At 35.3% G+C, this 144,179-nt stretch overlaps 2 protein-coding genes across 3 annotated transcripts; one reads left to right on the top strand and one right to left on the bottom strand.

The window, feature by feature from the left end:
* Positions 1–2,977: 2,977 nt before the first annotated feature.
* On the bottom strand, positions 2,978–9,401 carry LOC123874627 (odorant receptor 23a-like). Its single transcript, XM_045920115.1, has 9 exons — positions 9,163–9,401; positions 8,353–8,564; positions 7,959–8,071; positions 7,770–7,845; positions 7,034–7,166; positions 5,379–5,478; positions 4,171–4,284; positions 3,928–4,083; positions 2,978–3,031 (listed from the first exon to the last, which is right to left on the bottom strand). The coding sequence occupies exons 1-9, from the start codon at positions 9,399–9,401 to the stop codon at positions 2,978–2,980; spliced, it is 1,197 nt and encodes a 398-aa protein (XP_045776071.1).
* Positions 9,402–59,735: 50,334 nt separating this feature from the next.
* LOC123874441 (hemicentin-2-like) lies at positions 59,736–131,340 on the top strand. Of its 2 annotated transcripts, none has more exons than XM_045919769.1 (6): positions 59,736–60,169; positions 92,117–92,301; positions 125,562–125,772; positions 128,595–128,694; positions 129,443–129,600; positions 130,262–131,340. In XM_045919769.1, the coding sequence occupies exons 1-6, from the start codon at positions 60,130–60,132 to the stop codon at positions 130,480–130,482; spliced, it is 915 nt and encodes a 304-aa protein (XP_045775725.1). In that variant the 5' UTR covers positions 59,736–60,129; the 3' UTR covers positions 130,483–131,340. The 2 variants fall into 2 exon arrangements, with proteins under 2 accessions (XP_045775725.1, XP_045775724.1); XM_045919768.1 differs by having other exon boundaries at positions 129,428–129,600.
* The last annotated feature ends 12,839 nt before the right edge of the window (positions 131,341–144,179 follow it).

The raw sequence follows: 144,179 nt of genomic DNA, 5'->3' as shown, positions 1-144,179 counted from the left end.
AATCAAAGCTTTTACCACGAAAAACATGTAATGCATGTATTTACGCTTAAATAAATTAAAAAAAAATTAAGATTTCCCTAGTTTGAGAAATGTGCCTCATTTCGAAACTGCCTAAATAACCTAGCAATGATAATGAGACGTTGCCACCAAGGCTTTCGGAGATCCTCGGCAGATATTTTATTAGACACTTGAGCTGTTGTGAAACAGAAAAAAAAATTCAGACCTTTACTAGAAAGATTTATTCAGCAAATATTTTATTTGTTAGTTAAGTAGATAAGTGTTAAGTTAAAAACTTTATTTTAGGTAGACATTGTGAAACAGACTCTTAGACAACCAGCTCAAGCAAAATCACGATAACTTGCAGCTTTTGCAACTCTTTGTCTTTGTCGATGCAAAACCTGCGAGATAGCGTTGTTGCACTTATTGTGCTTGGTCTATTCTAGTACAGTTACATAAACCGCACACAATGTAATTATAGGGGTCCAAAGTGGTTAAGTATTTTCTATGAGTATGAGGGACTTATCGTATCCAAGAGACGATAGGAAGAATCTGCAAGAGGCGGAAAAGCCGCAAGAGCACTTCTTGCGTCTTTTCTGCAACGCACGTTTCAATACCAAAAATGCATATGACGCGGATGCAATAGCAAGATTTGAACGCTTCGAAAAATCTTACAGTTGACACTGACTGTCATCTCTGCTCACGTATTTTTGGGACAATGCAACTCTTGTGCGTTTTGAAGCTTTACCGGCTTTTGCGCTTCCTACGGCTCTTACGGCTCATAAACTTCCTACGGGTCTGATGGGTCGTAAAATTATGCGGTCTCTTTAAGAATATTAATTTTCCATGAGTATGCGGAGAAGCTATTATTCTAATTAAAATAGCTAAGCATGTAATAAGCGTCGAAGCGTAGCGGAAAATAATTAAGGTGAAATTATTTTACTTAATAACTGCACAGCGGAGGAAATTGCACCCTGCATTAATCTTAAATGGCTCGGTAACTTTATTATGAATAATTATGAATAATGCGAGACAAGGAAGGATTTTACAAGGAGGATATTCTAAGGATATGTAAAAGTGCCATTATAATGATCTGACTACCAAAGATTTACCTATTTCAAGCTCATGAGATGGGCACGTTCTCATATTATCTGAGCCACATTAAAACGGAGGAAATTAACTTCAATATTGATACTGGCTTCTAACGGTGCGTAATATTCTGGACGGACGCGGACCAGACCGCACCCAGGCACTATGGGAAAAGTATCGTCCGTAGTAGCGCGAACATGTCGTCATCGTCATCCGAGTCTTATGCGCAATGCGCGGTTGTTCTTCGTCGTTAGCTGTACGATATAATGTTCAGAATTATGCACCGTGGGAAGCCAGTATAAGGCGCAATGCTTGCTCCGATTTTTATAGGACCGTTTTTTGTGTGACTTCTGCGAAGAAGTACCTCTATTTTCACTCAGTTTTGTCTAACCGTTATTTCGATTATATGGAAATAAATTACTGTTAGTTTGAATAAAATACATTTAGATTTTTTTTAATAACTATTATGTCTAATTTAGTAGTTAAGTCGTGTTGAATGTCGCTGAGTACCTACAGTTATTTTTTTAATACAATTTATTAATGGCTGGCGCTACTTTACACCAGATAGGTAGATAAACAACCTTTTCCATTATAAACCTACCCATCATGTCAACTTGTCATACTCTTTAAAAGTCTAAACAAAGACTATTTTTTGAGTTTAAGGTATCAGACTAAACAAAAATAAAGCTTTTCAAAAACAAGATCCATGACACTGAAATTCGATAGTCTTTTAAAACCAACTAAGTATATTATTTATTAAAAGGTGTCGAGAAACCGATAACGTAAAATGAAGGCAGGGACAATATCGTATGATAGCAATTGTGTGTTATCTAGGATCGTTGAGAACCTTGGGGACACATAGGTTTCACTTTACTGCATATTGAAGTCTTGGGAAATAATGATAACCTAAGATTACCTATGCATACCTATACCTACTACTTAGCATTTTTTTTACTTAGATACAAGTTAACCCTTGACTGTAACCTCACCTGGTGGTAAGTGGATTTATTGGATATTTACGTTATTACATATCATAGATTTATACAGTTTTATTTTAATATCTTATGATGGTAATTGTCTCTTCAACGACATCAAGGATCGTTAAGAACCTTGGGGACACATAGGTTTGTTTCACTTTACCTACCGCATATCTTGCATATCCTCGAAGTCTTGGCAAATAATGATAACTTAACCTACTTTTTTCATTCATATACTAGCTGATGCCCGCGACTTCGTTCGCGTGGATAAAGGTTTTTAAAAAATCCCGTGGGAGATCATTGATTTTCCGGGATAAAAAGTAGCCTGTGTTAATCCAGGGTATTTACCTACCTTCATCTACCTTCATACAACAGCCAAATCCGTCCAGTAGTTTTTGCGTGCAAGAGTAACAAACATACACACATACGCACCAACTTTCGCATTCTGTGAACTCTTCGGAATATAAAATGTGTTCATCAGCAGTGGACGTCTAAGTGCCCGGAAGCTGAAGATAAAGTATAGAAAGTAATTGACGTGAAAGTCTTTCACTTCATAACAACACAGTAGAAAAATACACTTCGTATTTATTTAAAGTAAAAAGCTGCCTTTATCATATTCCAGCATACTAAGCTTTATCTTTATTTCAACAAGAACGAGTATAATGGAGAATTTTATAGAAAATAAAACACATAATGCATACTTTGGGTGCTTTCTTTTATTATTTAAATGTGATTTGTTATACAAATACCTACCTGTGATATAGTGCACTTGTATGCTTAATAATAACTAGCGATAAGACCGCCTTTGCATGCTGTGTAGTTCTATCCTTAGTTTTTGTTTTTTCTTCGGTATATATCTGTTTACTTGTGTGCAACGGAGATTTTAAAATAAATGAATAAAATAATTCATCTTCTCATTTTTTCATTTGGTTTAAAACAGCGAATCCCTTATAAGTCCAATTCATTACCTAAAAAGATTTAAGTATGATTAAAATAAAACTACTAAATATTACACTATCTTTCTGCGTAGTGAGTACTCTTGCCTCATTGTTGAGGGTCGTTAACCTTTCTATTAAACACATAATGTTCCTCTAAGGTTTTCTTGATATTGCAATAGCGTAAAATAAAAAACAAACAGATATCTTTACGTATATCGCTTTCCTTAGACGACCTATAATAACATAAATAATAATCGATTTTACAAAATTAAAAAACCGGACACATTATAATCAATTATTATTATCAATATATCACGCATACCTACTCCCCACAGAAAGTCAGTCGTAAATCTAAAGTCAACCTAAAGATATAAATCGATCCGATAACCTAGAGATATAAAGCGGTTGTCTGCGTTAGCTTCGAACACAATCTTATTACAAGTGCAAATTAAAAATTTATAACACCCCCCCGACAATTGAAGGTTACAGTAACGAGAAAAGACCTGGTAACTTTCAAACGGCTGAACCGATTTTCTTGAACTATTCCGCGCCTACGATCCAAAGTATCCGAGCATGAACATCCGAGTTTTCCAAAACATCATTTTCAAATAAATAATTATGTATCTAGGCAACATCCATCTTGACAGCTTGACATTTGTCAATTGACATAATATTACGAACCTAACGGTTATCTAACCTTCTTTTCTACAAGAAAACTAGAAAAGAGCTGATAACTTTTAAACGGCTGAACCAATTTTTTTGGATTATAGCTAAGAACACTCTCGATCAAGCCACCTTTCAAACAAAAAAAAACTAAATTAAAATCTGTTCATTCGTTTAGGCGCTACGATGCCACAGACAGATACACAAATACACACGTCAAACTTATAACACCCCTCTTTTTGGGTCGGGGGTTAAAAACTCACCTTTCTAAATGTTGCCATAGACACTGGCAAAAGCTTAGAAGTTTTTAAAACAAGATCTTGTTGGTTCCCTATTAAAAATATAATAAAGTTTTTCTTCATCTGTTGGGGCAAGTCGATCCAGGGGAAACAATAAACTATCGTTGACATGTAAGAACCCTGAAAACAATATGATATTTAAATTACCTACAAGTCTACTTTTAGTGTGGACTCTAATATTAGGCTATGGAAAATATGCCACTTTACCTTTTCAGTTATGATGCTTCCGAAATAGCAGTCAACATACAGCATTATTGTCAAAATAAACAAAAATCCGAATACCCATACCAGTTCCACTATATTGTTAAGTGGGTTCCGTATCTGGAAAAATATGCTTTCACTGTCTGTGTAAATAAGTTATGGCGTCTTTCTTGATAAAAACAAAATAAGCTTTATTTATAAATATAAATAAATAAAATGTTTATTTCGAATTATCTTGTTACATACGAGGTATGTAACAAGATAATTCGTACACCGTAGGTTTGATCTCGAGCAATAGATTGCGTGCTTATTATTGGCGTAAGTATACAATTACTGTAACTTAATTACTAATACAATTTTTTTTAGAATATTGCAAGAACTAGCTATCCTAGCTAGATTTTTTAGATCTGTGTTAAGAAAAACCAGGTTAGATATTTAGTTAGATATAAACGTGGCAGCGCTCGAGGAGCCTAAGCCCATCCAAGCATGGAGTGTCCTAGGTTTTATTTTTCAGTATAACACCATGATATTTTACTGAAATACCGTTGATGTACCGTTGAAATATCAAAATGCATAAAGCTAACATTAAATTGTTATCAAAAACACTTAGCTCTACAGCCACTCTGCCTGTTTACGCTGACCTTTATTGATTTCAATGCGGTTTTCATCTTTATTTAGAACATTTTACTAGAAAGGTTTATTTGTATAACTCAGGTGAGCCCACAGGCCCAAATCCGTCGGAGCGAATCAGGTAGTAGCAAATAGTAAATATTTATTTTCGTATGTCGTGTTTTTCGGGAAAACGCAACAAAATAATACGGGGTTCAGTTTTTATATGTAGTATACAAACCTAAGTATATTAATGTTTTAGTAAGGTTTTCACCCTTCAGTACGGAACGCTAAAAACGGAATATTATTATAAGTTTAATTGACTTTATTTGTAAAAACAATAATTACCGAAAATTAACCGTTTTACCGAAAATTACCGTTTGTGCTACTTTATTTTATCTAGGTCACAATAACATAGTGGACTGTAAGCATATTAGAATAAACTAAGGACAATAAGTGGACTGAAATTAGATTTAGAAATTATTCATAAGTAGAAGTTTAAGCTAGAATAAAATTACTTACTAGCCCATAGGCTATATCGTAGTAGCAATAAAGCTACCATTATAATATAATGGAGCTTTATGATAAGGAAAAAAAAATATTACCGAGAAAAATTGCACTGCAGTCGTACAAATAACTATTGAACTTATCAAAAAGGCAAGTAAGAACTGTGCTCCGAAAGTTCTCCCAATCGTATCAACAAACCTGAAAATATAAAAAGATAAAGTTTTAGCATGATAATAATATAATGTCACCAAATATATAAATACCTACGATAAAAAAAATGAAACATTAAATACTCTTTTATTTGGGACTATAACGCAAACACACTTATACAAAATAGAAAAATGCTGGAAAAAATACCTAAAGATCACAAAAAAACCTTAGTGTTAAAACCACATTAAAAAGCACTTTCCTTTTAATATACTTACTCGTATATGAATATTAATTGATGCCCGCGACCATTGTCCGCGTAGATTTAACAGGGCTCTCTCTGTCACTTACTCCATACAATCTTAGTCCCAGTTTCATTTGAATATTAAGCAATCAAAGTCCATGACATTTTGCAGACATATTCTAGGGGCTCAAAGATTTGTATGTGAATTTTTAAGACCGCGTAACTTTGAAACCGAATATTTTAACGGAAATCTGGAAAACCACAGGCATAGATATTAGTTTCCAGAACATTTCTACAAAATTCCATTGAGTATGATTGGTTAGTATTCCAATGAGAGACGAACTACGTTTGTATGGAGTGAGTGACGGAGAGACCCCTCTTAAGTTTAATAGAAATCTCGAGGGAAATTCTTTGATTTCTTGTAACAAAAAGTTGCAGTGGCCACCTATGTACCGAATATTGTCAAGATTGATTAAAAAGATCGAACCAAAAAGACATGCAGACTAGCATATTATCACAAGTCTAAACATTATAATTATACCAAATGTAAAAGTGTTTTTGTAAAAATTAAATTTGTTTCAAAATACTATTTTCTTGTATAATAACAGGGGAGCGTTGATCTAATCGGTCGTGAAAGGTCATTGGTGGTCGTAGTTTCTCCTGTAGGTACAATGTTTAAGATTACCTACGCAATTTTGAAGTCTAAGTCAGAGTGGTTTAGCGAGAAAGACTTTGCGAGGACAAAAGTTTAGTAAATACTAATATTAAATATTCGTGTGTTCACTTTTTGTACAATCTAATTTAACCCTACTTTTTTATACCTGTATCGACGCTGGCACACGCAGCAGTCATGTTGTCGACAAAGCGCCGCTCATCTGCATGCACACTAATGCCCGTATTCACAATCATTACTATGAGGTCTCACAGTGCGCTCGAACGCATAGTGTAGGTTCCACCAATCAGATTACTGTGTCACGTCAATTTACAATGATCTGATTAGTGGTACCTACACTATGCGTTCGAGCGCACTGTGAGACCTCATAGTAATAATTATCGTGAATATGAGCATAAGAGTGAAGCCATACGATACGTTGCGGCGACAACGGTGCGGCGCCTAAGCGGTGCCGCAGCGTTTTCCTACATATAAATCACAGTACCGGGCCAAACGATGCGTCGTAACGTCGTATGGCATCGCAACGCACGTTTAACGGACTTGGGACTAGAGAGACGAAGTGAGGAGAGGTGGTGCGGTTCAACGCCGCAATGAACCGTAAACGCATCGTGTGGCTGTGGTGTGGCTTCAGTCTTATACTGTTGCATAAAAAACGGTTCATACCTACTCTAACAAGCTTGTTAACTTACTTTATAATAGCACAATGATGGACGATGCTCTTTTTAAATCCATCCTTAAAGGCTTCATTTATCTCGCATTTCCCCGCCTTAACGAGCTCTTTCATGTTCTCGAAGTTATAAATTAAAACGTCCAATTGGCTGACTGCAATAAAATAAAGCGTCACGAACGCAACTCAAGGGTACATTGTAAAATGCTCTCTATTTCTGGAATGGAGGAAAGTCTGTTATAATTGTAGCGAAAATTTTTAGTTGTGAATAGAACACGCTTATATTCACGTTTGGTTTTGTCAGTGTATGTTCGACTATTTTATTACGTTTGTTTGTCTTGTATATTATTATGTAATAATATGAACGTAACTTATCTAATGGGCGGCTCGCTGAGCACAATGTACTTAGATACTTACAATTAAATGGGTATAATAATAATATCATAATTATCGTCAACCGATAGACATCCTCAGCGGCTCCCTGCGACTCGTTTGATGTCATCTGTCCATTTCGCGATTCTAACACCTTGAGACCCCGTCATATATCCGTTTTTCGAACTATGAGCCCTGCCCATTGCCACTTTAGCTTCGCAACCCTTTGAACTACTTATGTCGGTTACTCTGGTTTTCCCTCGGATGTTCTCATTTCTGATCTAATCATGTAGAGTAACTCCAAGCGTAGCTCTCTCAATCGTCCGCTACAAATGTAAGTAAAAAGTAAATGGTTGGTAAACTATAAAATGTTATTTTACACTTACTTGTGCACAACATAAATGACCAACGCATACTTTGTAATGATGAGAAAACAGCAAGTATCACAGGTTTGTAGAGAATCTGCAATTTTTAAATTAAAAAAAATATAATAAAAGTTCATCTTATTTATATTATTTTCGCACTAAACGTAATAGGTTCAAATGTTATTTAATATTGCACTATACAATACCGACCTGATAGACGCAGAGGAAATTGAAGTACTGCCCGTTGGGATCGAAAAATATGAAATCCATTTTTACAGGCAATACTGCAAACTTTTTTAGTCCCGGCACCACGATCATATGAACTGAAAAATTCATTTAAGTAGTATAGTTATTGTAATTAAGAATAAAAATAATTTTAGAAGCATCTTTGTCTAATATAAAAGTATTTATTTAAAAAAAAACAATGATCCTTTTAAAAAGTTTGCTAAGCAAGACCAAGAAAGCCCGAGAAAGACCAGGAATTTGGTTGGTAACTCAAAATGGTTAACGCCCACTGAGTTTTTGTCATTTTCATATGTATGAGATTACGTTTAGAGTGAGCCATATACTAACTTCATTCCGTGGATAAAGTATAGTTAGTTACCTGTAGTATCAACAGTTGCACTAATGACGAACGCAAAGAAAAACTTTTTGGACAACTTGATGCTTCGGTCTACTAAAGTCTTTTGAGGCAGCGAGAAGTGCAGGAATTCTTTTCTTCGCATTTGCTTTTTCAATTCCAATAGCAAATTGCGGCGATAGGTTGAATCCAGATATATTAAGAATATCAGCAGTTCTATCAGTACTAAATTAATTCTGTGAAAATAATGTGTTTAGAAAATTATTTATTCTCGAACTGTTAGAAAAGATGTGGCTTAAAAGCTCCAACCCATGCTCCCGTATTATTATTATTAGAGTTTCAACGTAATATTATGACGCGGCTCTATTCAAAGTTTTGTTGGCCCAAGAGAATACATTCTACCTATACTATTTTTACTATTCAAATTCAAAATATGCTTCTCTTGCTATTTTTAACTGACTTATCAAAGCTGGGGGTGGTTAATTTGATCCATAGGAATATAATTATGTATACATTTACTCATTTCCGAGCAAACTCTAAAACTGCACTGAAATTGAGTCCTTTCATGATTCCTATCACTGAAAATAAAACTTGAACTCATTTCCAAGTAACACAGTCTAAAACTGTGCTAAAAACTTAAGTCCAAAGTTAATAATTTCGACCAAAACGCCATAATTACAATAAAGTTCTAACAGCTTTCATTAAGTTTTTTGCTCCTCTTGTACAATTTTATTTCGTGCAATTATACCGTTTTGTTCGCTAGTGGCTCATAAGGTATAAGCCAAAATGGCCTGCTAAAGCTAGTGGGCCGCTGCCTTTGATTCCTTCACTTACACTCCCGCTGCCTCTTGAACCTCAGCAGTTCCAGACATGATCAATCTGACGAAGTACAAGAATTGTCCCATTATTGGTAAAACGAATATGAAAACGCCATATACAAGCCGACTAAGTACAATAATCCAAAACGTATAAGACTTCAGATCATGAGATATAAAAAAATACAACCCCGTCAATTTAAGAGCCCTAATTTGTAACGAAATGTATCGAAAGAGATAGGTTTCAGACGTCTCCATATTTCAGCGAGCGATACAGTAATGATACTTTAAAGAGTCATGAATACCAACTTAAAAATCTTTCGATAATTTCTTTCGATCAGACTAGGTACCTACCTAATTGATATAATTCGATAATGATCATCAGATTAATTATAATCATTTTAGAAAATTGGTTTTCTATTTAATTGTGACACAAAAATATGCAATACTAGCTGTTTACCACGGTTTCTTTCACGTAGAATTTATCTTTCTCAATATTTATGTTTTCTCATGTGACAATTTGTGTGACTCCAGGATGCACGCTATCTCTAGCTATAATTTTGTTAAGATGGGTTTAGTGGCAACTGACGGACAAACTTCCGCATAATCTATACATCATCCATCAGCCTGTATGCGTCCACTGCTGGACATAGGCCTTTCCAAGAGCGCGCCACCAAACACGGTCCTCCGCCTTCCTCATCCACCCGCTCCCCGCCACCTTCTTCAGGTCATCGCTCCAGCGGGCAGGAGGTCGTCCCACACTGCGCTTACCGGTACGCGGTCTCCACTCCAGAACACGTCTGCCCCATCGGCCGTCGGTTCTGCGACAGACATGACCTGCCCATTGCCACTTCAGCTTGCTAATCCTTTGAGCTATGTCGGTCGCTTTTGTTCTTCTGCGAATTTCCTCGTTCCGGATTTTATCCCTGAGAGTAATACCCAACATAGCTCGCTCCATAGCGCGCTGAGCGACCTTTAGTTTGTGGACGAGGCCAACTGTCAGTGTCCACGTTTCTGCTCCATACGTCATCACAGGTAGGACGCACTGATTGAAGACCTTAGTCTTAAGGCTCTGCGGTATCGACGATTCGAAGACCTGACGTAGCTTTGAAAATGCTGCCCAGCCCAGCTGAATTCTTCTGTCAGCCTCCTTGTCGAAGTTGTTCCTGCCGAGTTGTATAATCTGGCCGAGGTAGTTATATTCTTGAACAACTTCGATGCTAACATTCCCGACGGTGACGGGTCTTGAGATAGCGTGCTCGTTAAACATTACTTTCGTTTTATCTATGTTCATCTCAAGACCCACTCGTCTGGAAGAACAGCTAAGCTCGATCAGCATTTCCTCAAGGTCCTGCAGCGATTCAGCCAATAGAACTATGTCGTCCGCAAATCGCAAGTGTGAGATATTTTCGCCATTCACGTTTATGCCTCGACCTTTCCAGTCCAATTCCTTAAACGCGTCTTCTAAGGCACAGGTGAAAAGTTTTGGGGATATTACATCTCCCTGCCTCACACCTCTTCGTATAGGGATTGGATTGGTTTGTTGGTCTTGGACTTGGACGGACATGGTGGCGGAGTCATACAAACATCTCAACACTTGGATATAATGCCAGTCGACTTGGCATCGCTGCAATGAATCCAGAACAGCCCAGGTCTCGATGGAATCGAAGGCTTTCTCGTAGTCCACAAACGCTAGACAGAGGGGTAGATTATACTCCTGAGTCTTCTGTATAATCTGCCGTAGCGTGTGGATGTGGTCTACGGTACTGTAGCCCTGTCGAAACCCCGCCTGCTCCGGAGGCTGAAATTCGTCAAGTCTTCGGGCGAGACGATTCGTAATCACCCTCGAGAACAGCTTATAAATATGGCTTAGAAGTGAGATTGGTCTGTAGTTCTTGAGCAGACTTTTATCTCCTTTTTTGAAAAAGAGCACAGTAACACTTCTACTCCATTTTTCAGGTGTTATGCCAGTTTTGATGACGGTATTAAAGAGGTCTTTAAGCTTGTTGAGAATTGGCTTTCCTCCTGCGATCATCTATACATACTTTTATTTACAATCTATACATACTTTTATTAAAAAATTGTCCCGACTGACTCACTGTTCCATCAGCTAAGCACATAGCTAAGCAGCTGCAATTTTGGCAGTAGGTTCCTTGACGTAGGCAATCACTAACAAATGATTTTCGAAAATCCTACCCCAGTTAAATAGATTATAAATATTTGCATAAAATCCATAATTTTTCTAATCATATCCCTAAAAATTTGTATTTTGAGCTTCGGTTAAAAGTAGTAAATTCCAACCTCAAGGAGGTTAAATAGGCATTGATATGAAAATCTATGGCTCTTCGCTATTCAAGTTATTTCTATGAAAATCGCTTTCAGGTAAAAGTAAAAAAATGTGTGTTTCAGGATTTAAAAAAAAATGTTTTTTTTTTAAATAATTCCCAAGGCGTTTTTAGAAATTCCACCCACGTAAGCAGAGCTGAGTCAGCTAGTGTATAACATTTCTATAGTTATGATTCAAATGAGATGTGGATTATATTGTAGAGGTATTCTAAATATTGGTTATGAATTTATTGCTTCTGCGGTTCCATCCACATAATAGCTAAAATGTAGACTAATGAGCTGGGCATAATGAGTGAGGGTTTTTGCAAATAGCGCTCTCGATTACTGGCCGTATTTACCGTTTCACTGGACCTATATTTTCATATTCCATATTCATTTTGTGGCCTATTTGTGACAACGCATAATATCAGTCAATTCTCCTAAGTTGGAAATTTGTGGACTTTTGAGCGATTGGACTGATTTGTTTCTTCAAGCCAAACTGACTATGAAGTTTGGATTATGTTGGCTTTGGGAGATAACAGGTAACAGAGCTGTAAATATAAAATTGTTACTGTGTTATTGTCTGTATACGTACTGACTACTACTGAACTGACAATAACACAGGGATTGATTGATTGATTTGACAAATGATTTGCACAAACCATGCAGAAACAGTACTACGGCGACTTCGGTCCAAATATTTCTTTAGAGACTCAAGGATGACGGAGAGAAATCGGATGACGGAAGTCGGTCTAGTGCGTAAACTACCAGGCAAATAGTTCTATGACCACTTCGGAACGTATTTTCACGGATTTGGATCGGAGGTAGTGCGTACCCGCTCTTATAAACAAAATTCAAGTAAAGTGATAGTCACAAAAAGTGGGAATAACACAAATAATACGGAAAGCACAACAGTAAAGCCACAATTTTGAAGTTATAATCCGAAATGTAACCTCGGCTTTTATATCAGGAACGATCATTTGTGTTGGGTGGAGCGCGAACTGAACTTAAATGCTCTACTTAAAGAGACAGATGGAGCGTCATTACGCGAAACTGCAACTGTGCAGCTATTTCCAAGAGAATTTTAGTTTTCCTTATAAAAGACGTGGCTGAAATTTAGCGTAATTTTGCCGTATTTTGCTAAAGACAGATATATCGTTTTCTACCTCGAAATTTTATTTCAACTCTTCGTGCCTTTTTGATATTAAATAGGTAACGCCTTATTGATGCAACTGCCTGTTGAGTCATTACAAAACCGTATTGTTTTGTTTTTGACGTGACAACGTCTTATAATTCGATAGAGCCGGCTGCACGCACGAAAAAACATGACTCATACAGCGTTACCTCGCTCTGAGGCGTTCCATGTAAGGCTTGAAGTGCAAGCGAGAGCGCGGAACGAGCGACAAAGAAGCACAATCGGCCTTTGTTGTCACGTTGAACTATCGTCAGTAAACCGACTTTACAGACAACCAATTTTTTACTAGACTTTTTCTGTGACTTTGTCCGCGTGGATTTAGGTTCTAAAAATCCCGTAGTTTCATTTTCCGGGATAAAACGTATCCTGTGTCCGTCCCCGGAACGTAAGTTATCTCTGTACCAAACGTCAAAATCAGTTACACGGATGAACCGTGAAAGCCAGCAGACAGATAAATACACTTTCTCATTTTTAACCCCCGACCCAAAAAAGGGGTGTTACAAGTTTGACGTGTGTATCTGTGTATCTGTCATGTGGCATCGTAGCTCCTAAACTAATGATTCAATTTTAATTTAGTTTTTTTTTCATTTGAAAGGTGGCTTGATCGAGAGTGTTCTTAGCTATTATCCAAGAAAATCGGTTCAGCCGTTTTAAAGTTATCACCTCTTTTCTAGTTACTGTAACCTTCACTTGTCGGGGGTGTTAAATTTTTAATTAACACTATAAATTTACACTATATATTTATTTAATTAATATGTTATACATATTTTAAATATGTATAATATATTAACTAGGTACTACCATTTAAGAACTATTTTATTAGTAGAAAAACATATCCAAAGAAAAAGTATACCTACTAAACATCCAAACTATTTCAGAAGAAGGCATTAAAAATGCACAAAGAATACTTACTCCAACACTCAGTGAAATAGAGTAGGTACCTGTTAGTACCTAGCAGAAATAGCGTTGCCGTCAAAAGTATTTTATTTTGCAACTATCTAGAATTATTATACCCTGTCAAGTCCAAAACTTAATAAAATATTTCGTCGAGCAAGTACGCTCAATATTTATTGACACTAAAGACATTTAAAATAGACTAAAGTTACTTTAATATTGCAGAAGAAGAGGTGACTAATTCTAAATTATATTTTTGTCATTGAAACAAAAAAGAAATAATAATAATTCAGGTGGTGGTTGGTTTCTATAGTAGAAAAGTTGTGTTTTTATCCCACTCTTGATATTAACAAGAGACTCTCCATCTTTCGTTCCATACAAACGTAGTTTGGTTCTCAGTTTGGGTTTCGTATTTTGTACATTAAAGGTGCCCACGCACTTGAACTGAGCGTTGAACTGAACGGAGAGAATATCGTGCGGGGCGCTGACGCGACGCGCAGTTCAGCTGCAGTTCAGTTCGAGTGCGTGGGCACCTTAACTAATAAAACTCGATGTAATTTTATGTATTTTAAAATTACACGGGCTTAAAGCTCTGTGAATAAATGAGACCGTGTAACTTTACAACTGAATATTTCAACAGAAATCTTTAAAACCACAGACAAGGATATTAGTTTCAAGAAAATATCTACTTCATTGAGTTTGATTGGTTAGTGATCAAGTATGTAGTAGCAGTACGTTTGTTTGTATGGAGCACACTACCCTCGTAAGCTTGGAGAACGCTTTTAGAAATATGATGAATTTTTAACCTCTATTGACGGAAACGAAATCAGATAGTCAGGCCGCAATGCGGGTAGATTTAGAAAGCGGTAGATAACGACTTTATACATGCATGAAGCTATAAATTAATTTGACGAGTACAACGCTTTGTGATCCGTGAAAAGTAATTGCTTTGGAAAGATTCAATAAATCAAATAAAATAAAAAAACCGGCCAAGTGCGAGTCAGACTCGCTCACCGAGGGTTCCGTACCGGGTATTTTTACCGACATTTTGAACAATAAATCATAAACTATTATGCATAAAAATCAATAAAAATCTGTTTTAGAATGTACAGGTAAAGTCCTTTCGTTTGACAGCCCACTTGGCATAGTTATCTTACTTTGAAAATATAAACACACATTTTAATTTTTTTTTAAATGTAATTCCCGGTTTTCAGAGTTATTCCTTTACTTAAAACCTACCTACCAACGGGAAGTACCCTATAGGTTTTCTTGACAGACAGAACGGACGGACGGACGGACGGACAGACAGACAACAAAGTGATCTTGTAAGGGTTACGTTTTTCCTTTTGAGGTACGGAACTTTAAGTCATTTTACTGGACTGTTCTGTGTAAATAGAACAAAACAACAAAGCCAGTATCTTATACGAAATAACTGAATAAATGACCCGTTGATTTTAATAAACATTGCAATATTGAATGGCAGTCTACCACGAGGCAATTCAATTGTACATTGTGTTCAAGTTAAATCCAATAATAGTGGGATCATTTAATTTGAAAGTCCTCAGTTGAAACGGTATTACGGCTCTAGCACCCGCTGCATGCAGAGGTTCAAAACAAGTGACGTTTTCAATTTATAGCTCGTTCACACAGGCTGCGTAAACGTAGACGTAGCGCGTAGCATTACGTTGTAATGTATGGAACTGTATGAAACATGGCACACCGCTTGCGTAAAGCGTGGATGTATGCGTAATCTGGTGTGTTAGGGGTTTACGCGCGTCACTACGCACGTGTCACTTGTATGTACTTGGTGTGAATCGGCCTTAAGTCCCAATGCCTCACGAACTTGCTAATGTTACTAGTGCTCCGAGTGCCGATAAATGTAAACTAACGTTAATGATTATTTACAAATCATGACATTCAAATTTTTATGTTAGGATTAATTTGAAAATCCATAAAAAAATTCTATTATTGTATAGTTTTAAGTTTTCACTACCATTGCAGTCTCCACTGCAACTGCCAATTTTTATTTTATCTACATTACAAACATTAGTAACATACTACTACAATAAATAAACACCAGTTGTAAGGCAAAGTCCGTTAACATGTTCTTAACACATAGTGGGTTCTGCTTATCTTAGTTGTACATATTCGTCTAGTTTAACAATGTTAAAATGTTTGACTGTGTCTTAAGACTGTTTATCAAACATTGTTAAGCAACCGTCGACCGTACCCACTAACTGACAATTAACCTCAAAAAATTACTAAACTATCTACTGCAAAAATTGTTTTAAGTTGATATTTACCATAATAAATATTAATTTTCCTCAACGAATTACTAATATCACATCTGCCACTCTTAGAAACTGTTTTATGTATAGTGCAATATCTCGGATAGCTAATAAATCTACGTGATCCAATAATCTACATAGTAAAAGCAGGTGAACTTAAGTGAATTATAGAACTGCAAACTGAACTAGTTAGTTAAGATCGCAACCGGTTTTAGGTAACATAAATCTGTCGGGTTCGGGCCATTCATTAATTGGGAAGAAGGCGTGCGATATATCTATCATGAGAAATGTTCGGTTTGCTCTTTTATGGGGAGAGAATAAGCTCATATTATTGAACCCGAAGCTACTTATCCTAAAAGTAAAAATTGTGCTCTAGATAAAACATAAAGATATTCATCTTTATGTTTTATCTCTCTTTATCTCTTTATGTTATATATCTCTTTATCTCTTTATGTTTTATCACAATTTTTTATCTAGGGCCGTCTAACTATCTATCACAAAGTATCATCAAAGGCCGTATCTACGGCCCTAATTTTCCCTATTCTTTTTTAAAAGATTTCTAAACAAGAAGTTTTAACGGCAGTTCAAATATCTGAATTAACAATTAAATTGGAGAAATTTCGTTTACTTTCGGTTCAATGCGAGCAGTTGCAAGATTCAATCGATGTTTTAAATTCAGGAAATATAGTTTTTGAATTTAACGATCGAGATCCCATTGAGCAGTACTGTGCGACATATATGGCTATTGCTCAAACTAATATTACCAAATCAAATAGTCATAAAGACAGTTACGATCATAGTAACTCGTCCTAGTCTCAGTGCGATCGCGAACACTATGAAGCTGAGTTTAAGTTACTGCGATTGCAAATTAATAAATTCGATGGTCCCTATTTTTAACCCCCGACCCAAAAAGAGGGGTGTTATAAGTTTGACGTGTGTATCTGTGTGTCTGTGTATCTGTGTATCTGTCTGTGGCATCGTAGCGCCTAAACGAATGAACCGATTTTAATTTACTTTTTTTTGTTTGAAAGGTGGCTTGATCGAGAGTGTTCTTAGCTAAAATCCAAAAAAAGTGATGCAGCCGTTTAAGAGTTATCAGCTCTTTTCTAGTTTTCTTGTAGAAAAGAAGGTTACATAACCGTTAGGTTCATAATATTATGTCAATTGACAAAATATGTCAAGCTGTCAAGATGGACGTTGCCTTGATACATAATTATTTATTTGAAAATGATGTTTTGGAAAACTCAGATACTTTGTCGGGGGTGTTATAAATTTTTAATTTACACTTGTTAGTGTACATGTAGTGTAGTAGTAAAAGCTAAGGGGCTTTTATAATAATTATTGGAGAAATTTGTATGCTTTAAAATGAAAACGCTTTGAATATATGAATAAATTATTTAATCTTTAATTAAGTAATTAAATCGTTATAATAGGTTTTGTAATTTATGGCACATCTTTTACGTAAATATTCTTGCTTTCTTTGTTCTGCCTTTCTTTTGTTGGAATAACAAGGACTGCTTTCTGATGTATAATTAAATAGGTAATTAAGAGTTTTATAAACAACGTTTTCACAAGAAAAAAGATATCTCTAGAAATAAAACCGTACATTACGAAAAGAAAAACGGAAATGTGTTTGAAGGTAGGTGAGTGTATAACATCGGAAACCCAATTCTTTTTTTAGAAGGCACTTCCGTTCGGTTCGTTTCCGCACCCTTCGGGTTAACCGATGAACTGTACAATAATAATGTTTCTTCAAAGATATTTTGGTTTACGTTGAAAAATAAACATAACATTTTTTTAGAACTAGCAGTAAAACCTTATCTCTTTATTTCGCTAACGCATCGGTCTTTGCTTTCTTTTTTTACTAAAAAACCAGTTCGCTTCGGGTTCGATTCCCAGCCACATTTAAAAAATTCTACTTATTTAACTTTTGAATGGTGGTGGTAGTGACGATAGCGTTACCTGATTATGACATTGACATTTGCAGGCAGATCTATGGCCAAGAGCTAGTATATAAACTGCAATCTGGGCAGTGAAATGTTTTGCCAATTGTGTAGTTTGATATCCAATACACCAGCATAAACTACGCCAGTAAGTAAACAAGTAAACAAAGGCATCGTTCGGACGCTGCAGTCTGCAATGTGATCAGTTATTCCCTCTTCGGCATTATCGAGTGAATATTGAATAAAATTTACTGCGGTATTCGAGGGGCATTGGTCGAGATTAAATGTAAAAAAACCGGCCAAGTGCGAGTCAGACTCTCGCACCGAGGGTTCCGTACTCGGTAATTTTTCCGACATTTTGCACGATAAATCAAAAACTATTATGCATAAAAATTAATAAAAATCTGTTTTAGAATATACATACAGGTAAAGCCCTTTTATGTGATACCCCACTTGGTATAGTTATCTTATTTTGAAAATTTAAACACATTTTAATTTCTTATGACGTATTAAAAAAAAACTGCTAACTAAATCTCGTTCAAACCAATTTTTGTTGGAAGTTTGCATAGTTATGTACATCATATATTTTTTTTAGTTTTGTCATTCTCTTATTTTAGATGTTAAAGGGGGGGGACACACATTTTACCACTTTGGAAGTGTCTCTCGCGCAAACTATTCAGTTTAGAAAAAATGATATAAGAAACCTCAATATCATTTTTGAAGACCTATCCATATCCATAGATACCCCACACGTGTGGGTTTGATGAAAAAAAATATTTTGAGTTTCAGTTCTGAGTATGGGGACCCCCAAAATTTATTGTTTTTTTTCTATTTTTGTGTGAAAATCTTAATGCGGTTCATAGAATACATCTACTTACCAAGTTTCAACAGTATAGTTCTTATAGTTTCGGACAAAAGTGGCTGTGACATACGGACGGACAGACAGACATGACGAATCTATAAGGGTTCCATTTTTTGCCATTCGGCTACGGAACCCTAAAAAGGTGATCGCACACCATCAGAGTGAACTAGAGTGAGGGAACTCTCTCGGTTTGATCCTGAATCGACGATATGGCTATGGTGACGTGAAATCAAAGAAAAATATGGCTACTTGAAGGCTACTTGCGTCAAAATATGCACTAACATTTGCTTAGTGTGAGACTTTACATCTCACACAAGAATGCTAAGTCATTTGACGCCACATTTTTGTTCATATGATGGAAACTAGTCGAGTCAGGAACACAAGCCAACGTTTTTCGCAGATAATAATTCATACCATAAACCATGAAAACATAAATTCACTTTTTTAAGTTCTCTCAAATTTCAAAGTTTATAAAATTTCAAAGGGTGATAATAATAATAATTGGTAAGAATACTTACAACTTAACAAAAATTTTACCGTTAAATCACAGGAAGGAATTATAACTTTTAATTACATAAGTTCGACAGTAAAAGTTTTAATTTGTAAGAAATTCAAACGTATTATAGAACTAAGCTGATCGTATGTTAAGAGACGAGACACGTACCACCTGGGCAGTTCAGATTTTGGAGTTCATTTAATTTAGACTGGGTATGGATCTGGCATAGTGCTAGTTAACCCTCGACCCAAAGGGGTGTTATAAGTTTGTCGTGTGTATCTGTGTATCTGTCTGTGACATCGTAGCTTCTAAGCTAATGAACCGATTTTAATTTAGTTTGTTTTTGTTTGGTGGCTCGATCGAGAGTGTTCTTAGCTATAATCGAAGAAAATCGGTTAACCCCTTTAAAAGTTATCAGCTCTTTTCTAGTTTTCTTATAGAGGTTTTTGTGTCGGGCGTTTTTTATATTTTGAGTTATTTTCTGAAAAAAAAAATGGAGTCATATCATCAACGTACGCCAGCCGCATCGAACACGTTTAAAAAAAGGATGACGTCATTAGCAGGAGCCGCATTTATTCGGCGCATACGATCTTGCGAATTAACTGACGATATCAATGTAAAAATTCCGTCGCTTGCAAGGCGGGTTTATTGGAAAATCGGTGATTATTACCTACTGTCTTAGAATACCTACTGTACTTTAAAATGAGCAATGGATGTGTACCTATAAGTCTAGTAGCTTGAGTGCGAGTTTGCCAAAATCGACATCACTGATAGATTCCGAATGTCAAAACACAACAGAGTATATAAAAAGACTTCGTCTGTGTTGGTGTCAGCTGGCGGGCGTGCTCTGCCTTTTTGCAGTGTTTTTTTTTTGTTAAAACTGACTGGAAAGCGCTCTAAAGGGGTGCCGTGCGTATGTCGGCGAGTGCCGGCACAGACGGGGTCCATACTTGTATAGTTTAACTTACTTGTTACAAATAACTACAAACTTGACATTGGCTAATCTTTGTAAGGCCAGACAAAAGAGAAAAAAAAACACAACATTAGAGTAAAATGGAAATAAACTCCATTGTTTTAGGTTTTTGTTCGTCCATGTTCATCCACATTACTATACCAAGCGCCACAAGCGGAAAATTTGTAAAATAAAAATATACTACGCTAGTACTGAATAAACGACTGTAAAACCATAAAGTTTAGATGTATTTCACTCTGACAATATGTTGTCATGGTACTCGGAATCCATCAACGTTCTCGAGACATGCAAAGTTGTACTGAGAATGCCCCAGTTTTCAAATTAAAACGTAATCTTAATCTCCTTTATCTCACGCAACGTGACTACGCCATTTCCCTGCTTCAATAATAAATAGGCGACTTTTAAGAGGGGTCTGTCCGTGACTCGCACCATACAAACGTAGTTCGTCTCTCATTGGAATACTAACCAATGATACTCAATGGAATTTTGTAGAAACGTTCTGGGAGCTAATATCTATGCCTGTGGTTTTCCTGATTTCCGTTAAAATATTCGGTTTCAAAGTTAAGCGGTCTTAAAAATTCACATACAAATCTTTGAGCCCCTGGAATTTTAAGACTACATAAGTATTTTTAGAAAAATCTAAAACACCATATGCACAGATATTAATTTCTAGAATATGTCTGCAAAATTTAATGGACTTTGGTTGCTTAGTATTCAAATGAAATTGGGACTACGATTGTATAGAGTAAGTGACGGAGAGAGCCCTTAACGAACTTCATTCTTCGATTTGATAAATTCCTTTGATAAAGAATTTTGTGAATAAGTGGGTAAATGGAAGCTGTGTTTGAATATAATACAAGCAACCTGGCTCCTTGATAGATGTGATAGCCTAAGTTAGAACGTCCGGCTCATAATCGGAAGTCGGGGGTTCGATCCAGGGCACGCAACCTCTAACTTATCAGTTATGTGCGTTTTAAGCAATTATCTACCACTTGATTTAACGGTAAAGTAAAACATCGTGAAGAAAGCTGCATGCCTGAGAGTTCTTCATGTTCTTAAATGTGTGTGAACTCTGCCAATCCGAATTGGGCCAGCATGGCAGACTATGGCCTAAACTCTTCTCACTCTGAGTAGAGACTCGTGCTAAATAGTGGGCCGGCAATGGGTTGATCGTAATGATGATAAACCTGGCTCCATCTGCGTACATTTCTGATATTTTAAAGTTTATTAACTAAGCAATTTTGAATGTGTAGATGCGACGTAATGCATTACCACCGAATTCTAAATAAGGCAAAAGAAATGTTATTTGCTGTATGTTATCATGCTGATTTTTTGCAACTCACTTATAAGAAAATGATTTACGGAAACATATCTAATGCTATGCAAATACTTCTGTTTCTACACTGTTGCTCTACTAGATATTTGCCCAGCGTCAAACTTCATTATATTATTACCATTTCCACTCTTCTATACAAATTTTAAATTCTGTTAACATAACCATGCTCTATGTGAAGCTGAATTAATGGTAATGAGCGGAGTACAAAGGTCGAAGGACATAATTATTATGAACTTGTGTTCCCAAGTTATTAAAAAAAATGAAACGGTGATCCCATATCTGGTCATTTGTCTCCTACTACTAGATGGATGAACGATTTCAATCGAGTTGCACAAGCAGATCATGTTCTTTCCAAAATAATGATTATTATTATATCCAGAAGTGGACCATTCTATTGCTAAAACGACGATGTTATAAAACATGCTTGGTATGAATGCGTGGGGATTTTTTATTTTTACTAGGATACTCATAGGTTTCGACAATCATGCCAATAGTTAGGTCTATTCTAAGTAAATATTCTATTTACTTTTTACTGTAAACAGGCATTCTATTTCAAGTCTTATTTTGTAAGATATTACCTATTTTGAGTAAGTATTATTTAGTAAGAATCCAGCCAGTAATTTTGACATATTGACACAAAGCTGATAACGGAAAGGACCGACTTAGACACTTACTTAAGAGGGCTCTCTCCGTCACTCGTTTCCACTCGTTTCATACAATCGTAGTTCCAATTTCATTTGAATACTAAGCAACCTAAGTCCATGAAATTTTGCAGACATATTCTAGAAACTAATATCTATGTCTGTGGTTTTCCAGATTTCTGTAAAAATATTCGGTTTCAAAGTTACGCGGTCTTAAAATTTTCATACAAATCTTGGAGCCCCTGTAATTTTAAAACTACATATTTTTAGAAAAATCTAAAACACCACAGACACAGATATTAGTTTCTAGAATATGTCTGCAAAATTTCATGGACTTTGGTTGCTTAATATTCAAATGAAATTGGAACTACGATTGTATGAAACGAGTGGAAACGAGTGACGGAGAGAGCCCTGTTAATAGGGTTTCCTTATTGATGAAACCGTAAAAGAGGGCGAAAGGAAGGAAAAAGGCATGATTTCGCGTTATTGCTTTGAAACTACGCATCTGTTTCTTTATGAAGCTTAGACAGTATAATTCAGTATTTGAAGTTTTGCCGCCACTGCACATCTCATTATTTTAAGCGCTCACAGACCTCGAGCTTGTCTTTACCGGCTAGCCGTACAAATCAAAGTCAAAGTCAAAATCATTTATTCAAAGTAGGTACTATTTTACTCCTTTTGGTGGTCAGAATTGTTACGTTTGTACGATACAGTGGTGATAATTAATTACGTAAACTTAAAACTAAAGCTACGAGGGTTCCAGATGGAGCTGCAAGAGCTATTACAAGGTTGTACAAAAAAAAAACAGTTTAAAAACCTTTTTGTTTAAAACTGTTTTTTAATAAAACATGTTGTTTAAAAACTTTTGTTTTAAACTAGTATTTCAAAATTATTTTAAACATATGTTCAACTTCCTAGGTATTTATATATGCTCTGGGGAAGTACTATGTGATGTCGTAAAAGAGAGGAAGCTTGCTTAAAATAATATATTAATTTAGCAATATTTTGAACAAAGTTTTTTCAAAATTTGACGCAGATTATCTTTGAAAAATATCAACCCGACGAAAAAAATTAATTATAATTTAAAAACCAATCTCATGCAGATGAAGTCATGAGTAACAGCTAATAATACAATTGAATCTGAGCCTTCCTATTTGAAGAATCCCTACATGTACTTATACCCGGATAGCCAGATATACACAGAACTGTTGACTTCGTCTATTTAAACCTTGGAGCCGAGGTAACAAAGCCAGCGGAAATGCTCTCTGAAAGAGGCTTTACGTTAAGTAGCTTATAGGCATCCAAATAGTGCCCCGGAACGAAATAGTTTTCCTTTCTTTCTTTATTTTTACTGCTGTTAAAGTCACTTGGAAAAAAGGATGATACGGTTTGGGTGCTCCTTCACTGATAAACCAGTTATCTATTTAGATGACTAAAATTCTTGTTGTTCTTTGTTTATCTTACAAGTATGCTTGCCTATGTTTATTTAACAGGGCTCTCTCCGACACTTACTCCATACAATCGTAGTCCCAATTTCATTTGAGTATTGAGCAACCAAAGTCCATGAAATTTTGCAGACATATTCTAGAAACTAATATCTATGCCTGTGGTGTTTTAGATTTTTCTAAAAATATGTAGTTTTAAAATTACAAGGGCTCAAAGATTTGTATGTGAATTTTTAAGACCGCGTAACTTTTAAACCGAATATTTTAACAGAAATCTGGAAAATCACAGGCATAGATAATATTAGTTCCCGGAACTTTTCTACAAAATTCCAATGAGTATGATTGGTTAGTATTCCAATTAGAGACGAACTACGTTTGTATGGAGCGAGTGACGGAGAGACCCCTCTTTACGTTTTACAATTATTATCAGATGTTAATAATAATAACTGTGACTGACGGCTTAATGTGCTCTCCGAGGCACGGAGGAAGTGTAGAAGCCGAATTCAGTGGTCAAAGAGCCAAGTTCGACGAAAATCTTCCAGCTCTCCTATTACTATTAGAGTTATCGCTGCTTTTTACATGACTACGGCAAATCCAACAGGGAGGGTTATGATTTTAGCAGTGTATGCATGTATGTGTGTATGTATGTATGTACCTATGTATGTATGCTTGTATCAGATTTTGTGTGTTCCACCGTAGTGCCTAAATTACTGGGCCGATTTTGATGAATGAGATGTCAATTAATTCGTTATTACGACCCGGGTGACGAAAAACAGAAACGGCCTGGCGGGTGTTTCATCTAGAAAAGATGGGTCTCCAAAATTTTTTATGCTATTGTATCGAGTAGGGTATCAAATGAAAGAGGGGAAAAAAGGAATAGGTACACCGAGCGACAGAAAAGCAATTTTACTAATCTCTCGGAAGTGGGTAGTCGGTAGTCGGGTTTTAGTGTTGTTTAACTTTTATCTTGTAAAAAATCTCAATCGATTGATATATGTACATTGTCACAAGCCTTTACTCAAATTGACGTTAATTAGTTGAGAATGTTCAACGTTCTCAAAACCTTCAAGCAAGGATGAATCAACCCAGATTAAAATATGTACACTTATTGTTACATGTAACAAAACATAAGGTAATTAGGTAGTTTCTACATTATTTATATTGTATTTTGGTACAATTACCGCTACGTAAAATGACCCTAATAAATTATTACACTCATGGATCAGATGTAGATTTGCGTTTAAATAAATTTAGGGCAATTTACCATCCAAATAAATTAATTGTTTTTGTTTTAAAACAAAAACCCACCAGCATTTTGAGGTAAGCTTTTTAATTAAGTATTGTATAATGTACTCCAAAATATATTACCTATTTTATTAAGTAACACAACTGTAAATAAAATATCAAAAATATTTAAAATGTGATTTGCTTCCCTTTCACTTTGAAATTTTTAATATTTATACTTTGAAATAAGTAAAATACTTTGATACAACGACTGCTATAAAGACCTCAAGATATAAAGTCTCAATAGCTAAACGGTTAAAAGAGTGGAACTGAAATCTGAAAGATGGGGGTTCAAACCCACCCGTTGTACTATAATGTCGTATAACGAGTACTCCTAGCACAAGGTTTACGCTTAATTGGAGGGGAAAGGGAAATGTTAATCATGATGGATGGAACATGTGGATGTGACATGTGGAACTCGTGGATTTAGGTTTTTAAAGATCCCGTGGGAACTGTTGGCCTATATCAATTACAGGGACGCAAGCTGCCTAGGTACCAAATTTCATACAAATTGGTTAAGCGGATGGGTCTTTAGGAATCCCACGGGAACTCTTTGATTTTCCGGGATAAAAGTAGTCTATGTCTGTCCCCGAGATATAAGCTAACTCTGTACTAAACGTCAGAATCGGTTAATAAACGGTTGGGCCGTGAAAAGGTAGCAGACAGACAGACACACTTTCGTATTTATAATATTAGTATGGATAGGCAGCTTTAATTTTAATAGCCTCATAGAACATGATTTCAGTAGGAAATACCCATCTAGTGATTAGTATATAGAGGTTGTTGCTTTAGTACTAAATGCCAGTGAAAATAACTTACACTACAGATACTTCCTGTTTTCGGCCATATTGTTAGCCACAAAACTAGAAGCTCAACTTGTGACAAATTACACTGTGCAGCAATGCTGAGTAAATCACTCTTTAGATGCGGGCTTAATGGTTTAGTACTAGGAAAGTAAAATAAATAAAACAATAAGAAATATTAGGGCAGTAAAATACGTATTAAAATCCATACTTAATATTATAAATGCAAAAGTGTGTCTGTCTGTCTGTCTGTCTGTCTGTCTGTCTGCTACCTTTTCACGGCCCAACAGTTTAACCGATTCTGACGAAATTTGGTACACGGTTAGCTTATATCCCGGGGACGGACCGGACATAGGCTATTTTTTACCCCGGAACATCAAAGAGTTCCCACGGGATTCCCAAAAACCCATCCGCTTAACTGATTTGTATGAAAGGTACCGAGGTAGCTTGCGTTCCTGTAATTGACATAGGCAACTTTTTATCCCGGAAAATCAAACAGTTCCCTTTAGATCTTTAAAAACCTAAATCCACGCGGATGAAGTCGCGGGCAACCTCTAGTAAATAATAAGCGGGATTGCCTAGTCGGGGGTTCGATTAACGACACGAAAATGATTATAGCACTGATGATGGAAGCAGGAGGAGTATATAAAAACACTCTATAGCTCGATTCCGTAAAACCTGCAGCAATCACAATTGTTGTTATTGGCTTTTATGGTATTCTTGTTGCAACAATCCAATAGTAAGCGAGCGTCAACCAATCAGAGGTGATTGCGATCGTGGCTTTGTAGCTGTCATTTCTACTACAATTGAGCAGCTGATGACCTTTGGCATGACAGTCCAATTTGCACTCATTAAACACTATTACAAGAGCCTTATGATGCAGCTAACGGCAATTATGAGCAAGATAGACGAGTTCTTATAATACCAAGGTATTATGTTTTTAAAGAGTAAATCTCAATACACTTCGTGATTAGTACACTGAAAAGCTTTAAGTTTTAAAAAGCTTTTTTACGTTTAACGTATTGGCGATATAAAAAGCCTCTTAAAAGTCTTTTGTAAGTAAATAAATTATGCAGAAGATTCATTGAATCCATCTTTATACATCAACGAACATTTCAGAGAGCTATAAAGTTTTCATGGTAAATAGTAAATAATTACTATTTTATACAATTATCTCCATGATATTTGTGCCTCCGCAGACATCAATCAAACAAGCCTTCCATTAGTGGCAATAGTGTGAGATCCGGTATTAGAAATATATAACCTCATCTATTATTTAATGATGATAGAGAATATATGCTACATAATAATATATATAATTAATTATTGATATATTGCAAATAGGTTGTTTAGCTAAATCACGTGCTAGATGTTAAACAATAAAAAAATTTAATTAACTTGTTTCGATCAACTTCCTTGATTAGTTAGTTATGAAAGCATATATTTTCTATCTTCATTTAATAAATAGATGAGGGTATGTATGTATTTCTAATACTGGATCTTAGACCACAACCCTTACATACATTAAGAAAATAATACAGCAAAGTAAATACATGTCCAAAGTTAATTGATGATGTCTGAGAATCCGATGCGATGTTTCGGAAATGATATTTCCTGAATAGAATCGGCACCGGGGCCGCATATTTCCCCTCAGATATTTCTGCTAATATTAATATAGTATAAACATAAAAGTACAAGTATATATTTTCTAGGTACGTGTTTGCAGTGTATACTTTGGCTTAGAAGCTATTTAGAGAGACAATTGAGCCTTTGTCTAGGACAGATTTTTTTTACTATGCATAATATTTAGACTTTTGCTTCACTGAAATCACACCAAATAGTAGGTGATGATGCAACCTAGCACGCTTGCCTAGAAGGTGGTTATTTACTTTTCTATTGAAGGTACCAATACTATAGCTGGAATTTGATTCCATGTTAACAGTTACTAGAAACGAGGAGAACTTTATACGAGCCCGTAAAATGACGCATATCTAGGGGTGCAGGCCTTTGAGATGCCTCGCAATTTTGATAGTCTAATAATTGTCCAATCTATAATTATTATACTGTAGCAAGGTATAATAATTATACTGTAGTAGTCCGAACCAGTGGTAAATTATTTGACGATTCAAAAGCACTTGTAAAAGTTTATTTGAATAAAAATCTATTCTATTCTAAAGGAAATAAGGACTTACATAATACATTTTAACAAACGAAAGTCCTTTTTAACCCCCGAACCAAAAAGAGGGGTGTTATAAGTTTGACGTGTGTATCTGTGTATCTGTCTGTGGCATCGTAGCTCCTAAACTAATGGACCGATTTTAATTTAGTTTTTTTGTATGAAAGGTGGCTTGATCGCTAGTGTTCTTAGCTATAATCCAAGAAAATCGGCTCAGCAGTTTGAAAGTTATCAGCTCTTTTCTAGTTACTGTAACCTTCACTTGTCTGGGGTGTTATAAATTTTTAATTTACACTTTTTCCAAAAGTGTTTTTAGCTACTTCCGTTCGGGGCTAAAGTACGATGAAGTTGATAAGTCCACAAAGTAAGTGTGTCAGCAGATACTAATCTGTTAGATTACATTTGAGACACTAGGAAAAAGTACCTACTTACTGTGCATGGTACAAAAATATACACATGTTACGACTACTTTTGTTTAAACACAAATCGTAAGCGACGATTGTAGTTAGAACTTAAATTATCGGGATGGTATCTGATTGCAATTTATAAATCCCCTACCCATAACATAGCTTTTATGGGCCGAAAATTCAAAGTTTCCACGGGATTTTTTGAAAGCCTAAATCCACGTGCACGAAGTCGCGGGCATCATCTATTAACTATTTGGTACATACGTAGCTTGCATCCTGGAAACGGACGTAGTTTAATTTTTATCCTTTTTGGAAAAAGGTTTGGTTTTTTGGAAAATCCAAAAGTTCCCACGGGATTTTTAAAAACCTAAATCCTCGCGGACAAAGTCGCAGGCATTATCTAGTATTCAATAGTATTGTTTCAGTACTAAAGTAGGTTTTGAAGGTTTCAATCGCAGTGCCTTGTAAGCTAAACATACAACTACATACGTTAGGTACTTACGTTAAGAGCGATTGATTTCCGGTACAATACCAACTCATATAATCTTAATTAGGTATAGCTGTTACTAGTAGATATTAAACAATCTTTGGAGTCGCCATAGAGGCAATAAGGCATAGCTTAACCGACATATTTAATACCCATACACAACTTTTTCCACTTTTAATTGCCGTTTTATGACAAGAATAAATTACCAACAATAAACTGTACTCATATCAGTAATATGCCATTTGCTGTTAAATATTGTATTTAATATGATTATTTATTGAAATCACATTACCGAAATTACTTTAACAAACGAATAATTTGTTTTGAGTGAGATAAAATAATTGGTTTTATTGTCGCTTAATATGAATTAATATTTTGTGATAAAATAAGTTTTTTCGTAAGTTAATAATATTATCAATATGACGTGTTTAACGTCATAGTCAAAATTTCTATTTCAATTTTCATTTCAGCAGAATATGAGAAGGAAAACTTTGGTCGGATTCTCTTAGTTTATAATGTTGCTTATTAAAGATGACGTTAAGAACACTTGAATTTCCAATCATAATAACTTCTCCAATAAAATATTATTTGCCTGAGAAATATTTTAATCGAAATTTTGATGCTACTTAGCAACTACTTATATTACTGATGATTATGAACTACTTAGCAACTTTATTTTAATAAATTATTGAATCATGAAATTTGGCAGTAGGTTACCTACCTACAAGCACAGGTTATAGCACAAGTACAGGAATAAATCTAAACGCCGCGAATTTGCGGTATTAGTATTATATGAAAGGGCTTTGGCTGTTCATTATAAAACAGATTTTTATTTATTTTTATATATAATAAGTAGTTTTTGATTAAATTTATCGTGCAAAATGTTGGAAATATACTTGAGCACGAAAACCTCATTGCGCGAGTCTGACTCGCACTTGGCCGGTTATTTTTAACCCTGTGATATACTTAGTTTTCTCGCGATTACCATGCTAGTTAAGTGGAATACCAACCAATCATGTCAATAGGACAATTAAACGCACAATAAGCGATTCCTCCATTAGTGACAAATGTTTGCTTCAATCAGACACAGCATGGCGAATGTTGGTAATTAATCAACGATCACTATCAATACGCAGTCCATACATACTCGTATTGAGTACATCCATAGCAATATTTTTTGGTTTCTATTCTTTTTTCTTATAAGACACGACGGACGGACAGACAGGCAGACAAACAGACAACAAAGTGATCCTTAAGGGTTCCGTTTTTCCTTTTGAGGCACGGAACCCTAAAAAACACCGCCAATGCATTACCGGGTTTTCAGCTATTTGTTGATCCATCCCTTGAATAACCTCATGTTGAAATCTAGTAGGAACACCGCAAAAGGGAGGTTGCCCGTGGCATGATATAATAGATACGTACTAAGCTAAAATTATCAATGTGTGTGTGTGTGTGTGTGTGTTTGTGTGTGTGTGTCTCTTCACTTCACTCTTTACATCACACTATCACACTTCACACTAATATTATCAAGGCGAAATATTGTGTGTGTGTGTGTGTGTGTGTTTGTGTGTGTGTGTCTCTTCACTTCACTCTTTACATCACACTATCACACTTCACACTAATATTATCAAGGCGAAATATTGTGTGTGTGTGTGTGTTTGTGTGTGTGTGTGTGTGTGTGTGTGTGTGTGTGTTTGTGTGTTTGTGTGTGTGTGGGTGGGTGGGTGTGTTTGTTACTCCTTCACGCAAAAACTTCTGGACGGATTGGGCTGAAATTTAGAATGGAGATAGATTATACCCTGGATTAGCATATAGGCTACTTTTTATCCCAGAAAATCAAAGAGTCCTCACGGGATTTTTGAAAAACCTACGTCCACGCGAATGAAGTCGCGGGCATCAGCTAGTACTCAGATCTCTCTAAAACGTGAGGTGTAAGAAAAGAAAGCCCAGTGTTACGTTCGAGTATTATACCTAACGTTTGTGGGCCTTTATTTTTAAACACCGCCTTCATCGGTTAAGCCCCGGGGCTGAGGTAACAAGCTCGACGGAAACGCTTTCTAAAAGAGGATTTTCGTTTTGAGCCCAGATATTTTCGCGGAAAACGAATTTAGTTCATTCTTTTTAAAATGACGCTGCACGTTGGTAGAACTTTATATTATACTAGCTTATGCCCGCGACTTTCTCCGCGTGGGCTTCACTAATTTCAAACCCTGTGTTAAACCGTCAGGGGTTGAATTTTCAAAAACCCTTTATTAGCGGATGTCTATGCCATGACAGCTATCTGCATGTCAAATTTTAGCTCGATCCGTTCAGTTTTATCTCTGCGTTAAGAGAGGTCTCTCCGTCACTCGCTTCATACAAACGTAGTGCCAATTTCATTTGAATATTAAGCAACCAAAGTCCATGAAATTTTGCAGATATATTCTAGAAACTAATATCTAAGTAAAATTAACTGCAGAATTTAATTATAACATTTGTTACAAGCCCACAACCCGTTCTGTTGTCTTATTGCCTGTACCTAATAATGAAGCCGATGTCCGTCAGTTGGTAGATTTATTACTTTTGTGTAGGTAGGTACAATGTATATTTTGTACCCTTTTAAAATTCGGAAATTTCTGATACATCCGCGCTTCTCTACCTCAAAAATGATTCTGTCACGAATAATAATGGAATTGCTCATTGTGCTCTGGATATTGCCCGGCTTGATTACCATATTGTGATGCGATCTCGTTTACCTACTTCTCGAAATACAAAATTCAATATTCATACATCTTCGTTACATTGATGACCATATTTTTGCATACACGTAAAAATTTAAAAATTGTGGAGTTACTTAAAATTCGACTTACTTTTTTGGGCTTAGGTATAAGGGTGCCTCCGGAGAAAAAAAGAAACCCTTATGGGATCGCTAGTTAAGCTAGTTGTCTGTCTGCCTGTCTGTATGTTTGTTGTATCTGTCAGGACCTACCAATGGAATCAAAACCTATAGGTTAGGTACTTCCCGATGACCTAGAATCAGAAATTTGGCAGATAGCACAAGTACTAAATTGCGTATTTAAAGTATTATACTCTGTAAATCTATACGTGAAACAAATAAAGTGTCTGTTTGTCATGTCAAAAATCAGCTTTAAAGTTTATGGTTCATAAGAAAATAAATCACTTTTTGTCTTTCTGTCTGTTTGTTCCGATTAACCTAACCGAGAAACGGCTGGGACAATAATTTTGAAAGGAATTTGTCTATATCTTTAAGAATAAACGAATGAGTTTTATACTTTTGCTTAGCTTTGCTTATCTAGAGTTTCCAACTGGATATTCTAAGTTGCGCAAATACCTGCTACTCAGACCTCATTTTTAACCCCCGACCCAAAAAGAGGGGTGTTATAAGTTTGACGTGTGTATCTGTGTATCTGTGTGTCTGTGTATCTGTGTATCTGTGTATCTGTGTATCTGTCTGTGGCATCGTAGCGCCTAAACGAATGAACCGATTTTAATTTAGTTTTTTTTGTTTGAAAGGTGGCTTGATCGAGAGTGTTCTTAGCTATAATCTAAAAAAATTGGTTCAGCCGTTTAAGAGTTATCAGCTATTTTCTAGTTTTCTTGTAGAAAAGAAGGTTAGATAACCGTTAGGTTCTTAATATTATGTCAATAGACAAATGTCAAGCTGTCAAGATGGACGTTGCCTAAATACATAATTATTTATTTGAAAATGATGTTTTGGAAAACTCAAATACTTTGGATCGTCGGGGGTGTTATAAATTTTTAATTTACACTTGTATTAATTAAAGACATCATCAATTTAACGCTAGTAGAACCTAAATGCGATCTTAAGCGAAACCTCTTTTGGTTTGAACCTTGAAAGATTTTATCACACTTGTCGCTCTTTTATATTGAAGATAAATGAAAGCGTGCAATTTGTATAACTTCAACCTGATTCAGAGAAGAAAATTTCTTTAATACGTGTTCTGTGGAATATTTTTTCTATTTTAGATCTAAGTGGGTATTTATTACAATAAAGATGTTTACAGCTTAGTGAAGATGTTTACTTACGTCTTAGAAATTTCGTCGCCTTGAAATCCGGCCTTGTCAACAATTTTCCCTAATGAGTTTCATTTTACATACCTACTTAGCTATTTAACTTTTTCATTCTAGCAGTATTTAAGTAGGGTCTGCTTATAAACTTAAATTTTTAGGCTTTAACGATCAAGCGTGACCTCAATCACAGCGTACCTAGATATTTAATAAATCATAGGTATAAACCTACCTATGTTTTTTCATTTTCAGCTCACTATACCCAGCTATTTGGACTATCTCAAAATAAATATTAATAGAAATCGTCACAAATGTTTCCAATTCTTCATTGTAAGGATCCATTTTCTTGGGTCTCATTGGGGCAAACATTTGTCACTAATGGAGGAATCGCTTACTGCGTGTCTGATATTGCCATCGGTATCTGATCGGATATATCGAATGATGGTCTTAATAATTCAGAGTAAGTTTTATTTCGCATCTGTTAGTATAAAAAAATATGATCAAAAAACTTAAACCTATCTCTATTATCTAAAAGTAGTGATATTCGGGTAGTTAAGACGTCGGCGAGTCGGAATTTGATTCCGGGCACGCACTTTTAACTTTTTTGGAGTTAAGTACGTGCGTTATAAGGAATTAAGTATTCCTTGCTTTAACGGCAAAGGAAAACATTGAGAGCTCTGCATAATGTTCTCAAAAATTTGTGAAGTCTGCCACCCTATTCTTGGCGAGCGAGGTGGTTTAAGGCCAAAGTCCTTAGAACATTTGGAGAGGAGACTCGTGCTACCGACGGAATTAAAAACTAACAACTATGAAATAACAGACGGTTTTTTCAGTCTTTTAAATGAATGGTAGTACACTGGCTGTACCTATCAAAAATTGAAATTTCATGATTTTATACATTAAAAAGATTAATATATATAAGTTTCGTTTATACATCCATCGGCACTCCGAGCATATATCTATACTAATATTATAAATGCAAAAGGGTGTTTGTTGATTTGTTTGTCCTTCTTTTACGCCTTAACTAAGCAACCAATCAACTTAGTTGATTTTTGGCATAGAGATACTTAGTTGCAAGGACGAAGAGTAACATAGGCTACTTTTTATCAGAAAATCAAAGAGTTCCAAAATCCACGCAGATAAAGTCGCTGGCATCAGCTAGTAACCGGATAATTCAAATGAATTTTATTATGGCATCGATAATGTCTGCTAGAACTAAGTTAATTAAGCAAACTAAGTTAAAATCCACAAACGCGTGTAGAGGCAAATCCCTGGAGGATTAACTTTTGTCCCGGTTGATCAACTCATAAACTTGACTTTCCTACTAACTTCTTTCGGTAAAAAGTTTTTTCGTTGATTATCTGTATATCCTTAGGTATTTACTCTCAACTCGAATATTTTTAATTTATATAATACTCGTAAAATCATATTAGAGTTTGCTTTTTATACAGTACCTTCGATATTTTTAGTTAATTAACAATTATTATCATTATTAAATACGAAAAAGTGCCAAAAAGTGTAAGATATCTTGAGTTTGCTTGAAGTCATAAATAAACAAGATACCTAATATCTTGCGTCCATTGTAAATATATGTCCATTTAGAGGATGTATTCTATATAATATGTCCTCTAAATGGACGTATTTTTATTACAGTCAAACAAGGGGTACCCACGGGATTTTTAAAAAAGCTACAGCCGCCCGGAAAAAGCGCAAGCATAACCTGTAGTAGATAATTTTTCAATACATATCAAAAATTGCGGGAGTGACGAAACAGGATACTTGCATACTTAGGTACTCAATGTGGTAGATATTTACCTATTTGGTAAAAGGAAACTTTTTAACCCCCGACCCAAAAAGAGAGGTGTTATAAGTTTGACGTGTGTATCTGTGTATCTCTCTGTGGCATCGTAGCTCCTAAAGTAAGGAACCGATTTTAATTTAGTTTTTTTTGTTTGAAAGGTGGCTTGATCGAGAGTGTTCTTAGCTATAATTCAAGAAAATCGGTTCAGCCGTTTGGAAGTTATCAATCAGCTCTTTTCTATTATAGTTACTATAACCTTCACTTGTCGGGGGTGTTATAAATTTTTAATTTACACTTGTACATTATACAATACTATACAATACAATATTAGTTGTAAGTAGGTATATTTTTCCTAATTTCGTATACAACTCAAACATTTTCACTAAATAAATATCGTCCGTTCGTATTATTATAAATCATTTCTATTTTCTTTTACATGTCCACAGGCAGCCATGTTATCGCAACTTCCAATCATAAAAGGACCCACAAAAGCAATAGATAAGAAAATGTCTAACACAATTACCTACTAGACGATTTCTCTTCATAAAAGCTAACGACGTTTTTCATAATATATAGAAAACATTATTTTTAATAATCATTATATTTTCTCTGAAAGAAATTACGTGTAGTATAAGTAAGTAGGTACATCATTGGGTATACCTAATGTGCATATATTATTGTAGCTTAAAACCACTGTAGATATCAACTATTAATTTAATTGAACCATTCTATGTCATCTTTTCACCTTTTTTAATCCCCAACCAAAAAAGAAGGGTGTTATAAATTTGACATGTGTATCTGTGTATCTGTCTGTGGCATCGTAGCTCCTAAGCTAATGAACCGATTTTAATTTAGTTTTTTTTGTTTGAAAGGTGGCTTGATCGAGATTGTTCTTAGCTATAATCCAAGAAAATCGGTTCAGCCGTTTGAATGTTGTCAGCTCTTTTCTAGTTACTGTAACCTTCACTTGTCGGGGGTGTTATAAATTAATTTTCACTCGTTTCATTCCTGGGAGGAACTATTTCTAAGATACCGGACGCATGGAAGACCTCGGGGGGTAGAATTTTTACGTACTGAAATTCTCCTTGTATATTGGAAGGCTCTGAAATCTTTTAGGAACGCTCCAGTAGGGGTCTTCCAATATTGGTCCTTCGAGCTATGCTTACGCCATCCAGTGATTGATCTACTATTGATCCTCTCATTTTCAATTTGATTACTTAAAGATTATATTCATAGCATAGTTCTCTTCATCATGCGTTGAATAGTTGAGCCTTTTATCTAGACCGATACTTGGTTATCTACTTTAAAAAACCGGCCAAGTGCGAATCGGACTCGCGCACCGAGGGTTCCGTACTCGGGTATTTTTTCCGACATTTTGCTCGATAAAGCAAAAACTATTACGTGTAAAAATAAATAAAAATCTGTTTTAGAATGTACAGGTAAAGCCCTTTACCCCACTTGGTATAGTAAGAAAATTTAAACATTTTTTTTTAATGATTTAACCACACATTCACGGTTTTCGGATTTATTACTTTACTTGTGCTATGAGACCTATCCACCTGCCAAATTTCATGATTCTAGGTCAACGGGAAGTACCCTATAGGTTTTCTTGACAGACACGACGGACGGACAGACAGACAGATAGACAGACAATAAAGTGATCCTATAAGGGTTCCGTTTTTCCTTTTTAGGTACGGAAAACTAAAAATAGTTGAAATTAGATAATTCCCCGATGTATAACAAATAAAATAGCGTGTAACTACTAAATCTAACCAAGACAACATAATAGCTTTCTCCGAATCGCCTTGCAAGTTTGTACACTTAAATAATAGGTCTATAAAAGTGTCTTTCAACGAGCTCCGCCCCGGAGTGATCGGTCAAACGATCTGATAACGCGTAAGGTCAGGGGGCAGCTGAGTGATGCACGCGATTAGTCAATTTTCAGGGCAACCTCAATTAAGGGAAATTAAACATTAATTTTTTTTCATTGTTATATATTACGACATGACACACGTTGAAGTGGCGATAATGTTAAGATTGGTCATTTTTAATATGAAAGAGTTCTAATTTGGGCGACAGAGTTTTAATTTTTTCTTTTGGCACAAGTTGTGACACCTAATTAATAAGTTATGTATCTAATAATGTGTGTGTGTGTGTGTGTGTGTGTGTATATGTAGATTTAAGAATGTATTGATATTATAATTTTCTAGTGTCCTAATAAATAAATAAATAATGAATTGAGCTAGCGTGGTAAAAGCTGGCGTTTTTATACGGTGCGTGATAGCATGAGTCCTGTTGCATGCCAATATAAAGCTGCAGAAACACTGTTGTGGTATGTTGCAGCGTAATCTTCGAGCCTCGATAGTTCAACGGTTGAGAACCAAACTGAATTCCGAAAGGTCGGCGGTTCAAACCCCACCCATTGCACAAGCTACGCTTAATTGTAGGGGAAAGGGGAATGATGATTAGCATGGCTAATATTCTTTTAAAAAAAACAGGCGCTATGATCGACTAATCGGTGCAAACCGCGGGTGACAACGAGTGATAAAGTGCACATCTGTCTCAAGATAAATAGTGATACAGCATGCTTAGAGTCACATATTGGGGGTAAAAATCCACATTCACACTAACTAATATTATCCATACTAATCCATTCTAATATTATAAATTCGAAAGTGTGTCTGTCTGTCTGCTACCTTTTCACGGCCCAACTGTGTAACCGATTCTGATGAAATTTGGAACAGGTTTAGCTTATATCCCGGGGACGGACATAGGCTACTTTTTATCCCGGAAAATCAAAGAGTTCCCGCGGGATTCCTAAAGACCCATCCGCTCAACCGATTTGTATGAAACTTAGTACCGAAGTAGCTTGCGTCCCTGTAATCGAAGTATTCAACTTTTTATACCGGAAAATAAAACAGTTCCCACGGGATCTATAAAAATCTAAATCCGCGCGGACGAAGTCGCGGGCATCCTCTAGTATTATAATAATATAAATGTGAAAGTGCTTCAATATGTAGGAAAAACCAGTCGGCAAACTAGCCATTGCGCTTGCCATACGTTGCAAACTATTACGCCAAGTATATTAAATTTATGTTCACGTTCGTTAAATGAAGCCGAGAGCAATGGGCCAACGTGTGCAAGAGGCATCATATGATTCGCAATATCGTAATGCGTTCATTTATTTCATTTCACTAGGTAGATCATTTGTATATCCGGCTCACTGACTACTACAAAATAAACGTGCTTTACAGCTATAATATACACTCGATGAATTACGTAACAAATTTTTCGTATCATAAAAATGTTTTGTTTTAAATATAGGTCACTCATGTGAATATGTACTGCAGGTATACCTATTTATTGTGACGATTGCAATCACCTTTGATGGGCTGACACTCTCTCACTATTGGCTAAAATGCACAGTTACAGCATAAATACAACCAATCACAACAATTCTGATTGTATCAGTAGCACGATTTTCGTCCTCGTGCTTGCCAGTGTACAGAAATCACGTCCTGGACGATGAAATACTTTAGGTACACAGCAATCAGTGTTGTACCTTCGATTTTACTAACGCTATTTTTTACTAAACGCTAGTTAAGTGTTCGAATGCGCGCAATGTGACTTGCGGACCACAAAACCTTCATGCAAGTGCCTACAACAACTATACAAAGTTTTAACTCAATCGGATGAATGATGCGCGAACCCACAGTTAACGAACAGACAGCCAGATAGATAGACAAGTGATGTTTATTGCTTAAAACACACATCTAGCTTCAAAAAGTTAGTGGTCGAAAAGATCGAACATGTGACACTCCCAATAGGAAGTCAACGTCTTAACTACTAGGCTATCATCGCATGCTTTACGTAGGTACATCTGAATAATCAACTGTCTGTGGTATGAATATTAATATGGTATCGAACTTGATTTCAGCGCCAGCAACAACTGTTCAAACTAAGTTAGACTAACAAGAAGCAATAACCGCACTGTGACCATTACTTACACAGGGAATACCAATAAGCCACAGCAAAGAACGAAAATGATGCCCGCGATTTCGTCTACGTAGATTTAGCGGAATTTACATTATGAAATTAGTCGCACGAAATTAGTTTCACGACATTAATTTCACTATCAATTTCACGTGTAAACGTCTTATTTCGTGATACATGCATTATAAAATTTGACGTTTACACGTTTAATTGATAATGTAATTAATATCGTGAAACTCTTATAATTTCGTGCCACTAATTTCCTAATGTAAATTCCACTGTTGGTCTTTAAAAATCCCGTGAGAATTCAATAAGCATTGTAAGGTCTACATCACCTGACGATGCTCCGGTATCGGAGCGAAACGTGCGTCGATTAGTGTTGGGATTTGTGTGGTGCTACGTGGTGGTGGTGCGTGTGGCTTGCTTGGTGGCTGGCTTTTCCTGCATGTTTAACAGTGGAAGGGCGGGCCGTGCATGTCACATACTGCATGTTGCACCATACAGATTTCTTTGGTTTGGCGGATTATAGCAAATTAAGCTTTTGGTTCCTTGTATATCATGGACTTCCGCAAAATAACGCCTGCTTCTATACTACAACTTTTTGTTTTCACGGGATAAAAAGTAGCTAATGTCCTTTGCCGATATTGTCATCCCTGTGCCTTCTTTATAATTGGTGGTGACCACAATGGATCTGAGACGGTCGAATCGATACAGGGAATTCAAGGACCTGCACAGCCCCATAGAAGAAAGCAAAGAACTCTGTGCCATCAAAATTGGTTAAACGGATAAACCGTAAAAACTAGCAGATAGACAGGATAAAATTAATTCTAATGAGGGTTCTAGGTGGTAGATTTCAAAACAGGTCATGGAAATGAAATCATGATATGAAATGCATTTAGGCATCACGTCACGTTAATGTTAAACTTACGTCGTGTCGGTATACCTATGTGAAGATTAATTCGTCGGAGTGCTTGAAAGCACTGATATATTAATGTAGTGGATCACACCTGATCCAATATTGTTATAATCTCGTATTAGGGATCTGTGAGCATTGCAGGAGTAATGAGGTTGTGCGAAATGTAGTTTACTTAATTAAATAATGCATCTATTTTCAAGTCAGCCTGGTAAAATTAAATTGAAAAAAAAAACATGTTTGCCTCGAACATGTATTTTATTCTTAGTTTAATGACTAGCAAAGTTATTTCGTAATACGTTTAATTCTTACATAGTTACTAGTTAAAACTTTATGAAATAAAGGACAAACAAAAATCATTTTTATTTTTGAGTAAATAGGTAGTATACCTATTTACTTACGTACCTAGCTACTTATGTAGGAAAAATACTTTTTGAATAGAGCAATAAACTATTAATATCTACTTAGAGTTTGTTACAGAATCTAATTCTTATCAGGTATAATTTATATACGTTAGCTTTCGTTCATTATCGATAACTAATTACCTAGATACAAAATTGATTTTCTCTTTGGTACGAATATGTTAAATATTGGAGAATAATATACGAAGTATAATCTGTAATGAAGACAACTCATCCGACAAGGCCGTATATTAAACACGGCAATAGAACAATTTCAGGTACAATGTTACTATATTATTAATCCCCCGACGATAGAATTACATGTGGCAGGATTATATTGTGTGTAAGATACTCTGTGAGATTCCACGCAAATTGTGCCACGTTTCTCACGTATTTCAACTCTGGTTCCATTGTAAGCTCTTCACATTACAAACCTCTCAGGAGATGTGCTTAAAAGCCTGTAGTAATCACTTGAATTGTCAGTACGTAACTTTGATGTCACAAAATAATGTAGAGTGTGACATTAGCTGAGAATTTGCCTAACAAAAGGCTGGCGTAAAAAAATACTAATATAGTAGATATGACATTCCGCTAAGCCGTAGGATTTAGGAAGACTAAGCACGTTGAAGTAGAAGTGGGCTGGTTAGATGTGTCATAGGTGGACGTTGGAGTCCAAAGGTCCTCGAGTGGAGACCGCAGCTTGGCAAACGGAGTGTAGAGTGCCCTAGAGCAAGGTAAAGCAACGATATCCGGAGGGCAGCTGGCATCGATTGGATACGAAAAGTCGAAGATAGAACACGTTGGCGCTACTTAGTAGAGCCATAGCCTGTGTCCAACAATGGAAGCATGTTGTCTAAAGATGACAATGATGATGTGTTTTCTCATTTGTAACCTAAAGATCTAAAAAGAAAAGTCCTGACAAACTAGGACCGAGAAAGCTGAATTTTGGCCTTTAAAATGCAGAAAAGGACTGAGGCCGGATTTTTTGAAATTCCCACGAGATCACACTAATATTATAAAGAAAGTTTGTGTGTATGTATGTATGTATGTATTTGTGTGTATGTGCTAGTTACTCCTTCACGCAAAAACTAATGAACGGATTGGGCTGAAATTTATATGAAGATAGATAATATCCTGGATTAGCACATAGGCTACTTTTTATCCCGGAAAATCAAAGAGTTCCCATGGGATTTCGAAAAATCTAAATTCACGCGGGCGAAGTCGCGGGCATCGGCTTGTAATATTATAACTAAGTATAAGCGACCTGCATATTCTAACATTCTTATTATTTTGATTTGATTGATCGTTAAATATAAAGCAACACGAGGAACAAATGAAGCGGCCAGATCAGCTGAGCGGAATTAACTAGCTAAAGTCAATCTGGTTTTTGCCCAATAAGTTGAGTTTTTAAAACTTTTATTGGCTAATGGTTCTGACTGGGGGTTGCACTTAACGGATTAACTTAAGAGCTTTTTGCTTCCTCCCATTGAGTAATATTATTACAGATAACCTCACTGGTACACAATATTGAGGTTTGAGTAATATTGTGCCAAACCTTTTGAATAAATCTTATGACTGAATTTTACTAGTCAATTAAATTGAATATAATAACTCAAAATTTAAAAACCCCCGACACAAAAACCTCTAAAAGAAAATTAGAAAAGAGCTGATAACTTTCTTCGATTATAGCTAAGAACACTCTCGATCAAAAGCCACCTTTCAAACAAACAAAAATAAACTAAATTAAAATCAGTTCATTAGTTTAGGAGCTACGATGCCACGGACAGATACACAGATACACACGTCAAACTTATAACACCCCTCTTTTTGGGTCGGGGGTTAAAAATTAAGTTATGTCACTGCTTCGACGAAGATTATAATTTCCTTACGTCTCATTGGCCACTAATAATTCCGGTATCTTTCTTTTAAATATTACACATTTTATTTATGTATTTTTTTTTAATTAATTATGTCGTAACTATCTCTATACATAAGTGACAAGTCTAAATCTAGTGTTATCCTTTTTTATTCTGAGGAAATCGGACCTGTCGTTTTTGTTTACTTTCGGGATTATGTACAACAGAATTAGCACAATGTCATAGCTAGGTACTCCCATTCTGTCAACCTTGCCCCGTTTGTTCACAGGCATGGCCTAAAATAAATCTGCCCTAAACTATGCGTAGTGTTCACCCTTTCATGAATAACCACATTATAAATGCACGGACATGTACTCGTACTAATCAGAATAACACAATCATTCATACATAAATTACAACGATAATTTAGATTGTAATTAGGATAAGTGTGATGATTTATTGTATAACATATTATAGCAAATTATCTTGGAGTCACGTGGAAGAAACATTATTTTATAATTAAATAATATTATGTTATTATACACAATTAATTATTACATATATTAATATAACATTTTATAATTGGTACACAATGAGGATTGTCTTTGATACGTTAGTCCGTTATAGATGTTTAATTTTTCATGTTATATAATATTCCACATAATAAAATCAGGCAATTTAGCTAAATTTTAATTATTTACAATTAATTTATTAAATCAATCACATCTCATTTATTTAAAAACCGAACAAATAATTGCGATTCCAAAAACCCGCCTTGAATTCACGCGTGTAACCGCCCCTTTAGGTCAAGCTTTTAAGCACACTTCAGAGAGCAGTAATGTAAAGAGATCCCTTGGAACCACATTTGAAATACGTTAGATACGTGGGACGGCTAACGGGAAATTATATAATGTATCTAACACACTTGTGGTGGTTTTGGGGTGTGCTTACCTAATACTATTATTGAGTAACTATGAAAATCTTAATGAAACTAAAACTATGAAATTGGGCAAAATCCTCATCTAAAAATCCTCCTCCCGTCCTGTCACTATTTGTCGTACCCACTCCTGGCTTTACGCTAAATTGGAGGGGAAAGGGGAGTATTAGTCAAGATTAGCATGGCTAATATTCTTTTTAAAGAATAACCTTATCGTTCTACCACAACGAGGTACCCTTATCGCACCAAGATTGCCCATTAGGACAAATTCTTTGGTTATGCTAGCTGCCAGCGTTTGGGTCTCGGTATACCTAGGTATACCTAGGTATACCGAGATACCATACCTACTTGACAATCTTGTTTGAAAGTTCTTCTAAAAAGCCTCGAGCCCCCTAACTCAGCCCATTGTACCTACATTTAGTAACTAAATCATGCTCAATCACTTGAGCAATTAGGTTAAATCTTTGAAATATCCATGAAAACGAAACCAACAGCTTGAAAATTTGTTTAAAACGTTCACAGAATATCAATTGATTTGAAATTCAGTCGCCCTTCAGATTTCTCCGCCCCACAAACTTCGACGAGCGAACGCCGGCCCGTGTGAGTTTGGCTAAGCCTTCAGCAAATAATAACCTCCACCGTCTGACCTCCTTTTGTGTTGTTACCTAAGGCAATTTTTTCTCATATTTAAATTTAATGTGATAAGATCTAGCTCAAATGCTTATCCATAGTATAATAAGTATTATAAATGCGAAAGTGTATCTGTCTGTATGTCTGTCTGTTAGCTTTTCACGGCCCATCCGTTCAACCGATTTTCATGTTTGATACTGAAATAGCTTGCGCCTCAGAGTAGGGAATACTGATCCCGGAAAATCAAAGAGTTTCCACCGGATTAAGAAAAAGTATAAGACGATACAGAATATTTTTGGAATAGTAGAATAGCAATTTAAATAAATCCGTTTCCTAGATAGATAATTCGTTATTATAGTACGTGGATTATTACTTACTTACTGAAAATATGAGTTTGTGAACTTGTTTTAGGTTTATATTTGCTAACTAGCTGATGCCTGCCGCTTCGTCCACGTGGATTTAGGTGTTAAAAATCTTATGGGAACTCTTCATTTTATCGAGGTAAAAGTAGCTTACGTAACTTTCCAAGTCTTGAATAGATTAGAATAGATTTATGTTCAAATAAACTTTTACAAGTGCTTTTGAATCGTCAAATAATAATTTACCACTGGTTCGGAATGCCGTTCTTACCGAGAAGAACCAGCAAGAAACTCGGCTGTTGCTCTTTTCCATTGTTCAATTTACAATAATATCATACATCCATGCAAAAAATCAGGTCGATCCGTTGTGACGTGATTGAAGGACAAACAAACAAACACACTTTCGCATTTAGGTACATACGGGTGAGTAGTGATAATAATTATATAATTAATGTATAATAATATGGGTAGGCAACAATCGTATTTTTTTTTAATTAAATTTTAGCAGTGTTACATTGCGTGAGTACAAAGTAAGCTGGGTTCTTACGATTTCCCTCAAAGGCACCTTCATTGATGGATCTTTAGACCCCAAAAAATCCTTTGATCGTGAAATTTCATATAAATCCTTAGAACGTGATTGAAAATACCTGATACCTAAACTACCCTATTTAGAATAATGTCAGCCTACTACGGCTTTAAGCGACAAGAAAAAAAAATGTAGGCAAGATAAACTTATTACTTACTTAATACGACTACGTCTCTAGATTGATCGTCTGAAGGCTGCATCACTACTCTACCCAGATCATGATGATTACTTACGCCATTTTTAACCCCCGACCCAAAAAGAGGGGTATTATAAGTTTGACGTGTGTCTGTGACATCGTAGCTCCTAAACTAATGAACTGATTTTAATTTAGTTTTTTTTTTGTTTGAAAGCTGGCTTGATCGAGAGTGTTCTTAGCTATAATCCAAGAAAATCGGTTCAGCCCTTTGAAAGTTATCAGCTCTTCTCTAGTTATTACTGTAACCTTCACTTGTTTCTAATGATTGGTAACAGCCTAGTGGTTAAAATGTCAGTCTTCTATTTCAGGAGGTTGGGATTTCGATCGATTCCGGGCACGCACCTCTAGTAGTCCGCGAGAGGTTGAAAATGGTCGTCCGTGCTCGCCCGTATCGGGGTATGTGCGGGTGTGCGCGGCGTTCCCTCCTAGATTGCCATTTCAACCTGTCGTGTACTATAAGTTTTCAGTTGTGTGCGAATCAATTAAATTATACCACTTGCTTTAACGGTGAAGGAAAATGAGAGATGGAGAGTTCTGCATAACATAGAATGGTTTAGCTAAAGATTTTGTTAAATTATTATTATTAATATCATTATTAGCAAGTTAAAATAAAAAAATGTGATGGGTGACGTGATTTTTTATAACTAACGGTTTCTATCTACATAGTAAGTACAGTACTTTATTTGAAACTTTTCAACGATTAATATTTAGTACCTACCATGTACCATGTAGCATGTTCTTACATCCTTTATAATAGGTACTCGTAATACAGAAATCTTGGATGGATTAATTCATCAGACAAAAATCAATCCTTCAAAATTTTCCAAATTAAATGAAGGTTCAAACCTTCAACTGAATATTCGAACTTGAATTTCGAATATTTTGCGGGCTTTGCGAACTCGACAGCAAACTTTGTTTCGCTGTCCACGAAATATAAAGTTTATAAACGGAGTCTTATCTTCAACACGAGCCTCAACTTGCCTGAAATGCATGAACTTAATTTTATTTTGAGAAGAAAGTTGTTTTACTGACTGTTTAAACCAGAGATGATTTAAACAACGCAAGCTTTCTGCATCTTCGTTGCTGAGAGTCGTGCCTGATTTATTCAATGATGTAAATAATGATGATGGTGATGAAGATGGAGTCCTTTTATTCCTTCGTGGAACTAAGGGGTGCAGCAGTTGTTTTCCATGTCTCCTTATCTTTAGCTGCTGCCTTGACATGGTTCCACGAGAGTCCCATTCTTTTATAAGGTTTATCATGTAGGTAGTGATAGAGGTTTACTCTGAATAACAACGCGGTGGATTCCCAGATTCTTTCGCATTTCGCTCGATTCAACTAAGGGTATAAAAACGTAGAAACGTTTGACAAGTGATAAAATAACCGAAATCGACATCCCACCGTGCTCCCCGAAGTATGAAGATTTAGGAAAGGCCAAAATCAACGATCCATCCAGTTAACGACTTGGATTAGGGATCTTATTATGAAGATCTCAATTAAGTTATCCTGACGCGAATAAACTCCCAAAAAAAAAATAGAATATAAATATGTGATGGGAAATAAACAAAAATTAGAAAAATCTCATTAAAATAAAATCGGTTCAGTTAACTTTTTAATTCATCGTGTACCCTGCAGTACCAATTGTCATGTGAATAAAATTGAATAATATAGAAGTAGACTCTACCACAGAACGTCACAGAGGCGGTGATGTGAGATATCAAATTATAAGAGGTTGTTTGCGCATGCGCGTTGCGTACCGGAGGCCGCTGCGTCCAGTCCGCTTGACGCTGGTGCTCCCACCGAACGAATCTGCGCCATGTTCGAATGAAATTCAAAACTCGAATGCAAAGTTGACATTTAAAAACTATAAACTGTTCGATAACAGAACGCGCGCGAATTTTTTCCGTTCGGAAATGTCTTTATTTTTTACAGTTGATGTTTTTTAAACTGTGACAAAAACAAAAAGTTTGTGAGACTTAAAGTGTCGTTTGTGACTTTTCTTTATTAAAATAAAAATATTAGTAAAAGTATAAAAAATTGTAAGGTCAAAAATTTGGATTAATAAGTAGGTACCTGGATTTTCAAATTGCATAAGTATGATCTTATTTATTAGATACCTAGATAAAACTAAAGCATGTATGAAACAAAATATTTATTTTAAGGTAATTATAAGAGTTAGCAAATAATTTACCTACAGTAGAATATTTAATTATGAATGTAATAAAAAATACATATACATATTTTAATTTTTTATTTTCCACGCAGTTTTTATTTTCTTTTGGTATTAATGCCAAGTTAATTTCTGAACGATTGAATGAATATTCGTTTTTGAATATTTTACTAGCCGAGTTAATATTCCGATGTTGGCCGAAGTCCGCATTTCATATTCAGGAGAGGTCTGCTATGAATGTACGTCGGAAAGTTCAAACTTTTCAATTGAGGGGTACGTGAAAATATGTGTTTTAATTATGATGGAACTTTGGAAAACGCTCCATTATACTTAAGTTTTTGTGTGTTACTTAAAATATAATATTATTTTAATGATGATAGAAGCATAATCTATGTAATTTTTAGGGTTCCATACCTTAAAAGGAAAAACGGAACCCTTTCAGGATTGTCTCTCTGTCAAGAAACCTAATTATATGATACTTCCAGTTGACCTAGAACCATGAAAGGCAGGTAAGTAGGTGTTATAACACTAATCAGGGCGAAAATCTGAAAACCGTGAATTTTCACAAAAAAATCCATAATAGTTTTTTAATAAAAGTAATTCTTTCCGTTTTACTATTCTGACTTGCACTTGGGCGGCTTCATGTTTCTTAGATTAACCTACTCTCATTAATGAGCTGACTAAAATCACTCTTGATGGAAAGTGATGGATGAAGCCTAAGATGGACGCACTTGTCTAGATGTCTATTCAGTCTACCCTTAATGATGGATATCTAAAATTGTGTGCCTGGAAATGCGGCCAACTCAAGGGCTTTTTCACTTATACGTAATAGTTATTAGTAACCAAGGAGAATTTTCATTCACGTAAATTTATAGAAACATCATTATGTTTCTATCAGCATGAAATGAAAAGAACTGTAAAGAAAACTTCGGGACTTCGTCTGTGATGGCTTTTGCTGGCGCGCGTGCTGTGCTTGTTTGGAGTGTTTTTTTTTTTTGTTAAGAGTGGCTGGTTTTTGTGTTAGTTGGTGTTTGTTGGTGGTGGAACTGACTGGGAAGCGCTCTAAAGGGGCGCCGCGCGTATGTCGGCGGGCGCCGGCGCAGACGGAGTCCATACTTGTATACTCGTAAATTCAATAACTTGAAAGTATCACAAACTTGACATTGGCTAATCAGAGTAAAGCCCGATTTAAAGAAAAAAAAAAAAAGAAGAAAATTTCACAGACAAACCGTAAAAACAGTTTTGTAGGTATTTAGATACTTAGTTTGTATAATGAGTTACTTGTTATAGTTCTTAATTTAGTTACAAGTAGATTATGCGCACGACTTCGTTCGCGTGGATTGAGATTTTCTAAAAATTCCGTGGGAAATCTTTGATATTCTGGGATAAAAATTATCCTATGCCTCAGACCTATTTCTGTAGCATATTCATCTTCGTGGATTTAGGATTTTGGTTTTTAAGAATCTAGGGGGAAGTCTTTAATTTTGCGAGACAAAAAAATGTAGTCTTTCTCCATCTCCGAGATGTAAGCTATCTCTGCACCATAATCGTGTCAACTGATAGACCGTTAAAAGATAAGATGTCCGTCTCCTATACGGGAAGTCGGGACTCGGGGATCGATTCCGGGCAAGCACCCCTAACTTTTCAAGTTATGTGCGTTTTAAGAAATTGAATATCACTTGCTTTAACGGTGAAGGAAAACATCGTGAGGAAACCTATATACCCGAGAGTTCTCCATAATGTTCTAAAAGATGTGTAAAGTCTGCCAATCAGAACATGACAAGCGTGGTGAACTGTGGCCAAGCACTTCTCATTCTAAGAGGAGACCCGTGCTTAGTAGTGAGCCAATGATAGGTGATCATGATGATGATGATTGTGACAAATATTTTGTACTAGAGGATGCCCGCAACTTCGCCTGTGGGAACTGTTTGATTTTCCGGGATAAAATGCCTATGTCAATTACAGGGACGCAAACTACGTCGGTACCAAATATATCATACAAATCGGTTAAGCGGGTAGGTTTTTAGGAATCCCGTGGGAACTCTTTGATTTTAGACAGCCAGACAGACACACTTGGGTATTTATAATATTAGCATGGATGTACCATATATGTATGTATGTGATTAGCCAGGCTTCCATACAAAGATACAAATTTTTCACTATTTGCCTAAAATAAATCTGTACACCTTTCTAACCTGCGAAAATTGTGCAAACCCCATGGAAAGCCGATTATGAAAAATGAATTTGTGACACTTCTAAATCCGTGAGTGACACGTTAGCTTCACTGGACGACAGTTTTGAAATATTGTTACATATTTTGTACACGGCTTTTGCACAGTTGTTCACTATTTGTACACACCTATCTCCAATCTACATGTCATCTCTGTACAATAACTTTACTATAGAGTGACAGTGTTTCGCTGAAATGAATGCAAAAAATGGGCACATTTATTGAAGGCAAATATTACCAATACAAAGCGGCACGTTCGCATATGGAGGGTTCCGTATAATCGTACAAGGTAATGCACTTTTTATTTATTTTTTATTTGCATGGTGGCCATTTTGTAATTCACCATTTTGGTTTTTTTATTACCATATAGCGCCAATAGTTGCCGCTGTTTACACTCAGTGAAATTTCAACTCTCTACCTATTACGGTTCATGAGATACAGTCTACTAATAAACAGACGGACGGACAGCCGGACGGAGAACGGAGGCTTAGGCACCTATCGGGTACGGAACCCTAAGATCCTATGTCCGCTGGTTTGGTTCAGCAGTTGATCTGTAAAAAGCTAACAGATAGACATAAATACATCGTATTCATAGTATTAATTAGTATGGATAGCAAATACAGTCTACAACAACTAATAGTATAACTATTCTTCTTTTTACTCTCATTTATTTATTTTGCACATTTTACCCTATTTTTAAAAAATTTTCAAAAATAACAGCAATAACAAAAACAACAAACAATAAAATAACAAAAACAAAAGAAAAAATAACAGAAACACAGAAAGAACAAAAATAAAATAACAGCAACAAAAAAATCAATAAATAACAGAAACAAAAGAGAAATAAAATAACAGAAACAACAGAAAACTAAAGTAACGGAAGAAAAAAAATTATTATTATTATCTTACCAATATAAATGTGAACACAAATAATTTGTTACTCCTTCACGCCACAATTGGGACAGATTTGGCTGAAAGAAATTAAAGATAGCTTATACCCTGAATTAACATAATATAGGCTACTCTTTATCCTGGAAACACGGACAAAGTCACGGGCATCATCTTGTGCTATAAAAATTAATTCCTTTCAAAATACGCTAAGTCGAAATGTTTAGCTAAAATCCATTGAAGCCCGCTGTATGAAAATCAAAATAATCGTAAATAACAAAGTTGAAATTGAGTTTCCCGAAGTAATCTCTAGTTGACAAGGGTTTTCTAGTAGCGGAACTATTAAACACTGATGCAAAAGTTTTGTATAGAAACTGAGTTTCATTTGGTACCCTTTTTTAGGGTTCCGTACCTCAGAAGGAAAAACAGAACCCTTATAGGATCACTTTGTTGTCTGTCTGTATGTCTGTCCGTCCGTCCGTCCGTCCGTTGTGTCTGTCAAGAAAACCTATAGGGTACTTCCTGTTGACCTAGAATCATGAAAGGCAGGTAGGTAGGTCTTATAGCACAAGTACAGGAATAAATCTGAAACTGCGAATTTGTGGTTACATCATTAAAAAAAAATTGAAGTTTCAATTTTCAAAGTAAGATAACTATACCAAGTGGGGTATCATATGAAAGGGCTTTACCTGTACATTCTAAAACAGATTTTTATTTATTTTTATGTAGGTATACCTCATAGTTTTTGAATTATTAAAAAAAATTTCAGTTCAAAGTCTTGAAAAGTTAAGTCAACATTTGAAGTATTAAATTTAATCAGGCCTAATTTTAAAACTTTCGTTATACAATGGCACTTTTTAAAATGTAAGGGTACATTTTGTAACTTAACGCAACTTACAATTAAAATCAAAATGACTTACAAATAATTGGCCATAATTTTCTTTTATATAGAGCACACCTACATCCGGCGGTAATTGAAAAATGAACCAGCAAATTACAGTCTATTTAATTACGAAGCTCTGGCTGCGTAATTACAGGCTGTCTTGGGTATATTTTATCTATATTAAACAAGATTATGCCCGCAATTTCGTCTGCGTGGACTATATAAAATTCAACCCCCTGTTTTACCCCCTTAAGGGTTAAATTTTCAAAAAATCCTTAGTGTGTGTCTACGTTATAATAGGTACCTATCTGCATGCCAAACAGCCCGATCCGTCCAGTAGTTTGAGCTGTGCGTCAGTTAGTCAGAACTTTTCCTTTTATATATTTCGGAGAAGATAAATCTTTGTATTTTCTCGCTGTTCGTACGATAGTTTAAGTGTTTTTCAAGTAATTTCCCTTTGTTCCGGCTAATACTCCATTAGTTTTATCAAGAGTGCAATTATGTAAATTAAAATAATAGTGGTTATTGCGCCATTATGTTTATAAATGGCAATTACAATAAATTGGCTTTTGCTTCGGACAACAATGAGAACCCAAAGAGGCCACTCGCCAAGATTATAATGAAGAAGTAGCTTTCAAAGTTCTACGGTAAGCCTCGAGTACGAGAGAAGAACCGATGGATGTGACTATGTAGTTGAGGCAGCGCTACAGTCGTACATCATCGCAATTTTCATATTCATAGTCATTAACCCCCGACCCAAAAAGAGGGGTGTTATAAATTTGACATGTCTATCTATGTATCTGTGTGTCTGTGTATCTGTCTGTGGCCTCGTAGCTCCTAAATGAATGAACCGATTTTAATTTAGGTTTTTTTTTGTTTGAAAGGTGGCTTGATCGAGAGTGTTCTTAGTTATAATTGAAGAAAATTGGTTCAGCCGTTTAAAAGTTATCAGCTCTTTTCTAGTTTTATGTTGGGAGTTTTTTAACAACGTTGCATTGCAAAAGTTTGGCCTCAATTTGACCAGTGGATTTTAGTAAGTATAAGAAAGGCATGGTAAATTTCCCACCATGCATGGGCAGTACCTTATCCACGGGGTGCGTGGCGTAATTTAATTATTAATCTGGCCTTAAGCTCTACCTATATACAAGTAACTAAAACCTTTATGTAATGTCCATAAAAGTGCACGTGGTTTTATTGCCTTGTAAATAATCTTTTAGCCATATATCATCTTGCGAACTAATGGATCGTATTGACTAATTGACGCTTATTGTAAAATACGGTTGGTATTGCGTTCAAATCCAAATCATATTTGGAAGTTTGGGCACGTTTAGGGTCGTAAATAAAATCTTACACTGTGATAAACACTGATCCACAGTTATTCTATTCAATGGTTTGCATATCTTCAAACACTGAAAGCATACAAAATCGATCCACTTTAACGTTAATTAATACAGTAACGTTAATTAATTTAACTTAACGTAAATTAAAATTAGAGCCTCAATAGCTCAACCGGTAAATGAGTGGACTGAAAACCGAAAGGTCGACGGTTCAAACCCCGCCCGTTGCACTATTGTCGTACCTACTCCTAGCACAAGCCTGACGCTTAGTTGGAGAGGAAAGGGGAATATTAGTCATTTAACATGGCTACTATTCTTTAAAAAAAAAATAACTCAAGGAAAACTACCTATGTTTTAAATTGAAAGGCAAAACTACCTATGTTTTAACATAGGTAGTTTTGCGTTTCAATTTAATGTCATCATGATCAACATCGAGTCAGGAGCCCTTCGCAATCCGGAGTCTCTACTCAATTTAGTCTCTAACTACTCGTAAATATTATGCTATTCCACTTTCAGAACATCATATCTCGATTTATACCTAATATAGAAAAAACCGGTCAAGTGCGAGTCGGACTCGTGCACCGAGGGGTTCCGTCCTCGGGTATTTTTTCGACATTTTGCATGATAACAAAAACTATTACGTACTTATAAAAATTAATTAAAAGCTGTTTGAGAATGTACAGGCTCTGTAAAGCCCTTTCATATGATACCCCACTTAGTATAGGTATCTTACTTTGAAAAATAGAAACACATTTTAATTTTTTTTAATTATGTAATCAAAAATTCACGGTTTTCAGATTTATTCCTTTACTTGTGCTATAAGACCTGCCAAATTTTATGATTCTAGGTCAACGGCAAGTACCCTATAGGTTTCTTGACAGACACGACGGACAGACGGACGGACGGATAGACAAACAGACAGATACACAACAAAGTGATCCTATAAGGGTTCCGTTTTTCCTTTTGAGGTACGGAACGCCCTTCTTGAACGTCAAACACAGTTTGACTCAGGTACAAACATTGTAGATGGATTAAAATCAAATCTTAGATAGAAAATTTAAAATCCCGGAATTTAAGGGAGATAATTTAAAAATCCAAAGAAATACATTCCATTTTCTGGTTAACAAATTGCAGGGAGGTTTTGAACGGGCGTTTTATTTGAAAAGCGGCACTAACGGTTGCGATGTGGACGCAGTAAAAAATTCACATTTCGGTAAAGCGTTTGTGCAATCAGTGCGGATTGTAGCGGAAATCTAATGTTCCACGTTCGTGCTTTCAGACAAATTTTAGGCCAAACCAAACTTTAGCACATATGAAAATCCATATATCCATACCTCAGTATCACTACCCATATTATAAATGCGTGAGTGTGTTTGTTTGTCTTTCAATCACGCCACAGCAGAACAACAGATCAAGGTGATCTTTTTACATTATGACATAGTTTAAGACCTGAAGAGTAGATACTTAGACATAGGTTACTATTAGGTAATTAGCCCTAGTATCGACTATAACTCACAAATTAGTCGATACTAGAGCTAATTTCTTAAACTGGAGCCTTTCAAGTAAAGATTTTTATATAAACCTGTGAGGATGATACTGCCATTGGCGCAATTAAAGTGCCATAAGCCTACTTTGTAGTATTAGTTTACAAATTGCGAAAAACCAAATTAAATTTGTATTTCGCGGGCAGACCCGTCCTATGCCCCTTAAGCCACAGCCACCTGTAATATTACCGATTGTTCAATCAAGTAAAGATATAAGCTTAAAGCCACAAGATTGATCAAAAAAAGATCGCAACTCCGCAGGAATATTGAACGTCCCAAAGCCCCCGGCTCAATAGCACTATTCACGATTTTCATTGACGCCTCGGAAAAACGTCTTAGTGAAATAAGTTTGCGCGCAAATCCCTCTGCAAATTTATATCGGCTTGGCCCTTTTTACGTGTTTCATACACGATTGGGAATACATAAATATGGATGCCTTGAACTTTAACAGTCGCTTTCTTATTCGTATGGCAAAAACAAAATTTGAGTTAAATATTAACTGGCGGTTTATTTGGTTTTTGTGTCATTTCTAAAACACACACACATTGATATACATACAATTAAATAAAAATTAAAGATTCCTTCAGTAATTTTGGAATGTTTTAATATTTCTTGGCAATTTTTTGGGCAAATGCCATCTTAGGCTGCGTCAGCACTAACTAATTTTCTTTTCACGTTGGTAACTATTTTTCGTAACCAGCTACCGCAATTAGAACATACACGTACTGAAAACCAAGTAAATCATTTTTAAAATATTTTGTGCCTGTAGGTATGTAATTTTGAAAAGGAGTGAATACTTTAATCTCGAAAAAATAAATAATAATTCTTTGTTTGAGCGATTTTAAGTACAAGTCTATAAAATAATTTTCTTAATCAATAGAAGAATAATTGAACTAAACAATTTATACTGTTTCTTATTATTATTTTGTTCTTAATGATTTAGATATTTATCAAGGTTTTTTCAATAATATTTTTTTTTGTATATTAGCAGTAAATAACTAAAGAGTAATATTAGGTATAGATATTTGTTACCAACTTCACACAATGCTGACGTCAGACGCGTGTTATCCCGAATATCGGCACAGAATCTGTACCATAAACCGGGACTAGTACATTATTATGTAAACATAGATCGTTTACCGCTAGATCCATTTCAAGGGTGGGAGCTTCTTCCACTTGATTGCACTGATCTGGACATCTGTAATTCTGTAACCGAGTCGATTGAGTACCAAACTGACATTGTTATTATCCATACTAATCCATACTTATATTATAAACGTGAAAGTGTGTCTATCTGTCTGATAGCTTTTCATGGTCTATCCGCTTAACTCATTTTACCTTTTGGTATGGGGCGTGACTTTCGTAACTTACCAAATATAAAACTATTCAACAAACCGACAGGCAGACACACTGTCGCATTATTAGGTATAAGTACTTATGGCTATGGATTTTGTTCTTAAATATTTCGGTCATTTTTAAACCGACTTCAAAAAGAGGAGGAGGTTCTCAATTCGTCAGAATCTTTTTTTTATCAAGTTTTTTTTTTGGTTAGTAGTAACTAGAGAATATCAGGTATTGATATTGTTGTCTCATACAATATTGACGTCAGACGTGTGTTATCCCGAATATCGGCTCAAAATCTGCACCATAAACCTGGACCAGTGTTATGTAAACAGGAATCGCATACCGCCAGATCCATTTCAAGTGGGGAAGCTTATTTCGCTTGATTGCACTGATATGGACATCTGTAGCCGAGTCGATTGGGAACCAAATTGACGTTGTTATCATCCGACATATTCCCTGGTATTGTACTTGATCTGTCCTGTGTATCGAATAGTATAGAACTATTAGATATTCTTTTTATTCCATTTTTTTAGCAAATGCCTTTCCAAATTAGAAAAATCGGTAATCTACGGTTGCTCTTTAAAAATTTTAGACAAGTGTAGGGAGTGTAGGTAAAACACTTTAAAACAATTTTTAAATACTTTTGTATGGTTTTTAAACTATATGTCATCTCTTGTTTGAAGACTTTTATCTAATTGACGATTAATTCAAACTATAAAATTTTGGGTTGCAATGCTTATTATGAATGATTCGCACACCACAGCTGTAGGTAGGTACCTTTTGAGTTTTGACATCAAAATTTTACTTTTCGGCAAGTTTCAATAACAACAGCTGCACAAAGGAAGGTTCACCACAATTGGATGAATCGATTGAGAAAGCATGAAGGACGAATAAAGCTATATATTCATTTTTTATTTTCAAATGATTTCTGACTATCCCACTCATGCGACAAATCACAATAAAATTGCGTTATCATTGCAAAACGAGAACCCTACATCTACGTAAAAAAATAAATAAATACCCACGAATAATCACACCAATGTAATTAATGATAGAGTAATCATAATCGACTAAAACTGAAGCTCTAGTGTATAATTTTCGTCAATAATTTTGAATTTATAACAAGAATAATGTGTAGCAAGAATAGGGTTGTCATGCATATTAAATAGTTAAATTTTATTTAAATTTTTTATGTCATGATTTGATTAACATTGATTTTTGGATTTATTTATTACTAGAGGACGCCCGCGACTTCGTCCGCGTGGATTTAGATTTTTATAGATCCCGTGGGAACTTTTTGATTTTCTGGGATAAAAAGTAGCCTATGTGCCAAAATCGTCCAGTCGTTTTTGCGTGATAGAGTAACAAACATCCAAACATCCACACTTTCACATTTATAATATTATAGGATATAGGATTAGGGTATTGGGATTAGGATTAGCGGCTGCCCACAGCTTCTCTCGGTGAAAATATAAAGCCCCTTTCCCAAACCAGTGGGAATATTGAAAAATCTAGTCTTATTTTTTTGTATACATTATAAAGGGAACCTTTGTGCAAAGTTCCATTTTTCTCCTTTAAACTCTAATGTAGTTTTTCCCAAGGCAAGTCGACAACCCTGAACAGTGATGAACGTAGACGTGTGCATTTGTATACTGCAGTTGCGAAATATCCGCGTAATTTGGTAAATTCGTATCTCCGAACTTGTAGCATTATTCCAAGTGTAAAATACCGTTCTACGTGATTATTCCGATCCAGATATCACGAAAATATAGGTAATTACGGATAATTACATGGCGTGAATGCTAATATTTTTAAACCCCCGACCCAAAAAGAGGGGTGTTATAAGTTTGACGTCTGTCTGTGGCATCGTAGCTCCTAAACTAATGAACCGATTTTCATTTAGTTTTTTTATTTGAAAGGTGGCTTGTCGAGAGTGTTCTTAGCTATAATCCAAGAAAATCGGTTCAGCCGTTTGAAAGTTATCAGCTCTTTTCTAGTAACTGTAACCTTCACTTGTCGGGGGTGTTGTAAATTTTTTAATTTACACTTGTCTATATTTTACTGGTAATAACCATAAAAGAACAATATCTACTATTTGAAATACTGCTTTGAGTTGAAATAAAACTCTGATCAAATAGTGCAAAAATTCAATCTTAAACTTTGAACATAAAAAGTAACATTTTTTATATCATGAAGTTAATTTATGTACATTTGAAACCTTCTTAAACTACAAAATCTAGTAAGAATAATATAATAATAATTATAAAATTACGTAGAGAATTACTTTCACAAGTATTTTTTGCTAGAATCCACATTTTCGAAAACTGAAAAATGGACAGTTAACATAATATCTACCATATATTAAAACGTTTTATTAAAATAAACTTAACTATAAGCAAATCAGTGAAAGTCTTACTATAAAAGTCTGACTAAGGCCGTTAAGTACTTTCAGATTTACATGTTCTTACTTTATTGTATAACCTCATATACACATGTCCTGTTTATATTTCATATAGTAGGTACAAGCCTAATCCTCGTAACATACCTACTCAGACATAAGCTGCTTACCATTCCTAAAAAGCATTCAGTAACTTTTTCGATTTCATATTTAAATCCAGTTTTACGATATATAAGTACTCGTTCTTAGCTCAAACTTCAATGTCTTAAAACGTTTTAGAATTAATGCATTTAGATTTATTAAAGATAGAGATAAATAATTTTGGAGTACCTAAATAGTGCAAAATTACATGTAGGTATGTCTAACTAGGGCGTTATGAAGCAAGATTTCTTTTCACGTTCAGTTCATAAACTAAGTGTTATAAGCGACACCTTTTGATCAGAGGAATGAGGATTCGCGTCTTTGCAGGAATATTTATCGCCTCAGTGCCTCGAGCTCAATAGCACTATTCCCAGCCTTTTATTGGCGCTTCGCAAAACGTCTCGGTGAAATAGGCCTGCGCTTAAATCTCTCAGCAAATTTATTCGATACGGTCCCTTTTTGCGTATTTTGTACTCAGTTGATGCTTTATAAATTCGCGAGGCTGTTTTTTCAAGGAATTTTCCTGGAGCTAGACGAGAGGCTGTTATTTCTTTCATCGGAATGCTGTTACTATTTTTCTTGCAGCTTAGGTCGCACGACTTTTTCATAAATAGATCATCATCATCATAATCAGCCTGTGGAAGTCCACTGTTGGACATAGGCCTTCCCTATAGAGCGCCGCCAAACTCGGTCCTCAGCATTCCTCATCCAGCCACTTCCCGCCAGCCGCTTTATATCGTCGTCGGTCCATCGTGCTGGAGGGCGTCCCACGCCCACAAAATAATTTTACCAGTTCAGCGTTTATTAAGACGATCGCAGTCGGGTTTTAGTTTTCAACTTTATCTCGTAAACTTATCTAGGTACATCATGTAAGTAGGCACAAAATATCTCATAATATTTCTTTGTTATACTTTTAAAAATTAATTACAGTGATTTTTGAAGAAACAAATCTTTTGAACAAGTTTTTTTTGTGTTTTATACGAATAACTAACACGAATATTTACGCAGATCCATAAGTAAAACATATCAATCACATAATAGCTTTTTGCAGGGCAGACTGAATAGGCTATTTTCTAGGCACGCTTCATATCAGGCCGCCTCAGCACTCACGGTATATTATGAGATGGACGAAGGTAAATTGCTATATGAAATATTAATATTGGTAGTTGGGGGTTCACTTACAAAATAATATTATTAAAGCCTAGTAGTATGCTCATAAGTACATCGATAGCTTGCGTGCACATCCAACTTTTTTACCCTTCTCTACTAGTTCTAATAACCTGATCGATTATCATGATTTTTTATTCAATTTCATCATTGCATACTTAATAAACAAATAGCTTAGATTTTTAATTAATATTAAATTTTACTAAAGTTTCTTTACGAGCATTTTCGCACTTACCTATTCATAAAGTTGAAGTAAAGAGCCAGCTTATAATGTGAAGTAAGTAACTAATAATAAAATTTCATCTACCCAGAGTGTCTTTTGATCTAAGTCTCCAATATAATCACCACCTTTACGAAAATCACCTTTACGAAACCAAGGCAGATCAGTTGTGAAAGTGTGAAATTAATTAACGGCAACTCATAGTATCTTTTAGAGACTATTTCAATATACACATGTGTAAAGGTGACCCTGGACGAACTCGGGGCAAGACAGTGAACTTCTAAAGTATGCTATTATTTACTCAAGGGATTACCGGCGGCTACGACAAGGGAGACTACTAATCTTTGTAATGTGTTTTAACAGTCAACATTGGTGCTTTTCCAAGCTTATTACGCTCAGGTAGGTCTTTGAGATAGATACTTGAAGTTACCTCGATTTCAATATTTCATCAGAATTCTATCTACATTACGTAAAAAATACAAAATTACTCTTCAAACATAAAATATAGACTGCGAGTAAACATTATATAATATTGTGGCTTTACAAAGCTTATTTATTTAACCATTAATTTATAATTTTGGTTGGTGGGTATAGGTTCTTTAAAAATACCGCTGAAAATTTTTGATTTTCCTAGGCAATGTAGCCTATGCCCGTCCCCGTGAGCTAACTCTGCACCTTTCATAAGTATGGGTTGGAATGATGGGCCGTGAAAACTTTGCAACGTTAAGTTAAGCAACGTTTACCCGTTGAGCTCTCCGTGCGTGGCTCGGAAAAAAATCTTAAGCCATTGATATTTTCTAATAATAAACAACTTTACATTATTTATTTTTATATATATTTCTATTTTTCTATGTTTTGTTAATTTGTAACATATATTATATACGTTTTTGAAACCCCAAAAAAGTCATATTTTTTAATACATTACACCACGTAAATTTAACTTAATTAAGATAATAAAATAATAAATATTTTATATAAGAAAGATTTTTTTCTTTTCAGGTGATCGAACGAAAATCGAGGTGACAGTAAAAGCACACAACTCTTTAAAATAAATTAAACAAAAATATAGTAACTTAATTTCTGTAAAGTTTAGTGTAAGTAAATATTAATATACTTACTTAGTTGAAGAAAATTTCAATAACTTTCTATAGAACCAAATTTTGTAGAGATAAATATTGCATATACTTATTAATTAAGTTAAAAGTAATAAAGTGGTAAGTAAATAAACAAAGTAACCAAATAACATAAAATTAACAATTTAATAAATAGTTAACTGCTACATATTGAACAATATTAAACTTTGAAAGTGTATCCAAAACATGTTACAGCGTGATAAATGACCATTTGAAATAAACTAATGTGATGAAAAGTTATGCGTGTACTGTAATTATGTGAAAAAGTGGCAGTGATGTGGCTCCCGGCGCTTCTGTGTATGCTGACTCAACTAGGTATGTATAAATTTATTTTTTAAGAGGGCTCTCTCCGTCACTCGTTTCATACAATCGTAGTTCCAATTTCATTTGAATATTAAGCAACCAAAGTCCATGAAATTTTGCAGACATATTCTAGAAACTAATATCTATGTCTGTGGTTTTCCAGATTTCTGTTAAAATATTCGGTTTCAAAGTTATGCGGTCTTGAAAAATTTCATACAAATCTTTGAGCCCCTGTAATTTTAAAACTACATATTTTTAGAAAAATCTAAAACACCACAGACACAGATATTAGTTTCTAGAATATGTCTTCAAAATTTCATGGACTTTGGTTGCTTAATATTCAAATGAAATTGGAACTACGATTGTATGAAACGAGTGACGGAGAGAGCCCTGTTAAACCCCCGACCCAAAAAGAGGGGTGTTATAAGTTTGACGTGTGTATCCGTGTATCTGTCTGTGGCATCGTAGATCCTAAACTAATGAACCGATTTTAATTTAGTTTTTTTTTGTTTAAAATATGGCTTGATCGAGAGTGTTCTTAGCTATGATTCAAGAAAATCGGTCCAGCCGTTTGAAAGTTGTCAGCTCTTTTCTAGTTACTGTAACCTTCACTTGTCGGGGGTGTTATAAATTTTTAGTTTACACTTTTAAATAACTAAGAACCGGTCTAGTTTGAATAGGACATGCACACGAAGATAATCTTTAATTAACATAGCGGCTATTTTGAAATTTTTCTCGTGCGAACATAAAACTAAGATGGCTTCAGAATAGCCATCATGCAAATAAAATAAAATAAAGTACGTAGTGTTATTATCTTGTAAGTTGCACGATCGTACGGAACCCATCGTGTGCAAGTTCGACTCGCACTTCACCAATTTTTTGCCCCGTGTCCATTGATGATGTAGTTGTGTTTTGACTAAAAAGTGTTGCTAACGAAGCGTAGAAACTTAATTAAAATTATTATCTATGTTTCGTGGTTTCCATCAAAATTCATTTTGTATTTGAAAAGGTACATTAGATTGTATTTCTGCGAAACGTCTTGGTAAGTATCACAATTGAAATGACTTATCAAATGCTTTGTGAGCTTACAATATTTCTCCCACCTTGGTTCAGAAGCCAACGGCACAATAAAGACCTACTGACGCTACCCAAGAGGTCTTTGCGAAATAAGCTCTTCCTTAAATCTCTTTATAAATTTTAAACCAACGTCTTCCCTTTTGTGAAGTTAAAATATGTAAGACTAGTATTTATTTGACCCTTTATTTTGACCAAAAATATTAAATATTATACTATAGTTTTGATATTTAAAAGGGTAATTTATTACTAGCAGATAGCTGTGTTTTCGAAATTGCTTTTATTTCGAAAATCAGAGTTCCCACGGGATTTTTAAAACCTAAATCCACGCGAATGAAGTCACTGGCATCAATTAGTCGCAAATAATTTTTTGTGTAGCATCAATAGATGGTTTTAAAGGTCTTCGCATAATTCACAAACTCGACTCGCCTCACTTTAAGGCATGAAAATGTGAGCTTCATATCATATTCTTTGGGGCAAAATAACATGGAATTGTGTAATTGTAGTTGAACCACGCATACGGTCGGCCTCAGAATTCGAATAGCAATTCTGCGAAAATTGCATCAAACACCTGTCGCACTTATGACCTTTTTCTATAAACACGCCACACACTTAACGCATGTGCATAACCGTGCCACACGAATATGATCATTAATGTGCTAAACGACTTACGGCCTTTGACTGTACGTGATACGCATGTGTCTGTTGTGTGCATTCTGTGTAATGTGTGGAGACCTTAATTCTATCAAATGGTAAAAATATGCTGGCAAGGCAATTACGTAATTTCATATTTAAATTATTTTTAGAACAAAAGTTTATTAATAATATTTAATTACCTAAACCTAACCTAACTTAAACCACGAGTTAATATTAACCAATTTTATGGTGTTTCATGCACGCCTACGCTATTAGTTAAAGTAGTACCATTTTGTCAATGAAAAGTAACTACTTACAAATTGTATAGATTGCGTGGCATTGTTGCTGGCGGAGAAATAAAAATATCAAACGAACAATAGCTTTTTGGAGGCCTTGGAGGCCATAGTGAATAGGCTATTTTCTAGGCACACTTCACCTTAGCTCGCTTTGCCACTTGCCATTACTCGAGATTGCCCGAGGTAAATTGCTACGTGAAATAATATTTTTTGTAGGACAGAGAAATGTTTGTTTGTATAACGTTTCATGTCCTCCTTTCATATGGCCATCTATTTTGATCAGGTTTGCATGACGCGAGTGAAATGAATTTTTGATGCGGTTATAACGATTTGAAATATGAAAGCGAGTATGTGTCCATGACACGCGAAAAATAAAATGATGTAAGTTTTGATGTTGCTCAAAAACTATTAATAAAAACAAGAACACAATTAATATTTAATTTTCGTCTATTGAAAATATTATTAACTAGCGTAAACAGACACAACGTATGCCCTGAGTTTACGGGTCTGTCTGTTTTCTTCAGTTTATGATATTTTAGATTAAAGGACATTAAATATTAATTATTGTGTTTCTTGTACTTGAGTCCTTATAGTGGAGAAGAACGTGGGGCGTCACTGTAAGGTTTGACCAACATCAAACTTTACAAGTATAGGTAGGTAAGTATAGATAGGAACGCGAATCATGCTCTCCTATTATTACAATTTATTTGTTCGTTTGGTTTGCCTTTCTTTCACGCATGTAGAGCAAAGGTTCGATGTTACTCCGTTGACTCAGAGAATGACATTTCCCGCCCGAAAAACAGGGTTCCTTTATATGGAATCACAGATGAAATCACGGGCAAAACCTACTTTTTAAATATTCGTAAACAAAATGAAATACCTTTTATATACATTTTTTAATTTCCAAAGTAAACAGTCAATTAGCTTGTAGTTACCCCAAAAATATGTACCTACCTAATCAGGTAATGATCTTTTATTTATTTCTTTTTGTTCCTTGAATGTAATGTTTTCTGTAGCAATAAAGAATTTAGCTATCTATCTCATAAAACACACCTATGAGTATTTCGATCGATCTATTATTGTCTAGGGAAAATTTCTCGAAATAATATCGATAATACATCAAACCATAATGTGATGTTTTTGCACAAGTTGCTAACGACTAGCAAACAAGTGGGGAACTGTCATAATGTCCGTAGATCTTAACAGGCACTGGTCACGGGAACTACTTAACGAAAGGTCAAGATGAAATACTTTTCTCATCTACCGCCTAAGAGATAAAACTGAAATATAATACAACATTCTTTTCCGTACTATTTCAGTATTTTACCAAGAACTAGCCATTCTTGGTAAAATACAGAACTAGTTAGGTTACAGAACTAGGTAGGTTAGAGTTAGGTTTGACTCATCGTCACCATGATCAACCGATCGCATCGCCGGTTCACTACAGAGCACAGATCTCCTCTCATAGTGAGAAGGGTTTTGGCCATAGTCTACTACGCTGGCCAAATGCGGATCGGCAGACTTCACACACCTTTGAGAACATTATGGAGAACTCTCAGGCGTGCATGTTTCCTCACGATGCTTTACTTCACCATTAAAGCAAGTGATATTTAATGAATTAAAACGCACGGTCAAGATGAAATACTTTTCTCATCTACCGCCTAAGAGATAAAACTGAAATATACAACATTCTTTTCCGTACTATTTCAGTATTTTACCAAGAACTAGCCATTCTTGGTAAAATACAGAAGAACTTAGGTTTGACTCATCGTCATCATGATCAACCCGTCGCCGGTTCACTACAGAGCACAGAATATCTCCTGTCATAGTGAGAAGGGTTTTGGCCATAGTCTAACTACGCTGGCCAAGTGCGGATCGGCAGACTTCACACACCTTTGAGAACATTATGGAGAACTCTCAGGCATCAGGTTTCCTCACGATGTTTTACTTCATCATTAAAGCAAGTGATATGTATTTAATTAATTAAAAGCACATACTCCGAAAAGTTAGAGGTGCGTGCCCGGGATCGAACCCGTGACCCCCGGTTAGGAGGTGGACATCCTATCCACTAGGCTATCGCAGCTTATAAAGTTTGGTTATCATCTACTAAGCAAAGAAGTGATAGTCCATTCGACAATTTATCGTCACCCGCAACTCAATGGCACGTCCATTGGCACTGCCGTGGTAGCGTCAGTCGGTTTTCACCTTGCTGTCATCACTCTGACTCATGTTGTTTACGTATGTTGTTGTCCTTGTCCCGCTTGTAGGGCTGAGCTCAGAGCAAAGGTTCCATCACCCACACACGTAAATCGTTTGCGGATAGGCCGGTATTCCGGTAGTAGTAATAGGTAATTAAATCTCTAAATCAGTGCACTTGTATGGAGTTGGGCGGGGGGTGATACTGTGGTTGACTTGATAGAAATAAACTAATTTTGTTGAAAATATAAACTACAAAGTGACGAAAATTTTCATGATCATAAAGGTATGACCTAATTGAATTTTCATTATATAATGGTCGTACATTTTAAAGTCTAAAAGCTTCAAATGGAGAGTGGGTAAAATTTTCACATTTATTCAGGATGGTTTCCTTTCAATGCAATTTTTATTCGATTTATTACCTAGAGATATTTCCTTATTCATTAATTCACAAAAGTGAGAAACTAAGCATTGAATTGCAAATGCGGCTTCGAGAATTCGTACAATGGAATGCTAAAACGGTAAAGTTGGAGGGTTCGCTACGTCAAAGATTTATCCACGCCAACAATCTATCATAATGATTATTGTGTGTATTTTCGTATTATTCATAGCGTGTTTACAAAGTTAATTGGCATGATAACATTTTATTATCATACTGGTTTTTTTGAAAATAAAGAATATTAGCCATGCTAATCATGACTAATACACATTTCCCCTCCAATTAAGCGTAAAGCTTGTGTCAGGAGTGGGAACGACAATAGTGCAACGGGTGGAGTTTTGAACCGCCGACCTTTCGGAATTCAGTCCGCTCCTCAACCGTTGAGCTAACGACGCTCTAACTTTTAGGCTTTTTTTATCTGCCATAGCAGTACCGAGTGAGTACTGCCGTCAACATAAAATAATGTTATTGTAATATGCTCGAAGAAATCTTGTCGTATCTCGATAAATTGAACTACAAAAACAAAAATATCTTTGCAAAAATTATTTACACGTAATCTATGAGGAGTAGGTGCAGGGTTTGTTTTTGAATTTGCACCCTACCACACGAGATGTCAAACCGGTTTCCTATCCTATAGTTATCTAGTCCAATCATTATAGTAAGTAAAATACCTGTATATTGACACCCTTAAAGTTGTCTCAAAACTTACATATGGTAGGGTGTACGCAACTATTAAATTTCAAGGTCAAAGGTCACAAAAATCGTTTTTTGCGCTTTTTTTGTAAATATCTCATTTCCTATGGGATTTTCTAATTTAAGCTTAAATGACTGGCCTAATCCTATTTATTTACATTAATTTTTTGAGTGAAGAAATCTCTGTCGGTTTAAAAACTTGAAAATGTAAGTTTTTTTAACGTAGATAGAGCCCTTACTAAGAAAGGATTTCCCACCTAAGTATATCTACCTAATATTAAAGATATTATTAAAGGAAAGGTATGTATAAAAGTTTTTCGAGTCGGAATAAAATAATTCTGTGAAGATGTTTAGGGATAAAAACTTTTTGAAGACGTAATAAGTAACACGAACGAGTGTTCCAGCGAAACAGATTCTCACGAATCTTTTAGTATTTTAAGATTTACATTTATACGGCACGGTAATCCGAAAATTAATAATATCATTTCCCGAAATCCTTATTTGTTACAAACTCGTATGTAACCTCTCAACATTCATAAAAAAGTCTCCAAACTTTTTCAACTTGGCATTCGTATCAAATTATAAAAGTTCGTATTACAAAAGTCGGATTTTCGGAGGATTTCCCTTACCTATACTGATTTAACAGCGATGATCAAACATTTTTAGTGCACCATGTAGAACTGAATTTTAATTCATTTATCCTACTAATAAAAGAATTTTCAAAAATCGGTTCAGTAGTTCCAGAGCTTACATCCTTCAAACAAACTTACAAACTTTTCCTCTTTATAATCTTAGTATAGTTTACATTTGTATATGCATAAAACGCTACTTTCATAGCATTATTGCATATTAAAGTGCATATATTTCAGTAATGAAGGCGCTCCGCCCACGTCAGATTTTTTGTAGGTCCGATAATTGTGTCGCCGACTTTTACCATGGATTTTTTGAGCGATTTTTTGCAGGACGTGTGCGTTTCTATTTCTATGCTTCACTTTTTGCCAACAAAGAATCGGCCACCGCTTGTCGGATGTGGGCGGAGCGCCTAATCGTGAGTGTTGCAGCTGGACGTGAAAATTAAGGGCTATTCTAGATGAAAACCCAGGTCTTGAAAGAATAAAGAAACGTAACGCATTTATCAACGACACCGGCCAAATTCTGCTAAAAGAGGTTTACTGCTTTTCAAGTTGTGTCGATTTCATTGTTTCTAAGAGCGTTTATCACACTAATATTATAAAGGCGAAAGTTTGTATGTGTGTGTGTGTGTGTGTGTGTGTGTGTGTGTGTGTGTGTATGTTTGTTACTCCTTCACGCAAAAACTACTGGACGGATTCGGCTGAAATTTAGAATGGAGATAGATTATACCCTGGATTAGCACATAGGCTACTTTTTGTCCCGGAAAATCAAAGAGTTCCCACGGGAATTTTAAAAAACCTACATCCATATTATAAAGGCGAAAGTTTGTATGTGTGTGTGTGTGTGTGTGTGTGTGTGTGTGTGTGTGTGTATGTTTGTTACTCCTTCACGCAAAAACTACTGGACGGATTGGGCTGAAATTTAGAATGGAGATAGATTATACCCTGGATTAGCACATAGGCTACTTTTTATCCCGGAAAATCAAAGAGTTCCCACGGGAATTTTAAAAAACCTACATCCACGCGAACGAAGTCGCGGGTATAAGCTAGTTTCTGTATATATTGTTAATTTTTTAGATGGTATTTCCATATTATTCCTATATCGAGGTCTTTGTACAATAAAATTCTTATAAAACTCTCAGAGCTTAAGCTGCGAGACGTAAATAACTTTCTTGCTCGAGGGAGCTACTTGATCGACCTGAATAATCCTGCAGGTTGAATATATTTACATAACTTTAAGTATTTGTGGACGTTTATTATACCACTCCACGGTTGTGTATCTACTTTACACATTATATGTAATCAGATGATGCCCGCGACTTCGTTTGCGTGGAATCCTTTGCTTTTCCGGGATAAATGTAGGTAGCTTATATTGTGTTAAATCAGGATATGAACTTTCCTTACAACTTACGGCGTGAAGAGATAACAAACATCCAAACTTTCACATTTGTAAGATTATGAACACTATGTACCTACAGCCATATTTTTATTATTATTATTAGGTCTCATTTATTTATTTTTCCCATTTTATCCTATTTTTAAACAACACATAATAAAATAACAAAAACAACAGAAAAAATAACAGAAACACAGAAAAAATAACAGAAACAACAGAAAAAATAACAGAAACACAGAAAAAATAACAGAAACAACAGAAAAAATAACAGAAACACAGAAAAAATAACAGAAACATAGAAAAAATAACAGAAACACAGAAAAAATAACAGAAACAACAAAAAATAAAATAACATCAACAACAAAATCAATAAATAACAGAAACAAAAGAGAAATAAAATAACATAAACGACAAAAAACTAAAGTAACGGAAAAAAAAACATTGAATAAAAATATGATAAAATGGATCCCACTGGCAGCAGGGTGGGTTGGACCCAAGCCGCCAGTAGTTAGGGCTCCAGAGTGAGGAACCTCCTCACAATGCGTGCCGTCTCAAGAACCACTGCCTTCTGTATCTTACCCTTGATCCAACAGTTAAGCGACAGTTTCTATTATTATTATTATTATTATTATAAACTAAATATTGACGATTCAAAAGCACTTATAAAAATATATTTTGAATAAACATCTTTCTAAGTATTTTTAAATAAACTAAAACCCAACTGCGATCGTCTTAATAAACGCTGAAATATGAAATATATAAGAAATATAAAATTATTTTTCTGTCGCTTGGTATATTTTAATATTGTAGTACACTTATATTTATGAACAATTATTCATTTGACACCCCACTCGATACAATAGCAAAAAATATTTTTGGAGACCCCACTTTTTTTCATGTAATATCCGTTAGGTCAATTTTTTCGTAAAAAAATGTAGCCTATGTCACCGGGACCTTTACGACGAATCGATTGACATCTCATTCATCAAAATCGGCCCAGTAGTTTAGGCGCTACGGTGGAACACACAGAATCTGGATACAAACATACGTACACATACATACATACATAGACTGCTAAAATCATAACCCTTCCTTTTGGCTTTGCCGCAGTGTCGGGTAAGAATGTGCCGAAAACATTTGCAACAATCGCAATGACATTATTCGTAATACAACCGCTGCATACAAATGGTAGCATACACATAAGTTAGATAATGCTCCACACGATGCTTAATTCGGATATTGATGCACAATACAGTAATCCGAGATTCGGTTTATGCAAATATCGATACGGCTTTACTCATTCCGAATGAGGAAGCCTGCTGAAATTGATCTAGACATCAGTTAAACGAGCGTACCTATATTATGTTACGGCGGCAGTAGAATGTAGATGTAACTAAAGATCATAGCTCATTAGACCCACCCAGCACCAACAGTCAAAATTATTTTTAACGAACGACATTGATCAAAAGTGATTAACAAGTGTAAATTAAAAATGTATAACACCCCCGACAAGTGAAGTTTACAGTAACTAGAAAAGAGCTGATAACTTTCAAACGGCTGAATCGATTTTCTTGAATTATAGCTAAGAACACTCTCGATCAAGCTACTTTTCAAACAAAAAAAACTAAACTAAGATCGGTTCATTAGTTTAGGAGCTACGATGGCACAGACAGATACACAGATACACACATCAAACTTTTAACACCCCTCTTTTTGGATAGGGGGTTAAAAAGTGATTAGAAACACCATTTCTTTTCAAATACAAGTAGGTGATTCTGATCTCAAAGTGATATTTTTCATCAAAATAATATTATTATAAGTGGAAAGAAAATAAAAGTCCATTTAAGGATAAAAGCTGTAAGGGGAGGGTGGATAAAAGTTTGTTCAACACATTATTACTTATTTTTCTCCCGATAAACAAGCTTCCGTATTGGATCGTAAATATAATAACAACACGAAATACGAGTGTTCAGCGGTTCACGGCTCACACCGTAATTTCGCTATTTGCGGCGCGTGTAGTAAAATAAATGTCTCATACATCTTAATTTTCCACTTTTTTTTTACATATTTATTCATTATAAAGTTTATCACAGTTTATAGAGCCAGCGAGTAAAGATAGGTATTTATTATTACATAAAAATTAAATTAAAAATTTAAAAAACCCCCGACACATAAACCTCTAAAAAGTAAAAAAAATAATAGGTAAGTATGTATGGGCCCTTTAAGAATAGTATAAATAGTAAAGTTTTTATCCAAGCGTTCGTTGCGTCGAGGGACCGCTACCTATCATAAACTATGAAAGTCATCTGTTGTAGAAAGAATAGTCTTCAGCGGTCCCCCGACGCAACGAACGCTTGGATAAAAACTTTACTATTTATACTATTCTTAAAGGGCCCATACATACTTACCTATTATTTTTTTTACTTTTTAGAGGTTTATGTGTCGGGGGTTTTTTAAATTTTTAATTTAATTTTTATTTCACACTTTTTAAACTTTTATGCATAAATTACCGTTTATTTGTGCCATTCTAAAACCCAATTTCTATAATAATATAAATCCAATAAGGCAGCTAATATCTCTTCAAAAGTAACATCAATGTTATGTTAATTATACGTTATAATACGTTAAAAATATTTTTGACCGAACATCACTAAATCAAGAAATATCTGAATGACTCGCATAGTTTAACACGACCAAAACGAAATATCTGTTTCTAACATGTCGTTGCTTTAAAAATGTCCCCATTTTACGTAGTCGTATAATAGTTCGCTTTTTTTAAGATATACGATTAAATTGAAATCGACTTTCACCCGATGAAATAAGGAATAAAGTGGCTTGTATGTCATTTTGTTTGTTATTGCATGTCAAATTTTTATTTGACATAACTTTCAAAAACCGGTCAAGTGCGAGTCTGCCTCACACATGAAGAGTTCCGTACAAGTTTTTTTTTTATGTAATGACAATTCAGTTGTCGGATTTTTCTCTTTACTTGGGCCACAGGAGTAGAGTGCTTGGGCTATAAGATATTGCTACCTGCCTTTCATGATTCTAGGTAAACGGGAAGTATCCAATTTATAAGTTTTGATTCTCTTGAAAGATGCGACAGACGGACACACAGACAGACGACGAAGTGGTGAAGGAAAACACCGTCAGGAAACCTGCATGCTTGAGAGTTGGCCATAATGCTCCCTCAAAGGTGCGTGAGGTCTGCCAATACGTGCTTGGCCAGTGTGGTAGCTTTTCATTCTGAGAGGAGACTTGTGCTCAGTAGTGAGCCGGCGATGGGTTGATCCTGATGATGATGAATTTTAAACGTATTTTGTCAAAGTAAATAAGCTGAGTTCAAGCAGATAAAAGAAGGTGCGCCTAATGCATCATCCAAACCTGCGCGATAAAGCGACTACAAAGCGGGAACCTCAGCCGCGCGGAGGATCATCGCCTTCTACGATATTTAATGGTGCCATGCACACCTACGCGACTACAACAGTCGAGGCTACATCTTTTTTTTCTCTACAGATACCTACTGAACCCTAAAAATAGTTTGACTATGGTTTGGGTTTGGGTTGATTGTTCGTGGCCTTTGGTTGACTGTTGTATATTATAATTGAATTGATGTTTTCTCGTTTAAGTGTGATTATAATATTTTATAAATTAGAAACTCCGCGCCTACGATCCAAAGTATCGGAGTTTTTCAAAACATTATTTTCAAATAAATAATTATGTATCTAGGCAACGTCCATCTTATTGACATTTGTCAATTGACATAATATTAATATGAACCTCTGTTACAATAGTGAAAGATCCCAGGGCCACCAGCCGTCACGTATTTTCTGACGAACGAAATGTGGACGATTGAGTAGTGTTAGTATGTACTAAGAACGCATGCCTACAGACCTGCTAGCTTGCTTAGACGGCCAATTTTCAGGTATCAGGTAGGTAATCAAAATACATAAAAACATTACTTAACTCACGTAAATTCTCGCAATTTTTTTAATTTTTAGCTGATTTTTTTAATATTAATAATTAATTGACATAAGTAAACTATAAGAGAGTGAGAGAGAAGTCAATATATCCTAATACATGTCTCACTCAGTTTCATGCGCGTAGATAATGCCCTCGCCCATAAACTCACAGAGGCATTAAAATTGAATTTAGGGGATGATTGGCCCTCTGGATCGGTCTGTCTTCTTGTAAAAGGTTTTAAAATAGTTGTCTGGTGGACATTTATAAAAATGGAGCATCAGAATTTACGTGCAGTTAAGAAATTACTTATTTTGGGAGCTTTAAAGCGTCTGCAAAGCAATACGGCCGACGCGGGAAGTGTCTGGGAGTATTGGTGACTTATTTTTAAGGATATTGCCTAAAATATACGTAAAAATCAGCTTGGAGAATTTACGTGAGGTAAGTAATGTTTTTATGTACCTTGATTATCAGATACCTGAAAATTGGTCGTCTAAGCAAGCTAGCAGGTAGGCTAAGCATGCCTTCTTAGTACTTACTAACACTACCTACTCAATCGTACATATTTCCTTTGTCAGAAAATACGTAACCTCTGGGGGCCCTGGGATAAAAGTAATAAGAAAACCAGAAAAGAGCTGATAACTTCCAAACGGCTGAACCAATTTTTTTGGATTATAGCTAAGAACACTCTCGATCAAGCCACCTTTCAAACAAAAAAAACTAAATTAAAATCGGTTCATTCGTTTAGGCGCTACGAGGCCACAGACAGATACACAGATACACAGATACACAGATACACAGATACACACGTCAAACTTATAACACCCCTCTTTTTGGGTCGGGGGTTAAAAACTGCCCAAAGCAGTGTTATGTTTTCAGGGTACATAATATTGTATGTATCTATGTGAGTTTCTTTATTCCACCATAACATCCAAATAGCCTGTAAAGATTTGGATGTTTGGAGAATTAGAATCCTTACAGCATCCCGAGTGACACTGTAATAACATATTTTTTTTTTTTTTGAAAAAAGTTAATATGGCGGCTGTTTTTAATTTAAACGAAAATGTGAGTACATTTTGAAAGAAATCTACTTCACTACAAGGTATTTTTAACCCCCGGCCTAAAAAGAGGGTGTTATAAGTTTTAAGTTTGACGTGTGTATCTGTGTATCTGTCTGTGGCATCGTAGCTCCTAAACTAATGAACCGATTTTAATTTAGTTTTTTTGTTTTAAAGGTGGTTTGATCGAGAGTGTTCTTAGCTATAATCCAAGAAAATCGGTTCAGCCGTTTGAAAGTTATCAGCTTTTTTCTAGTTACTGTAACCTTCACTTTATTATGAAACCAGTGGCAGATGCATATGAAGATTCAAAAGTATTGTGAAAGTTTATAATTGAATAAAAATATTTTCAAAACATCATTGATGTCAAAGAAATCTACCTCTCGTGAACATAGAGAAACGTAAAGACAATAAAAAAGAAATAAGCATAAAGTTATTTCTTTAGTCATTGGTTCTTAGGGAATAAAAAAAATACTTGCATGTCTTGAAACCTATTTTACCCTCTTTTGTATTTACAAACGACCTGTTTCGTAGCTTCGAGGCAATTTTCTTTTAAAGGACAAAGGTCAAATGGACTCTTCGTATAAATATTTATTCAACAACCCTGTATGTCAACACCCCCGTATACGAATACAGGCTACCAAATTATATACTTAAAGCAGAATGGAAAATACGCTTAGCAAAATATCTGACTTAAATATTAGAAATGCGAAAATCGGGATGTTTGTTACTCTTTCATGCCACAATGACTGAACCAATTTGGCTGAAGTTGGAATTGAGACAGCGTATACACAAAATAAATACATAGGCTACATTTTATCCCGGAAAATCAAGAAGTTCCCACAAGAATAACTATAACCGAATCTCATATGGATGCACTAATAGCTATAACTTGTTATAGTTTGCATCTCAGAGACGTACGTAGACTAATTTTTATCTAAAGTCAATTTAGTTTCCACAGGATTTTTTAAAAACCTAAATCGACGTGGTTGAAGTCGAGGGCATCAACGATCTAGTATCGAGAGACAGACCGACAGACATACTTTGTCATTTATAATAGGGAGGTAAGTACTTATTATTTTGTATGGATTGGAATCGGGACTGTTATTTGAAGATTTGAAGATCAAAGTCAGACATAAAATAAAGTTACCTTAATAAACGTACACGTTTATATTTTAAGGATTACTTTTAGTATTAAAAGCAATTCGTCAGCATTCTTCAAAGAAATAGTGACGGGTTTCGGCGACAGTAATAGTAATAAGACCAAATGGAACTTCGGTCCAACTGAAAGGGATTAGTGACCGACTGTATCACGCGCCCTCATAAAAGCGACCAAATACTACATTACATTCGTACAAAACTCGACCTTTTCATCTTTAGACAAGGTTTATTTTTCTTTGTGCAGGATAAAGACGCGTCTTTATGATACGCGATTCGGAAATGTTAAAGATAGTTGGTCCCGATAGGACCCGGTCTTTTTGCCGGCCCTGAACAGCGGTTCTAAACTGTTAGCCATGATGAAATGTTTTTTTTTTCTTGTATAAAAATAACAAATCTTTTTATACCAAACCTGGCAAATATTTGCCTTTTTTCTATTACTAAGACAAAGTTTGTGTAACCAAGTTGCATAACAGGCAGCTAAAGTTACGTTACGATTACGGTTAAAATTTGACAGCCAATAAAAATCAAAGTGGACTGGCTGTGTAAGTCATAGGTACATCCATGTTTAAAGTTGAGTTTAAAGGTCTAAGTTAACAACTCCTGACCTATGCAACTCATTTTGGTTTTATAACCATTTGGGTAACATAACATTAATCGCCTGTCGTGCAGTCAGACCTTTTGCAAGTTTAAAAGTATTCGCCAGCCTTAGTACCTATGCGTTGTTGTCGAATAAAACGCATAATAATATTATTAGAAAACATAAATAAATAAATATACTGATAGGTGAACAAATATAAAATCAAATTTAGAAATAGATTAGTCATTACAAAAAAATCTATAATTACATCTAAAATATTAAAAATCTCTTTGTAGAGTTTATCTTATTATGTAGACAGAGTTACGGCCTCAACGCTGAGTAAACTATTTCGCTTATCCATGGAAAAGCACAGGTTCAATTACATTTTGACCTTCAGTACCTTTTTAAACCTTTTTAAAGGACAGGCATTTAAAGAAGCAAATTAAAGTAACTGCGAAGCTAGATTAAACATATAAATAGCTCTACAATGAAGACCACCTTAGTATTTACAAAGTTTAAACGGCTTTGAGTCAAAGGACTGACTCTTCATTATACGATTTAATAAGATCATTAAGCATGCACATTTCTTTTAAGAACTTAAGACTTGAAAAGCTTAAGGTTTTAAGTACATTTTTATTATTAAATCTTTAACCTGCAACTTTAACCTTTTTTTTAATAACTGGAAAACGGACAGTGATAATATTATAATATACATTATTATATCTACTATGTCTAAGTTCCAATTTAATGTGGGTCCATGATATAAACCAACTTATCAGCTATTCAGTTAAATAGCCATAGTAAAAGCGATAAATTTTGTTGATATATACGGATAAAAATTAAAATAGGATTTCTGTTACATTTTCTTAACCTGATTAAAACTATGCACGCTACCGGTCATTAGGTTACATGTAAGATTAAAAATATTTACGACTAACGCCTAGTTGCACTATAAGCGGATAATTTAACCTTAGGGCTACCGTTAAGACTATCCACAAAAACCTAATGGATTGGACAAGTCATGATTTTGTTAACTGTGAACCAAAATTTTATTTTTAACCTCAATTATGAATATACTAATTTGTGTAACTCATTTTTTAAGTGGCGGTTAAAGTTTAACGTTAACCGTAACGAAACTTTAATTGCCCGTCATGCATCTGGACCTTAATGACCATAAAGTTTATTATACACTGACCTCTTACGTGATGATGTTACTAAGAAACTTAGCTCTATGAAAAAAGGTTTTGGGTGTCACTCTCTTCATAAGATTCGTTCCAAATAACACAATTAGGTGATTCGATTCAGCGTTCCGTTAAGAAGAGGTACTGGAAATAAGTGCTTTTATAAATCAGTTTATAAGAGTGCTTGTAGATATAAGCTCGCTAATTATTATTATTATGTTTCAGGTGATTCAATTTGTTTTAATAATAAGATACAATAAAAGTAGATAGGGACGAGTACGCCGGCAAAGGTTTGTAAATTGAAGCCTTCATGAATCGCCTGCTTATTTTTAAATAGTAAAACTTCGAAAACGCGTACAGTCCGACCTGTATTTAAGTGAGAAAAAAGTCATGGTACTTATTAATGTTTATCGAAGTTCGACTGTACAATCCATACTTTCATATTTAATATATAAATGCGAAAGTGTGTCTGTCTAACTGTCTGTTAGCTATTTACGGTCGATTAAATAGGGAAGGACGTAGGCTATTTTTGGTCCCCGAAAAATCAAAGAAATCCCACGGATTTTAAAACCTAAATCCACGCTGACACGTTCGTGAGCATCACACTATCACACTAATATTATATAGGCAAAAGTTTGTGTGTATGTGTGTGTTTGTGTATGTTTGTTACTCCTTCACGCAAAAACCACTGGACGGATTTGGCTGAAATTCAGAATGGAGATAGATAATATGGATATGGTGCTGGATTAGCACATAGGGTACTTTTTATCCCGGAAAATTAAAGAGTTCCCATGGGATTTCAAAAACCTAAATCCAGTCGCGGGCTTCAACTAGTCATCTATAAAGATATAAATACAATTTTGCTCTGAAACTAAACGCATACTTATTAAAAAAATAAATTCTAATATTATGACTTTTTAACGATCTAAATAAACCTATGACCGTTAGTAATATGATGCTGTGATAAACAATATGAATATTAATAATGTTAATTTTTCGTAACTTGTCGAGTGATTTGCATAATATTACCATATCAGCTTATTTAGGTATTCGATCCAAAAAGTGCGCTTAAATTGTTCATGTGGCGTACATTCCAGTTGCATGCTTATTTTTTTGCCTACCTTTTATATAAGGGAATATGCTCCGTTAAACATTTCATGTGTCATCACCTTAAGCTCTAGTAATCCGTGACGTAAGCCTACAGTGTGTACTAGGTCTCAAAAAGGTTTTTCCACCCACCAGGTGTTTTTCTGCTCGTTAAAATACAGCACTGTTGATTCTCCATTACGTCGTAGCCTAGTTTTGTGCCAAGCGTCTAGAAAGTATAAATTATGGCGCAAGGGAGTGCGAAACTTGGCATTTAAATTAAAGAAATGACCTGTTTTTTTTTTCTGTATTTATGAATCGTGGTTTGAGGTAAAAATATGATTTATTTTTCTTGGAGGTTTTGAGAACGATAAGCTCTAACAAGGCAGTGGTGTACAATTTATTAAAAAAGTTTAATAAGTTTGGTAAAATATGCTGTACTTGGCTTAAGATTGACTTAAGATACTAATCAAAACGAAAAGGAAATTAGGACTGATTTTTGTCACTGATCATGATAGTTATCAACAATAGTAGGTAGGCTACACAGTTTGATCAATTGATGGAGCTGGAAGTCCTTGGGAATTAACGAAAAACTCGCACATGATTATATCTACAAGTGTAAATTAAAAATTTATAACACCCCCGACAAGTGAAGGTTACAGTAACTAAAAAAGAGCTGATAACTTTCAATCGGCTGAACGGATTTTCTTGGATTATAGCTAAGAACACTCCGATCAAGCCACCTTTCAAACAAAAAAAAACTAAATTAAATTCGGTTCATTAGTTTAGGAGCTACGATGCCACAAACTTTCTTAAACATGGATAGGAAGCCTTTGTAGTTATTAATTTCGGCTTGAGCAATTAACATGTTTACTTTTTAGTTAATTGTCCTTTTCGAACATCGTGACAAAGGAGAGCTTGGGGTGATTCACTCATTGACATGTATGAAAGCGAAAACGCGTACAAAGGTGCCTACACATTTACCTACTTTGCTTTTATGCGCTAATTTTATGTCTACCCTTTAGCGTGCAGGCTTTTTTATGTGGTTTGGGCTCTTTTCTATACATTAACTTCGCTAGCAACGGCTTTTATGTATGACGTTAATGAGGACGTCCTTTTTATATGAGTAAATATTAACCTATTTTTCATTTTCACTTTTTGTATTTAAGTTTTTTGCCAAATCTTACGTTTCACTAACTTTTTTGCTAAAGTCGCAGCTTTGTCAGCGTGAATTTGATTTTAGTGGGGTTCCAAATTAAATTACATAACCTAGTCAGTCAGAAAGTCAACCGCTCTAGTCTGAGAGCAACAGCTACAGTGTGATGTTCATAATCATCTCTGATTAGCCGACACTATCTCGCATTATTGTTCGTGATATTCTTGGTGCAGCCAATGGGCTGAAATATACTGTTGCACCATGAATACCATACATTCAGCCAATCACAACAACCAATTGATGCAGTTTGTCCATAGCTTACAAGAATTTTCCCCTTCTAGATATTAAGTAAGTATATAAGAGGTACTCAGGTATTTTTATAGGTAAAGTGCCATTTGTATTTCCCGGCTGCACCACTAATATTGGCAAAAAGATCTTCTGTGTAGGCGCACTTTTTCGGACTATTTCATCACTTAACATCAGATGTGAGTGCAGTTTAACACTCATCAAGTAATACACGTAAAAATATATTTACTTACTGTAGAAAGTTCTAAAAACATTATCGTTCTTATACCTATTACTTTTCCTACGTCTGTTTGCAGACAAATAAATTCTGATTCCATATCATCATTGCCTTTCTTTTACGTTACGGTGTTGAAGCGGTAAAGTAGAATAGTAGAATACATGCGAAGATAGCAAACAAAAACTAAAGCACTTACCATTATATCTATACTTTTTTAGGGCGAGTACTTCCGTAGTTTACAGAATGTTGCAAAGTGGAACAACGCGCAAAAAGTTTAGTTACGTCATTGTCATATTCTACGAGTATTCTACGAATAAATAGGCAGTACAAACGTTCTTTACATGTATAATAGGTTTCATTAGCTCTTTTAAGAATTTTATGTATGATGCAAAGATGTAAGCTCTCTTTGCGGGTTTTATCGCCTTATAGAGGAGTGCTCTGAAGAGCTGTTAACCTCATTCCACTCTCCTTTTTCTACAACCGCACCGCATGCCACCGCAAGCAATTTCACCTTCACCACCTGAGTGCCTGGTGCACATCGACCGCCCGTTGTGCCAGATCCTTTTTTCCACGCACATGCAAACTGTGGAATCAACTCCCATCAGCGGTATTCCCATTAGATTACAACATGGGGTTATTCAATAGTCTATTTATATTTCTTTTGAGACCTCTAAGCTTTCGTTCGTTCTGCCTGAAAGTCCTTTCCAGTATGTTCGTCTCTTCAGCTATCCGAGTTCACTCCAAAACATGGCAGATCGGGTTGCCAAAGAATTTCTTCTGTAATGAAAAAAATTGGTTAAGTGAGAGTCGGACTCGCATACGGAGGGTTCCGTACCATCGTATAAGAATATCACTTTTTTTTTAATTTCATGGCAGCCATATTGATTTTTTAAATTTCTTACATAAAAAGTAAAATGTAATTTAATAATTAGGCAATAAAAATTCACATTCTGTGAAGATTTCAGCTACTTGTCTGCTCTATCTCTGTCTACCGGCTGTCAACTAGATATACGCACGGACGGACGGACGGACAGTCGAGGCTTAGTAATAGGGTCCCATTGGTATCATTCGGTTACGGAACCCTAACTAGGGTGCGGAGATAAAAAAGCTCTACACTTTGCACCCCCTGTAAAATTTACGTACAAAACGTAAAAAGTGTCAGAAACAAAAACTACTTACCATTGTTCTACCTGTTCTTTTTTGTAGGTCAAGTGCTTACGTAGTTTATAAAAAATAAAGTAGGTACGTTCCCAACTGGGGCAACTAGCTAAAAGGGTTTCGTTAAACTCCCCTATAGTAAGTTTTTGAATTAAATATAGGATAATCTTTTTAGTGTTTTTTCCACTGTTAATAAAATATTTTATATTATATATAAATATATTTACTGTAATATGTACATGGTTGTGTATGCATTTTAGTAGGTACCTACTCAGCATTATCAATTATGAACTCAAAATTTGCTCCTCCTTAATTTGATATCCCACTCGAAACGATAGCGAAACAAATCCACCACTTTTTTGGAAGTAGCATGGTCATATCGATTTTGTTCGTATAAAATGTATCTAAAATGTAGTCTATGTAAATAAGACCCCAATAACGAATCGATTGAACACCTCATTCATTAAAATCAGTTCAGTTACAGTTTAGGCGCTACAGTGGAACATATATAAATACAAAAATACATACATCTTACATACTTTTGGCTTTGCCATAGTCGGATAGCAATGGAACATAAAATACATGCCATAATTTCTATATTTTGTTATTGCCATTCGATAAACTTTTACGGTCGACTCGAATTCGACAAAAAATGGCCGCTATTTGTTGGATTGTAAATATTCATGGAGGCGAATAATAGAATGGAAATTAGATGGAGAACTTACTATTCCTTCGTCGTCAGCCTGAATATTTTGGGTATTCATTAATTAACGGTTTTACAAAATTAGGTCTCTATTGGATATTCGATCATTGATGTGAACAAGACGAATGCTAGGTTATTGTGTATGAGGACACTAGATGTAAATTATTATAAATGAATAAATAAATAAGATTTTATTTCAGACCCACATAATATAGCAGTCCTAAATTAAAAAAATCGTTATTGTGGATGCCAATGTGAATAGGTCTCGCGATGCCATAGTGTGCAGGTTTGAAGGAAAATGTTTTTTTTTTTATCTCTTCTCGTATCTGTACCGCTCGAGCCGCCATCTCGGAAAGAGCACGTCTAAATCTATAAAATCGCCAATTTTCAAAACTCCCGGAAAACTTTCCAGGTTTTCCCTTCCCCTTTTTGAGGACGAAAATATGACTGTACTACAATTATTTATATCAAGAAATAAATAATTAGGTTGCATAAAGACATGGAGACAGTTTATTGATGAAAAGTGAGACAGTTGCACCCTTTAATTTAGTAATTAAACACGTGAAGATAAGTCTTCAACTCTCGGTTTATATTTTCTTCGTCCTTCAATTACGCGAGATAACCAAATAAACTAAGATAGGCGTTATTAGGTATTAGGTGAAACAATTGCCAGCTTTTACGTACTATTAGGCTCCAACCCACAGACACATCAGAAAGAAAATAAAGTAACTTCTTTGGTCTAGTTTATTTCTCTTGTTCACGCAAGATTAAGGTAATTATTTAGACAGAAATGGTACTTATAAAGTAATAGGTATAGCTATTACATCACTACCGATATTATAAATGTGAAAGTATGTTTATTTGTTGGTTTATTAGTTTGTTAGTTTGTCCTTCAATCACATCGCAATGGAGAAACAGGTTGACCTGATTTTGACATGGATATAGCTCAATATGGATTTGAATACCTGAAGAGTGACATAGACTACTTTCTATCCCGGAAAATCAAGAAAATCTTCGGGCTTTTTTGAAATCTAAATCCTCACGGACAAAGTCTCGAATATATTTATTTAACCTTCTAAAATATATCATATAACAAGTGTAAATTAAAAATTTATAACACCCCCGACGAACCAAAGTATCTGAGTTTTCCAAAACATCATTTTCAAATAAATAATTATGTATTTAGGCAACGTCCATCTTGACAGCTTGACATTTGTCTATTGACATAATATTATGAACCTAACGGTTATCTAACCTTCTTTTCTGCAAGAAAACTAGAAAAGAGCTGATAACTCTTAAACGGCTGAACCAATTTTTTTAGATTATAGCTAAGAACACTCTCGATCAAGCCACCTTTCAAACAAAAAAAACTAAATTAAAATCGGTTCATTCGCTTAGGCGCTACGATGCCACAGACAGATACACAGATACACAGATACACAGATACACAGACACACAGATACACAGATACACACGTCAAACTTATAACACCCCTCTTTTTTGGTCGGGGGTTAAAAAGAAAAGTTCTGACTTCCTAACTGACTGGCTGCTAAAATCAATTTCATTTCAAGTAGGTTAGCGGTACCAACATAATGAAAATTATTTGATTGCTTTCTTGTTAAGAATATGCAAGTTACTCTTATTTGTTTAGAAGTGTAAATTAAAAATTTATAACACCCCCGACGATCCCAAGTATTTGAGTTTTCCAAAACATCATTTTCAAATAAATAATTATGTATTTAGGCAACGTCCGTCTTGACGGCTTGACATTTCTCTATTGACATAATATTATGAACCTAACGGTTATCTAACCTTCTTTTCTACAAGAAAACTAGAAAAGAGCTGATAACTCTTAAACGGCTGAACCAATTTTTTTAGATTATAGCTAAGAACACTCTCGATCAAGCCACCTTTCAAACAAAAATAACTAAATTAAAATCGGTTCATTCGTTTAGGCGCTACGATGCCACAGACAGATACACAGATACACAGATACACAGATACACAGATACATAGACACACAGATACACAGATACACACGTCAAACTACACCCCTCTTTTTGGGTCGGGGGTTAAAAATAGCGTTGAAGTTTAATAACAGCAAGTACCTAGGTATGCATCCTTTATTCTCCCTAAAAGGATATCGGGTAGACGTGATCGATCACAGTGGCTGGGAATTTATTTCTGTCGTCTTAGCGTCCCTCACTCGCTAAGTGACGCTTTTATCAATATTTGCCTCTATCAATAATGTAACAGTATAATAATACAATGAAACTTAATAAATATAGAACCTGTGAATGCAATCTTTTACTTTCGGTTCGGTTTACTCGAGATTTTTAAAAACCTTATAAGTCTCGGTCTAAACGATTGTACTTTGTCATAGATTTAATAAAACTAAGCAACTGTTAAACTCTAGTTAAACCAGTAAACTTTTATAGACGTATAACTATTAGGATATTTCATTCGAAACCAAAGACATTCTAATGGTATGATACCAAGGTGAACTGCACAGCATAAATTAATCTTCATTCTATTAGGACATTCCAGCTTTCCATTTTGTATAATATTTCTTTTAGGATTTCAATGTAAAAAGTCAGAGTCTATTGTATTTTCTTATAAACTGGTATACCCAAGCTTTAATAAAAGTGAGTGCCCGTCTTTTATTTGGTCCCTGAAGGGATGTCGAATTCCTGTGATCTATCAATTTAGCAGTCAATTTATTTCTGTCGACTTGTGTACCTATTCTTTTTTGTTCCAAGTGAACTCAATGAAATTTTGTAGACAAATACTAGATGTTTATAAATTTCCATAAAAATGTTCCAAAGTTAAACGGGCTCGATGACTTATATGTAAATCTTACAGTACTGTAAAAATATAGCTAACTAATACCTTTACAAAAGTTTGGAAAATCTCACACATTATTTGTTTCTAGAACACATTTATATCTATCTACAAAGTTTCATTGGTTAATATTCTTCCAAATTTATGTTCAAAAACGACTTCATTGCCAAGTAATATAAATGAACGTAACATTGAATAAGCAAAATTATAATTTTAACTTACTCTACTTGACAAGTTTCTAAATTGCCTAGTAACATTAAATCCTGGTGCAGTTAGACAAAATTGAATTTCATTGATATACCATCACCGCGAGAGCATAATTCTAATTTGGATGCCGCACATTTGCAATTACATCTATGCAACCGTATTAGCATTCACGCTTGTGACAATAATATTACAATTACCCAGTAACGAGTGTACTGCGCTTAAAATAAATTCTAACCATAGAAATATTATTCTATACTAGACGATGCCCGCGATTTCGTCTGCGTGTATTTAGGTTTTTAAAGATCCCGTGGGAACTGTTTGATTTTCCAGGATAAAAAGTTGCCTACGTCAATTACAGGGACGCAAGCTACCTCGGTACCTTTCATACAAATCGGTTAAGCGAATGGGTCTTCAGGAATCCCGTGGGAACTCTTTGATTTTCCGGGATAAAAAGCAGTAGTAGTATGTCCGTCCCCGGGATATAAGCCAACTCTGTACCAAATTTCGTCAGAATCGGTTAAACTGTTATGCCGTGAAAAGGTAGCAGACAGACAGACAGACACACTTTCGGATTTATAATATTAGTATGGATATGATTTTTTCTTACATGTAGATACATTGATATCCGAGACATGGTCGTTAACTATGGTCCTCATAAAAAAGCTAGTGTGAACTACTAGTCTAAATACTAGTCACTCACCCGGCGATAGAGAAAGCTATGTTTGTAGTATCTACGTGATCAACTCGTTTATTAGCTCGTTTTTCGCTAATCGTTGGCGGTGGGACAAGTGCCTTAGCCAGATAATTGACAATCGATTAACTAAATTTTAAGAACTCTACCAATTATAGGTTAGAAGCTTTGGGACCTAAAGTTAACTGTACTCAGGTATTGTTGATACCCTGAGGACATTGCTCGTTACATAACATCGATTTTTGAAAGGTTTCGTAAATATTCAAAGCCAAGTTTATTGCGAACGACATAAACCGATATTTTCGTATTTTATCGGCAATCGTCTGTGAACTACACAAACTTATTACTTTTCCATTCGGGTCCGACCTTGGCGAATATTTTCATAATAAAGAAGCCCAAAATCCACAAAAGCTTTGTGTTTTAATCAAGCTTACATTGAATATAACGTCATGTTAATAACAAAACCCTAGTTACGTCTAAACCCTTTAATATCAATGAAATTATATTATAATATCATCATTTGATATCATCATTATTACTATATTATTACTTTATTATTATTACTGATAGACATGCACTACTGCGGTCTCTTTTTTTATAAAAAAGCGAGCAAACGAACAGGCGAGTCGCCTGGATGTTAAGTGATTACCGCCGCCATTTGCAGCACCGGAGGAAGCACCGCGCCGATGCGTTGCCGGCCTTTCAGGAATTTATTTGTCCGCCCCTTGAATAACCCCATGTAGACCCCATGTAGTCCCTCTTGTAGGGACTTTCACACGCCACAGTCTTGCACTGCCTGAATCCCTACGACTAGTTTGATGTCGTTTGTCCACCTAGTGGTAAGTCTTCCACGCTATGCTTTCCGGTGGGAGGAAGCCATATTATATTGAATCTTTTACTGATTCATAATGTTGATTTTGTCGAAAGCTCAGCAATTACTCTTTTCAACAGTCAAAATTTATTATTCACCAATGTATATATTATTCCGTTTTGTACACAATTGGATGTGGTTCGTTTCCATTTCCAATAAAAATACATAAATTATAATTATTTATGTACCTACTTATATGTCATATAAAAATGAGATTACCTACCTACATGTACTATAACAATTTAAATTATTTGATGAAATGTAGTTGAGATAGCTTAATTTTGATTTAATTGTAGTTTTAGTCACATTATGTAAAATTTCGTTATTTTTTAGCGAAGGAATAAATTTTAAAATTTAACTCTGAACTTTATCCGCATAAGTAATTTTCGGCTTTTTTGATATTTTTTGAGATCGTAAGTCTATTTGAGTCTATGTCCGTCTCCGGATTGCAGACTGCAATAGATAGTCTGCAATCCGGAGACGGACATAGAACCAGTTGAGTAACTAAGCCACAATTTATTCACATTTATTATGGATAATATGAATAACATTGTTATGGAAAAATGAATAACATTATTATGGAATATGGATGTAAGTTTACAGGACGTCACATCCTTAGCGCCTCTCTAACTCAAACATGCTTGCACGAGATGATAATATTCTTTAACTATTTATTACCAGTCAAACCAGTCATAACTTATATTTTCTTTGCCTAAATGTGGTGAAAATCTATTTAATAGTTTTGATAGCGGTGAATTAGGAGCCACTTTATTGTATCTTATTCTAACATGACTAGTTAATGACGAGATTTAACCTGTAGTAATTTTTCTGTACCCTTAGGCTCTAAAGGATGATATTATGTTGTTAATACTAACGAAGGGTAAACATGATTACGGCACAAAGCGTAACATCGCCTTGGGTAAAGGAAATTCAGGCTTCCTTAATACGAAAACATTTTCCAAGGTCGATTCTAAAAGGCGACGTATTAAATTTTAGTAGTTCACGGATAGGTCGATAAAATATTCCTTCGTTTTATGTCATTTCCAATAAACCTTTATTTGGACCTTACGTAACGCTGCTCAGACATGCCCAAATCGATAGGCGAAGAATCTGCTCAACTATTTTATGTAAGCCAACGCCAACTGACAAGAAACCCAATCAAACTATCGGTACTAAAATAAATATAATTTTTCGATTGCTATCAGTACCACTAAAAGTAACGAGACTTACCTACTTTTGTCAGCTAAATCAATCAATCCATGTTACAAACGTGAAAGCGTGTTTCTTTGTTGGTTTGTCCTTCAATCTCACCGCAACGGAGCAACGGATTGACGTGATTATGTACATACGATGATATACTGTTTATCACGGAAAATAAAAGAATTTTCATGGGATTTTTAACCTAAATCGACGCGGAAAAGCTAGTACGTATATAAAAAGAAAAGTCCTTACTCACCAACCTCATCAACGCTCAGCCTCAGATCTAGATAACTGAAATTTAGCTAATAGGTTTTTAAATAATGTAGTCCATGTAGACCAAGAATACGGTCGGATTTTCCGAAATTCCTACGAAATAAGGACAAAGTCATTCGTGAAACGCTTGACTACTTGTAAAATTGTTGTAATGTGCAAAGACACTAAAATTCCTAAATATTTCCACCTGAATGTAAATATTACAAAAATCTTAAAACATCAGAAACTCTTGGCACAGGTGGCGAGCAAAAGTGTTCTGGTGCGAAATGTTTCAAAAGAAGTCTGATTTCTGTTTTAAAGAAAAAAATGTTTTTCTTTTATTGAATTCGTTTTTCAACGTGTAATAAATAGCATAAAGTGCAGAAAAGTTATCTATCTAAGTTTACTTTTCTACATTTTAGACAAGATTCGTCTGTTCGATTTTCCAATCCGTTGTGCCTTTAGCCTTAGGATTTGGCGTGGTAGGCGCATAGAAATTAGAACTAGACAGATTGACGGGGATTAGACATACAAATGACTGACACGGCACAAATCGCAAGAGACGAAAGACGAAAACGATCCGCAATCAATTTCTGACAGCTCACAAATGACCAACGAAGGCATTCAACCATGAATATCTACGGCAGATTTGGTAGGTAATATCACAAACTAGTGCCTACTTACTTAATAGGCTCAAAAGAGTTTGGATTGCCCTTGATAACTTCAAAGCAATTTGGCAATTTATGACTAACATATTCTTACAAATAGGTATTTGACAAAATTGTTGACCGTACCTACTTTGTTTTTAACCCCCGACCCAAAAAGAGGGGTGTTATGGGTTCGACGTGTGTATCTGTGTATCTGTGTGTCTGTGTATCTGTGTATCTGTGTATCTGTGTGTCTGTGTATCTGTGTATCTGTGTATCTGTGTATCTGTGTATCTGTCTGTGGCATCGTAGCTCCTAAAGTAATGAACCGATTTTAATTTGTTTTTTTTTTGTTTGAAAGGTGGCTTGATCGAGAGTGTTCTTAGCTATAATCCAAGAAAATCGGTTCAGCCGTTTGAAAGTTATCAGCTCTTTTCTAGTTATTACTGTAACCTTCACTTGTCGGGGGTGTTATAAATTTTAAATTTACACTTGTGGATGGTTTAAACGATACTATGACGACGATTAGAAACTAGAAAGACAACGATCTGTCGTATTAGTCTTTTTCAAAATAGACTGTGAAAGTTGAAATAGGTACCAAACCCGTCTCTGTCAAATCGGTTAAATCGATGGGTGATGTAAAGCTAACAGACATCAAGATACTTTTTCTCTTTTATATCATTGGTACGGATATTTAGACTAATTATTATTATTATTATTACTAGAGGATGCCCGCGGCTTCGCCCGCGTGGATTTCGGTCTTTTTTAAATTCCGTAGGAACTCTTCAATTTTCCGGGATAAAAGTAGCCTATGTCCTTGCCCCGGGAACAGTTTTATTACGGAATCCTAAAAAGCGTCATCAACCAACGCACTAATTAAAATTGTATTTGCTAATAGGTACTGAAAGCAAATAAATGAGTATATGAAACCTAAATGGCTGCTACACAAAATCGCGCGGTAACAGATGTTGAGAATCCAAATATATGCAAAATAAATACAACGCGTTCACAATAACAAGGCATGACATTTAAAAAATGGATTTCGTATACAAACGAGGCTTGCTCGAAAATCTATCTGATAAACAAAAGTATTTCATTACTATCGAAAACCTCCCGTTCACGTTGGCCGAACACGCTCAGTGAATGAACTTGGCGTTTATTTGCCGCGCGTGTCCATGAGCTGTCAGCTTGTCGAATATTGTAATTTTACAAACCCAATACCATCAAGTACAGTGTTCATATTTCATACATTAGATAAAGTATGCCATCTTTGTGACAAGAGATGACTCTTACATGCGACATCTGGCAAAAAAATCGCTTCAACTATGCTTCAACTTTATTTTGTTTATAGTAGAACCAAAAAAAAATCTCCTGCAAACAAAAGCCAGCTGAACTCACCCTCCTCTCACAGCGGTCCGTGCAGGCAGCATTTACGTTTTTTTAAATCCCGCAGGAACTCTTTGATTTTCCGGGATAAAAAGTAGCCTATGTGTTAATCCAGGGTATAATCTATCTTCATTACAAATTTCAGCCAAATCCATTCAGTAGTTTTTGCGTGATTGAGTAACAAACATCCAAACATCCACTCTTTTTCATTTATAATATTAGTAGGATATCACTCACGATAGTTTAAACGCTGATATATTTCCCCCATCATGGTTAAGAGGATATTTTCACGTACAATTTTCGACGCCCGTAAACTCATATTGTCATCAATTTTATTCATTAAAGTTTCATACCCACATCGAAAATTCTAGGCGCGGTTTGCTAGCATTTACAAATTGGCTGAGACTCGCCGAACGCATAATATGCCAACGTGAACTAGAGAGCTAATGCGCCAGAATTTCATAATGCATACTTTAGATTACGTGACTCCCTCTTCAAATGAAATACGCCCAATTTTAATCTATTCTCGTTCCTTTATCTTGACATTTAACCTCCGGGAGCCTTCCAATTATGTTTTCTACGTGGCTCTTGTTCTTATGTACTTAAGTTTTTATTGTAAGGTCATTGACTTTTTGAGGAAAAAGAAATCTAAATTTGATATTTTTCCTATCGTTATAATAACGAAGTATTGATATCGTCATTTTGATTGGATTGGTTTTGCTTTTTAGCACCGCTTTATGTTTTTATTGTAGTAAGGTTGTTTAGTTGGTTCTACGAAAATTCGGAGCAGGCATTAGGTATGTGCATTTTAATCGTTTGTTAAAATTATTAACGCGTTATAAGCAATTAAAAAAGTAAACAACTACTGAGTTTGGATTTGATTGACTTTTCATGCTCAACACGGGACAGTAAGGTAACCAACGTAGAGTTATGTTATTATTAGATGATGTCCGCCGCTTCGTGCGCGTAGATTTATTTATGTTTTTTTTTAATAATCTCGTGGAAGGCCTTTGATTTCTCGGGATAAAAGTAGCATATGTTAGTCTCCGGGATGCAAACTATACCTGCACTAAATATATTATAGATCTAGAAAAACAAGGAATAGAATAATAGGCGAAATACATTTGTATGGAAAAGCGCGTAAGAAATGTATACAACATAGGTAGGTACAAGTGTAAATTAAAAATTTATAACACCCCCGACAAGTGAAGGTTACAGTAACTAGAAAAGAGCTGATAACTTTCAAACGGCTGAACCGATTTTCTTGGATTATAGCTGAGAACATTTTCGATCAAGCCACTTTTCAAACAAAAAAAAACTAAACTAAATTAAAATCGGTTCATTAGTTGAGGAGCTACGATGCCACAGACAGATACACAGATACACACGTCAAACTTATAACACCCCTTTTTTTTTGCAGCGTAGTTTACTCTGGTAGCGTATTAGTAGTGTAAGGTTATTTTTAAAAATTGATTTGAGTTGTCAAAAATAATATAAAATTATTAATTTATCTAATGCAGGTAGTTTGATAAAATCGATATTTGGCTCATTCGATGTCATACAATCTGTTACTAGGAGGCCGACAAGATTGAACTTGCATAAATACGGGTGTTTCGAAGGTTTTAATTCAGTCTCCTTCCGAGATTCGGAGCGATATCGCATATTTTCGGTATTTGGATTGTGAACTGAATAATTAGATGTTGTGATAGCAATCACGCTCTAATTAAATTATTTATTTTGGCATTAGTTTGTTTAGATTAAAACTCTCGGATAACCTTACACATTAAACTTGTGTTTTTTTTTGTGTTGGTTTTTTAGAGGACATTCCAATAATTCGATAAAAATATTTAAATAATACCTGCTTTTCTGAGTGACGCCAATAATTCAGAAGCGGGACGTGTCTCACGTTGTCTTAATTTTGCTTTGGTATCTTATTGTAAACAACCCACATTTGATTAAAATTTTTATTGAGTTTGATTTGGTGATTAAAATTTTTAGTTTTTTTTTTAAGAATTTAGTCTTTTGTGAAGTGGAAAGTAATTTGCAATAAGTGGTTCAGATTTTGTATACATCGAATGAGAAGTTAGTCGTTTGGATTTATTGTTGGCTTGATATTAAAACTGAGAGTTCGGCAGTTCAAGGGTAGGTTTTAATGATTTGACGAAGGGCAGGATAGCCCATGATTTGGATTTGACTTAGGGCAAGGAAGCCCGCGACTGACATGACAAGATTGATTAGAAACACGAGGACGTGTTAAATTCAGGACGGCCGAACTGTAAGGTTATTTTTAAAAATTGATTTGAGTTGTCAAAAATAATATAAAATTATTAATTTATCTAATGCAGGTAGTTTGATAAAATCGATATTTGGCTCATTCGATGTCATACAATCTGTTACTAGGAGGCCGACAAGATTGAACTTGCATAAATACGGGTGTTTCGAAGGTTTTAATTCAGTCTCCTTCCGAGATTCGGAGCGATATCGCATATTTTCGGTATTTGGATTGTGAACTGAATAATTAGATGTTGTGATAGCAATCACGCTCTAATTAAATTATTTATTTTGGCATTAGTTTGTTTAGATTAAAACTCTCGGATAACCTTACACATTAAACTTGTGTTTTTTTTTGTGTTGGTTTTTTAGAGGACATTCCAATAATTCGATAAAAATATTTAAATAATACCTGCTTTTCTGAGTGACGCCAATAGTAGGTATGCGATTAGAAACATCTTGCCATCATCTTGCGGATTTCAATAAACATCACAAGTTTCTACTTCATAAACTCACCAGTGTCATAGTGTCAAAGTAACCTCGAACACAAACAATACAATAAAGCTGATTGCACAACAAAGGACAACTGTCTTCAAACGAACGCCCGCATAAAGGCTGCCCCTGTCGCCAGCGGATTGTAGACGTGATGGAAATCTATTGTTGCCATTATATCCTTCCATTTTGAGGATACAATTTTCCACAAATGCAATTCAACAACTTCCTTGTGGGATGTGTTTAGGAGTTGGAAAAAAAAATACTTAGGCTTGTAACAAAAATTTTATTAAGAGTAAGCAGGGTCAGCTAAGAATTCAAGCTTATTTCCTAAGAATTAAGTAACTTTTAGATAGTTAACAGATACTTTTATTCCAGCATCTAAGAACAAGCTACAAAATTGAGATAGATTTTTATAAATTTTTATGCTCTGTGGATATTTTAAAATGTTATAGGTAGGCACATTTTGCGAAAGTGTGTCTGTCGTTAATTTATAAAAAAGAAATAGCTTGCATCCTAGGAACGGATTATAGGCTGCTTTTTAGTCTGGAAAATCAAAGAGATTTAAAAAAAGATAAAGCCACGCCGAAGCTAAAGAGCTGAAGATACGTTAAAGGTTTCATCTGCTTAGTAAGAGAGATAGCTTGTATCTTGGAGATGCATATAAGCGAATTTTTATGCCGGAAAATCAATGAATTCTCAAACCTGACTGACTTTTAAAGACTGAAACCTACACAGGAATCATATACATACTTAGTTGTAAATATTTTTAGAGATGTTCAATCTAATATTCATACACTTTACTTCACTTTAATTTATACGGCCAACATAGCACTTTCCTTTTTGACTATTTTAGAGAAAGTAAAATCAGCCTCGCATACGTTCAAGAGATTAGGTACCTACCTATTATCTACACACTAGAGGATGCCCGCGGCCTCGCCCGCGTGGATTTCGGTTTTTTTTAAATCCTGTAGGAACTCTTCGATTTTCCGGGATAAAAAGTAGCCTATGTCCTTTCCCGGGATGTACCCCAAGTCTGTACCAAATTTCATTAAAATCGTTTCAGCGGTTGGGCCGTGAAAACGTAGCAGACAGATAGATAGGACACACTTTCGCATTTATAATATTAGTATGGATGTAGATTTTTTTTTTAATTTCCTTTTTCTGTCTTTCCAGGCCTGTCGGCCGGCGGCAGCGACACCACGGACCCTGACGCCATCTTCGCGGTGAACAACGTCACTGCCGCCACAGATACCATGGTGCAGCCACACTTCGACAACACCACGAAGAGAGAGTACACCGCGGCAGTCGGTCAGCCGGCGTACTTGCACTGCCGCGTCAAAAACTTGTCTGACAGATCGGTAAGCCTCCTCAAGTGATTATTATTATACCATAGGTACGTTAGGTGCGTTCAAATTAAGTACATGGCGTACAAGTTAAAAAGTTGAACAGCACTCTAACCCGACTACTACCCGCGAACTGCCGATAGATGGCGAATAGCGATAGATTTCTAATATAATTTTTTTTTTTTCTCGATTTGAAGTACCAAATTGAAGATGAATGAATAAGTCATTATCTTATTAAAGACGTGTTTTAAACACCTTTTCCAATCAAACTGCGAAAAACAGACGCTACGAGGAGGTACGAGTGTAGGGACCGCAATCCGTAGGAAAGGGAATAAATGAATTTCAAGTGCCTACAACAATGGTACAGCTACAATTTGCATCTTTTGTTTTAACGAGTTCTGGATTTAAGTATGAACAGGCCGTTATTTAAATATCGTCTTCTTCGTGGTAACACCATCTTTGAGCGCAGATGTTAAGCGCCTCACGAGCATTCGCCACTGCTCCCTGCTGGTTGAAAGTCTGGTACACTGTACATGTCATAGAAAAAGTAAATCTGCCTGTCTTTCACCACAAAATAATGGCCATCCAGTTGTAGAACTACTCATTTCTTTCAGTTTACTGGGAAACAAACAGCGATCAAAGCAAGAAGGCAAATTGCCTGATATTATTTTCATCTGCAAAATCATACTCTACTTGACCTCTACAAAATTCTTAGAATTAATATCAAAAATATAGCAAAATGACGAAGTATGTCAAGTACAAATTTAATACCAAATTCATTCAAACCTCAGTGGAAATCTAAATGACCTCAATTACTCAAATTAATATTCGATTAGGGGATCTGAACTCAAAATTAATGGTCTTTAATGTTATAAAATTATTATTAATTGAAGGTCCAATGAGACGGATAATAATTTGTGATATTCTAACTATCCATTATGAAATAAGATTACTGTTATAGAAAATTAAATTTCCCTATAAATATTATAAGGAAATCTGATTTCCATATTTATTAGTATCGACAATTCATTAGCGCAAGCATTACTATATTATATAAATGATTTATTAGCTAATATGCCTGTCTATAAGCTACCATTATTAAACATCTGGTGGAAAAATATTATTAATTCTGTATAAATAAATAAAATACTAACGTAAGACTTGTGAGCTAAACGCTGCTATTTTTAACCCCAGACCCAAAAAATCATTGTACAGACTTGGGATACATCCCGGAGAAGGACATAGGCTACTTTTTATCCCGGAAAAGTTCCTACGGGATTAAAAAAAATCGAAATCCACGCGGGCGAAGCCGTGGGCAATCCCTAGTTCTGTATAAATAAAAAAATTCTAACGTAAAACTTGTGAGCTAAACGCTGCCATTTTTAACCACCGACCCAAAAAGAGGGGTGTTATAAGTTTGACGTGTGTATCTGTGTATCTGTCTGTGGCATCGTAGCGTCTAAACGAATGAACCGATTTTAATTTAGTTTTTTTTTGTTTGAAAGGTGGCTTCATCGAGAGTGTTCTTAGCTATAATCCAAGAAAATCGGTTTAACCTTCACTTGTCCGGGGTGTTATACATTTTTAATTTACACTTGTAACTACAATCATTGTCAATTTCAAAATCGATGGATCCTATTTCTTGCAGCTTAGGTTAGAAAAGCATGCAATGTATCAAGCATGAGGAGTGCACGTAATACCAAGTGGTATCGGAGTGAACAAAATTCAATTGTGAAGCTCTTTGAGAATCTGTTCACTAGAAAAAACTGGAGCATTCGTCGCATTATCTGAAATCAATGTACAACTATCTCTACACTTCTATTTATATTTTCAATACAAACAGATGAATGTGAAGCAATATTGTAGTTCAATTTTTTCGAACTAGACTTACAAATCAAACTAAATATCCTTCTTAAAAATAATAATATTCATAAACGCGGAAGTTTGTATGTATGGATGGGTGTTAGTTACTCTTTAACGCAAAAAACTACTGGACGTATTTGGCTGAAATTTGGAATGGAGATAGATAATATCCTGGATTATCCGGAAAATCATGGGATTTTGAAAAACCTAAAACCACGCGAGCGAAGTCGCGGGCATCTAGAATTACAAATCAAACTAAATATCCTTCTTAATAATAATAATATTAATAAACGCAGAAGTTTGTATGTATGAATGGATGTTAGTTACTCTTTCAGGCAAAAACTACTGAACAGATTTGGTTGGAATTTGGAATAGAGATAGACTATACCCTGGATTAATACATAGGCTACTTTTTATCCCGGAAACCAATGAGTTCCCACGGGATTTTTCAAAACCTATATCCACGGGAACGAAGTCGCGAGCATCAGCTAGTGTTGTACATAAACTTGTTACGCGCATTTTTCGCAACAACATGTCACTCCACGGCTAGCTCAAAGCAAACATTCCTATTGCATTTGGACAAAGCTTTCAATTTTCGCAACAGTTTTTGACCGGGAAGAGCAAATAAAGAATGTTTGAGTTTAGTCACCAACATTCGCTGCCCTCTAAAAATATTGGCGTGAATTGAAGTGGTTTTTTTCTTATCGTATGCTTGTGCTCTAAGGTCTAGTTGTATCACATGCGGTTAAATTAACGCTGTGATTACCGACCACCATTAAAAAGTGAGTGACTTGCACAATTCGGTACCTTTATTCATGCCTCTATGATTAAGATTATACCTGGACGGTATTATTTAGAATTGTTTGTGTCTGTAACAAACCCTGACTTGTGCGAACCATTTTCTTTTAATTGACCGTCAAAGTTTAACATGACGTGACTTTAATCGACTGTCACAACTGGATCTTAAATATTTCACACATATGTTCATATGTTTTGAAACACAACATATGAACATTCAGACGGTATTCAAAAATTAAATTAGTCCTAAACAATTTTAACTAGGGCTATAATTATTATTATTGACCAGTAATATATTCAATCGTCTATCGGTAGACGTTGGGGTCTCAAGATGCAAGAATACGATCTCGCACCGGAAATCGCAGCGTTAGAAGACTTACCACTAGGTGAACAAACGTCATCAAACGATTCGCGGGGAGCCGCTGTATTCAGGCGGTGTAAGGCCGTGGCGTATGGAAGTCTCAGCAATGGCGTCTATTTGTTGATACAGAATGATAATGACGATGATGGTATTCAATCAGTCAGAAAGGAAAAATAACTTTTCACTTTATTACTTGAAAGGTTTATATAATTCGCAACATCTCATACATGATTCAAACGTAATCCCACTCTTAGTTGAATTTTGATATGCCCTGCATTTGAAATGTATGCCTTGTCGGCGCGGGTGGGCGTAATGAAGGCTTACGATGTGTTACGATTATTTTGTGTAACACAAGGAATAACAAGCTTATCTTGCTTTAATCCGCTAAACCAGATAAAACTTTCCAACAGTTTGCGTTGTGGAGTCAATATCTCGGATGCTGCGGTGTCGGAACTTGCGTAAAGTGTGTTTTTTCCGCATCTCTACCACACGGCGTTGTGGTTGGTGGCAGAGCATATCGCTTTCTTGGTACAACTTATTAATTTATTTCACTTCCAACAATTGTACAATCACAAAAATCACACTAACACACGAATGTTATTTAAAGGCGAAAGTTTGTGTGTGTGTGTGTGTGTATGTTTGTTACTCCTTCACGCAAAAACTACTGGATGTATTTGGTTGAAATGTCGAATGCAGATAGATTATACCCTTGAAGAGCACAAAGGCTACTTTTATTCCGTAAAATTAAAGGATTCCTACGGGATTTTCAAAAAACCTATATCCACGCGAACGAAGTCGCGAGCATCAGCCAGTCACTCAATATAATAATATAATAAGATCTGACACTATCTCTATTTTCTGTTATCTATGTAAGTACTAAGACCGTTATCACGTAGCTTCAAGAATCGGCATCGTTAAATTTAAACGATCACAAAAGCAATATTGGTGACCTTTGTTGAATTGAAATGCGGAGTTAAAGGTTTGGCCAAAAACAACGCGCATCGGCAGTGAGGCGCGACAGGAACATTCAAAGCGGCTTCTTGAAGTACTTTATCAAGCACGTCACACAAGGAAGCGTGACTGCAGCATTTAAATGTAGACTTCCGTGTGGTGTGGACTATGGCCTAAGCGACTGACACGTGCTACGGACGCGCCGCGGCTGACCCGACACTGGTGACAGTACAAAATGCTATATGAAAATGTATATATTATACATTGTCATGGTGTTTAGAGCATTAGTGCGTAGACCATGACGCGTCCGTTACATCAGCTGAAACCCATGGAAGTTTACTTTTACTCATTTTCTACAGTGTTATCGCATACAATTTTGTATAGCAACATCTACGAGCCGATTTAGGCTGCGCGTTTTGTCTGCCCAAGGCTTTAAAGTTCGGGAATCCATTCGATTTTAAATCTGGGCTAATCGGGTTTGATCAGTTGGATCGAGGACATACTTTGTAATACTTATGTCAATTGCAGAGATAGATATTATTTGAACTTGATTTGTAACTCTCTTCTGATTCTCTTCAAAAAAACGTATTTAGATCTTTGTTACCTGAGCATTAATTCATCATCATCAGCTCATCGCCGGTTCACAACTGAGCATAGGTCTCTTCGCAGAATGAAAAGGATTTCGCCATAGTCAACCACTCTGGCCAAGTGTGGATCGGCAGACTCCACAACTCTCAGGCATGTAGGTTTCCTCACGATTAGAACGCACATAGCTCCAAAAAGTCCCCAGAATCGAACCCCCGACCCCCACATAAGAGGCTGACGCGGACGTATTCTTCCACTAGGCTATCACCGCACCCCTGGGCATACATAGGCTTATTTCTTTTTTAATAAAACGAAAATAAGTAGGAGGGTATTAATAAAAAAGTTGAATAATTCCTAGGTACACTTTTCATCAAATAACCTCGCAAAAGTTTTGTATAAAAGAACTCGAGGAGTTGCCTATCATTAACAAAATATGCTTAGTTTTATTGTCATCCAAAACTTTCTTTGCTCCTTATTGTTATGTAAGCCAGCTTATGTATATAGAGTTTCTAACTACAAGTAACATCTTATAGCGACAAGATAAATTTGAAAACTAAAACCCGACTGCGATCGTCTTATTAACGCTATATTAATAATATAAATATTATATAGTGAAATTGTTTTTCTGTCGCTTGGTTTATTTGAATGTTGATGTACATTTAAGTGTATATTTATGAACTCAGAATTTTCTCCTCTTTCATTTGACATCCCACTCAATACAATAGCAAAAAAAAATTTGGACACCCCCACTTTTTTTCATGTAACATCCGTTAGGCCAATTTTTTCGTATAAAATGTAGCCTATGTCACGCGGACCTTTACGAATCGATTGATACCTCATTCATCAAAATCGGCCCAGTAGTTTAGGCGCTACGGTGGAACACACAGAATCTGGATACAAACATACATGCATACATACATACATACACTGCTAAAATCATAATCCTTCCTTTTGGCTTTGCCGCAGTCGGGTAAAAAGAAGGAATGAAAACGCTCAAGAGTCAAGACGTTTATTTTCGGCCTTCCTATCCTTGTTAGTATACAACATCAGACACGTTTATTTTTAGACACTTACCTACATAAGCGCTTGGAAGCCTCATTAAACTTTCACGACAAGTAAAACTTGGGTATCTTTAAAAGGAAAGTAAATATGCATTGTTAAAGCGCAGTCCACCTTGACTGCACGACCTTGCATTTATAAAAAATCTTTTGTTAGAGGATATATTCCTAAGTGAGTGTCGTAATACACATTGAGGCATACGAGCCGTGACTCATTGTTCTCGAACTTTTCCCGAACAAAGTCATGTCTTTATATCTTGGTTGTTGCGACATACAGTGCGTCGTGAATTTTTTTTGAAAGCAGTACACATAATTTATTATTATGATTAAAATGAACGCATTGGACCTCGTCCTCAAGAACTTTCTCTAATTGATAATAATTAATTAAAAAATTCAGTCTTGAATGTAAATCATAATTTTTATTTAGTTATTCTTTTTAATAATGAATTCTAGCCCCATAAACTACCGCTATACATAACACCACATCAATCATTTTATTAGTACAGTCCAAGACCCTATTCAATTTTCAATATTAAGTCAATCATGTTCTTATAAAAACAGCACAAAAGTTCAAATATCACACTAGCTGTATTTGTTACGACGAGCTTAAAAGAAAACTTTATCTTAGGAATCGTGATAGCAACTTACTCGTAATATTCTTTAGCAAAGTTTGTATTGTTAAAAGGAGCTATACATAAAAAATAATAAGCTTGTTCTCTGAAAACAGAACTTACTGTACAATTTGTATTGCAATTAGTGAAAATTATTTCATACGAGTTAAATGAGTAAGTCGAAAAGTCACGTTCACCAAATTAATGACAGTGTTATATATATATTATTTTAATATTTATATTTGCATATTTGGCGAATCTGAATTGTCAATACTAATTAAAGGATGAGTGTGTGGACTAAACGCACTTTGTATTGTTCTATTATAATTTGTGTGGAATTTTAGGACTGTCATTTTAGCTTAATTAACGGTGTTACCACATATTATATTGGACAGACATTGATCGATGTCATCGATCAGCGTGGATTGTTTGATGTGGTAACATGGTTGCTTTAACTGATCGGCGGAGACTAAGGCTCGATTGCGGTAAAATGACAGCCACAGTGTTACTATTGCAATCACGTTTGACTGGATTACACTCCATCGCTATTGTGGGTATCAATGCATTGTTAGCAAGCAATTGCATTGCAAGCAATAATACCACCAATTTAGCTAATTATAAATTTGAAATTGTAGTAATGTCATAATTATAACTGAAATTGTAGCAATGTCAAATAACTTTTGTAATCGACTTTCGGCCGATAAAACAATCAGTTCGACAACGACGAATCGATTCGTCGAAGAGATTCGTCGGCTTTTGCAATCCTTTGTCGATAAAAAACATCACCAAAAAACATTGTCGCGTTGACTGTACTTGGGCTGCAGTAAAATTAACTAAGCCATCTTCAATTTACAAAACGTGACATTGCAACCACGCGATATACTTAGTTTGTTTGAGGTTTCGTTAATCAATTAGTGCTATAGACATCTGAAGAGCCTTAACGAAGAGAGAACTAAATCAAGCACGCGTTCGCTTTAATTAGATCTAAATGTAGTAAAATAAACCTAATTCTACTAATTTTAGTATGTTTGTTTATTCATTTGTCCTTCAATCACGTCGCAATGGAGCAACGGATGAACGTGATTTTTGAGAGATTAATTAATTAGACTTGAATTCGTTGAATTAGTTTTTAAAAATTGAAATTTATGCAGACGAAGTTGCACAAATATGTATCAACATACATCAACGTGTTTATTTCATGTTGGCCCTTTTAGAACATTAGTCAGCAGTCCAAACGCCACTACTGCCACAATGCTGCTACTGCTACATTTACTTTATCGATCAAAAAGTCGCGAAAAATCGCTTTTTCGCCACTTTTTCATCTTCCAAGCTATTTAAAGTGCGCGAGAGATTTTATGTCGTACTGATTGTGTTGGAACTGTAGTTTAAATGAGAGTAAGGAGTGTATTGAAGTATTTTTTAATCTTTAGATAACAGAAGGAAAAATTTGACAGGTTCACTATACAAAAACTGCCAAAATGACCAATGCATTCAACAAATATTTGGCGATTGAATATTTTTGCGTCTCCTACACTTTTACGGACGTGACTTTTGAACGAACCGTTACAGTTTGTGTGACATTTGGTTTTCAGCTAGTATAGGAAACGTTGCGTTATCGTTCACCAAAGTTTGATGGCAAAGCCCACAGCGAACTGGGGCGGAATGTTACATTTGGAATGAAGCCAGACAAAGCTCTAGCGATTTTTTATTATATAAAAATGTGTTTCCATTACGATTTTTAATGTATTATTCCATTTAAAGTTTGTACATACGCGACGTGCAATGGGGACATACCCAGCCAGTTTTTAGAAGTAGTAATTAATACAAGGAACTGTTTGAAGGTGTTCACATAGGTATACACTGCTGGTTTGCACACCATTATCGTAAGAGTAACGTGTTTTGAACAGCCTTGTATTGCAAATCGTTCAAACATTCAGTGTGACATAGGCCTGATTCGCACGAGAGCTTTTTTAACGCCCGTTAAAAAAGTATCCAAGTATCTGTTCACACGTCAACGTTTTTTTAACGCGCACTTTGTATTTTCAGCGCAACGCCGGGTTTTAACGCAACGCTTTTTTAACGCTCGTGCGAATTAGGGCTTGCTGCCTTGCTACTGACGTTGCACGTTACGTCTTCCCAAGCCTTTACGAAAAATCATAATCTTCTTATGAGTTTAGGACTTAATTTCTGTATCTTAAAATAGTTAAAGAATGACTATTACCTACGCAAAGTGTTATTCTTCCTTAACTTGATGTGACGTTAACCTTTTAATAATAATTGTACCTATACCTACATATTTAGGTTGCGTTTTATATTCAAAGCTTTCAGACGAAACTTTCCTTTGTGCTGGACTAAAGTAGGATTTGAATTTGCTCAACACAAAAAGATACTTATTCAATAACAATAAGTTTTACTGTCATCTTAAAAGTTACCTGTGAAGATTTTTTATTAATTAGAACCCTTAGGCAATATTTATGTAATGCAAAAAGCATAATAGAAATTGGCTAAGCAGTTTCCAGAGAAAAATGCTGACAAATATATATAAAGTTACCCACACAACGTCCCACAGAACGTCTTCATTCCGTCGAAGGTATAAGTAAACTTAATCTTCAAATAGGTAATTCAATAGCACAATTCCAAAGCGGTTTCAACAATGGGTTTCAATTACTAAACGTAGATAAATACTAGTAGGAACACGTCGGGAACTAACCTAGTTTTAACAAAGGCTGTCTTCTTCAATGTTCCGGTATAAAGCACTTGATGTTACGTAATACTTAATAGTCAGACCACCCCTTAACAGGGCTCTCTCCGTCACTCGCTTCACACAATCGTAGTTTCAATTTCATTTGAATATTAAGCAACCAAAGTTCATGAAATTTTGCAGACCCCTCTTAAGCAAACCGTGAGCTTACTAACTAAAATTTCAGTTCAAATGTAGTGCGATAAATCTTTAAATTAATATGCACTTAAATAGATTTATAAAAACGCATTCCTTAAATCCACGTTTATCTGTGTGTTCGCTTACAACTTCAAAACTACGAAGTGAACGCTTAAAACCAGTTATTGACATTATTTATAACATTTCAAAGGTTTGTAACTTTATGCTTAATTCATAAAATAGGTAGGTACTTAAGGTCACCCGTCAAAGCCAGGGTGAGTTCGCTAGTAATAATATTCAGAGCAGCTTTCGCATGCTGTAGGTGAGTAGCAATACCACAACCCCAATGCACTTAGGTTACTCCTCGAGGGAGCCCGCCTTTGGTTTGCTTTGGCCGGTTGGTCAAAGTGAGATCGCAAGAGTTTTAATTCAATGGTGAAAGTGTCTAATGACGTAGGTAATGACGTAGGTAACGGTAATGAAACACATTCGAGACTGAAATTGAAGCCACATTTCCATTATATCCACCTTATATCTTGGTTTCAAAATAAACTGAAAAATACCAATATTAACAATAATAAAGGTTCAGGTTAATCATCCTCGTGAATAATGGGAAAAAAAACTTAATAAAAGAGGAAAATACTCGAACACTGCTTAATAAGGATGCCATTCAAATCAGCAAAACGAAAGAATTTCAATAAACCTTGGCCCTCCTCACGAGACAAAAGTTCTTTGCGCAAACTTTTCAAACTGTCCCCAGAAATTATATTATTTCGACAAATTCTCAGATTCATTTCCACCCAAGAGTCCGGCAGTTTTTGTTTTACTTAGCAAGGCAAAAAGTACTTTGTTAAACTTAGTATAAAAAAGCTTTCTTTCAAAAGTGCAAAGTAAACTAAATTACAAAGTTAGTGGCGATATTAGGGCCCGATATCCACTTAAGTGGAGTGAAGTGATGTTTATAACGTGATACCTTTTTCACTTGATCTAGTAATAATATGATTAGCCTGCTAAACATAACTCCATCCATCTCCACTTTGGTGGACACGTCTCACTCGTAACATTGGACGTAGACAAATTCAGATTTGGATTTTGTTTCTTACTTTTAAGAACAACTACCTACATTGTTAAATGCAAAATAAGAACCAAAAATACCACTTGTATTTAAAAACGCGGAAATTGATGTTATACTGCTGTGAAATAATATTAATATACAACTTTACAACTCTGTTATTGCTTGGCTTGCTGAGTGCTTGGCGTAGATCTCTTTTTACATCAAATAATTTTCTTACTTCTTTTTCTATTTTCTTTAATTTTGCTTCGCTTTCTTATTTCTTTTCTAATTTCCTAAGACGGTAAATTTTAGTCGAAAGATTTCCGGAGTCAATATATTGAACGTGACTTTTCAACCACTCTCCGACTTCCGTACATGTGAGATTTGATTTTCAGTAAGTGTTATAAGGAATGTCCTACGAGCGTTCGCCAAAGCTCTGCGGGAATAAAGTGTAGAGAATTGGGTCGAGGTGGCTTTGTACATTTGGAACAAAGCCAGCCAAAGCCATAGAGATTTGTTTATTTTTTTCCGCGAAAATATGACCATTACTCCCGATAGTTTGCTATACAATTTAACCAATTGATGTGAACCGTTAGGAATTGTGGGAACGATACTTTATTATTATTTTTGTATAAAATACGCTAGCGTATTATTTAAAGTATTACTAGATAATAACCGTGACTACATCCGCATAAGTTTCAGTTTTTCAAAAATCTGTGGGATTTTCCGAAAAATAACCTATATTGTTTTCTGGTATGTACCTTTGAACCAAATAAAGGATGGCGTGACGTCTTTGGTGGGGATTTAGGCTTTTTAAAAATCGTAGGAAACGTAGGAACTCCTTATTGTCAACATAGGACAGTCTATGGCCACGATTTAACCTGTAAGTTTTACTCACGTAAGTAGTTTACCTAATTAATGAACTATATTTGACAGCTTTTCCATGGTAAATGTACCTACTTCCAAAAGTGTCTACATTAGTGTCGTAAGTTAAGTCTTAAGTAAAGTGTCGTATCACTATAAGTCAAAGTGCACTCTATAGATTTCAGCGTAAGTTGCTAGGCGTACCGTACCTATCTATCTATGTCGCTGAGTCATTTGTCGAAACAGACAGAACGATTATTATTTCTTGAATTGGTGGTTAATAACAGCTATAATAGTTAGGCAGGTAATTCAATCGCCCACGCATACTCACTTGCGTGGAAAATTAATCACTCTGATGGACAGTGTGTTCGTAAAAAATTCAGATAGTAAATAGCAGGTACAGCGGTAGTACACGGGAAGCGCGGATGAATTTCCCAAGGGTTAAATTACATTATCTTATGTTTACCGTCTACGTAATAGAGATGGACCATTTAACAGGTAGCATGTGAAAAATCACGTTTTTTTTTAAATTTGTAGACTAGCACATAGCTGCAATCAAATCTGCTGGCAAGTGGTGATGCAGCTTAAGATGGAGCGCGCTTGCCTAGAAGATGCATATTATTCACTCTTGAGATTGAAGGTACTCATAATTATTAAAATTAAAAGAAAATTAATGCTGGAAGGGCATTCCATATTCTAGCGGTTTGAACTAGAAATGAGGAGGCAAATCGCTTTGTACGTAACCGTGGAATTTCGATTACGTACGGGTATATATACGAGGTACAAAGGTGAAGGAATAACCAAGTCAGAAAGTTCTTGGTCACACTCTCCTAATACATGCCAAGACAAGCATTTTCATGTAATACTTGCTACCTTATTTACAGTAGACTGTTATTTTTTCAAATTTCATGGTGATCGACCCGAGCTAAGATACTAAAAAGAGTGTGCGAGTGAGAACACTCACATACATATAATATTATCTGTGGTTAGAAAGACAAATGTCACTATTGTATTGTGCGAAAATTGAAAAATAACTCTGTGTGAAAAACCACCTGAGAAATCAGTATGAAGAACAAAATATATTCACGATATAAAAATAATTTAAAAGTAGCATGTAGCATTAGTGACCATCTCTACTACAATATGTAGTGACTGGGCAAAGGAACCTGCCTCGATTTGATGGTGATATATGACTTTGATGTCGTATTCATGCCTACTCAGTGTATTCTCTTGGCTAAGAACTCATTGTTTCGAAATAATATCAACTACGGTTTACAAAAACTATTAACTGAATTCTAATACCTATACCCCTAGATTTGCGATTCTGTGCATTGCTGAAGCAGTTTGATGGTAAATTCTAAGATATACCATAGTTCGCGCTTTTACAGTAACATATTATTAATAAGTAAAAAAAAAACTGTCAAATGCGAGTCAGAATCGTACACTAAGGAATCCGTAATATCATACAAGATAATATTGTACTTTTTAGTTTTTTTTTTTAATTTGCATTCTGTTTTTAACCCCCGACCCAAAAAGAGGGGTGTTATAAGTTTGACGTGTGTATCTGTGTATCTGTTTGTGGCATCGTAGCTCCGAACTAATGAACCGATTTTAGTTTAGTTTCTTTTGTTTGAAAGGTGGCTTGATCAATAGTGTTCTTAGCTCTAATCCAAGAAAATTGATTCAGCTGTTTGAAAGTTATCAGATCTTTTCTAGTTACTGTAACCCTCACTTGTCGGGGGTGATATAAATTTTTAATTTATACTTGTGACATTTTTATCATACTTGTTAAGGCAGCAATAGAAAAAAATAAACTCTTTGTGAAAATTATGACTATTTCAACTCTCTACCTATTACGGTTCATGAGATACAGCCCGCTGACAGATGGACGGACAGACGAACGGATAGCGGAGGCTTAGTAATTAGGGTCCCATTAACACCTTTCGGGTACGAAACCTTAAAAAGAACTTTAACTGAAAAGTCTCATTAAGTTTCTGAGTTTATCTTTAAACCGCAATCAATGTAACTTTCGGGTTTCTTGTCGTAAACACAAAACGCCGTATGTAGCATTTACACTGATCGTAAACCCTGTGAGTGTGTTTGAAACTCGTTTAAAGTTACCGTAGTACGAAACGTAAATAGGTCTACGCAATACAATTAAACATTTAGGCAACAGTTAATTTTATGACCGCCCAAATGTTTAACATCAAGGAAATTATTCGTAATATTATGACTGTTATTATTTAGGTTGTTTTGTTTCTTATTTTCTTATGACATGCAATAGCAGAAAACGCAATCACATTTTTATGTTGGAATCGTTTCCTTCAATATAATCATCTTTTTGTCAAAAATAATAGTGCAACATCTCTGCTAGATAAAAATCATTTAAAAAATTAATAAACAACTATCGCTCGACTTGCTCGAGTGGATTTAAGTTTTTTAACATGCCATTGACATTTTGTCAAAATCCTTTCTTGACGCCAACTACATAATAAAAAGAACCTACATGCAAATCTTTAAGCTTAAGCTTCTAAACCTTTGGATCTAGAAGCTCTTTAAGGTTTTAGTTTTACATGGATGACAGTCAATATATATAAATATAAATATAGATTACGCGAATGATTAACGCAAAAAAAAATTAGGTCACAAAAGTATTTTTGTATCCTTTTACTTTTAAGAGGGCTCTCTCCGTCACTCGTTTCATACCATTTCATACAATCGTAGTTCCAATTTCATTTGAATACTAAGCAACCAAAGTCCATGATGCAGACATATTCTAGAAATTAATATCTATGTCTGTGGTTTTCCAGATTTCTGTTAAAATATTCGGTTTCAAAGTTACGCGGTCTTAAAATTTTCATACAAATCTTTGAGCCCCTGTAATTTTAAAACTACATATTTTTAGAAAAATCTAAAACACCACAGACACAGATATTAGTTTCTAGAATATGTCTGCAAAATTTCATGGACTTTGGTTGCTTAATATTCAAATGAAATTGGAACTACGATTGTATGAAATGGTATGAAACGAGTGACGGAGAGAGCCCTGTTAAAGGACATTTTGTGCAACTACCTACATACAGTTCTTTAGCTGTTAGAAACAAAACTTAAAACCCACCAAGCGATCGAAAGATGTCTACAGAAAAGACCTCCACTCAATACTCGAACTCTTTTCGCAATTGTTAGACAGTCAAAATTTACGGTCGAACTCATAAAGGCTTGGACAAAGATCGCGCGACGGTGACGTATCCAACGTGACTTCTTAAAGTTAGATAACTGTATTAAGCTGCAGTGCGAGTACAGTTCGTCTTCTAGGCACAGTGTACTCACACTGTGTTTAGAAGCCGAATTGATGCCGGTGCATGACATTTACATTTTAATAGCTTTTGCCCGCGATTTGGTACGCAATACTTACCTATTATTCATAGTCTATACTCTATAGCACTCGGGAATAATATAGCTATCTATCTGTGAAAGTATTTTTCGGATCGGATCAGTAGTTTAGAAGATTAGCTCCTATATTCAAACTTATTATTTATTATTATACATAATACTTATGTAAAAGGTACCGTGCCTTTGCTAGTACAGAAAATACAGGCAACTGGTTGACGTCCGGTTGTCATGATGACGTCGCGCGTTGTAACTAACCAAGCCTTTATATACCCTCTGAATGCTGGAAATAGAAAACGATTTACCAGAGTAATTTAAAAGGTCTTGGAGCGCCGTATTTTCTTTTTTCTTGTCGATGAAACTGTTTGGTTAACATTCCTACCTACTTTGTGACGTTGTCGAAGTATTCTTTTCATTGTTGGGAAAACTAGGAAGTCAACACAATGCTCAATGCACTGTTTTCCATGGTAAAAAAATTGCTACCTGATTCATGTTAATCTGCCAAATTACATGTCACAGCTGAAAGCCGAAGTGCGGTTGCACCTAGTTTTAACCGGCTATAACTAGGTACGGCCCTTTGCGGTGAGGAATCCTAATCAGTTTGCATAGGTAGGTATAAACCTCTATGAAATATCAAAATCCACTTCGAAGTTTAGAAGATATACAGAAACGAAAGCACATAAACAAACGCAGTACAAAACAACAGTAGCTTTGTTTTACTAACCCCCGACCCAAAAAGAGGAGTGTTATAAGTTTGACGTGTTTATCTGTGTATCTGTCTGTGGCATCGTAGCTCCTAAACTAATAAACCGATTTTAATTTAGTTTTTTTTTGTGTGAAAGGTGGCTTGATCGAGAGTGTTCTTAGCTATAATCCAAGAAAATCGGTTCAGCCGTTTGAAAGTTATCAGCTATTTTCTAGTTATTACTGTAACCTTCACTTGGCGGGGGTGTTATAAATATTTAATTTACACTTGAACTATTTCGAGAAGTGAAAAGATAATAATAATATGCTTTCAATTTTCAAGCCTAGGCATCTTAATTAAAACTTGATTTGACCTACATTTAACTTTATAACGATCACTTTACTTAGGCATACATATTATATTGCTATCGTGTCATTGAATTGATAATTTGATTATGTTTTTATGAATGATGATAAATAAATAAAACGTTTATTTCCCCAGCCATCTTGTTACATGGTAATGGTTGATCTCGAACAATTTGCGTTATTTTTTTCTTTATTGAAACAAAAATATTACAATAAAACTTAAAGCTAGCCTTATCTAATTACTATACAAATCATGCCCGCGTGGAATGATGCCAAGAATACTGGCTGCATTTCCGCGTTGGACAGCCAGGCTGATCCGTTGCGCAAAAAATGAGCCAGCCCTTCTGTCACCCGATGAGGCTATTAAACGCGGTGAAATGTCTCGTAAATTTTTTTTTTGCACTAAGACTTCTACGTGAATAATATAATATTAATGCAATACTTACGCCAGTAAGACTACGTTCTTATTGGCGTAAGTATTGTACAATTTTAACATGTTGCAAGATCAAGTAATGGCCATCCTTGCTAGATTTTTAGATCTGTGTTAAGGATAACCAGCCCTCTCCCTCCGTAAAAAATTAAATTCATAAGTGCACAAGCATATAGGTATCAGTTATATCACAAAGTTGTTTTGTTCTTTAACATATTTTAACTTTTAATATTTTTATACCCGTATTATAATTCAAACACATTTTGAATATCATCATCCATAAGTAAAGTTAGATACACGTATTCTGTTTCTGGAACTATAGTAATTATAACTAAAGAACCCTAGAGATATGCGAGCAGTATTTTCTGAAAAATTGTTAAAACTTTATAATTAATTAGGTAGGTACATCTTTATTGAGAACTGGGAGTTTCGGACGGGTAGAGTTAAATTAGAAGTTAAAAGTTATGAGCGATATAGATAGACACGAGTAGCAACTATGTACCTATTAGTATTTGAGATTTGGTTATTGTTTATATTTTAAAATAGGTTGTTGTTTTTATTTCAGATTTATTTCAACAAAAGTGACCCCGGAAACACTAACAATGCCAAGAATAACCATTCCTGATAAAAGTTGGCCACAAACACGACCATAACTTTCATAAACAACAACAGTAAAAATGAGATGAAGGTGGCAAAGTCTCTATATTTTGCTGTTATTGCACTACAATAACCGCTTTTGCAACAAGCTTATAGCTTAGGTACATAAACAGTGAAGTTTACACGCCTCAAGCGATGAACGTTCATTGTTTCATAGTTCTTAATTCAATCTGCTGACTTATGGAAGGTGGGTTTAGACAAAATGAGTGATTGCTCATTCTATACCCATCGCATAGCATTCTTTCGTTATTTTATTCAATTAGCACAAACGCAATGTCGCTTGTCGGTCGGTCTTTGTCGCATGTTCTTTACAGAGTATGCTCAAGAACTTCAACCCAGATAAGTAATAGACATACAGACAGACAAATATTATTTTTGTAAGTAATTAATCCTTACCTTCTGGTTTTCGTGTTACCAATATAGGCAAAGTGGTTGACTTTCGCTAGTTAGCAATTAAAGTTTGAAACTTGTATGTTAATATAATGTCCACAACTTGGTCTTAGTTGAATACGCATACTTATGGAAACTACGAACATAGTTTTAACAAAAGCCGTCTTCGCTCGTGTCTCTGTACACACATTCCATAATCACTACCCCATATTATAATTGCGAAAGTGTGTTTGTTTGTTGGTTTATTGGGTTGTTGGTTTGTCCTTCAATCACGTCGCAACGGCGGAACGGATCAACGTGATTTTTTGCATGGTCATACTTGAAGACCTGGAGAGTGGCATAGGCTACTTTATATCTCAGAAAATCGAAGAGTTCCCACAGGATTTTATCTTACTAAATCGACGCAGCCGAAGTCATGGTCATCAGCAAGTTTATAAATGTTCGCTACTAGCCAGAGAGTATAATATTACTAGAGGCACAAAATAGACCTATTCTGACTGGCTGTACAAAGATTCCTATCACGCTTTTTGTCAGTCAATTAATTGGTCCAGGATCAGACGCTATCTTTATTATAATATAACGCAACTCTTCTGGTAAAATGTAACCGGTAACGAGAGTACCAACAACTGATAAATATAATGTAAGTTTTAATTACTTAAAAATATTTATAAATTCCAAGCTCATGTTTAAATGGCACTTTTTTGACGCCAAAAGTTTTAAAATATTGCTCCTCCATAGATAACAATAATGGATATAGGGATCTCGATTATAGTATTTCGACAGTACTAAGGCCGGCAAGCCCTATCAGAAAACCTCATGTTAATTGAATTTCCACTTCCAGTAATTGACTTTAGATGCATGAAAGCATGAAAGCGATGTATAAGGTCCCAATTTCAGTATGACTATCATGTATTAATGTACACGTCCAAAATCAAATATGGGAAATACAATATGTACATAAGAAAAATATAACTGTACTTTTGACCGTTTAAAACTAATAGAAACAAGATAAAATCGAAATATGACTTATCTAAAAATACTACCACGAACTAAAGGCTTATATTTATGTAAAAGGTTATAATTATTATGAATATTAAATTTATTATTTTGTATATTCTTGTGTACCTTAGCAATTATATTAATAGGAACGATAAATCGATAAATACATACATAATATTATTAGGTATAGACCGCAATTTACACGTATCATAATCCTCCTGTAGTCAAATAAAATTAGACTGACACAAAATAATTGTTAAATTAATTTTCAAAAAGCATTGAAAAATAACAATACAAATATTGTTTTCACAATAGAAAAAATGGTATTGTTCTAATTCGAAACAGAATTCATAAAATAATACACGTGCCGAAGGCTTGATTTTTAATAGACTTTTATAATAATATCTAGTGCGCTGTGATGGAACATAACAAAAGCCTGCTCTCATGTCCCAGCCTCATACATAATGTATGGTATAAAGGGTCGAGCTCTATGTGAAAACCACGTGTTAAATTATAATTGAATTGCTAGTTGTAATTAAAATTAATGTACCCGTAGACAGAGAGATGATAATCTGTGTATGTAAAAAGAAATTAAAAATGGTTCTTTTAGAGGTAGCAAACGTATTTTATTTAGCGGCGACATTTTGGCCGTAGAGTTGTTGTGTCACGTTTGTAAGAACAGCTGTAAATTACAAAATTACAAAGATATAACCTTCGAACTAATAAATCATTAGTATAAATTAGTATTCTATTTTATTTTTAGGGTTCCGTACCTCAAAAGGAAAAACGGAACCCTTATAGGATCACCTGTCTTTTTCACTTTTTCTGATGAAGCTCTGATTTCACTATGTGGCGAGGATTGTCGCCAGCGGATGCTAGGAAGACCAAAAGAACGCTATGCAAATATTGTTTTCTGAAGAAATCTCTTTTTATAGTTATAGTTATTCCTATATGTATATTGTATAGGGCTCGTATAGTTTATTTGTTTATGTGCCTATATTTTTGGAAAATGTGTTGAACTTTTATGAAATGGTAAAAACTGCTTATTGCCACTTTGGCTTTCATCTATAACAAAAATCGGACAGCAGTACATTAATCATCGTAGATCGTCCATCTTCCAGTGAAATTCCCGTGTCGAGAAAACAATTGTTCCATTTCAAATCACCAATAACAGAGACACAGACAATGAATCGGCAAGGTAAAGATCAAAAGCGGCTTAAACAACACAAACAAGCCTCAAAGGTTTCAATTTTCGCTGCAGGCTTTGTTACTCTGCTGCCGCACTATCAACGTAACCGAGTGTCGTAAACATGGAATGCCGTGTGTGGCAATTACTTCAATCGTAAACCTTAGGGCCAAGACACACGACCGATGTCTTCTACACGAGCAGATCATGCGCGTTTATGTAATCAGGGCAGGTCAGGATGCAGTTGCAGCTTTTGCCTATACGTTAAAAATAGGTCCATTCTCAGATTGCCAGTGCTAAACGTGCGTTACCGAAATGTCGTGTGTGGCAATTACTTCAATCGTAAACCTTAGGGTCAAGTCACACGACCGATGCCTTGTACAGCAGATTAGGTATGTGTATTTACGTAATCACGAAAGTAAAAAAACGTAAAAGTCCTTAACGACGCCTAATCTATTTAGTTGACAACGACGATAAAGACGACAACATGTCATCATCGTCTTCGTGTCGAGTCGCTTTTATGTTTCCACCTTTACTCCATTCATAAACTGAAAGCGTGTGTGTTTCAAACTCATTTAAAGTTACGCAGAATGAGGCTTAAATAGGCCTACGAAGGGAAATTGAGCAATTAGACAGCGTTTAGTAGATCTTCTACTTTATGATTTAGGTTCTCAAATGCTTCAATACCTACCAAGTTTTTGATACAAATCATGTACAAGTACGTATTTAAATTAATGAAATCTTCATGTTACATGGCATTTTGATATCTCTGAAGCCGAAGTACAATCACAAAGATTGTGCTTTGTTAATTACTAGCTATTGTTTCCTAGTGGTTAAAATACTATTTGACATCCTATTTGACAGTTGTCCTCCTATTTGACAGGTGACACTTGAGCAATTTACTCCAAAATCCATAAATTTTGCATATTCTAACTGATCACTAATTTGATGTCCATAAAAATCGGCTGTTGCGGTACCTTAGCTATAAAATTAATCATGTTGATCTACGCTCTGCATACCATGTAGGTATGAGAAAACGTTGCAAACCCCAAACGTGATGTTTTCAAAAAGGAAATGTCAGATACTTTTCCTAACAATGCCACTAAAACAGTCTTGTAACATTTTTGCCGCATAGTTTTCAGCGACCGTAAAATTTTGTATAATGGCTTTGCACGACCCAAAAAGCAGTATTCGGAAGTTCGGGACTGCTATTGAAGCGCAAAATGGTAAAAGTTAAAACTTTTCCGAAAATATTCCATTCTCAATATCCAATCCGAACTAATCGCATTGGGATTGCTGAATTGAGGGCACATTTTATTATACTTACGTCGTGTGCACTCGAGTGAACTTTTTCAATGCTTGAATTTATAGAAAATTGGGATACCTAGTTGAATAAAAAACGCTAGAAATGTCGTGTTGCTCATTTACTTAACTTTTCTTTTTTTAAATCGTACGGTTGTGTTTGATAATTATCTCATATAACTAATAGACTTGAAGATCCTGTGTAAAATAAAAGGAACATAGACAAGTTGATAATATTGTACAATAAGTTAAATGTATTTTTTTTGGACTTCGTCTGTGTTGGTGTTAGTTGGCGGGCGTGCTCTGCCTTTTTGGAGTGTTTTTATTGTTAAAACTGACTGGAAAGTGCTCTAAAGGGGTGCCGTGCGTATGTCGGCGAGTGCCGGCACAGACGGGGTCCATACTTGTATATTTTAACTAACTTGTTACAAATAACTACAAACTTGACATTGGCTAATCTTTGTAAAGCCAGAAGAGAGAGAGAAAAAAAAATGTACTTTTTTAATTTAGTAACAAAGGTTGAAAATCACTGAGGAACATGAAATGTATAAATTCAACTGTGCCGTATGCTAGATGACTTGTGGGCAAAACCTGCTTCTTTTTGGGCAAAACAGAATCATCAACGCCGAGGCGATAATGGCGTGGTTAAATAGCTAAAAAAGTTGGCTCGAAGAAGCACAGAATAGGCGGTTTCGGGGAAAGGCTAAATCGTGAGACAGTGAATTAGATCGAATAAGACAACTATCCTGCCACTTACCAGAAGTTCCAGTACTCACCTTTAATCTCCATAAGGCTCTTGTCCATTTCACTTTAGAAAAGTATTCTTGAAAACAAAGAGAAAACCTTATACATTATATCTCTTTATGGGGTAAATAATATAAAGGATGGTCAAATAATTAATTAATTGTCTCTATTTTGAGATACAGAGTTCTTTTCTCGTTACCCATTGTTCACAATGAAACAGGAAGGACTTATTAGGCGTTATCGATTTCCCGAATGTGACCTTTGGGCCGCTCGTTTCCGTTTTTCTGTTGGATTGGGTTTTAAGTTAGGGCAACTCTACACAATATGATAAGTGCTAATTATATTGGTGATCGGAGATTTTATTGCATTTCTGAATTCGATATTGCAATTGAATTCTATTGAGGTACTGTGTATTAATTGATCGTTCAGAAACTGCATGTATCATTCCACAACAACGACCTCTATGCACTCATTCATTCCAAGGAAAAAATTTTGGGGACTGCATACTTGAAATTCTGTGTCTTATTAATTTGCAGCTTTATAGAATACAATTTCAGTTTGAAATAGCCCTCCTAATCAACACGATCAAGTACAAAAAGTATGCACGCAAGGACACGCATATTTTGATCGCTATTTGAGTTTTAGTGAGGATCTGGAGTTAGTCATAAATATTCGTAGTACTCGTAAATATTACACTCTAAGATACAACTCACTAATGGCCAAAATTAATACTCAATCTATCTTTAACTTGTCGATAAGTTACTTAACAACGATGTTATTTGCCAAAAAGACTTTTGACGAATAACAACGTTGCTAAGTGACTTATCGATAGATTGCAGATAGATTGATTTTAATTTTGGCCGAAAAACGCCATGTAGCATCGAAGTAATCGCTAAACCGTGCGATTTTGATTTTCCGATCCAAAACAGCAGCCAAATCGCTAATCGCCGATGCCAAAAGTATTGTGTATCTTTGACTCTAAATATCCATGTCTTGTGAACGTTTGTCGGGGCTCGATTCGAATAAAGTATAGAAAAGCGGGTCGATGTGAATTGGTACATTTGGAACAAAGCCAACAAAAGCAGCGGCCATTTAGTTGTTTTAGGGTTCCATAGTGAAACAAAGAATCCTAATAGTTCCGTCCAATCCATCTGTCTATCCGTCTGTGTATCACAGCCATTTTTAAAACAAATTTGCTCTAGTATCGACTATAACTCACAAATTAGTCAATACTAGAGCTAATTTCTTAAACTGGACCCTTTCAAGTAAAGATTTTTATATAAACCTGTGACGATGATACTGCCATTGACGCAATTAAAATGCCATAAGCCTACGTTGTCATATTAGTTTACAAATTGCGATGTCTTGAATCAACTGCATAAACTTTCTAGACACTTGTATCTACGGCAAAAATATTTTTGTTCTATACAAAAAAGAGGAACGCCAAAAATCTGCGTGTTTACATTTTACAAAAGCTCGTTCACGGCCAGGTAAAGCAAACGTTCCCAATACAACCACTCATCGTTCAAAGCTTTCAATTTTAACTGGTTTTCGGCTGAACAATGTGTAGGGTAAATTGTTCCGCCAAAGTACCATTTTGCAAGGGATGAGATTCAGTGTTCACTAGAAACAAAATGCAAAACTTACTTTTAAGCTTATTTTGGCAAGTCACTTGCATTGTGTCAATATCCAAGCTTGTCATTTGATCGAAAAACCCCACCTGTTACCTTTCTCCATATTGGAATTCCGTTTTGTGTCACTTTACAATATTACAAACAAGTGTAAATTAAAAATTTATAACACCCCCGACGATCCAAAGTATTTGAGTTTTCCAAAACATCATTTTCAAATAAATAATTATGTATTTAGGCAACGTCCATCTTGACAGCTTGACATTTGTCTATTGACATAATATTATTATGAACCTAACGGTTATCTAACCTTCTTTTCTACAAGAAAACTATAAAAGAGCTGATAACTCTTAAATGGCTGAACCAATTTTTTTAGATTATAGCTAAGAACACTCTCGATCAAGCCACCTTTCAAACAAAAAAAACTAAATTAAAATCGGTTCATTCGTTTAGGCGCTACGATGCCACAAACAGATACACAGACACACAGATACACAGATACACACGTCAAACTTATAACACCCCTCTTTTTGGGTCGGGGGTTAATAAACATTAAAAAAAAATATTTCTTAGCGCTCAAATATTATAAAGATAGATATAGATCTACCGGCTCCCAATCTGCGCCGCCTCGCCTCGTGTGGTTCAATACTACGCTCGCTAGTACTAAGTATACTCGGAGTTGTTGTAGTGAGCGTCATGTCCAAAGAAGTCCATATGAAGAATACTAACCGCACAAGACGACGCGGGCTGGTCGGGTGCCAGGTGGTTCTAATGAGCTATGACCTTAAATGTCTAGAGTAAAAAGTAGCGAAATGGTACATTATTTCCTTTTATTCATAACGTCTTTTGCCACTTTATCATTTCTGTCACTACCAAAATGGTTTGGTTAGAATTTTTTTGGAAAGTTAGAATTTTGTTAGAATAATATAATTATTTCACGTAAATTCTGAAATAAGTAAAGTTTGCTTATCTTAATTGAGTCACAAAACACTCCATCACCTATCCAATTATGTCAACGTCACAGTGCGCTGGAACTTTATTTACGTAATTAATTACAAAGTTATTAAGAGAGTTATCGAATAAAAGTAATCACATGAAATAGCCTTCACTAGGTATTACATCCCGAGGAAATTAAATTAAAAACCAGGCTCCATGTGTGTGCTGAAACCTTTATAATACCTAAACAGCTGGCTATAATTATTTATTACTAGAGGATGCCCGCGACTTCGTCCGCGTGGATTTAGATTTTTATAGATCCCGTTTAACTGTTTAATTTTCCGGGATAAAGAGTTGCCTATTTAGATTACAGGGACGCAAGCTACTTCGGTGCCAAATTTCATACAAATCGGTTAAGTGGATGGGTCTTTAGGAATCCCGCGGGAACTCTATGATTTTCCGGGATAAAAAGTAGCATATGTCCTTCCTCGGGATAATATAAGCTAACCCTGTATCAAATTTCGCCAGAATCGGTTAAACCGTTGGGCCGTGAAAAGGTAGCAGACAGACAGACAGACAGACACACTTTCGCATTTATAATATTAGTATGGACTACAGCTCTCAAAACATGTTAAATAAAACTAAAGCCTATATATTATACAAGTGCGTATGTACCCGCAATGTATAGTGAAGTTTATCTTTTATAGCTTTAACAAGTGTAAATTAAAAATTTATAACACCCCCGACGATCCAAAGTATTTGAGTTTTCCAAAACATCATTTTTAAATAAATAATAATGTATTTAGGCAACGTCCATCTTGACAGCTTGACATTTGTCTATTGACATAATATTAAGAACCTAACGGTTATCTAACCTTCTTTTCTACAAGAAAACTAGAAAAGAGCTGATAACTCTTAAACGGCTGAACCAATTTTTTTAGATTATAGCTAAGAACACTCTCGATCAAGTCACCTTTCAAACAAAAAAAAGTAAATTAAAATCGGTTCATTCGTTTAGGCGCTACGATGCCACAGACAGATACACAGATACACAGACACACAGATACACACGTCAAACTTATAACACCCCTCTTTTTGGGTCGGGGGTTAAAAAAGTATGCAAATTATATATCAATAAACTCATAATTACCAAAAAAGGAAAGATTTATTATCAACATACAGAATCAGGTATAATAATAACAATTAATAACTTAAAAAGTATAATCGGGAAATGTTACCGAAAATCTGTGTTTATTTTAAATATCCATGTGTAAGTGAGGAGGTTGTATTGTTTTAAAAAAACACTGTAATGTACTGTGTATACTATTTTAATGATAGTTACATTTTAGTACTAAAAGATGACTACACAGATTTTCCGGGATAAAAAGTGGCCTATGTCCGTCCCCGGGATATAAGCTAACTCTGTACCTTTCGTCAGAATCAGTTAAACTGTTGGGCCGTGAAAAGGTAGCAGACAGACACTTTCACATCACATCACATCACACTAATATTATAAAGGAGAAAGTTTGTATGTGTGTGTGTGTGTGTGTATGTGTGTGTGTATGTTTGTTACTCCTTCACGCAAAAACTACTAGACTACTACTGGGCTGAAATTTAGAATGAAGATAGATTATACCCTGGATTAGCACATAGGCTACTTTTTATCCCGGAAAATCAAAGAGTTCCCACGAGAATTTCAAAAAACCTACATCCACGCGAAGTTGCGGGTATCGGCTAGTTTATAATAATTTTATTTGTACAAAACAATGAAAATTCTAATATTATTATCTACACGGTATTGTACCGATATGCTACGACGTAGTCCTCTACGTCGTAGCATATAGCTACGTCGTAGAGTTTTGTATTTAGAAACTAGAAAGATGTGTTTGAATAGATATTTTATTGAATAGAAATAGCAAATACGCCTAGGAATAACTACTGTTTAGTTTTACATAGGTAAGTAAGTTGTACTAACTAGTAATATAAGTTTACATAATATTTACATGACATAATTTGTTAATATTATGTTTATTTAAAATGATGCTTTTAAAATTTAAATACAATAAACATTTTCACCTGTTCAGTATTTTAACCGCATTGCAATTGAATTCTCAGTTTTAATTAAATACGTTTAAATAAAGCGGTGCTTTTTGTACAGCCAGCATGATGCTTAAAACGAACTACATAATATTGTGGCGTAAATTAATTGTCTTGTGATAGTCATACGTATAATAATAAATAATATGATTACCATTTTTTTCTTCACTAAACAGTAAAAGTAAAGCTGATTCTAAACTTATTGCAGGGTTATGCTGTATCTCAGTGGCACACTAATTTCGTGAAAATTTCTAATAATTACATGTCAAACTCAAATTTTCTATTCGCTAACGTCAGTTTTTAACCAAGATGACGTCATAGACAATGACTCTCGATCATAGCCATTAATGGGATGGAATAGAAACCGGAAATGCTTTTTCACGTATGTTTTCGTATCGATAGTTTTTAAAACTCTATTCACTAAGCAAAAATGACAGTTTGTAATTAGAAACTTTATTAGGTGGCTACAATCGTTTTAACAACTAGTCGGGACCAGTGTTTTGCGACTCGCCACTATAATCCGTCCGTTTTATAGAGGTAATAATTTTTTAGCAATCTCAACGAATGTAGAGATGTTTTAATTTCGAAGGATTTTTATTAATTACAAATCGGCTGAATTCCGCTCGGTTTTTCAGAAAAATATATTATAGTAAAAAATTGATACCTAGTACCTAGGTACTTACCTATTAGTTTTAAAAAGGTAAGTAATCTATACTAATAAATAAAATTGGAGTGTCTGTCTGTAATTTCGAAATAACTACCTCATATTAAGCTCATATAGTTATTTGAACGATACCAACACTGAATCACACGTTTTTAAAATTTTTGTCTGTCTGTCTGTCTGTCTGTTTGAAAAGGCTAATCTTTGGATCGGTTGAACCGATTTTGACGGGATTTTCACAGACAAGTTGAGGATTGACCAGGGTGTAACATAGGCTACTTTGTTAACCGACTTTCAAAAAGGGAGTTGTGTTTTTCTACCTATGTACACCGAAATCTCCGAGATTTCTGAACCGATTTGAGTAATTTTTTTTTAATCGAAAGAGGAACTTTGTGACATTGTTTCATAAAAAAATTGGATTCCAACTCCTCAATCCTGATGCTGCAGAGGACCTCACCATCACTACTGATGGGATTTAGAAACTGTCGGTTATAAATTTAAATGTTTTTACGTGGTACAGAAACACGTTACATCCCGGGCAATACAAAAGTTCCCACGGGATTTCAGATCCTAAATCCACGTGGGCGAAGCTGCGGGCATCAGCTAGTATAAAGTAAGGTTGGTTCGTCGGAGTTAAATTATTGTTATTTTGTAAGCAAGTAGGTACTATATTTTGTGGTTATGTTAATGTTGTAGATAATAATTAAAAAAAAATATGGCTCGTGCCGTATTGATGGGGCATGCTGAAGAGCAGCGCCAACAAACGGCGCTACGGGTCCACAGGCGCAGGCTGCGCGATATGTATAACCCAATGGAGCTGCCAGAAACAGAGTTCATTGCGAACTTTCGTTTGAGCAGGGCTGGCTACCAGCAGGTGTTAGAGGAACTCAGGCCTCACCTCCTCTATCGACCCATCGCAAGAGTTCGAATTGGCGCACAGAGACTTTTCTTTTTGGAGGCATCGAAATAGACAAAATATGCTTCATGATTTCGTTCAAATTGTGTGCTGAAGGAATAATTAGGTAGGTACACAATAAAAGCATTCAAGAATACTGTAATTCTATAGTCATTCTATAGTCATAATTCAAAGTTAGGTACTACAAAACACTAATCTATGCAAAACACAAAACCGTTTAAATTCAAGTCAAAGTTCAAACTGATGTAACAAAAACTCTTTGTATATTTTTTAATGTCAATAATAATAAATAAAATAAAATAAATAAATAAATGTAATGTCAATGTCAAATGTCCATAGATAATAATTAAAAACTAGTCGAAGTCGAACAATTTAAAAAGTCTTACATTTCTACTACCCTACCTGTCAGGCAGAGATATTTAATTTGGCCATATAAAGTCGATAAAATACGCTACTATGTTAATGTTGGCCAACTGCCAAGTGTTAGATACTCGTAATTAGTTAGCCACGCATTCGATACGGAATAGAAAAACACGTGACCTAAATTTCATGGATTTCTAACTGGACTCAATGTCTAACGAAAACTTTCAAAGATACAGAATAGCCCTGCTGGCTACACTGAAATGTGGCACTACTTGACGCGTTAAGAGGGGTCTCTCCGTCACTCGCTTCATACAAACGTAGTTCCAATTTCATTTGAATATTAAGCAACCAAAGTCCGTGAAATTTTGCAGACATGTTCTAGAAACTAATATCTATGTCTGTGGTTTTCCAGATTTCTGTTAAAATATTCGGTTTCAAAGTTACGCAGTCTTAAAAATTTACATACAAATCTTTGAGCCCCTGTAATTTTAAAACTACATATTTTTACAAAAATCTAAAACACCACAGACACAGATATTAGTTTCTAGAATATGTCTGCAAAATTTCATGGACTTTGGTTGCTTAATATTCAAATGAAATTAGAACTACGATTGTATGAAGTGAGTGACGGAGAGAACCCTGTTAACGGTTTCCTAGAAAATCGGTGGCGTTACGTCTAGCGTTCATAGACGTCACTAAAACTAGAAACAAGATGGCGTGGTTTTTTCGAGAGCGATGCAACACAACGTAACGTCAACTAGCGTTACCGTCATTTACGTTTCAATTAGTTTTATGGTGTTGTCCAGTTTCGTTCAGTTCATGCCATGCCAGACTTATGCGATGTCATACATTACAATGCTGTAACATAGATGTTTTCATGACATAGCGTACTTGGCATTCCTACAGTCGCCCTAATACCGCTGTTCTTAATTGTGGGCTGACCTGCAATTATTTTGCTCTGTCGCCCTTAAACCGAGCATATGAAAGGAAATTGCTACGTCAAGGAAAACTCCCCTGTTACAAGGGCGCATTCTGAACCGGCTCCCTAACTGGCCGAAATTAAAGTGTTATGTTATTATTTGTGCAGTTAAATTTTTTTTATTGAATTAGGGAAAACTTCTTTAGGTGCTAAAAGTTAAAGTGAAATTAAAAAGTGTTTTCTTGTACGACGGTACGGAACTATTCGTGTGTGAGTCCAACTCGCACTTGGCTGGTTTTTTTCATTGCGAACTGTCCCCATGTTATTTCTCCGCGCCCTCAAACCTGTGACGTGAAAGGAAATTATTACAAAGGGGAAAACATTTCGTGATGAAGGATGCTCTTTTATTTGTGAATTACATTCAGAATCGACAGACTGGAAGGAACGACATGCAAGGAAACGAGAATTTCAAAAAGTTGTGAATAAAGTGAACCAAAAACTTTTCAAATCTGAAAACTTTGTTTGAAAATTTTTCTTCAGAATTTCAAGTATTGTGAAATTATATGGTTTAAATAATAATTACATACTTTAGTTTTACAGAACTTTTGCAGTTATTGTAACTCTAATACTGCATCTTTGCATTTTGCTGTGCTGGATTTAATTTCCAACTAGGTAGTAGTATTTCTTATATTTTTTATCAAATCACTGCGACGAGTTTTATTCTCACCTACTCAATATTTGAAGAAACTTATAGTGGATCAAAAATATAAGCTATTTTTTGAAAATTATAAATATAGACGTGACTCTACAATAAAAGATTCTCTGACTTTGCGGTAGGATACGAATCATAATTTTACTATACACTTTAATTTCAGCACAATCATACAGCTGTAGTCGCAGGGTTTGTAACTCCCAACTAGTGGTATTTCCTAAATTATAATTACTAATCCAGTCACTAACCTACTCATCTTTTAGTAATAATGTAATGTCGAAAATATAGGCAAGTTATTTCATGAAAATAATAACGACAGAGACGGCTCCACAGTAAAACACTCTCTGACTTTGCCGTAGGGTACAAATCATAATTATACACTTTAATTTCACGGCACTCACATCCCTGCAGTCGCTGCGCTTGGCTGCGCTGACTTTAATTGCAAGCTGCCCCTATATTGTTTCGCTCTGGCGCCCGCCACCTGCGATGTGGAAGGAAATGGGTTCGGCGAGGAAAACTCTCCGGACTGGAGTGTTGCTTTTTTATTTGTAAATACAGAATTGGTAGACTGGAATGGAGACATTTCACCAGTTAAGTATAACTGTAAATGTCCTTAGCGAATATATTTTGAACATTTTTAAAGCTAGGTTTAAAGTGATATCGTGAACTGGTGATAGAAAAAACGGCAGATTTTTTGTGAGATTCTTCTCAGACTAGGACGCCTTCGAAACCTTTATAGCTTTAGTTTTAAGTTAACACCATTACGACAATTATTAACCCCCGACCCAAAAAGAGGGGTGTTATAAGTTTAACGTGTGTATCTGTCTGTGGCATCGTAGCTCCTAAACTAATAAACCGATTTTAATTTAGTTTTTTTGTTTGAAAGGTAGCTTAGCTTGATCGAGAGTGTTCTTAGCTAAATCCAAGAAAATCAGTTCAGCCGTTTGAAAGTTATCAGCTCTTTTCTAGTTACTGTAACCTTCACTTGTCGGGGGTGTTATAAATTTTTAATTTACACTTGTATCTAATAAATTCAACAAATGACATTCAAAATATGTACAATGGTACCCAATTTGAATAAAAGGCTTTGACTTTGAAACAGATACCTTGTCTCCAACGGCGGAATTATGGTATGAGCCGTAGGTCGATTGCTTGTGATCGTAATTCCCCAGGCAGGAACAGATCTCAATCGTGATTCCGTCTTCTGAGTATTAGAGGACCTTTTTAACAAGGCAGCCTTATATACAAAAAACTAATTCTATTCATTGATTTTATAGCTAACGAATCAAAACGATATTTTAACAGTAAAAATCTCTATAGCCTGACATAATTTTTATTGTACCTACTAAAAGTTAGAACTTGTTCACCTAATAAGTATCTAGCAGACCATGCCATCGATGGAAGCTTGCTAAAATTAAAAAGGAGTATGCCATATTCCTTGCAAATTTTTGACCATAGCCATAAATCTTAGCTAGGTATCAGAAATATCTAAGTACTTATCTATAAATGCAAAAGTGTCCGCCTATCTGACAGATTTACACGGCCATCCGTTAATCCTATTTGGACAAAGTATGGTACATAGATGTAGCTTACATCCCAGTAATGGACAATAGGCGACATTAATATGTCCGGAGTCCGGACCGGGTATATAGAACGGAGTTGCAGGCATTGTCTATTTGGTATAGAGATAGATTGCATTCCGTATACGGATATAAGCTACTTTATCCCAGAAAATCGAAGAGTTCCCTTGAGATTTTTAAAACCTAAATTCACGTGAACAAAGTCGCAAGTATCATCTAGTAGACAGTAGACTGAATAAATTATTACGCTTTATAATCAGAACCCATTTTTAAAACTGTGGGTTAACTTGCGTTTAATTGAAAGCTCCTCTTATATCGTTCCACTTTGACGCTCTCAAGTCTCGACCACAAAAGGAAACTACGACCAGTGCCCTGTAGCAAGGGCATTTCATTTCAAAGTAAAGTGATGCTTACAATAAGAGCTAAGAGCGTTAAGACACTGCGATGCTATGGTGACGACGCCGGCTACGTATCCAGACAATTCGTACAAAGAACCAAATGCTTAGTTTGCTTTAGTTCGCTAAACCAGAAAAATCTGTGTGGTGTAACATCGCATGCGACACCACACAGATTTCCTTAGTTTAGCGGATTATAGCAAATTAAGGTTTTGGGTCTTTGTATATCATGAACTTTGGCAAAGAAACGCCTGCTTCTATACAACAAACAATTCGTATTGAAATATATGACAGTTAACCCACTCGGCTACGGGCTGGCAACATTGTGTTCGCTAGTGTTGTTGTTAACTTATTTGACTCATGTGACTACAGTTGGTAGCCAGAGACTAATAGTTGGGCGTCGCGCAGGGGAGGCACCGGCGCACGTTCGTAAGAGTTCCCGGAGCCTCTTAATATGCGCTGAGGATGGCCATCGAGGGGGTTTTAGTGGGTACAAATCCCACATAACCCGATCTCTCCTCAAAGAGGTCGGGTATCTTGTGAAGATTTCCCCCCCGTCAACAAAAAATAAAATAAAAAATGGTAGCCAGAGATGGCCTTAGCTATGTAGCCAGCGACGTCCCCATGGCATCCCAGTGTGTTAGGGCTCTTAGTCAGACTGGAAATTACGTTTCGCGAAAGTGCGTGGGACTGACGTTTGTATATTAAAGAGTATTTTTGTTATTCTTGTTGTAAGAACTGGTTTTGTTTTTTTTAAAAACTGGTAACCAACCTTTTATACAAAAAACCGGTCAAGTGCGAGTTGGACTCGCATACGAAGGGTTCCGTATTCCGTAATGTTTGAAGTTTGAACCAGACCGTTGTCTTACGTCCTTACGCCATTAAACTACCAACAGAGTGAGCTAGAGAGGATACTCTCGGTTTGATCGTGAATTGACGATCTGTCAAATATCAGGCCAACCTATCCAGGATGATATGAAATCAAAGAAACCTAGTCGTTTCATAGCCTATCTAGAGTCAAAATATAGGTAACATTCGACGCTTACTAGTATAGGCAAGCCTCATGTTTTGTTGCAAGATCCCTAACTATCATGCACTGTACTATCGACGACAGCATAACTCGTTGATTACCTCAAAAATTGTTGACAATTAGATGGATACTCAGCAAACAATAAAAGCCTTATAAATTAGGAATGTTCATTGTAATTGGGCAACCAATAAAACGCTGGAATGCAATTAAACCTCTCGTTTGGCAAAACATGTAATCTAAATGGCCGAAGATTTATTTTTATGATCCCCAAATTCCCTTTGAATGAATTGTTTCGGCCTTGTCGTAGTGCTATTTATCTAAATACATGTGAGCGAGATTTGAAATGGGTCAGTAAGGGCTAGGGAAACTATTTTAGTCTCATTTTTTGCCGCGACTTCGTCCATATAGTGGTGAATTGAACAACCCGTTCCACTCTGTTTGTACATTTACTTTGACTTGATTTTTATGTTAAGTTTTCGTAATAGACGTCAATTATTTAATAACATACTTAAAGGGTAAAGCATATTTTAAAGTAAATCTTGTGCTAGTGGTAATATTTATGAGACATACACAAAAATGTATGAATGTATGCACATGATAATCAATTTATTAGACACCACCTGCAGTCTGTTTTTCCTCAAGGTTGCCTGGTAGAGATGGCTAATTAGCGATAAGGCCGCCTTTTGTATCCTTTTTCTGTCTGTGTTTTTTTTTTGTTCTTTTACTATAATCCTTCTTGTGGTGGTACAAATAACGAGTATACTAATAACCTGTTTAGATTTTTCTTCGAACCAGCCGCGGCGATAGAGTTTCAACTAATATTAGACTAACTTTATTGAACTAATACTAAAATATTGTTCACAGGTATCTTGGATCCGCAAACGGGACCTCCACATCCTCACAGTGGGTGTTCACACGTACAGCAGCGACGCGCGTTTCGCAGCACTTCACACTGACGGCTCGGATGAATGGACGTTGCGGGTCGCCCACGCTCAACCGCGCGACTCCGGCGGTTACGAGTGTCAAGTGTCTACAGAGCCTAAGATCAGTTTATCGTTCTGGCTAACGGTTGTAGGTAAGTTTATTACTTCAACCATAAGATTGATTGCAAAAACCCCTGATGCGCGAACAGGACGTTGCACTGTGAAGACAAAATGTGTGACACTCTAAGGAACGAAATACAACAAGCTCCTAGTATTTATATTGTTATTTTTTTTAACCAATATAAGTGAAATGAAGTGAAAATTGTATTGTACAATACTATAACTACTGGGTATAGATGTTTTCAAAAATCTGCTCAGAACACAGGTTGAGATGTCCATCCACCAAGTGCGATTCTTCCAACGCTGCGTTTTCCGATGCGTAACTGAAATGAATCTTTTTCATATCACACTAATATTATAAAGGCGAAAGTTTGTATGTGTGTGTGTGTGTGTGTGTGTGTGTGTGTGTGTGTGTGTGTGTGTGTGTGTGTGTGTGTGTGTGTGTATGTTTGTTACTCCTTCACGCAAAAACTACTGGACGGATTTGGCTGAAATTTAAAATGGAGATAGGTAATATCCTAGATTAGCACATAGGCTACTTTTTATCCCGGAAAATCAAAGAATTCCCACGGGATTTCAAAAAACCTAAATCCACGCGGGCGAAGTCACGGGCATCGGCTAGTTTTAAATAATTTCAAGGATTTCATATCGAGTGTCGTCATAATATTTGAAATGCACCTCTGACACAATACAAATTCAAAATTAATGGACGAGTAGTAGATGAGTTAAATACTTGACTTATTACATACTTACATTATGAGTTCATTCGTAGGGACGTCAATACAAAATTTTAATTTGAGTGACATTCTATGTTGAAAGCGCCGTTGGTGAAATACATGTTCCAATTCCAAAGTTACAACCGCCTACGAGGGGCATAGTTTCACGTCTCATACTGTATTCAGTGTTTTTCATCCGTGATTTATAAATTAAAATGCAAAGTTGTCACGCAAAAACATAATGATAACAAGCTCAAAAACCATTCAAAATAGGTTCATAATATTTTTATTCAAATCTACTTTTATATTCAATTTTTTACAACATTATAATGAAATGTTATACTCTCCGAGAATAGCAGAATATTATAATCAAATCGATCGTGTATATTCGTACTGTTTCGCTCTTTTGTAGTACTATAGGCTTAGATACGCGTAGGTTTAATTTCAATTCTGCAATTACGAGTGATCACCGACAAATGGACATTCACGGAATCATTCGATTTTTTGTTTAATATGAATTAAATTTTAATCAATTTCAATAAAACTGTATGTCTCGATTGTCATAGTATTATAACTTGGTATCAGTGTACGACAGTCGGGTTCTCTGCTTTTTTAAATTCATATATCTATTTGATTATTACAAGTATGCTTGTTTTGAAGTACTTACCATAATAATACCTAATCATCATCAAAGAAACATTATCTAATAAAAGAAAATTATAAACACCTTGTTATGCCAATTTTACATGCTCTTACCTATCCTATTTAATAACGTACTAAGTGTCTGGCGATTAAACTAAAGAGCCTCGTAAAAGTATACCTAGTAGTAATAAATAACAAGGCGTTCTCAAAAACAGATTAAATCCCTTACATGTGTTGGCTGTCTCGAACTTGCAAGCACAGCTTAAGAACTAAGCTGCGTCGGCAACTTTCAGCTTTCTTAATCATAGGCTTTAGTTGAGGCCGTAAGCGAATGCCTTTGTGGAAAATGTACAAGCGAAAAGCTGCCAGCTAAAACATTTCCTTGATAAAAAGATTACCTACAGATTTTGTTTCTTGATTAAGGGTACTTTTCTAGAAGACAAAAGATTAGAACGTAATATATTTTTCTCAAAGTTGTAGTATAAAAAATATAACAATAATAATATATTCATGTTGTTATACAAGTTTAATTAACTATAACTCGTAAAAAAATTATATTATAAATCCTAAAGTGCCAATAGTATTTTTTCTTTATCCTTCTGTTACTTATTTTTACACGTATACCTGCTACCCATCCGGTTTCAATTTTTGGCACAAAAAAGGAAGGCATAGCCTTAAGTACTTACTAAAATACTGGCACAAGAGGTTTAATAATGAAAAATGCTTTATCTCTCAATATTTTAATTCTTGTAGATCCTCCAAAGATTAGCTTTTTATACAAAGAGAATTTTTAATATTCATTAAAACGCAAATAAATTACAATGAATTTGAATATTACCTATTAGGAATTTGCAATATTTATAATCTCGTTAAGATTATTCCCGGAAAAATGTTCTTATTTGTTATTCTTTTGTTTTCGATGATAAAAAAATATGAATAGGTACTATTTGTAATTTTTTTTGAATTAACCTTGATATCAAAATATTTTTTGTTAGATTCTAGCTGTCGCCCTTGACTTCAACCGCGTGGATTGATGATTTTAAAAAGGTTGTTGTTGGGACTTGCGGGAAATCCCAACATAGTACCAACTTCTAACGTAGTACCATCGACGTACAATAGGCATGTACATGTGATACATGCCGGGTATTAGTTAGTATGTAATAAAATGAATATGGTATAAATTACTGGATATTGGTCGCAACTTCATCTGCTTGGATATATATGTTTATTTAAATCCCGCGGGAACTCTCCGGGATGAAAGTAGTTTAGTATAAGCTATCTCCATTCCCAATTTCAGCCAAACCAGTTAAATCAATGTTGCGTGATTGAATAACAAACATCCAAACTTTCACATAAATAATATTATTAGGATTCAATTAGTAGGTACAATATAAAAAGCATTAAGTCTGATGGAATCTTATTAAGTAGTTTCCTTATAACATTCAGGCAAAAAAGAAGGAAAATGATGTCGATTTAATAAGGATGTTTTGTTCCAGTTTCCAAAGCGGAAATCCTATCAGGGCCGGAGTTGTTTGTACGCGCCGGGTCCGATATTAATCTTACTTGCATAGCCAGACACGCGCCAGATCCTCCGAGGTAATAATATTATTTTCTACTTGAATCTAAGTTCTGGCCTGAGAGCCCAATCATTAACTATTTTGAGTCACTGACCTATCACAGACATTTTTTCAAAAACATTCGAAATTCAATTCGAAAATATTTTCATAAAACATTCAAAATTCAATTATAAAACGTAGTTCCGTTTGTGATTGGTTAGTGACTCAAAATAGTTAATGCCCACTGAGATTTTTGCCTCTATCATTTGTATGGGATCACGTAACAGAGAGAGCGGTATACTAATGTCTTTCCGCGGATTGGGTATAGTTTATCTACTGCCAAACGCGTCGCAAATTATTGTGTGTTCATGAAACGCAACTCAGTACATAATATGTTTAGTACAGATTTTTATCTAGGTATACCTATTAATAAATAATATATAATATCTAGACAGACTCAGTTCTACCGCTTCTAAGCGTCTTCGAGTTGAGACCTGTGTCCTCGCACAAGTTTAATTTGAGAGAACATTTTAATTATTCGTCAAAAATAGTTAAATAATACTTATCTGCTTCTGGAACATGTTCAAACAATGACTTATCAAACTGTAAAGTCCATAACACTGAAAATCTTTACTAAATCAGTACTTAGTACAATTTCATCCAAAAATCAACAGCTATAACTTTTCTTTTCTGATAAAGGCATACAGAAGTTTTATGCGTTGTTCCCACATCAATATATTTATATCAGCACAGTTTTTTATTATTTAATCCAGTGTTACTTTGTCCAGTTTCATCTACTGGTACCGTGGCGCCAACGTGGTGAACTACGCACAGCGCGGTGGCATAAGCGTGGAGACAGAACAGAGGACGCGAACCAGCAGACTTTTGATAGCACGCGCATCACCTCGGGACTCGGGGAACTATACCTGTGCACCTAGTAGTTCTGGTAAGAGTAACCAGTTTTAGCGTTTAAACTATCGTAAGTGATTTCCATTATAAGTTGGTGTAGATTGATTTGTTACGGCTATCTTCACGTATTTAGTTGGCATAAGCTCGTAAACGGTTTCTTGCGTAAAAGAGAGTGCGTTGTTGCACTTCAACTTTTTCTACATTAGGTTTTGGTCTTAGACGTCTGACGTCAAAGACTGTTCGTAATTTCAAGACATTGAATCACGCATAGAACCTCTAACTACATCTATGCATACAGCGTAGCACGTACTCGTAGCTCGTAGCACGTTGGACGCAGATATTAAATATTTTCAATACAAAAATTTGAAAGTATTATATTAAAGTATTATATATTTTTGTAGTGTACTTTTTAATTATTTTTTTATTTTATTTCCATGTCTGATTTGTTTTTTTTCGTCTCATTTAACGAACCGCATGTAGATATAACTAACACAATATTTGTACGCCACTATGGCTAATGTGCTGAAACTTGTAATCATATATATCATCTTTTATACACACATTATGCAAATAAATAAATAACTTTTATGTTAAGTGCCTTAATCTTTCTTTTAAATAAATAAATAAACTAAATGAAAGTTTATAAAATGGTGTGGTTTTAATAAAATAATCAGCTCATAATAATCTTTTTTCCTCAGATTCTGCATCGGTGGTCGTACACGTCGTAAGCGGAGAACGCCCAGCAGCGATGCAAAGCAACGCTATACAAACATCATCAAACTACGCCCTAATATTACTAATAACCCTTAACCTAAGAAAAGAACTAACTGACATCATTCTCCATTCAATAATATCACTATATTCAAATTTCCAAACTAAATTAAAATCTTTATCTAGTTCTACACTCATATCCAGATGACCTGAAAAAGTAATGTTATATGTAAACGCATAAAATGCATGATGTAAACGATAGTAAATAAACTGGGGTATGAAGAAACGAATTACTATAAAATTATGTAATTACCGTCTGATTAAATTAGATAGTAATGCCACAAAATTCTTTAAGTTATAATTTTCGTAGAACCGATTTTTCAATCGCGAAAATATATTTAGCTAGGGAGTAAATTTGATGTAGAATAATATAAATGTACCAAAAAATCAAATTAACTCGTTGTTAAATTTAATTTGGCGATTGAAAAAAAGTTTATCCTAGTTACAGTTCAAGACGAGCGAACATAAATGATGATACATTTTAATCATGAATTAAATATTATGTATATTCAATTAAGACAACATTGTCGGTATAAATTGCTATACCAAAACGTATTTCCCACGGACAAAATAAAATTGAGCCCATACTAAGTGCAATATAAACAACCAAATGTGTCGCAATTTACATTTAAACCAACATATTTAGTTTATCAAATTAAAGTAAACATTTAGTTAACAATAGTTTTAATCATAAATGTAAAATAGGTGTATTGTTTGCATCAGTTTGTTAAGGCCCATATACACGGTAGGCAAGCGTATTGAGCAACGCACTCAGGCAAAAATAAGAACATAGAGCCAAAAATGGATGTTAAAAAGTAATATCGAATTCCTACTGTCATATTTTTTTTTTTCGAATATTTATTTGAACAAAAAATTCTAAGACTATCCAATCGCTAAATATTGTATCGCCAGATTATATAGGACATACCTAATATTATTTTAACCAATAACCAATGGTTTAGTAGAGAAGATCTAAAAGCTGTTTTGAGTTTACCTGAATATAAGAAGTCTTTCTATTTCTGTTTCTATAAACAAAGAATCCTGCTTCTTGTACCATGAAACATGAAAACATGAAAGTTTATTAAAATGTGGTATACTGCTGATGTATGCTATGCGGCTCTAAAACAGATCGTCTACTTGAAGCCTAAGTATATTCTGAACACCCATCATAAAAATAATTCTTCTAAAAGTTATGTCAATGTATTTGGTTATTTTTTTTAAACTTCATTCATAATAAAATTACTAACAACTCGGTATTTCTGTTGGTGTTTTTATTAAAGACATGCTAAAAAATTTTGATAAAGCAAATTAATAATTCTAAGCTAAAATTATTTTTCTTCATCAACTTTTAATTAAATTATAATTATACATTCAGAATATTAAGAAGATAAATTCGCTTTGGAATTCCGATAGGTACGAATTTTTTATTCGAGTAGAGCTATCTATCAATCAAGCTCAGAAAAAATTGAAAACTCAGTCAGCAATATTTTATTTATTTGTTTGAAATTCAATATTTAATTTTTTTCGTCAGTAAAAGCTTTAATAAACTATCAGAATATTTTGTTAGTTTGAATTCGGATTTTGGAGATGTTTTATTTAGTTTAAATTGAATTAATTTATAAAAAGTATTTTTGTATGCCTACAAATAATAATATTTTGAGCCAAAAAATGTAAGTATAACTGAAAATTCCATGTATTATTATAATTCGCTAGCTGATACCCCTAATCGATTTCTACTTACACGTCTTCGTACGGACTTCGTCTGTGTTGGTGTTAGCTGGCGGCATCGATGTATACATCGATGCCGCCCTTGGAATGGATGGGCCCTTCGAAGATAAAAAACGCGCTCAAAAGTCAAGAGAAATTGCAAAAGTCTCTTGACTTTGTCAATGACGATGACGTAAGATTCAAGCGTATTTTTGCGGACGGAATTGTATGGGAAAGGCTAATCCATATACATCGATGGCTGGCGGTCGTGCTCTGCCTTTTTTGGAGTGTTTTTTTTTTGTTAAAACTGACTGGAAAGCGCTCTAAGGGGGTGCCGTGCGTATGTCGGCGAGCGCCGGCACAGACGGGGTCCACACTTGTATAGTTTAACTAACTTGTTACAAATAACTACAAACTTGACATTGGCTAATCTTTGTAAAGCCAGACGAGAGAGAAAAAAAAACGTCTTCGTACTGGAACGCTAAATCACTTGGCAGTATGTCTTTGCCAGTAGGGTCGTAACTACGAGTAACTACGACTAACTCTCACCAGAGAGATAATTAGGGCAGGAGTAATGCCAGGTAAGTACACCTCGTTAGCGGTGCAAACATGAAGGGTGCATGCATAATGACTGAGAATCTATAACGTAATTGATAATGTCATCAATATTGCATAACTCATTTGTGACAGTGTTATTAATTACCGCGTTGACAGTGTCTAATGAACCTACCCTGCAAACTTTGTTTCAAGATAGATGTGCGTATGTAAAATACGTTACTCATTATCTAAAATATACTCGTAGACATATTATTAACGTCCGTACGAGTGCTTGAATACATAAAATAAATATTAAGATTTGCCTACAGACGTGTGCACCAGAAATGTTCAAATACATAAATATTCGCTAAATTTTTCTTGTATCCCAATAAAAAACAAGGTATTTCTTCAATTCCTTGCTCTCATGTGTGGTGTCGGCTTAATATTTATTTTATCTATATGAACCGATGATTAGTTTTCTTTAATTTAAATAATTAATGTATATTTGTTTTTATATAGAAACCTAGACAAAGGTCTCCCCCTTTTTCTTCAAACCTTTTTACTTTGGGCTAAGTGGAACCATAATTTTTCCTCAAATGTTCCTCAAAATTTCTCAAATTCATCTCGTATTAGTCTGGCCATTCAACGAGGTAACGCAGCCAGCGATCTGGCTTGATTCGTTACAGAAGTTTAGACAATATTTTTGATTTGTAATTTTTTATATTTAATTATTATAAAATTTAGTTTCAACCATTTGAATTGTAATGACATTTAAATAAGATTTCTTTATACCTATACCTATACTTATTTTTTGGTGCCCAAAGTAACTGTGTCTAACGCGGTTGTAAAAAACTTCATGAGACTTTTCAGTCACGTGTAAATTAGCTTTCATCCAAAAATTTTCACTAAGTATTACTATTGGGATTAATTTAGAAATGTAGAACTGAATGAGTCAATTTCAAACTTTGGATACGACTTGATTACGTTGTCTTATTATTTGTTAATGCAACTGTAAATAAGCCTCTGTAAATTTTTAATATAAACAGTATAGATAGTCTAAGATAAGTCTTAATAAACATTTAAAATAAAAATACGTCTATTACACATCACTCGATTGCATAAACGTTCCATAAATTATATTGTATTAATTATAATTTAGATCGAAATGTAAATAAATTTTGTAAATAAAAATGTTTTACGTGTTAATTCAGTGAGTTTCATTTGACGCTCCTCTGTCCGTGTTATAATGTTTTGTTTATTTTTACAGAGCTGATTTTATTGCCTAAGTCTAAGTTATTGTTAAATTTACAGTTTTGAATCAAAAGCGAAAATATTTTTTCATCTTTATAAAGAGGTAAAGTTTATAGATTGTTTGTAGGGGGTAATCATTGGAACTACTGAACTGATTTAGAAAATTCTGTCACCAGTAGAAAGCTACATTATATTACTTGAGTGGCATAGGCTATATTTTAATTTCAAAAAAATAGAGATCCCTACGAAATTATTAATAAGCTATCTGGGGCGGGTCGCTAGTTATTCATACAATATTCTTATTTATTAGCCAATTTCCCGTTGGAGATTAAGTTCGAAATATTGAATAACATGTATCATTTTCGTCATCCAGTAGGTTACGACAACTATCTCCTATTCGTCGGTTCGATCCCGGGCACGCACCTCTGACTTTTCGGAGTTAAGTATTACTTGCTTAGCTGGAGGAAAACATCGTGACAAAAGCTGCATGCCTATGGTCTAAACTAGTGGTCGGCAACAGGCGGACCGCGGACAATCGAATCTTGGACCGCTGAATATTTTTAATACCTAACCTATCAATCTATGAATGAATGAATAAAAAAGTCACACATTTTGCATGATAATATGAACTTTGTTAAAATTATAATTTTCGCATTAGCTGTTCCTCACGTGAACCAAACTCTAATAAACTGGCTCAAGACCGTCGATGTAATTATTTGTATTTTTGTTTCTGGATCTCGATTATCAACAGTAATTTTAACAGTGGGGTCCGACCCCACTTAAAATTACTTGCTGACCCCTGGCCTAAACCATTCTCATTCTGAGAGGAGACCCAGGATCACTCTATCACGGGAATTAAAAGGGATTACTGATTCAGCAGGGGATATGGATTGATGATGATGATGATGATGATGACACAATTATTGTCCAAACTAAAGCCATGCATACACACAGAAAATTTCAATCAGTCACGATTTTTCCAGGAAAAACGGACGATGCAGTAAGGTCGATCTCGTTGCATGAAACAATCACGTTAGTCATGTAAAGGTATTTTATTATGAAGATAATTTCACTGAAATAACGTTGAGTTTTCTGAATATTTTTCATAAAACTTTGCTGCAAATAGCCGCAGTCTGTCAAAGGTATTTTTCGACAACGTAACTTTATAAAAAATCAGACCTTAATTAAAATCCGTTGAAAGTTTGTGTCATTACAGTCGGCCTTTGTCTTTGTTTCCTCTTAGCTGTTCCCGGGTGTTATTGTTGTGAAATTGGAGCGAATGTAAAGTATTATAATTATTTATAAAAATTCACGTGTCACGACCCCGCAGTGCAGCCATTTTATAGTTCCCAACTATTCCCTCAAAAACAATACGTAAAGGTATTGCAGCCGAGAAAGAATTGTTTGAAATTCTTGTTTACTAAACAGTTCTATTGTAGCGTTTGTGTTACTTTTTGCATAAAGAACTCAAATTCAATTTTTTTATTCGCAGAAACTAACATGCTGTTTACATCAAAGAGTTTTATGTAATAATAAAAATATAAATGGTTTTGTCAACTTTTATTCATTGCAAATGTTTCTCCTGATTTCTGTCATAGAATAGAAGCTTCTCTCACAGTTTACGCGTAGAATTCTGAGAGGAATTACGCTTTTGCCCTTATAAATAAATGAATACGAGTTTATATTAATAATAAAGTAAATAGTAACTAATAAACAGCCTTGAGGCGCTACATAAAGGAGACAGCTCTATCATAGCCCTAAAAGCTAGAAAAACAAATTTAGGTGTGCTAATAGAGTAAGGAGAACAAAAGCGACCGACATAGCTCAAAGGATTAGCAAGCTGAAGTGGCAATGGGCAGGTCATGTCTGTCGTAGAACCGACAGCCGATGGGGCAGACGTGTTCTGGAGTGGAGACTGCGTACGGGTAAGCGCAGTGTGGGACGACCTCCTGCCCGCTGGACCGATGACCTGAAGAAGGTGGCGAGGAGCGGGTGATGTGGAAGGCGGAGGACCGTGTTTGGTGGCGCGCTCTTGGATAGGCCTATGTCCAGCAGTAGACGCATACAGGCTGATGGATGGATGGATGGAATAGAGTATTTTTTCAACTGAAATTTGCTTTATTCTAACATGACTTTCACCCAAAACTGCAACTGAATTAGCAATACATTTAATCAGCAATTATAAAATGATTGATGCATACAAGCGATTTGCACAGTAAATAAATGAAATTTGATAATAATATCATATTGTTGTATTATAATAGCCATGTCTATCACAATCATCGTCATTTAATGCAATTATGTTTATTTACCTACTTTTGTACGTTGCTGCACGCTCGTGAATATATTAAACCCCCGACCCAAAAAGAGGGGTGTTATAAGTTTGACGTGTGTATCTGAGTATCTGTGTATCTGTCTGTGGCATCGAAGCTCCTAAACTAATGAACCGATTTTAATTTAGTTTTTTTTTTGTTTGAAAGGTGGCTTGATCGAGAGTGTTCTTAGCTATAATCCAAGAAAATCGGTTCAGCCGTTTGAAAGTTATCAGCTCTTTTCTAGTTACTGTAACCTTTACTAATTGTCGGGGGTGTTATAAATTTTTAATTTACACTCGTCATTAATTGAAGAAAGAGACATTGAATTTCATTGAGATAAAGACAACTTGAAATCCGAGTAAGGACACGGGTGTATAATACTGTCATAGGAGTAAAATGAATGTGACGGCGGTTCTAAAAGAGTCAGCTGTATTGTTTCTGAAGATAGCCATGACAAAAAAAAAATATTTAGAAAGAGACGTATTAATATTGTATTGAATTGTATTAGTAATCGTTTTTTTTTTTAAAAATTAGCGAGCAAATGAGCAAGTGGGTCACCTAATGGTAAGTGATTACTGCCGCCCATCAACATTTGCAGAACCAGGGGAACCGCCAATGCGTTGCCACCTTTTAGGGTTTTCTTGAACAACCCTATCTTACAATCTATATCTATGTTATAACTAATTATAATCTACTCGAAACACCGTCTTCGAGTGGAATATAATTAGTCATAATATTGCTTGTAGAGTTGCTTGTTGAGTTGATTCCACAATTTGCATGTGCGTGGAAAAAATGATCTGGTACAACGGGCGGTCGAAGTGCACCAGGCACCCAGGTGGTGAGGGTGAAATTGCTTACGGTGGCGTGTGGTATGGCTGTAGAAAAAGAATGGTTGTTGGAACCATCAAAATATTATGACGTCACATATTTATATTTTATAGTGTCAATCGCTTTTCTAAATTTATTATCTTCGGTTGATAGAAAGGAAAAAATAATAAATTAATCCACACGATTTGTTGTGGCTTGATATCCAGAGACTAGAGGATCGAAGAAGATTGTGTTAATTTAACCTACTTAAAGCGCCTTTGAGTTCTTTAGTTGAACACTGAAAGAAGGAGTGTTAATGTAGTTATGCTTAAAAAAAACACTATGAGTAGATAGGTAAGTACGTAGACTATACATTGTACGTGCTACAAAATTAATATCACTGGTCACAACCAGTATCTATTCTTATAAAGAATTTAATAGTGTTTTACAACACTTTTTATGAGAACAAAGCGAAGACATAAATTGTAGTTTTCAACATTTATTCCACGTCTCAAGGGAGAAATATAAGAACCGCGCGAAACTAAAGTGCAGAGTAAAAGCGCCTCTGGGAACGAATAGAAAACTTGTAATTATTACCACTTGGGACAGTTATATAAGAATTGCGTTATATTTCGTTTACAATCACACCCTGTGTATTTGAACGACCTAACTGATATGACTTGAAGGTCTTATACATATTATAAGGTCTCTTATAGGCACAAGTCACACAGGCAGAACCGAGACAGCATGTTTCTTGACGATTTATTATTACTTAATTTGGCATAAAGGGGGGCAGCGCACGGCAGTCGGCAAGCCCAGACGCGTTCAAATGCGGCAGGTGTTACCAATTTCATTATGTTAAAGTAAATAAAGCTCAGTTTTAGTAGGTATAAAAACTAACACTCCACTCCGTCTGTTTGTTATGGCCTTAATTTTTTCATGGCACTTGAGATTATAATATCTTATTCGGCGCGCCGCCCGCGCCGCGTCGCGTAGTGCAGCGAATATACTCCTACTCTTAGTTTAAGAGGATCATTGTCAACGATCCCCCGTCGATTTCCTACGTATGATATTATTGTTCTCATCTCTATCTGCCCTGGTTCGTGTATTCTCGGTTCCTAGATCGGTGCATTTGTGATAACCAATTCTAATTGCTGTGATTGGCTGAATTTACCATGTTCTTGCTGCGACAGTGAGTTTGAGCCACTAGCGGAACAATGTTAGCCGGTCAGAAATGATTGCAATTAGTCAACCTGTATGACGTCCGTGTTCTGTTTTCGATTACAAAAAAGAAAAAATTGTTGTTGCAATCATCAATTTTAGCAAATAGTGAAAGAGAGTCGACCAATCAGAGGTCACAACTACCGTCACACTTTCTGTGAAACTATGGCAGTAGGCTTACCGAGTAATGAAAACAATTTTTCATTCTGTAATGTCATGTGGCAAGTAGGGTTGCCACCTGCCTCTTTTTGATTTACAGGCTACCACCATCAAAAATACGGGGTTTAGATTTGAAGAAATTTAAAAATTTGAAGTATTTGAAGAAATAGGCGGTGGTTCTCTCTGAAATGCATGGAAAGCCTATTTAGATATTTCAGTTTATTTGTAAGTTTTGTATTTTTTCTCTGTATGTTGCCGTGTCTTGATTGGTGAACTGTGTTTGCAATGTGATTTTAAATAAAAGATTTATTTATTTAAATAGCTTTTAAAAACTCTAGTTTTGTAAAGCAAAATGTTATACATTTCATGCATACAATCTTTGCATTTTAACTTAAATTTACATTTAACTTGTAATTCCACCTTCACAGTATCAATACTATGGCCGTAGCCAGGAATCGATTTCGGGAGAGGTTTTATCAGGGCCGGAACTGAATCCTGTCATGAGGAAAATAACATTCGCTCAACTTTATGGGCTAATTACCTGGTTAGTGGAATTTCACCTTTCAATTTGACAGTGAGATAAAATACAACAATAAAAAAGCGCAAGCGCAGTGAGCGTAAGTGTTTTTGGTTCAATTACAGAAAGAATTAAAGTGAAAGGGAAACGAGTTTAGCCATAGCAAGATTTTATTTTTAAAGCTCCCTATCCATACTAATATTACAAATACGACAGTATATCTATTTGCCTATCTATTTGTTACCCTTTCACGGCCCATCTTCTTTACCAAAATTTTGGTACTTACTATTCAGAGGTAACTTGCATCCCAGACATAAACTTTTTAGCCCGGAAAATCCCCCACGGAATTTTTAAAACTCTAAATTCATGCAAACGAAATTGCGGGGCTTACACCAAGTAATACAAATTCAAAGCGCGAGTGAAGTGAGCGCGAAATGTTTGATATATTTCCAAAAAAAAATTGGTAAGCAAATGCAAGAAATAGTGTAAGTATTATTTTAGGCTTAGGTTTTTGACGGCTTCCCAGGCGCAGTCGCCATTTCTAAATTTCTGGTCTGGTGGGAGGCTTCGGTCATGGCTAGTTATATGGTTAGTATGGCCCTAACGGCCAAGAAATTAGACTGCATCATCACTTACCACTAGAAAAGATTAAAGTCACGGGCTAACTTGTATAAAAAAAGGCTAACATCCTCAAACCAAGCCCCGCCGCCTTGGCTACGACCATGATCAATATCGAGTGGGTTTCGGCTACGCATTGCCGCAAAAGGAAAATATTCTTTCTACTGGACATAACGTCAGTGTTCGGTTTCGCCAGCCAAGTGCGAGTCAGACTCACGCACCGAGGGTTCCGATTCGGGTATTTTTTTCGACATTTTACACGAGAAATCAAAAACTGTTATGCATTAAAAAAAATATGCATAAAAATAAATAAAAATCTGTTTTAGAATGAACAGGTAAAGCCCTTTCATATGATAACCCACTTGATATATGTAGTTATCTTACTTTGAAAATTGAAAATACTAATATTTGTTCATGAACACATGACAGACGGATAGAAGGACAGATGGACAGACGGACAGACGGAAAGACAGACAGACTGATAGACAACGAAGTGATCCTATAAGAGTTCTTTTTGCTTTTGAGTTACGGAACCCTAAAAATATTTAGTTTTATTTGCCCCGTATTTTATTTTCATAATTACCGGTTTCTCTATCCTGACATACGGGGTAACCAGTAAAATACGGGGCCTCTGGCAACCCTATTCGGAAAACACTGTCACATTCAAGTTAATGTCAAATATTTTGTTTTCAATTACAGAAAGCTGCATCAATCATTATTACAATATTTTCTTTATTGTGATTGGCTGAATTTTTGAGTTTCAGCCAATAAACAGACTGTTTGCCAATTAAACGTCATAACAATATAAATGCCAGAAAGTTTAACCAAATAAAACAAACTTAATGAGAACCTAGTGAGAATGCAAACGGCACACATTTTTCATCATTCTACATATTATAGTAGTCGTTCACTTTGGTAATAGTCAGATTGTCATCAGTAAAATTGATATTGGTTGATATGTATCGTAAATTATTGTTTCGGTGACAAATATTTTTATTATCTATTTATCTTTGAACAGAATGGAATAGAATGAAATGGAATGGAATACAATGATAAATTTTTATTCCTGTAAACTTTTAGGTAAACTTCAAAGTGTTTTTGGATGGTCAGAAAAATTTACCACTGGTTCGGAATGCCGTTCCTACGTTTTCTAGGGTTTCGTACCTTAAAATGAAAAACGGAACTCTTATAGGATCACTTTGTTGTCTATCTCTCTGTCTGTCGTGTGTGTCAAGAAAACCTCTAGGGTACTTCCCGTTGACTCAAAACCATGAAATTTGGCAGGTAACCTAACTGCGTAATTTTGGGTAGTTTTTTTAATCGATAAAGAAAGTTTGCGACATTGTTCAATAAAAAAATTGGATTCCAACTCCTCAATCCTGATGTTGCAGGGGACCTGACTACTAAAGCTAATGGGATTTAAAAAGTGTCGATTATTAATTGATATTGAAGGTATCTATACCAAGTAAACACTTTGTCGTTGACCTCAACCCTGATGCTGTAAGAAATTGCATTCCTAAATCCTGGTGATCCCTCGGGATTTGAAAAGGATAATCCGTTTAAATATTCTTACGTGATACAGAAACAAGTTGCATCCCGGGGACGGGCTATTACGGAGAGGCAACTTTTGTTCTGGGAAATGAAAGGATCGGGATTTTTAAAAACCTAAATCCACGCGAGCGAAGCTGCGGGCTAGTTGTAAATATATTTAGAAGCTACTATAAGATAATAGATAAGGTACTTATTTCCTTATATTTTTATTGTATGGCAGCGCGCGGTTTTAAATTATAAATTGCACGTCCTGTCCTTTTCTGTAATACATTTTTTTCTCAATATCTACCGCTTTATCTCATAGCAAGAGTCCGTAAGACATAATACAGTGAAAATAGGCAAAATATACAATTTTTGCAGTTTCCACGTCAGTACCTGTCGAATTTTTCTAACAGTGTAAGCAGCAGAGCTGAGTTTACCATCAAGTGTTGATATGTGGGTGTTCCATAGAAGCTTTGCATCTAACATTATACCGAGAAACACGGGGTTCTCCTTTATTTTCAACATATGATTATTTATCAATGAATTTATGTCATTTAAGGTCCTGGTATTGGGCAGTGTGAATTCAACACACTTAGATTTCTTTGCATTTGGAAGTAAATTGTTAGCAATAAATCAGAGAGTGACCTGTGATATGGCATTACATATAGTATACATTGTCAAAAATTATAATATTAAAGCTGTGCGTATTGCGTGAGGAATAGGTTGCAAGAGAGTTGCAACTTGCAGGGTTTGATGCATACGCTATTGCCAGCAAACATGAGACATATTTTTATCTACAGGCAACGTCTGAGTAGGTAACGCATACGTCTAACGCAAGTTGAAATGTATTTAGTTAGACCTATCGACAAGTTTGGAGTCGGGTGCAGTCTAAATGTGGCCCGTGTGTTTAGACTGTCCGTTTCTGTCAGTTTCACGTGTCGTCCCCCGCACTTCACCACCCCGCTTGCACAAATCGAGACAGCACGAAATTTTCAAGATTTCTGGGTGTAATTTCTGGTTTTCGTAGTTCCCACATAATTATAACAATATAAAATATATAACGATAATTTTTTTACTACATAATATTCATTAAATTTTCTAGGTCTGTGGTTTTTCCAAATTTCATTAAATTGCTTCGTTGTCTAGAAAAACGAGCACAAAGTTGGGCCTTTTTTTAAAGAAAAATACAAATCTTTGAGCCCCTGTAATTTTAAAACTACATATTTTTAGAAAAATCTAAAACACCACAGACACAGATATTCGTTTCTAGACTATGTCTGCAAAATTTCATGGACTTTGGTTGCTTAATATTCAAATGAAATGGGAACTACGATTGTATGGAGTAAGTGACGGAGAGAGCTCTGTTAAATAAAGAGTTTGTATGGAGCAACGTCGCTGCCGCATCGCGTATCACGGCGCGAATGCCTTTGTATATCTGTCTATTATTGATATTCAAACATTGTAATTTGATAACTTTTGCTAATTTAAGTGACTCCAGTGCTATTATTTTTTAACCCCCGACCCAAAAAGAGGGGTGTTATAAGTTTGACGTGTGTATCTGTGTATCTGTCTGTGCATCGTAGCTCCGCTAGCTATTGAACCGATTTTAATTTAGTTTTTTTTTTGTTTGAAAGGTGGCTTGATCGAGAGTGTTCTTAGCTATAATCCAAGAAAATCGGTTCAGCCGTTTAAAAGTTATCAGCTCTTTTCTAGTTACTGTAACCTTCACTTGTCGGGGGTGTTATAAATTTTTAATTTACACTTGTTAATTAAAATGTTACACTAGGGCCGCAGTCATACAGTAATGTTTCAGTAGAAAACTATTTTATGTAGGTACGAAAGATTAAGTATTGTTATAATATACTTAAATGGCTAGTCTAATTGTAATTATTGGCAATACATTCGTAGTTATTCGCGCAGAATATAATACTATTATCTTTGTCTGTACATTTTTATAATAATATTTATATAATATATTTATATAATATATTTATATAATATACATAATTTCAAGGCACGAGTATTTAGATCCTAGGCATTTATAATTTCGTAAAATTAAGCATCTTGTTTGTCAAGTGCTACAATTATGACTCAGTGATAGCTTGAGTGCCACTTTAAATTGAGTTGGAAGGAACAAAGTTCGCAACTTCCATCAAAGTTTGTTACAAATTTAAATAATCTACATATAAACTGCGAACTAAAATCGCTGATGCAAGAGTGGTTCTAGAGTCCTAAGGGATTATTGTATAACTCACGTCTAAAGCATTTTGAATTACAGCTTCCTGTTATTTTTTATAAATCCCCATCGTTCATCCCCAGAACCAAACTCTTGCCAATGAAAATGTCGTATTCTTTCAAAAACTTCACATTAATTTTATGTTCTAGGTATATACATATGAAAAGCCCTGTCCTGACTGACTGACTGTTTTATCAAGTTGTACCTACAACATGATAAACAGTCAGTCAGTCACACTAAGGAAGGATTCCTGAAAATTTCACTCCTAAATCAAATGGGGTTAAATACTCGTAGATGATGGATGTTTGTACGAAAGTCCGTAAAATTTCAAGTTATATCCAGGAAAATTCGTGTTTGTGCTCTCTGTCATCAAAAATAAAGATGTGTTTCAGGATTTCTGAAACTTTTATCCCTTCACCAATTTCCCAAGCGAAGCCGGGGCGGATCAACAACTCGCAATAAAACTATACTCTGTGCTGAACCAGTTAAATCGTTAACCTCATTTTGCGCCAACAATAGCGTTAACCCCTCATTGCTTACAAACAACAATAGAACTAAACACTTTCAAAAGAAGCTTCAAGCAATTTGAAGTGACAATGGAAAGTAATTTACTAATTCCTGTGAATCGGCGGTTCACTGCTTTGAGTTGAACCACGGAATTACTCCTTCAATTAACTTAAAGCTGGGTGCGAATTGTGGTTTTTTTAGAGTACCGTACCTCAAAAGGAAAAACGGAACCCTTATAGGATCACTTTGTTGTTTGTCAGTCTGTCTGTCAGTCTGTCAAGAAATCTATAGGGTACTTCCCGTTGACCTCGAATCATGAAATTTGGTCGCTAGTTATGGCTTATAGCACAAGTACAGGACTAAATCTAAAAACCGCGAATTTGTGGTTACATCATTTAAAAAAAATTAAAATATGTTTCAATTTTCAAAATAAGATA

The sequence above is a fragment of the Maniola jurtina genome, chromosome 18 (genome assembly GCF_905333055.1).
Source record: "Maniola jurtina chromosome 18, ilManJurt1.1, whole genome shotgun sequence".
NCBI lineage: Eukaryota > Metazoa > Arthropoda > Insecta > Lepidoptera > Nymphalidae > Maniola > Maniola jurtina.
This window is presented reverse-complemented; position numbering and strand designations above follow the sequence as displayed.

Bases quoted from the DNA above. Each gene is read 5' to 3' on its own strand.
- LOC123874441 (XM_045919768.1), top strand. From the start codon at position 60,130: ATGTGGCTCCCGGCGCTTCTGTGTATGCTGACTCAACTAG. The intron at 92,302-125,561 runs GTAAGCCTCCTC...TATTGTTCACAG, and splicing joins AAAACTTGTCTGACAGATCG to GTATCTTGGATCCGCAAACG. The intron at 128,695-129,427 runs GTAATAATATTA...TATTTAATCCAG, and splicing joins CACGCGCCAGATCCTCCGAG to TGTTACTTTGTCCAGTTTCA.
- LOC123874627 (XM_045920115.1), bottom strand. From the start codon at position 9,401: ATGGAGACGTCTGAAACCTATCTCTTTCGATACATTTCGTTACAAATT. The intron at 7,846-7,958 runs GTCGGTATTGTA...TAAAAATTGCAG, and splicing joins ATTTCCTCTGCGTCTATCAG to ATTCTCTACAAACCTGTGAT. The intron at 4,285-5,378 runs GTAATATTTTTT...ATATTTTTCCAG, and splicing joins CTGCAGTGCAATTTTTCTCG to ATACGGAACCCACTTAACAA.